Raw genomic sequence first — 144179 nt, 5'->3', positions numbered from 1 at the left:
TTGCATTTGGGAACATCAGTGAGGGATAAAGTTGTCCGGGAAAAAAAGATGTTGTTTGGCTAAAAACTTTGCTTGGGCTTCCCTGAATGGGATCAAATATCAAAACAGAAACTCTAACCAGGCTTTTTTTACGCCTCATTACACTTTTTCATCGCTCATGAGAACCATGCAGGAGCTCAAGTCCCAGCTCTGCCCCTTATTTGTTGGGCCACCTTGAGTAATTCATTTTGCCTCTATTTCTAAGTTTCCTCCTCCGTAAAATAAGGACACTAATGGCCTCCACCTTATGGAGTTTTTGCAAGAACTAAATAAATCCATACGTATGATGACCTTAGAACAGCACCTGGCATGTGGTTAATAAAGCCATTATTATTATGGAGGAATGCAATCCAGCTGGGATAGGGGTTAGGCGATGGAAGGTGGGAATCTAATAACATGAACTGAGTGTAAAACGACATAGGAGTTAGCTGGGTGAAGAAGTGGAAGGATTTTACACAGGGGGAGTCGCAAGTGCTAAACCTCAGAGGCTCCAGCCCTTCATTATTTAGCAGATGAGGGTGAAGGCCATGCAGCAAGTAGTAGCAGAGCCAGGCTGGCCAACGAGCCTGAGGTCTGAGGAGAGGGGAGAGATCTGGGTATCCCTGGGGGCAAGGCCTGGGGATGAACATGGCCTTGGCCCTTTCTTCTGCGGGTGTCTGGTGAGCACGAGGTGAGACATTCTCTAATGTCAAAAAGTCCAAGGAAAAGGCAGGTCCTGACTGGCCTTTGAGCTGACCACTGGGGAGAGGAAAGTGCAGATTCTCATGTGGGCTGGGGAGGGAGGATGCTGGTGCTTGGAGCCTCTGGCAGCTGAGTCAAACCCTGGCCCCTGGTAGGGTGTGAGAGCTGCATTACTTACGGACCCAGAGTCGGAATGTGGGAGCTGGTGCCTGGTTTGTTTAAGGTCCAGGGAGGTGTCCTGAAGAGCCAGAGCATCCACAATCCACATCCTCCTGTGCGGGGGGGGGGGGGGGGCCTGTGCATTTCCAGTCGCCTTTCCAACCTTGATAGCCTTCGACACCTGGGAGGGGCTGGACAGGGATTCTTACCTGGGAGGTCCCTGGGTGAGTTCTTGCCTGGCAGGAGCCCAAGACTGTTGTCTTGGAAACAGATGTTCTCCTAAGCTGTGTTCTGCTTGCTCCTGGGAAGTGAGTGATGGTGGCCAAGGAGACTGGTAGCTTCTTGGGGACAATTGTTGCAGTCTAGAGAAATGCACCAAGGATTCAAATCTCGTCATCTCCTGCTGGATAGCCAACCTTGGCCAAGTTACTTAACCTTCCTCCCTTTCCTCATCCATAAAATGGGGATAATAATAACACCAGCCTGAGGATTATTCAGGAGATTAAATGAGGCTATTCATGTAAAACACTTGGCAAATGATGACCTTACACGAAGGAAGTGCTCAGCCAGTGTTAACTGTTATAGTAGGGTTTCAAATTTAACTCACACTCCAACCCAAATCTGCAGAAAGAGTGCATTATTTTTTTCTATTGAGCCACTGCCTCTGCACCCTCCCCTCCCACCCACCAGCATTAGTTAGTGAGGAAAACTGTAGTTTTTAGTTCTAGCCAGGATTTTATCCTGGTTTTTTTTTTTTTTTTTTTTTAAATGTCAGAGGCTAAATATTCATCTTTCTCTTGGAAATCCTTCTGGAAGATTCTCAACTTCACATTAGACTGAGCAAGCCCTTGTGTTAGAAGAAGCAAAAGAGAATAATGCATTAATGGTTCCTACAATATTTCCTCTGCCACCCTTTTATTATCATAATAATGATGCAGGGCTCCCATCACCCACTCAGGGCTGTGGCTGGGGTTGCAGCCCATCTTACACCCTGAGGCCAGAAGGAGGCGTGGCCTATCCAGGGCAGAACTGCTGAGTGGGCCCTCGAGGGCACCCGGCTGCACTTTCAGAGGCAGCTGGTCGCAGAGCCCTGGGCAGATGGCTCCTCATCTCTACACAGGCCCCTCGGCACCCACCACTGCCACTCCCTGTGCAAAGGGAGCCCGCCGTCTCTGCACATCCGGCCCCCTGGTCTGCAGCTCCAGCCCTGGACTGATCCGCAGTGAATTCTTTCAAGAATAGCTAACAGAGAAAAGCATCTGCTCCAGGGGTTCATGTTATTAAACAAATAAACAAACAGAAAAACAAACAAACAAACCCCACTCCCTTCTCTCCTTCTGAAAACTCTGCTCTGGATTAGCATCCAATTGTCTCTCACCCAGCAACCATTGAATCCAGACTCGCAGTCAGATGGAAAAGCATCAGGGGGCCCCGGAGGAGTGGCCTGATGGGGACCACCCGCAGATGCCACCGCGGTTTGGGTTGGGCCATGAGGAATCGTCTGCAGTTGCCCAGACTTCGAGTTTGAACAGTTCGCTTTCCATGTGTCTGCAGCTCCGGCCAGGACAGTGGCTGGAGGAGCTCCAGGCCGCCCCGACTCACTGAAGCACACATGGTTTTAGCTGACATGTAAGCTGGTTTGAGGTGGCCTTTAGCAAGTTACTGAACCTCTCTGTGCCTCAGTTTCCACTCTCCAAAATGGGAATAATGCTATTCCACCTGGGGCTATAATATTACTGAAATGAAATGAATGAGTTAATTTCTTTAAAAACTTTTAGAACAGCCTCTGACACATAGTCTGCGCTAATGTAAATGTTTGTTAAATAAATAGAATGCAAATGTCCTAGCATTCAACAGCACTGACTCACACAGTGAGAGAGTAGATTCCATTTAACTCCTCTTTCAATGTCTGATTATATCTAGAGGTGTGTGCACCTTGCCTGAAGTATCTCTCTAATATTTGCTTTGTCCCCAAACAGGGGACAAGTTTCAGACTCAGAACCCCTCTGGAAGGCAAGGACTTCTCTAGAATTTAATGATTTTGTTTTGTTTTCAATGCAATTAATTTTATATATACTTTCTCTTCTTGGTAATTAGTACTGGCTTTTCATTGCTGATAGTGTTATATGGTATTGGTGACCTATGGACATGGCAAAAATAGTGATACTGGGAAATAAATTCTACAAGTTAGGGAAATACTGTAATGAAAAATCTGTCTGTCTATGTTATTCCCTCTCTCTATATAACATTTTTATATGTTTATATGTACATAAAATCTCTAAAGAGAAGAGGGGCTAGGACATCAATTTGCAGGTCTGCTTTGAGGAGTGTCGTTGCCTGTGTCCCGCTTAGGCCCAGCCTGGCAGAAGCCACTCTACTGTACCAGTGCGTGTGGCCCTGCCCTCCTGGCACGCCCCAGGTTCGTTCTTCTTAAGGCCCTGCCACTTACAGGTCTCTCTCCCTCACTCTCCTCTTCCTCTGTTAATCTTCTTGCCTGGCAGAGTGGCTGTAAATTACCACATTAATTTCCAAATCAAGCCAAGTTCCATAGTAACGGTACAGCTTCCATCCAGACCTGAAAAGATTAATTAGGAAGTTGATTTGCTAAGCGCCCTCAACTTATTCCTTCAAAAGAACAGCTGCATTTACCCAATTCTGACGGCTCTCCAGGGGCCAGGGCTCCGAGCAGCTGTGAGCCTGACACCAGGCTGCCAAAGTGAGTCCTTGAGCCAGTGGGGTGGGAAAGTCGGGGATAATTCCGGAGCAGTGGAATGTTAACCTCAGCGGGTGGAGGGGGACGTCAGAAATGAGGGTACATCAGGGAAAAGGATGCTGATCTGCCTGCTCCCTTTGAGAACTCCTGGATGTCTTCCATTTGTGGGCAGACTTGCTAGTCTTGCTGGGAGAGGTGCCTGGGAAATGCCTTAGGGCTGACCAGTCCCAAGATGCTGAGATTGTGACTTTGGAGCAAAAGTGGGGGCACAAGACACCCAACCATTTTATGTCACAGGATGGGGAGAGCAGCCAGGGCACATATTTCATAGTTAAAAATGGCTGGTAAAATATTTTCCAAGGTTCAAGTCAATTTTGATGTACACTGTTTCAAACAGGCTATTGCTTGGAAGCCTCCATATTCTCATCGATAAAATAATACCTTTCCACAGGGTTGCTGTAGAGCCTCAATGGAATCATGTATGTGGAGCACTTACTACAGTGACTGGTGTGAAATTACTTCTCTCTATACCTATGATGACGACAATGATGACGATGACAATGATAAAGGTGATGATTCACATCCACATTACTGATAACAACGCCACTGTCTACCTATCCATCGATCCCTCTTCCTCAGCACTCCCCTCCTCAGCAAGTGAGCAAGTCCCAAAGGTGCCCTTTCTAAGCATCTCTCCATCGCACGGCCTGCTCTTCTTCCCCATGAGGCTGTGGTCCACTTTAATTTGTTTGCTGGTAACAGCTTCCCAACCAATGTCTCTGCCCCAGACGACACTGAGAGGGGCAACTGAAGCATTTCTTCTCCATTCCTCCCCCTCCCTCCTCACTAAGCAGTAATCGTTGGGGTTAGGTTCTGGAGAGGTTAAAGATTTGGAGAAGACAGACACAGAGTTGACTGGGGTTACCACTCACCAGTAGTGTGACTTTGGGCAAGGGACTTGACTTCTTTGAGTCTACGGAAAACTGTGATGCTTCTTACCTTGTGAAGCACTGTGAGATTCAATGAGATTGTGCTTGTGAATTGGTTAGCCCAGAGCCTGGTTCAGAGCAAATACCTGGTAAATGCTTGAGACTCTGTTCACTTCCCTGGGCTGGGCCTTGTGCTAGGCCCTGGGGCCCAGAGCTGCCTACGGCACAGGCCCTGCCCTCCAGGCACTTATTCGCAGGTGGAGGAGAGGGTCATCTGCAGGAACAACCATAACTCGGTGCCATAGGTGCCATAGGGGGCTGTTGGGGCCACTTCAGGAAGGCTTCTTGGAGGAGGCCCATGAAGAGATGGACAGGATTCACCATGTGGAATTGTGGGATGAGCATTGTACACATGAGCAGAAATACTTACACCTGTTCCAAACACCCTCATGCCAAGGTCTGAAGCCCAAGGTTCCTTCAGGAATCTGAAGAGACAGTGTAGTCAGAGGTCAGGTGGCCCGGCCAACATATCTATGAGATCTTTGGCTGAGGGAGTGGCTTTAGAGCCAGGTTTTTTTGGTTTGTTTGTTTGTTTGTTTTAATACTTGAGAAAATATTTTGAAGAGGCATTGTGTTTATTGCTTTCACATACTTTATGTGGTTTAATTTAAGTGTGAGAAGACAATAACAACAACAATGGCTGACAAATTATTGAAGATCTACTTTGTAGCCAGGCTCTAGCTAACTGCTTTTCATGTATCATCTTATTTGATCTTCAGACAATCCCATGAGGTTTGTCTGCTGTTTCCCCATTTAACTGATGAAGTGAAGGCTCAGAGAGGTTACACCACTCAGAATCATACAGGCGGAACATTGTGTCCGCCTCATTCCAGGATCCCAGCTTTTCACCATCATTCAGTTTCCCAGCACCAGGAGACTGAGTGTATGGCTGGCAAAACCACGGCTCAGGGGCTGGCAATTATTCTGGAATGGAGTTGTGGGCTGTTGTGCCATGCAGGAGACTTGAGGACTGGCTGGAGGGAAGCCAGGGAATGGCAGATGGGGAGGGCTACCCTTCCAGTAACAGAACTAACGTGCTGCCCCTCTTGTCAGAGCTCCCGTCTGAAGATGCCCAGCTTCGGGCCAGCAGTTTCCCGTCTGTGCTGAAACAACTTCAGGCCTGTGTGCAGGCTCTGCCAGCAAAGTCTTCCTAATGGCATTAGTATTTGCAGTACGCATTTCTGGCGCCTGCGGTGGGGAGGGCGTCCTCCTTTTAATTTGGCAGAAATTAATAAGTCTGAGCAGAGAGACATCACACATTGGGGTGAACATGGCATGGTCACCCCCTCTAATTTGCTAGACAAGATAGCCCTGCTGCAGCTCCTGCTGTAGATGAGGAAAAATAAACACACGTATATTAATGACTTTAAATGATTTCTGTTTATCCAAGCATGTCTCTTTCTTTTTACTCAGCTTATCATCAGATCAATAATTAGTCCCCATACATTTTAATAACTGGAGTTTTCACATGTAATTGTTTTTCATGATTTTGCATTGAGGTTTGACAAGTTCAAGAACTTGTTCAATTTGAAAAGAGAGAAAGAAAGTCAGGAATGGCTTCTTCTTATGCTCTGGTGTCCCAAATAATATGCAAGTGCAGTAGAAGTATGAACTGAGAGGGGCTCACCGAGATCTGGCCAATCTCTTGGCCTGATTTTGTTCTGGGTGGTTCTAATCTCAGAGATATGTGTGTGTTGGAGTGGGTATGGGGATTGGATTTGCCACTGTCTTGTTGTTGTTGTTGTTGTCTTGTAATTAGCAATAAGTCCTACTCAGAAATGGGACACATTGGGAAAGGCGAGGAGCTGCTGTACAGGCAGAAGCCAGCAAAGCATCTTTTAGAGAGATCTGGGCCCCACACACTTCTAACTCTGGGCTTCCACCTCCTTTAGGTAAGGCAATTGTCATGGAGGTGGTAAGAGGGACCTGATAGGCATTGACACCTTCTTTATGGCAGGTCCTCTCAAACCCATGACAAACTTGTTCAACAGGTATTACTATCCCATTTTACAGAAGAGGAAACTGAGTTCCATAGAGGGTACATGAGTCACCCTGGGCTGCACAGCTGAGCCACAGCTTGCCTGATCCTTTTACTGTATCTTCCCACACCTGCCCTTGTGTGTGTCGTTCCTTTCTACTCTTCCATGATGACCCAGCATGCAATTAAGTTCTTCCAGGAAGCCCCCACACCACTGTGCTTCCCTCTGTCAGGCTCTGGTCTCTGCTGTGGGTGTGTATATCAATGTCCCACATACACACCCATGGGTTGTGGACATCTGCCTACACAATGTCTCCCCCACTGGAATTTGGACTCCTCAGGGTGAGGCCTATACGTTATTAATCTTTGTGTTTCTGGGCTTGGAAAATAAGTACTTTTGGAAGAAAAGAAGGGAAGGAAGAAGGGTAGGGAAAGAAGAATGAGTGATTTTAAAATAAATTGAACAGATTCTAAAGTTTCAGTCTTTCTTAATGTGCCATATTCAGGCTGAATGGAGAAGCCTCATTTGTCTTTTCTCATCTTCTTCACCTTATTTTTTTATAAATGTAAAGCCTTATTTGTTATTAAAGGCATATTATTATTTTTAAATGAACTTGTACTCTGAATAAGGCAAAGAAGGCTATGACATGGTCTTTACTTGCCCAGACCTTATAATGGAGCTTGAGAGACACACACAGGATGTGTTAAATAACTAAATAAGGAAGCTTACGATTCTGAAGGCGATGGGGCAGGAATGCACAGTTATTTAGTGTCTACAATGGGCCAGGCGCTGAGTTCGGGACTTTACAGATGTTATCTCATTCAATTCTTGCACTGGTGTGGCAGGCATGACAGCTCCCATTTATAAACAAGGAGACCGACACCTGGGTGGTGGGGCTAAGTGATCAACAGAACTAGCTGGTTAGGAGTGTAGAACTAGGTTGGTCAAATTTCCAAAGCTTGTTCTTGGTCAAGCTCCCAAATGAAAAGAATAGTCAGCACAAAGTATGTGGGTTTCTAGGGGTAGTGGAGGCAGGGAGAAGATATTCTGTTGGCTTTGCAACTCCTGGTCTGCTTAGTTGACAGTTCCAAGTCTCTCTAGCATCATCCAAGCCTTGAGCCATCCTGGTGTTGGCAGATGGCTTTGGTCCTCAGCCTTAATAGTGGGTAAATTGTGGAATTAGGCTCACAGATTGATCCTAGCATGTTGGATACCTGCTGCTCTGACCCACATCCCCCTTTCTTGATATCGATCCAATGAATGTTTGCCTCAGTTTCCCTGAGGGAGCTCCAGTGTCCTGCCCTCAGCCTATTTGGCCAACATCTTGATCCTATAACTGGCTATTCCTTCTGATGAAAGAAGTAGAAAGAGCAATACTGTGTCAGCCAGTGTCCACTAAGAAGAAAACCTTTCCAGGTATTCTATGCAGAGATACTTTGTTACAAAGCTATTGTATGGGTTGGAAAGCAAAAGGGAGAATAAAGAGGATGCACCCCAGAAATCAGTTATTGAACAGAGGCTATTACTTCTGCTCCTTCTCTGTGGAGAAGTTAAAGGGGGAAGTGGAGGCTGTACCCCCACCGACATTGGTGGAGGTAATGTCAGTCAGCTCCTACAACCCAAGAGTCCACACTCTCACAGGTGACTGAAGCCCGAAATGGCCGCAGTTTTCTTCCAGTCTTCTTTTGGCCCATGTGTGCCTTCTAACTGCAGAGCCAGACTGACTCCCAGCTGACACAGGGGCCTGAGAAAGGTAGTTCTCAGTTTTCTAGCCCTAGTCCTGCACAGATGAATGTGTAAGAGCAGGCATAAGGCTGAAGAGCAATGGCAACAGGATAGAAAGAGCAAGGCTTGGGGATCCAATAGTTTTGGGTTCATATCCTGGGTCTGCATTAATGAGTCTTTGGGTGGATCACTTCCTTTGACTTAGTTATCTCATTTATAAAGTGGGAATAATAATAAGAATACTTTCCCATGGCATTGTTTTGAGGCTTAAATAAGATTAAACAAAAAAAGCTCTTAGCACAGTTCCTGTTCATAGTAAGTACTTTCTAAAAATGGTAACTGTTTTTGGCAGAGGTATATTTCAGGTCAATTCCTTTCTGTACACACAGTCCTATGTTTCTTGAACTACTTATTGCTAACCATTGCAAATCAGTGCCCAGGTTCACCACTCATGAGGGCTTTTAAAAATGTCAGAAGATATTGTACATTTGCAGAGATCTTTCCATCTACATTGCATCAAAGTGGGATCCTACCCAAAGCTGTGCTTTTCCTCCCTCTCTTGACCTCAGTTTTCCTGGTGATGTCAAGAAAATGATCAAGAGTTGAGCAGGAGTAGAAAGTGCTCATGATGTGCCTACATCTGTGATCTCCTTGACTCCCCCGACAACCCTTAAGGCAGGAATCATTGACTTCATTTCACACAGAGATTCAGGCGACCCATCTTTTGCTTGCCACCTACTCCCATCTCCAACACCCCATGGTAGAAGTTGGAAGGCTGCAGTGCTTGGGTGGTGCTCAGCTCTTTTCAGCAAGTATTTCCTGGGCACCCACGGGTGGTGGGCACTCAGCCAGGCAGACACTGCCAAGCCCATCCAATCTGGAGTCGACTCACGAGACTCATGCGGCTAGGAGGGGGGTAGGCAGCAGGAAGAGGACGGTGTGAGAAAAGAACATCTGATGCTCCCCTTGCCCACGCACGAGCCTCTCCTGGAGAAGTTGGATCCAGCCACTTTATTCTGCTTTCTGGCTCTTAAAATGCAATATTAGGCTGGTTCCAATTCAACCCCATTTTCTACGGGTTTATTGAGCACCTACACAGATGGGTCAGGCCTAGAGTTTGCCCTGGAGAAGCTCAGAGTCTGGGGAGACAGATAAGTGTGATGATACATAGTAGTCAGTGCTATGTCAGGGAGGCACAGGGCTTGTGGCAAAAGGGGCCCCCAGTTCTGCCTTGGGAGTCAAGGATGACATCTCAGAAAGAGTGACAGCTGAGCTGGGACTTGAAGGAGGCAGAGAAGCTGGTTTGATGAAGCATCTGGGGATGGAGGCCTAAGCAGAGGGATCAGAATATGCAAGTCATTTGGGGGACTGAGAAAGCTCATGTAACCGATGCATGGAGGGCAAAGGCAACTGAAGCAAATAATGAGGCTGTGAGAGATGGGGAAAGGGCTGGATCATGAAGGGCCTTGTGGCTTATGTCTGTGAGCTTGGACTTCATTCTGGGGACAGTAAAAGCCACTGATAGCTGAAAGTGACATGGCCAGATACATGGTTCTGAAAGAATGTTCTGGGGCCAGAGTAGCATAAGGGACAAACCAACAGGAAACAGGGAGGGCACTGTGGAGGAGGCTGTTGCTGTGTCTGGGGAGAAATCATAGTGGCCAGGACTGGGGCAGTGGCTCAATGAGTGGATGGAGAGGCAGGTTTGTTCAAGAGATACTTAAGAAGTAGAAGCAACCAATACAATAAGAGTAACTATAACAGTGAACACAGAACTCTTGCCATATGCCGAGCACCAGTCTAACAGCCTGATGTATAATACATTTAGTTATCACAATGACCCAAGTAAATAGGCCCAAAGGAGTGTATTTCATATTCAAGGTTTTATGCCTAGTCAATGGTGAGGGTAGGATTTGAACTCAGATAGTCTGGCTCCAGAGTTCATGCTCTCAACCCCATGACTCTTGAGCTCACAATGCTTGGTGGTCGGTGAAGTGTGGGGGCCTGAAGGGTAGGGAGGGGTCTATTGTGACTCCCGGTTTCCAGACAAGCTCATACTATCCTGTGCCTTTAGTTTGAACAATGGCAAAGCTGGAGGATGATGGAGAAGGAAGCAGAGCTGGACTCTTCTGTGGCTCATGGCCTCTTAGGTTCAGATCCTATTTTCTTTCTGGACCTAGCTTTCTGTCCTCACTTTTTGCTGTAGACTGAATATTTCCCCCCCAAATTCATATTTTGAAAATTGTGTCCCAATGTGATGATGTTTGGGTGTGGGGCCTTTGGGAAGTGATTAAGTCATGAGACAGAGCCCTCATGAATGAGAATAATGCTCGTGTAAAAGAGACCCCAAGAGCTCCCCCATCCTTTTGTCCATGTGCGGACACAGAGGGATGATGACTGTCTATGAACCAAGAAGTGGCCTCTTACCAGACACGGAATCTGCTAGGGCCCTGATCTTGGACTTCCAGTCTCCAGACCTGTGAAAAATAACTTTTGTTTTGTTCTGTTTAAGTCGCCCAGTCTAAGGTATTTTGTTATAGCACCCCAAACAGACTCCGGGGACCTTGACATTGTTGAGAGCCATCAGCTTCTGATGAACTGTGGAAGTTCCAAACCGTTCCTCCCCGAGGGGTTCTGAGGTCACAGGAGCTTCCCATGTGGCCCCTGTGATTGGCAGACTGGCTGGGGGCATCCCAGTGTCCTCTCTCTGCGCTCCTCAACATACCCCGTGCATTAGCATGTCCTCTGAACTATGGTGGTGAAGGACCTTTTATTTTTCCATTTCCACTATGTTCTGGGCCAATACTTTTGTAAAATACAATAAAAATGTCTCAGCAATGTCAAATTGCTGTAAAGATTTCTAAGTCCTGGTCTCTCACCTTTCCCTTTGTGTACTTCTGTCATTTTAGGCTGGTTATAGTTCATGGATCAGCCCTGGTTCGCAGACCGCACTTTGTTGAGCACTGCTTAAGTCTCTGGCTCCAATTTCACCGCCACCGCTCTGGACTAAGTCACTCTCATCACTTGCCTAGACTGTCACCGGGGTCTCTCAAATGCTCCATCCTTGTCCATTCTGACCCTCTCCAACCCGTCTGCTCCTAGTAGCTAGAGGAATAATTCAGGCCCATCTATCTGACCATGTCATGCCCTTGCTTAAACCCTTACGAGACTCCCCATTGTCTTCAGGGTATTTTATGATAGGCCCATTCCCACTTCTTGCTTCCGATTTAAATTCTCACTTTCCATCTTACTCACTCATACCAGGCTTCAGGTCACACCAAAGTGCAGCAGTTTTAAAAAATGAATGCACATTTTCATGCCCCAGGGCTTTTGCACCTGCTGTTTTCACTATGGGCTTTTACTAAAAATTCATTCATTTTTTTCACCACCACTGATGAGACACCCACTGTAAGCTAAACATTATTCTGTGCCCTGGAACCGCAAAGGCGATAAAGAGATAGCTGTTGTCCTTTAGGAACTCAAGAGCTAGTGAGAAGAGAGGCAAGTAGATTGACAATGACTCCACAGTGAAGCAGGGAAGTGACAGAAGAAAGCACAGGGCCGTAGGAGGGGGGTCTTGTAACCCAGCCTGGGGCCAGGAGAGGCTGCCTGGAGTAGATACCACTTGGACAGGTCACCAAGGAACCATTCAGAGTTAGCTCAGCAACAGCAGAAGTGGGGGGAAAGAAAAGTGATCTGGCCTGAAGAAGAGCCTATGCAAAGGCTCAGAGGTGCAGGCAGGCTGGAGGACACAGAATGGCAAGAGAAGTTTTCTTCACTGCCCAGCTGTTTTTTTCAGGCCCTACGCTAGTGACAGGACAATGATATCAAATATGTCACACATAAATGCACACCTACAGACCTACATACATAATGATGTAAAAACCCATACAGAGAACCTCAAAAATGTTATGCTGAGTGAAAGGAGCCAGACTCAAAAAGTCACACATTGTATGAATCCAGTTATATGTAATACCCGGAATAGGTAAATCCATAGAGACAGAAGACAGATTAGTGGCTGCTGGGGCTGGGGTGGGGAGTGTAGGTAGAATGTGGAGTGGCTGCTTAATGGGCACCAGGTTCCTTTTTGGAGGTAATGAACCCGATGGAGGTGATGGTTGCACAACATTGTGAAAATACTAGGTGCCACTGAACTGTATACTTACAATGGTTAATTTAGTGTCATGTAAATTTTACCTCAGTTTAAAAAAATATATGGAAACCCATAGACATATTGACTCAACAAATACTTACTGTGTGGCCCTTGTGTGCCAGGCACTGTACAAAGTATGAGAGATTCAGGGATAGTTCCTGCTCTGAAGGTTCCACGCATGAGAATAAAAACTATAGATATAAACCCATACAGAAAAAAACCCCCACATACCTCATGAAGACATGCAGATACTTTCACTTAACATTCATTTCACAGATATTTATTGGGTGCCTACCAGGTGTTGGGCAGGAGGCAGGATGGTGGGCCTGCAGTGGGGAACACAGACAAAATCACTATCTTCATGGTGTAAGAACACCAGTGCCTACTCACAGAGGCACACCCAGATTGAAGTACACGAACACACACATATCTAAACAGGGACATAGCCAAAGCCCACCAGCCAAATGTATGTTGGGTGAAAGAAATGAGCAGTAACACACAGATGAGCAGGCAGAACCCCCTATGATCCCTGACCTGCACGTATCCCTCATGCAATCAGTGGCAGTTCCATTAAAAGTCAGACTAAAACTGGCTTGGGATTCAGAGCCTTCCCAGGAGAGAGAGATAAACAGGCCTCAGTAGCAGGTCCTGGAGCATTGAGGAAAAAAAATCTCCAAGTCTCACTTAAGTGATTTTTGGCAGGAATCAAATTAACGGCGAGACTATGGACTGCTGACAAGGTGCTCCATCATGCTCTGCTGTGTGAACGTGTTTCTTATACATGTTGTTTTCATTAGCACTTCAATTTGATAATGATAAATGGCATTTTCATTTGAAAGGAAAATATTAAAAAGTTCTGATTTGCAAGAGCAAGTTAGAATAAATGATATTATTATGTCCTGTCACTTGTCCGGCTCAGAGAAAAATAATAATAATGATAATAAAAAGCCCCAACAGCTTTCCCTACTGAAGAAACACAAGCATTTTATTTCTCCAGTGGGCCATTTGCTTGCCATCAAATCTGTCCTTCGTGCCAAACCTGCAGAAAGGTGATCGTTTAGGAGGGTGGAGGGGAAACACTAGAGACATCAAAGGCTGTCAGGTAAGGGTGACTGGCAAAGTCCTGGGCCCCTTGCGGGCTAGCAGGGGAGGGATTGCTCACTGCCTGAGGATACATGGGGCCTGGAATGTGGTCTTGTCTTTGGGTCAGATTTCAGCTTCCTCTCCACCAGTTTATAGAAGCCTGGCCTCTTCTGAACTGACTTCAAGGACCCCAGGGTCATTATGATGGTTGACCAAGTCACCGCCTAGCTAACAACCCAGGAAGTGTTCTCTATCACCTGCAGGATAGAGTCCTAACTCCTTAGGCTGGCATCCAAGGCTCTTGACCACCTTGACCCTGCCCCCAGCTTTAATACCTGCATTCCCCCATACTCACCTTATGCTCCAGTTATACTGAACTCTGTACCATTCCCTACACATGCTTTTTTTCCTACCCATATGCCACGTGTGGCCCCTGGACAGCTAGCTCCTTGGGTGAACTACTCATTCCAAGAACGAGCTCAAGCATCTCCTTATGAGACCTTGTCTGAATTCTCTACCATGAAGGGGCTTCACTCATTGGTTCCCAAGTCTTATTTTTACATACCTTTTCATGAGTGTGAAGGCATGAAATGGCCTGGTGCAGAAGAAAGGCTGCTGCATCATTGGCATGGTGGTACAGATGGTGTAGCAGATGTGATGAAAGGGAGCTGCGGGCTGGAGCTGGGCCCAGCCTGTAGAGGGCCTGATATCCTCAAAATCTCTATGGCTTTGCCCATCTCAAGCTAGTCAGTGCTCCCGTCTCTGGCTCCCACAGCATTCTGGGCTTCCCTATCTATGATCTGTCACTCTTTAATGTCTACAGTTGTCTGGGTCCATGGTTCTGCCCTTTTCTTGCCCCTAGATTGACAGTTTCTTTAGCACAGGACTGCTCTGCATTCTCCTGTTGCTCCCAGGGCTCAGCTCAGGGTCTGCTTAAAGTGAGCATTTGTTAGATAATCAAGCGAGTGGATGAGGCATGATAGCCTAAGAGAGAATGTCATCTGAACTTAAACAGAAGCTGGGAAAGTTGAAGCCTGGGGAGAGTTGTTGCTGTTTGGATGACTTCATTCCTGCTATTTCTTCATATCAATAATATGACCTTTCTTTTTGCCAGAGGTGAATCAGAGTCAAAAAGCTTGCTTGAAAGTCCAGCGCATTTCAGCAAGGGTCGATGGCATTAGCATGCATTGGGAGAGTTACAACGTCTGGCATCAGCCCAGGCTGTTGATCAATCTCCTTCCTGTCTCCTCTACAGCAGGGGGAACTTGGTGTGATGGAAGAGGGCTGAGAGTCTGCCGCCTCCGTGTGGAGTGAGAGCTGCTGAAAGTCAGTGACCATGGCAATAATGTAGGACCTTGAGTCTGTCTTTGGTCTTTTTTCCTAATCACTTGACCACCTACCACCTCATTCAATACCCTCCAAGAGCTCAATTTAACTAATATGAGAAGATCTCCCACTAAGTGCCAAACACACTATTGGGTACTATTGGCAGGAAAAGTACAACTATTCCCATTTTATAGATGAAGAGACTGAGGTTCAGAGAGGGGAAGGGTCACAGAATTGGATAACAAAGTCATAGAACTGGATAACAAATGAATCCAAGTCTGTTTAGGTTAAGTGTTTCCCTCTCCCACAGCATCCATTAGTATTCAGCCACAGAACAGGTGAATGAGAGAAAGGGCAGAATGAGCGATGGAAATGGGACAGAGGAGAGTTTGTACTTTGGATGACACTGAAAATCTCCATTACCAGGCCCTGCTTTTGTTTTCAGCCTTCTTCCTGCTCATCCCACATGTCAGCCTGTATCCAGCCATAGCTAAGCATTTTCCAGCCAGGCCCTGCCTCTTGTTTCACTCCATGTCTTTGCTGAAGACACCCCTTCTGCCGGGCAGGCCCTTTTATTATCTTTACCTGTTAAAATTCCTAGAGTCCTTTAGGATCCAGCTCCTATCCCATATCTTCCAAGAGACCTGACAGCTATATATGGTTTGTTATCTATGAGCCCTCTGGGGAAATGGATTTGTCTAATTCACTCTTGAATTATACCTGACACATAATAGGTATTCAGTACATGTATTTGTATTAACAATCACCATAACATGTTCTTCATTATTAACATGGCAATATTTGTAATATTTGTCTTAAATGCTGTTTCCCAACCAACTCTGGGTAACCTTCTTCTTTGAGAATTTGTTGTTGGGAGCCCCACACCCTCCTGCCACAAATGTACAAAGAGTCACATCTTATGCTGGGGTTGGCTTCTAAAGACAGTCTGTGAGGTGAAATTCACAAGTAGCCAAAACTACCTTTGAAAACCCTCTGGATGGCCCCTAACGTCCAGAGTATATAGTCCACACAGTAGTTAGTTGGGTTACATTTGGGAGCCATGTTGTATGAAAAAGTCTTTCTTTGTATAATAGAATTACCATCCACACAAGAAGATGTTTACCTATAGAAGAGGGATGAGGACAGTCAGGGGTGTGTGTGTGTGTGTGTGTGTGTGTGTGTGTGTGTGTGTGTGTGATCAGCAGATCTATACAAATTTTAGCATCCTCTTCAAAGGGTTCCTGGACCTCAAAGCTCAAGCATGGTCCCCAGGTTAAGAACTTGTAGTATACAGCTTTAAAATGTATTGTACAAACTCTTTATCATGCAGTAGCTTAGTTTAACCCTAAAAACTATCTTTTGAAATTGATATTCTTGATGTTATTCTTACTTTATAGATGAAGACATCAAGACTCAGAGAGGCAAAATGACTTCTGGCCCAAAGACCTGACCTCTTGTCCAATGGGTTTGCCCAAAGACTCCTTCATTCCACAGCCTTGATGGCCACCTTGAGGAGTTGCACTGATCCTTGATCCGTTTGTTGATGGAACAAGAGAATGTGTGACCTTAGACTAGTTACCTAACTTCTCTGAAACTGAGAAACTCTGTTTGCAAAATAAAGATAATATCCACTAAATAGTGTCCTTGAGGATCAAATGAGACGTTAGAAGTCTAATTCCCTGGCAGGGTGCCTAGGATATGGCAAGGGCTCCCTAAGGTTACCTTTTCTCCCCCGCATCTGTGCTGGCCTTCCTGGGAAATCAAACAGAGAAAAACCTTCTTCTGCACCATCTCATCTGCTTCCTGACCTCCAAAGATCTTCCAACAGTTGGAGTTTTGGGTGAAAATGCTTAAGAATATGCAAATGTCTTTGAAATTTTGGGATCCTCAATGACATTTTTTGAACACTGAGTACAGAGTGGAAGAGCAGGCACCAGGAATCTGTGCCATCACAGATTTTTGCATGATTTTTATTCAAGAAATGCTTATAGAAACACAAAGACCTCATCTAGTTTTCCGAAGCCCTTCACAAACCTCTGCTTGAACCCACCAATGGCTGCTCTTTTCACTTAGGGTAAAAGCTTAGGTCTTACAGGGGTGTATTAAGCCCATATCCATCAGGCTCCAGTTGGGAAAACACAACACCAATGATTGTTTAATACAGGGAGTTAGTTAGAAAAGCGTTAGAAGAGTTGAAAGAGCAACCAAAGGGAGGTAAGGCAGCTCTGAGATCAGTAAATGCAGGTGGTTGCCACTTCCCCCAGGGATGTAGGAATAAAGGGAGATGGCTATGTTACTAGAGCCCAAGGGCTGGATCTGACTCATCAGAGTTAGAACCCTGGTTGGCCTCTCTGGTGTCCTGGGAACCTATTGTCCCTGCTAGATATGTCACTTGAAATGGAGTGTGGGAGATGTATCTGACTTTTATTCCTTCCCTCTCTCAAATCTCTTGCCAGTGCCTCCCATTGGCCAAACCTAGACAGAGGCTAAAAGACTAGGGAGCAGTGCAGAGAATAGATATGAGAGGAAACTAGCCACTGGTGGTGCTGAGCCTTCAGGACTTGGAGGACCCCTCCCCAAGTTCTCCGTTATCTCTCTGGATTCATCTTTAAAATCCTCACTTCACTCATGGCGCTCCAGCCACATTGGCCTCCTTAGTGTTCCTTGGATACACTGGGCCTTTAGATATTTGTTTCTCTCTTTCTGGATTTTGTCCTCTGGAAGGCATGGCCCCCTTCCTTGCTTCCATCACTTTCCAAGTGAGGCCTTCCCTGATCATGCTGCATAAGTTCCCAACCCCATTCCCCACTGGCCCCCCTTATCTTATTCCTGCTTTATTCTTCTAACTTTTATGACCTTTAACAGTCTATGCAATTTATGTGTATGTGTATATATTTTTAGAGTCCACTTCCTCTCTCTAGATAGAATGTTAGTTCCATAAGAGCAGAGGTTTCTGTCTGCTTTGTTTACCGGTGTAACCCCAGTGCCTAGAACAGTGCTTGGCAAAGAGTGAATGCTCAATCAATATTTATTGAGTAAATGAACGCATAAATCAAGATCCAAACACCCCCTTCAGTTTTATGTATTTGTTTATTCAATACACTCGAGTGTGGAGGATGGATTGGAGTGGGGAGTATAAGGAGGCAGTTGGAATAATTAGGATACACTTCTGATTGCTGGGCCTCTGTTTCCCCATCTGTAAGGCAAAAGAGCTGAGCAAGAGACCTCAAAGAACCCTTCCAGCTGCACCATTCTACAAACCTAAGAGTATTTCTCTGGCAGAAATACTGGGAAGATAAAATTAATCCTCTTCTTAATCAGCGGTTCCCATCTCTGCACGTGACTTGTCAGGAGAACTTTTCTCTGATGCTCACACGATGTGAGAACTTGTCACATCTTCTATCTCTGGGAACATCCTCACCTGCAATTGAAAGGTAAATATTTCAGTTGTGAGTCGCTCTGTCATGACTCAAATAATTTTAAAATTGCTTAGATGTCTTTGCCTAACAATGTTCAGATTGTTCTAATGCAGGAGAAAATGGTAGTTTTAGACACAGTAATATTGATAGCAGCTAGTAATTTCCATGTATTTCTCACAGTTATTGGCGCTGTGAGGATTACCAAGGAGAATTTTTTACTTATTAAAAAGATGATTTATGTCAAGAGGCTAGCACGGTGCTTGGCAATAGAAGATGCTCGCTAGAGAATGACTTTTGCAGTAATTATTTTCATGGCGTTGGGTTGGAGAATAGCCATGCTAATTTCCAGGATGTTATAATGTCATCAGGGATCTCAGCTCAAAGGAATTTTATTTCCAGTAGGCCCCCTTTAGAAACCAGGGCAGACTCACTGCAAAGAGTAGCAGCAAATCACTGAAGGATTGAAAAGGACTGAGAAGGGTTTAAGACCTGTGGTCAGTGGACAGAAAGCCCAAAGCTAGAACAATCCCTTCTTCATTCATTCAGCAGGTAGCCTCTAGTGCCATCATGAGAATCAAACTCTGTCCCTGCCCTCAAGAAGCTCCCTATTGGAAGGACAATATAATGTGTTGTAAATATCAGCTAATGGGTTTCAGGGCAATGGTAGAGAAGGTACAGGATGTATCTTTGAATCTTTAGAACATCAAAGAAATATGTTTCAACAACTATACATTGAATTAAGCACAAATTTTCTTTTCTCACTTTCACTCACCAGTCCTAGGAAAAAGGGTAAAGGAACTAAATATAGTAGGCAATCATCACCATTTAAATGATTATAGTGTTTATTTATGTGGTCATTTTTTAAAAAATTATTTATTTTTATTTTTATTATTTTTTTAGTTTTATTTTTATTGTTTATGCTGTTACAGTTGTTCCTACTTTTTCTCCCTTCTCCCCACCCCAAGCCAGTCCCCATATTGTTGCCCGTGTCAATGGGTTGTGCATAAATGTTTTTTGGTTAATCCCTTCACCATCTTTATCCCATCCCTGCACTCCTTTCTGGCTGCTGTCAGTCTGTTTTATGTATAAATTCATTTTTTATTGAATTTACTGGGGTGACATTGCTTAATAAAATTATATAGGTTTCAGGTATACAATTCTATAATACATCATCTGTATATTGCATTATGTGTTTACCACCAAAGTCAAGTCTTCTTCTATTACCATTATTGCCTGTTTCTTCCTTGAAGCCAGAGAATTTTATCTGTTTTGCTAACTGCTTTCTCCTCAGCATCTAGAATCATGCTGGGTAAACAGGATGTCCCCAATAATATTTGTTGGCTGATGGGACTAGCCACCCAGTCTAGCCACTGCATAGGAGAAGAAGAAAAAAAACAACACAACAACATCCCTGTCAAGAGGGAAGCTGGAAGAGCCCAGAGGTACATTAAGTCAGTGGGGTGCATAACAGTGGGAGTGACAATGGGAGGAGGGGACCAAGTTGCAGAGATTAAGGTATGGCCAGGTCCTGGAAGGCTTGAATGCCACGCGAAGCATGCATTTAAGCATGGCCTGTGTCCTGAGGCCCTGGAGAGGCAATGAAGAATTTTTGGCTGAAAGGATACCTTCTTTGACTCCTGTTCTGTGACCTTCTTTTCCTTTCCAAAGAGGTTTCTAAGTTTCTTTTGTGTCAATTTATTTGACTAGGGGGCTCTCTCCCCAGTAAGAAGTCTTTCAGTGAGAGAAAGGGACCCAATTATCTGCTCTTCCCTAGCCCAGATCCAACTCAACCCAACTCAAACCCACACTCTTCCTGTAATTAAACCCAAACTGCAGCTACAGTAGGCAAATAGTTTAAAACGGCAACTCAGGAAGGATGTGATTGTATGAGGAAGACATCAGATCTTTGTCATCTCCTTGCAGACTGAAGGACAACTGGGAGAAAGTCACTTTGAGAGATTTTAATAATGCGTCTGATTCTTGGTGTGTATAAAAATAGTGACAACTCGATGCCATTTTCAGAGAAGATGGGTCAAGCTTTTGATTGGTGTGTCTGTGCTACCTGTCATGAATCAGGATCTTTTCAAAAATATATCAACAAAACTCTATATGAGTGATTTTCAACTCTTTTCATTGCACATATAAACCAATTACTAAAATTCTGCGACACAACAAAAAATATATATATTTGCAGATCTGACAGAATAATGCCACATTTTCCCATGTATAATGCGCACCCACACTCTAATACTGCCCAAGTATAATGCACATCCTAATTTTCCCTCAAAAACTGTGCAAAAAGTGCACATTATACATGGCAAAATATGGGTAGGTATAATTTTGATTCATTCGCAGTAAATGGCTATTGTGTCAGCTTTTGTCATGTTTTTGACAGTCTGAAGGAAAAGAGGTCAGTGCCGCTGACTAAACAGTCAGGTATTGCATGTTTTAAAAATTCTTGTGATATACCAGTTGAAAATCATTGCTCTATATTCATTGATAAATACTTCTTAAAAAAATTTTTTTTGTATTTTTTTCTATTACCTTTTAGTCCCCTTATTCCTTCCCCTCTCCCTGCCCCACCCAACAAACATTTCTTATGCATCTACTAGGTTCCAGACGCTGCCCTAGATGCTGGGTTGGGGAGCCAGTGTTCATAAACAGCCACGTCCTTTTAGGGCCAGGCAATTTCAGCAACAGAGCTACCCACCTTATAGTCTAGTAGGGAAGATTTGACATGGGGCTTTAATAAGATCACCACAACAAAACAGTTTTCCTTATCTACTATGTATGACTTACATACAACACGTTAAGGTTGATGCTTTCTATCCCAGCCTCTCTTGCGGTTAGTGTGGCCCCATAGAAACCTCCAATGTGTGATTCTCTCACTCTTCCTTGTCTGCTGACTAAATCCAGAGAAGCCCAGGGCCTTAGGGGGTGGTGGAGCCACAGGGTAGAAGGAGCTTGGGTATACAAATTTCCACTTGGAGGAGAGCTTCTTAACTGCCAGGGACACCCATCGGCATTTGTGTGAATGAGAAATAAACTTCGATGTGTTAAGCCGCTGGGAAGGGAAGGTTATCTGTTACAGCAGCTAGTAGATTGCTTTCATCAGTGGCTCTCAAACTTTAGTATGTACCAAAGTCACTAGCAGAGTTTGTTAAAACACAAGTTTAAAAAAATTTATTGGGGTGACATTGGTTAATAAACTTATATATGTATTCTAAAATACATCATCTGTGTATTGCATTGTGTGTAAAACAGGCTTTTGGGCTCTGCCCCCAATTTCCAACTGAGCAGGTCCGAAGATGGGGCCTTTAAACTTGTGTTTTTCACAAGTTACCAGGTGATGTTGCTGCTGCTTGTCCAGGGACCACACTCTGAGAATCACTGTCTTAAATAAGGGATTTCACCCCCAATGGAAGAGGAATAACCTTGGGTTTCCTGAGGATAGAGACACAAGCTGCACAGGGAGCGACCTTGGTTCGATGATGGTGACGACTACAATGACAATGACAGCCATCACCTGGACCAAACATTTCCATCACTCACTGTGTACTAGTCTGTGTTCTAACTCCTGAAGTCCTCCCAACAGTATGATAAAGTAAGTATTCTTAAATTTCCACCTATGGGGGCAAAGGCTCTTGCAGCAGAGTTACCTTAGATGTCCCCTCTCTCAGGCTCTGTCAAAGGAAGGAGGAGGCAAATGTCTCTGGCAGAGGTAGTGACACTTAGTAGAAAGAGTATGTATGCTTTGGAGTCAGACAGACTGGGCCAAAATACCAGCTTCCCCCAGACAAGTTACACGACTCCTCTGCATCTCAAGTGACTCACCTGGAAAGTGGGAAAAATACTATGCACTACAAAGGGGTGTAAGGAGGGTTACAGAGAATGTTTGAGAGCCCCTGGCTCCTGGTCTATAATCATGCAGAAGCCACCACTATAGTTATCTCTGCTCTGAGCTCCTGGGCAGGCCCAGTCACTTTATTGTGTAAAAGCTGACTCCTCCCCGCCCAGACTGCCCAGTTGCCCTCAGGCAGTCCCAGGTTAGGCTCTGAGGGTGGGGGAGGTGCTGCAGCTTCCCAGAGCCACCCCTCTGCCTGGCTGGTGCTGACCTGGAAGTCTAGTCTGTCTCTCCAAGTCTCCAAGACCCGGGACTGGTCACCCTCACTCAGATGTCCTGCTTCCTTTGTAATTCTTCTTGCAATTGCCCTGACCTCAAGGGATCAGTGGCTACACTTTCATTAGATTTCTGTTTCAGTCTCCCTGAGCACAGAGTTGAGGCCCAGAAAGCCTTATCAGATGGAGAAGGTGGGCTGGGGCTTACTGGCCAAGGCAGGGGTGGGAGTAGGCAAAGCAAGCCCCAGTACTGTGGTTAATGGGGCAGGATTCCAGGCTCCAGGTTCCTTCTGTCAGTAGGTTACTTCTCCACCTGCCTTCTGAAATGCCAGGATCTTAGCCAGAATCTTGGCTGGAAACCCAAGGCATTGCCAGAAATGTCTTTTAACTTGCATCTTAGCAAAACAGCCCTTGCTGATTTTAACCCCTTAAAATGCAAACCATTTCCAGCTTTCCTTTTTGCTTGGTCCATGTCTTTAACAATCTGGTCAAAATGTCCTTCAAGCTCTGGCAATGACACCTCTAAATATCCCTGGTTAATCTCACCTGAACTTGAAGATGATGGTACAGGTAAGCAGGTCAGAAATGGATGTCCCTAGATTATCGATGTAGAGTTCGGAGAGCGGGAGATGCTTGCTCGAGGTCATGGAGCATTAAGCTTGCAGAACAAGGATCCAAATCTTCAGGTCTTAACATTACTCCACACTCTTTATTTGGAAAATTGAAAAGACAGATGAAGTCAGTGACCTTAGAATAAAATCCACATTCCCTACTAGCATCTGTAAAAGCCTGCAGGATCTGGCCAGCTTTCCCATGTCTATTGGTGCCTCTGTCCCTTCTCTCACTGTTGTGCTCACTGCCCCTCTGGCCACCTGGTGTTTCTTAGAACCCGTTAAGCTCTTATCCATCTCTGTGTCTTTGCAGTGAAATTCTTTGTCTGGCTATTTGACAGTGGTTCCTCCTTCTCCTTCAGGCCTTATTTCAGAGTTATTTTCTCAGGGAAAACATCACTACTATGTCTAAGTAGAACCCCTCTGTTATCTTCCTCCATAGCACCTTCCTTCTCAGCCCTTGGCACAATCTGTAATTGCAGTTAGAATGGGGGATACTCCAATGCCATTGAAAATCCACTTATAACTTTTGTCTCCCCCCAAACTTAACTACATTCCCTCAGTTTCCATGGGGAATGGCTCCAGGATCCATGCAGGTACCAACATCGAAAGATGCTCAAAGAGGACCTTATGTAAAATGGCATAGAACAATGTAGTCAGCCCCCTGCATCCATGGTTCCCAACCATGAATCAAAAATAGTGTTCTTATTTTTAATCTGTAGTTGGTTGAATCCATGGGTACGAAGCCAGGGATATGGCGATCTGACTGCATATATATTGAAAAAACCCCTGTGAATTATTGGACCCATATTGTTCATGTTTAAGGGTCAACTCTATTTTATTTATTGAATAAACGGAAATTAATTTAATTATTCATTTATTTAATAAATATTTATTGTGCACCTACTAAAGGCCATTCTTTCAGGAGCTGAGGTTATAATAGTGAACAAAACAGATACAAATCTCTGTCCAATGAGGAGACGTTCTGGGGGAAGAAGAAAAGCAGACGGAGTTAAACGTCGCTGCAGGGGTTGGGGCTTGGGAGACTGCAGGGTGGGGCTGCCATTTGCTGGAATGGGGAAGAGAGCAGGTGGCATGGATGAGAGGGTAAAAAGAATAGTTTTTTATATTCAGTTTGAGATGCTCTTTAGGCAGTCAGGTGGAGATGTCAACTCAGCAGCAGTTCATATGTCTCCAGAGTTCAGGGCAGGGGTCTGGGCTGATTTGGGAGTCATCCAAGCACTAATTATATTAAAAGACACAACCAGCGATGAGTGATCATACTTAGAGAAAAGGTCCCAGAACACACTCTCCAACATTTAGAGGTCAAGAGTTAAGGAAGAAACTGAGAAATGTCAAGAAAGGAAGGGATTGGAAGCAACATCTTCTCTTGACAATGAAGATAGAGGAGAAGAACATAAGAAAATGTTATCTAGCACAGTGAATGAACTAGAGAAATACAGTGTGAGCTTCAGGCAGTTTTGGGGCCCATGTGAGGCTGGTGGTCATTAATTGAAAGGGAGCATGGTTAGCGTTAACATATATTTTTCTCTTGCATGCTCAGCTGTGACGGTGCAGGCGCAGAGTAGATGGAGAGCATTGGTGGAGTCGAAAGACTACAACAAAATAAGGAAAGAACAAGGAGAATGAGAATGTATGCAAGGGCAGGATTAGATGTGTAAGCATGGGCTTCAAGGGGGATAGAAAGGGAAGTAAAGACATGTAGGGATTGAGGGGAGGAAGGGAGAGTAAAAAGTGAGTCGAAGGTCCCAGGGGGTTGAAGGGTTATTTTGAGTCTGGGTATTAAAGGACTGAGTGGGATAGGCAGTGGGCCTCTACAAAGGGATGTTTGAAATTGAAATTAAGGTATTAATGTCTAAGGTTTGAACAGGAAGGGAGGTGGAAGAAGAGGCAGAGGTTGAGGGACTGAGAAGCCAGGATATTGGAAGAATCATCTGTGCATATTGAAATCATCAAGAATTATGGCAGATTAGATTTGGAGAGAATCTTAGTAAGGGCTGGGGGAGTAAATAAGATAAGTTATGTGCCTGGCACACATGTGGGTTCCCAAGCACTACGATTTAGTTATTTATTTGCTTAATATTTGTTCAGGGCTCTGGTTTTCTCCATCAGTTGCTTCCAAAGCAGTGCTTCAAAGAGGTTTGCAGCACTGCATGGAGGGGGAGATGGGGGTTGGGGGACACGGTTGGTGTTTGAGGCTGGCCCCAAGGCTGCCCCTCAGTCTAGGGTCCCGGTCCTTCTGTTGGCTTCAGGCTGGACTCCCACCAGAGCCTCATGCCTTCGGCTCAGTAGCAACAGCAGCAGATGGTGAGAAGTGGGTGGGTTGGGGGTATCTGCAACTGATCCCACAGTTGCCAGATTAATGAGGCCTCGTGCCCGCCTTCTTTTCTGCTGTGTGCCAGCCGACAGTAGCTTCCTTTGCTGGGGTGGGTTTGTTTGTGGGAAACTTTTTGGCAGTGAAAGCTTAGCACCTGATTGAAAACTTCCTCTGCCCCTCATATCTCCCCCTCCCCTGGCTCCTAGACTGGTTCTAATGTATTCTGGGGCCTCATGCTTGCTCCTGGGGTTCCTTCTGATGTCAAACCAATGAAGCTAAGATCAGGTAGTCCTGCTCATACATTTACAAATGGGGAAACCGAGGCCTGGACAATGTAGCAGGAGGCTCAAGACTCTACGTACATTCCATGCCTCCTTGGTGTCTAGCTTACATCCCCAGGTATAGACCCTACACATAAGAACTTGGACTGTTCATATTTGAGGTTCAGATATATATAAGTGACACAAATAAGCAGGTCAAATGGGCACTGAGGTCATGGGGAGAGGGAGCACTGGAAGCCAGATTACCATGAAGGCAAGCGGGTACTGAGAGAAAACATCACTGTAAGTGAGGCGGAGTCTGGCACAGAGGGCTGGGTTAGCAAACAGACTCTGAGATAAGGAGCACCAGCTGCGAGCATCATGTAAAGCTCTTCTTAACCCACTCTGACCAGGTTCCCCTGGAAAATCCATAAAAATGATTTCACTAAGTTACTGGGGGTCCAAGCAACTCTATGGTAGGATGGTTTCTTCCCCACCAAAGTGGGATAAGAAGTAGGGTAGGTGCAGCCCTAAAGATGAGAGAGAGAAAGAGCAACTAAGGGAGAGATGAGCTTTGTAGGTGAGTGAAGATGTCGAGGTCTTCTAGTCAGTGGTGAGGCAAGAATTGGGGCCCTAAGGAACATCAGAGGTCAAAGATACATCTATGCCTCCCGATGAATAGACCAAGAGGAGCCTTAGATGCATGGCAAGCTGGGAAGCCATATAATGACAATCTGGAGGCAGGTGGGGATGCAGCTCCTATCACAGGGGACAGCAGGCATTTGGAGGGGCATTGGACATCTTGGTTGTGTCAGAAAACCAATATGGACCTCATCAACATGGTCAAACTGAGGGTTTCATTGCATTGTCATTGGGCAAATGGCACAGAGTTATAATCACACTTAAATCAGTGAGGCAAAGTTGTCTACATTTTTCACATAGTAGCATATATATAAAAATATTCATTTGTCCCAGTGGTGCAGAGGAAAAGGCTCTTTGGGGCCAGATATGAACGGCTGGGGGATCTAAGAGCTCACATCTCCAAGTGGGTACTTAGAGGGTTGAGAAAATAGAATGAGCACATCACTAAGAATGTGTTCATTGGTTGAGGAGCTCCACAGTAAGGAGTGTATTTTTTTCAAGTAATAAGAAGTCCAGAGGACACAATGAGAGCTGCTGTAGCAGCTTAGAGATGCCACTGAGAACCTAGGAGCCTCATGTGCTCCTAATCTGCCACCCATGTCTTTTGGCTGCTGCCTTCATGGTTGCAATATGGCACCTGCAGCACCATACATCACATCAATATTCCAAGTGGGAAGAAAAAAAAAGGAAAAGGACAATGACTAAAAGAAAACAGTGTGTCAGCTCTGTTTGCTCTCTTTTAAAGAGCTTTTCTGGAAGCTTCATTGCTGCATCTCATTGGCTAGAACTGTGTGATGTGGTTACCACTAACTATAAGGAAAACTGAAAGATGTTTTGTAGGTAAGCATTTTGTTGCCCTAATAAAATCAGAGTTCTGTTAGGAAGGAAGAAGAGGATTAATATGGATAGGTCTGAGACAAACACTGTGTTGTATTCAGGGTACAGTTAGCAGTTTTGCGTAACTCAACCACGAGTTGTGAGACAGGAAGAGGAGAGGGATGAGGCTAGTTAAGCAGTCAGAGCCTCCATAATACAGGGCCTGGGAAGTCTTGCTCAGGTGTCTGGACAATATTGCCTGGGTGATGGGACTCCATTGATGGTATTTAGGCAGGGAAGTGATTTGGTCAGATTATTCTAACTGGGGGGATGAGGGGGAGCTCCTACAAGGTTAGTGCCGGAAGCTATGTACACAGAAGGTACCCAGTTAATAGTCAATGAGATGATAAGATAAATGAGGATAACAGCTGTGAGGAAGGGAAGGAGGGGATAAATTTGAAAAAAAATTACAGGAGGTAAAATTGGCAGGGTTTGGTAATTGATTGATTGGTTGAGGAAGAATTTTGGAGTTTAGGAATATTCCTTTCCCATCATTAACTGGCACATGGACCAAAAGAAAAGGAACAGGTCTGAAGTATACCATTCGTTAAAAAATCACACAAAAATGTGATGGCAGAGCTGGAACTTGAACCCAGGTCTCCTTGGCCAATATTTTCTCCTTTACTTTATACTTCAACGTCGATCCTCTATCCATCTTACCTTTGAACTCTTGCAAGGCAGATACATTTCTGGTACCCTGCTTTCCTAAAGAAGCCTTCTGCCTCAATTTGAGTGTACAATCCTTCTTCTGTTATTCTTCTGCTGTCCTCCCACAGCTCCTACTTAACCTCCTTAACACCTGCCTCCATCCCTTCACCAACCCCAGGAAGACCTGCCTCAACTCAGCCTTGCCTAGCCACCCACCATAGCACCGCACAGCCTGTTCCAGCTGCCTGCCCTGCCTAGGTCCCTCCTCAGGGTGCCTCCCCCAAGCCATTCTTTGCCAGCAGGCCATGTTTATAGTATGTGACTCAGGCCTTGGCTTCAGGATTTGAGGTCGGGTTGGTCTGTGCAAAGGAGAATTAATGGTGCTAGCAGCCTATAAAACTGGACCAGCCAGGGCCAACATGGTCTTTCTCTCCGGAATTTGAACTGTTCATTCAGGGAGAGTTGGATTGCTGATAAAGGGAGCATCACAGAAGAGCCACAGGGAGGAGAGAACATGGCTTGAGTCACTCTAGTGGCTGAGCACCTGAGGAGGGACCAATAGGGTGTCTGATTGTTTTAGGGCCATCAGAGGCTCTGCTGGTGCATGGCTGGAGCTATTGTGTTTTAAAAGCAGTTCAAGTTCCATGAAGGCGAGTGAGGTTTCCAAGAGTTTACTCCCACATGTATCTGACTATTTCTTCCCTCCCTTACTTGAGAGATGTTCTTTACATCGCGAGGGACCCACCAAATCCTCTGCCAGAGGGCCCCACCCAAGCCCTTTACCTCTGAGAACTCTTTCTGGCTACTGTTTAATTCCTACTACTCTTCATCTGGTGCTAGAACTTGACATATTTTTATGTCTAATCCTTCCTTCTCTGATCAGTAATCTCAGAGACATTAAATAATTTGCCCAGGGCTTATCCTGTTTCCACCAGGCCACTCCCTTTCTGTTCTGAGCCCCACATACTCCTTTCAATCCCCAGAGGCTTTCAAAATTTCCTGTAGTTCTCCCTCTATCTAACCTCTATCTAGCTAGATAGTACAGAAACTATCTAGCATGGCTAAATAATTGTTTCATAAGTCTTGTCTTTTTTTAAAAAAAAATATTTTATTTATTTATTTTTAGAGGGGGGGGGTGGGGAGGAAGGGAGAAAGAGAGGGAGAAAAACATCGATATGTGAGAGAAACAGATTGGTTGCCTCTGGCATGCCCCCAACTGGGGACCTAGCCTGAAATTCAGGTATGTGCCCTGGTTGAGAATTGAACCAGTGGCTCTTCAGTTCTCAGGCTGACACTCAGGCCACTGAGTCACAGCCAGGGCCATAAGTCTTGTCTTTATAACAAAACTACCTTCCCATTCCTGTTTTTGTTTGTTCATTTGTTTGTTTCCTGTCATAACCCACTGCACAGTGCCACACAGAAAATAGGCAGAAAGGAAAAAAAGGTTGAATGTGTTCCTTCATCATTGTGTTCCTAGCTCAGTGTCTGGCATATGGCAGATGTTCAGAGGAAGGATTCATGGGTAGACAAGGCTTAGGCTGTTTCCCCCACCCGCACCCTGCCTCACCTCACGGGTTGGTGGGTGTCCAACAATGGTGGTATGGCATTGCAAGGCCATTGATTTGGTGTAGTGGAAAGACATTGGATTGGAGTCAGGTGACATGGGAGTAAATTTCAGTTCTGCTACATACTGTGCAACCCTGGGCAAGATACCTAAGTTCTCTGAGCCTGTTCTTATCAGATGTAAAATGGGACTGTTCTGAGGACCCAGGGGTGACACAGTGAGAGGAGCTCTCACCGAGGCGATCCTGGTTCACACAAGGCCTTCATCTCTCAGGGAGACCCCACGGGGCCAGCTCCAAGGGCGGCCAAGTTGGCTTTTCCATCTTATCTTCAAGGCCTATCCTCAATTCCTCTCCACCTTGTTGACTTTGGGGGTTTAAATAAATCTGTCAAATAATTTTATCTTCAAACATTGATGAGCAACAGTGTTTAAAAACAATCACTTAGTTTTTCTTTGTCAATTTGCCTATAAACCCATGTCATGGGTCTGTTTTTTCATTAAAGATTTGGGGAGGGGTTCACCCCAGACACTATGTGTTAATGTAATTTCCCTTGTTCCTTACAAGCAGGACTCATCTCCACTTTTAATTGAGGTGAGGACCACTTGGTAATTGTTTTAGCTCCAAGTATGACAGAATTGGCTCAGAGCCAGGGTGGTATAATGGGGGTGGGGGTGGGGTTTGGTGTCAGACAGGCCTGGATTTGAATTCTGTTTTCACCACCTATTCACTTGTTTTAGACACCAAATCTGAGTCTCTTTTTGCTCAATGTAAAAGAAGGATGATACCCCTCACTGAGTTGGCAGAAGGACTAAATGCAGGTATAAGTGCCTCGCATATGTGAGAGACTTAATAAATGCTAGTGCTCTTTCTAGAAACAATTCTTAAACCTCATGAACTTTGTTGGAAACTATTTAAAATAATTACATGGCATCCTGGAAGGTATGTAAGTCCACTTTGCATTTGAACCACGGGAACCACTTGCATAGGGAAGCCTTCTGGTAATTAACCTGGGGTTGGGTGATTTTAAGCCAGTTTCCATTCTGCTGCAGAAACAAAAAAGATAAGACTGGAGAAATGCTATTCCTTTAATTGAAGGAAGACTTTTATGTTCTCAGGTCTATTTTAATCTTAAGTGCCGATTATGCCTCATTCTCTCCTGTTAACAGACACTTCTGTAAGTGATCTGCAAAGGGGGAAATATGATTCTTACATAAATACTCTACCATGAGAAATTATCTTATTACTTAATATGCCAAAAAACTAATAAGATAAAGGAATGGTATGTGTCATTTTTGGACAATATTAAAACTTGATTTTAGCTCATGGAAATAAAGTGTGATTTCCCTTTATTATTCTTTTTTTCTAGGTAGAACAAAGGCAATGAAGGGTGTAAGGATATTATACGGCTGTGTTCTTTGAGATCTTGTGAAGACTGTGGAATGGATCTAGCAGGATGGTCTCAAATTAAGATTTTAATGACTTTTCTGTTTAGAAAACACACTCTTGCTGTTAATACTGTCTTGTCAGGTATGATTTTTGAATTTTCAGGTGAAAGCAAATAACCCCGTTTTCTATTTAATTGTACAAGTGCTCGCCTCTGTGTGTTAGCATGTTTATGTCTGTTAAGGAACACGTGTATAGTATCTACAGAAAGTGAGGGCAAACAATGGTAAGAACTGGAAATTTCCTGAATCATCCACGGCAAAAGGTGATTAAGTGCTGAATTTTGACAAGCTTAGGGTTGCAGACCCACATACTGAGTAGGGGCTTCACAAGACTTCGGGAGTTTCAAATGTACCTTTATATTTGCCTATAAACCAACGTCAAGTACTCACAAATGTACTTTTAAATCACAAATGTTCTTTGGTGTTTAAATGTTTTATTTACAAATGAACAAATAATGATTGATGTTGATGAAAGAAATTTAAACAGGACTGGAGCAGGTAAAAATTTTTGACTCTACGCTCACTCGGTCGGTGTTTGACCTTTGGTGACAGACACGAGCAGTTTCGGTGCTGGTGGTGGTGTGGGATGGCTACAGGCACAAGCACATGCTGTTTTGCGCTCTCCCCTTCCTATCACTTTGACAGAAATAACACTAAGTAAATGCCTTCAGCCTTCTCTGGCATGCAATTTTTCATCCAAGCACAATAGAATGTACTGAGGACCTAAAAGAAATTTAATAATCCCTGCATTCTTGTGATTTGTTAGGCCTTTCCAACAAACACCTGCGGAAACTACACAATATTTGCCTGGAGATTTAAGGTAACAGGCTTACGCTTGCAGCAAGATGAATGTTTCATTTGATGTCAGGCAGCCCCGTTGTGCTGGTATTGGGAAGTGTTGCCGAGCAAGTAGAATGTCCTTCTATGGATATTTTAAAGACCTATTTAAATACTTACAGCTTTTTGTAAAACTTTCAGGATAGATCTGTTGGGGGTTGGGGAATGAGCTGTATTGAACTACTAAGATTCCACCAACTTCCAATACTCTGAAGCAGTGTATCCATTCACTTAAGTGCACTAAAATGACACCTTTAGGAGCAGGGGTGGTGATGATAGATTTGGTAAAAAAAACTATCATAGGTTTGGACGCAGTATTTTTAGACCCTATACACATGTTCGTGAAGCTCTGCTATTCCCGTGGGCAACTATTAGTTTGAATACCTAGTTTTCTTCAGAAAAGAAACACAGGGGCTTGTCTTAGAGAAAAAACCAAAATAAAAATCTTTAAGTTCAACTCTGTAAAGTTCGGGCTGACAGTTTTAATATTTAGCTTGGTTAATTAAATACTATTCTTTGCCCTGAATTTAATTAGCCCAACCATTGAGGTAATTTAATATAATAATAATAAAAAAGAGGCTAATGAAAAGTGGAAGAGAATCTGACTATTCCTTCATCTGCCTCATTGGGGCATTTCTGCTTCACTGTGTCATTTTATGGATGGTATTGTTTTATGGGGGATTATGAATTTTCAATTAGTGAGCAAATGAAAGTGAAAGACAGACAGTAGATCATCAATGAGTGACTGTATCAGGAAATCACTAAAAAGCTTATCTGTAAAGTTCAGGTCATATTTCAATATGACTTCATGATACCTTAGGCAGCTCTTCCCTCCTAGGTTGAGTTTAAATCATGCTCTTTATTCACTGTATGAATAAGTCCTTGGTTAGGGTTTCTATTCAAAGGTAAGAAAGTCAAATATATGCTGCTTCTAAGCAAAAATGAGTGCTGGAATAAAAACGTGACCTTTCTTGTTTAGCTGTCACTTCCAGCACAAATGGACTGTTTCCTTTACATTGCTCAAGCTCTGCATCTCACGCTGAGGTGCTGTGCAGGAGAAGCAGACTCAGGTTCAAATCTCAGCTGGAAACTTGCTGGGTTGTTCTAGTTACTGAATCTCATTAAGCCTCAGTATTGTCATCTGTGAAATGAGGACAGTGCTATCTACTTCTCCCAGGTTGCTGGAGGAGAAAGGGAGAGAATGTAGAGGCTGTCTTGACACATAATCGATGCTCTGCAAATGGTGATTCCTTTTGACCTGAACACATCTCAAGTGTGCTTATAAATGAGTAACAGGCACGAAGGTATCATAATGCCAAACATAATGCCAACTGTGCCAGCTTGTTATCAACCAGGGCAGTGTTCCTCACACTTTAAAGTACGAGTGAGTCACCTGGGATTCTGGTTAAATATAGATTTGCATTTGGCCTGAGAGTCTGCATTTCACCATCTCCCAGATGACATTGATACTGCCGGCTGGAGATTATACTTTTAGCGGCGTGGAACTAGGGCGATGACTTTTGAATACTGAATTGACTTTTGCAACTTAGCAAAACAGAATTTTACTTTACCTTTTTTTTTTTGCTTGTTTGTTCAATGATAAAAATATTGGGGAAATCTGAAGATGCTACAGAAAAAAAAGTTTGAATAAACACATTTAAAAATCTGGGAAGCTCAAATCCATTCTACACACTTTCATTTATTGTCTGGACAGATAAAGTACAAATAATTCAAACACAACAAGATTATGGAAAAAAACAGTTACAATACTTTCCCTCAGAAATCATCTAAACTAGCAAGGTTAACATGAAGTCATTCATTATAACTAAAGTATACAACTGCCTGGTCCTAAGATTTTTTTTCCTTTTTTTTTCCCCCAAGTGTGAACACATTATAGAGCAGAGATTTTGGCATGCCTTTCCCACTAATGCTTACTTAGCAAATGCATCAAAACTTTGCCAGCAAACTGCGTTCATTCACAGCAGATGATGTAAAAAGGTTTCCCTGAATGTTGAACGAGTGTTCTCTGAACTGAAATCTGTATTTTCTTTTTAAATCAAAAAGAGGAAAAAAAACAGAAAAAAAATATTTAAAGGAGGAGTCTATGATGCAGCCTTGGTTTTCATTACCTGTCTACACTACGACTACCACTACGAAGTTTGCCTCTTCAGTGTGAAAACAACAGTCTGTCTACATGCACTTAGTGGGTTCAGCATGGAAAGAAACGCACAAAATAAGCACAAGTTATAAATAACCATAACGTTTTATTACCATTAAGACTAAACTTGTATTGAAAAGATTTTATATAACAAGACAAAAGCAATAGCAAATTTAACTATCAACTAGATTATGCATAGCGAGTAACTGTTTCTATTACCCAGGGAAGAGCATGAACCCTTGTCTTTTTTTTGTTTTGTTTTTGTTTTAAATATATAACCGTACAAAGCACAAACATACTAAAATGATCAGTGCACTGGACGTGGGAGAATGCTCCCTCAGTCATTTTGTTCCCTTAGCTCTGTTTTGTTTTCCCCAATCTGAATTACATTAAAATAAAGACCCAGTTGGTTTTATTTTTCTACTGTGCAGTAAGAAAAAATATTCACAACAAACATGACAATATATCAAACAATAATTCTACACAAGTTACCTTGATACCTCTTTAACTGTCACTTAAATATCATAAGAAAACATTTTAAGACATTACAAACAAAACTAGCCAAGTGTTACAACTTATAATAAATTAACCCAAAGAAAAATAACTTTATATATATATATTTATATTATATATACACATACACACACAACAGAATGACACAATAATATGCTTCTTCCCATAGTTTAAGTAAACAAATAAGTAGTCTAGCCAATCTAGCTATATTTGATCTCGGCCATAGGCATCATCACATCAGCGAATAAATAAATAAGTGTTTCAAGCAACATAAACAGTGTTTCAAATGTACCAACACAGCCCAATTCTATCAGCATGGGCTACAAAGTGAATTTGAGAATTCCTTAATGAATCGAAAGCAAATGTATCTTTTGTTTTCCTCTCCTAAACACATTACATTTAACTATGATACTAAGATATGTAAATAATTTCGTAGCACCTACTGCTCAAACTAAGGAAGTTTTAGATCAAAAGGAAAATTAATCTTTTAAATTTTTGTTCTGCTGACATCCCATACTGATGACTTAAAGAAAAACTGTCTTTCAACTCATCTCCTTGCTTTTGGGTTTTGACTGTGGGGAACTGTGGTACCCTGGGTAGAACGAACACTCCTTTCCCCTAGTAATTAATAATTTTTTTATTATTATTACATGCTATGAAAAGATATGAAGATCATCTGTTTATAGCCCATCCTTCAAAAAACAGTCTACGAATCCAGTTTAAAACACACATCTTGATCTCTAAAAAGTTACCAGTGCAGTATGAACGCGACAAAGTTGTCAATTTCCCCTAAATTAGCCAGTCAAAATATTTTTTTCTCAAATCCAGATTCTCTTGTAAAAATTCTTTATATTTTATAAAAATAGATTTTTCTTGAAACCCATTTTCAGCAAAGAGACCACCTCTTTGGCAACAATGTTAATGTTATTAAATTGTTAATGTCATCAGGTATCCCCCTGGCCCCCGTCCCCTAACAGAAGACTGTTTTAGTTCACATGATATAAAAGAAAAAAGGAAAAATAAAAAAATTTGCAAAAGTTTTTTTCATTTTTGCAATTTTTATTATTCCTCTTTAATTTGTGTGGGTTTTTTTATTTTATTTTATTTTTTTACCAATCTGATTGGATCAACATTTTGACAAAAAAGAAAAATCTTTTTTTCTTTCTTTGAATCCCATTACTTTGTAAAAATTGTTTTGTTATTTTTTTTGTTTTTTGATTTTCTTCTTCAAATGAGTGAATGGTCATCTTAAAAAGACCCACCTTCAAGGAAGGTAGTAAAGTTAGCTGGCTGGGTAAAAATCCCTGCACATCGCTATCTATGTATATTATATTCAACAACGACAGCTATGAAAGAACATTCAATGCATCAAAGGTATTTTTTTGTTTTTTTTCTTTTTTTTCTAAGCATTATAAAATCCTTTCCTGGTACACCTCAGGATAATCCAATGTTTTAATACTTAGGCAACACTGGCTTATAAAGTCCATGGTTTAATATAAGCCTTGAAAGGTTTGTTTCTCTCTCTTTTGTGTGTGTGTATGTGTGTGTGCACGCGTGTGTTTTGTTCATATATATTTATATATATATTTTAATAATTAAGGATGGGAAATTCAGGACTTATGGGCTTTGTTGGTTTTAAAGGAAACTTGCAACACTCGGTCTCCCAGGCGGTACCCGTTGAGGCTGGCAATGGCCATGGCGGCCTCGTCATAGTTGGTCATGGTGACAAAGCCAAATCCCTTGCACTTGTTGGTGTTGAAGTCGCGGATGACCTTGACGTTGTTCACTGCGCCAAAGGGGCCGAAGAGCTGCCAGAGGACACTCTCATCGGAATCAGGGGATAAGTTGTAGACAAAGATGCACCAGCCTGTTCCTGTGTGACCAGGAATGTTCATTCCCACAAGGCTTGTCATCCCGTCAATGGTGATGGGGGAGAACCTGGGGGGACAAGCAGAAGGGGGGACTGGTCCAGACATCAGTCTGACCAAGGATAACACACAGATGCACAGACACAGACACGGGGCAGAGGGCTGAGTGAGTGTTTGCAGGAGAGTCTTCAGGGTTTAAAAACTAAAATACAAAAACTAATGTCTGTGGCATTTCGTCTGATGGGAATGGCTAGATTGGCTAAGGCACGTATATGCCAAGAAAAAGGCCTAGGTTAATTCCTAAGAACCACGAGGGACTCCCAGAGCAAGGCTCTATCATAGTGCTATCACAGAGTACATTCACAGGGTGTTCCACCCTGCCCCTCATCCTCCCTCCCCACAGCAGACAGTGAGCTCTTGGGGAAGGGGCTCAATTTCATTCATTCTGTCACTCTATATATTTATTCAGTGGGACGCCTATGGGAATCTCACAGACATAGGGACATGTAGAAGACCCATCACTGTTTTTTTTAATTGAATAAGTGAATAACATTGGTGGAAGTCAATGCTTGGAATAGGAAATTTTATTTACTATTTTAACGGAGATTAGGGGATGGCTCTAGAAGTGCTCAAGTCTACCCTATTTGCAGTCCCTTGACTTATGGTTGTCAAAAGATCTCTTGATATTATTGAGGACAGACACATGGAGAATGAACAGGCATATTATATTATTAATTAGATGGGTGGCTTATGTTTCACTTAGAATTTATTCAAAAGAGTTCCCCCTCCAAAAATGAGCAATAACTATAAAGATGTATCATTCTTTGATGCTACATTACGTGGGATTCATTTCTAAGTGTTATAGGAGCAAGATTTCAAGTGGTTTGTGCATTTATATATCTTGAATCAATGTACATTAAAAATGCAGAAAATTGTTATTTACCCTATTGCAACTTCTTTTATATTTGACTAAGAAATCTCAGTTTCATTTAATCTTGAAAAGGAAAACAACCCCTCATATTCTATTCACTGTCTGATATAACATATCCATGTGTAATTCACGATGGGCGCATCAGATGAAACAAACAGGTTGCCAGTGCCTGCAGCAGGAGAATATGTTAATATTTTGTTTTATACCAAATGTATACAGGGATTTTGACCCTATATACTATTATCTTGCTTTTCATTTGATTTTTTTTTAAGTGTGGGTAGGAGAAGGAGAGGAAGCAAAAACTGAGGAGGAGATGGGGTAAAGTGTCATCTAGGACTTCTTGAAAAATAAGCAAATATTCTTGAAGATTAAAAAGTCCTACTAAAGAAAAGCTCTACATCTAGAATTTTGACAATCAAATGGCTGCTGAAGATATGCTAAATGTAACTCAATGAACACTATTTTTGGTATTATTCACTAAGTCAATCTTCCCTCTTGCTTAAAAACAAATAACCAGGTGAAACCAAAAACATCATCATACAGATTCTTAGAAGGGCAAATCCATGACTAATTGTTATTTGCATTATTTCTGAACACTGTCTTCTCAACCGGTTCTCCTCTAACTGAATAAATTGACTTCATTCAAGTTTATAGGTAGAGAACAGTTAAGTATTTATGATAAGGCCGAAAGTCAGGGTCAGCAAAGAGGTTTCAACTCCAGTTGGTTACGGTTACCTGCAGCACTTTGGTAGGAAGGACTCTGGGTCCAAATCTGGGTTTAATAGGAAGACAAGAATGAATGCTCTTATCAAGTAGTTTCGTTCACTATGGGCGGGGAACTGGAGGAGGTGGCAGTCACGCATGCCGTCGCTGGGCCCTCCCTGGCCTCCTCTGTGTGTGAGCATCTCTCTCTCTATAATGTTTCCTGCTACTTCACTAAGGTTAGAGGGGAGCAAAGGCAGGGGACAGAGCTGGGAAAGATGTAAAATGCGTAGGGATAGGCAAGCAGTGTGCTAGACACGTGGAGCTCACTCACTCCCTGGTACTGGGACTGAGATTGGAGAGACTGGCACCCTGAGAGCGAAGTCTGCTGTCAAGTTATGTCCTCCACTGTGTGCCTGTTTCCACAGTCGGGCACTTACCATGCATGGCCAAGTGGTGAAAGAACTGTCTTGTATGGGGATGTGATGCGAACTATTAAAGACCACATCTCCTTCCCTTGACTGTAGGAAGGGGAATTAAAGTGTGCAGCTCTACTGAGCAGGATGATGAAGATGCTATGTCCCTAGTAGCTCACTGGAGCTTATCAAAAGCACATTTGGGAATCTCACGGACACAGTGATAGAATGCATTCAACTTCTTGAGATCTGGCTTTCAGACTAGGTGTGGAGCAGCCTTGTGACTGCATTCAGAGATCCCCAAAAGCTTTGATCCTTATTTGACCCTATTTGAGCTCACAAACAAGCTTTAAGTGAATGAAACAGCAAATTTAAAACACGTATACATATATCATCAAAGGAGGATTTATAATAACCATTAAAACCTGTAATAACAACAACAACAAAAACAAACCCTGGTTGAGGTGCACACAGATACACTTTACTCTCAGGTTGTGCCCTGAAATGCACACTGAGGGGGTAGGGGCAGGAGACAGAAGGTCATCCACGCATTTATTCATGCTTTGGCCAGGGGCTGGTAGTCCAAAATCTAATTTTTTCACTGACAATCATAAGATTGTCAACCATGATTAACAAAATGTTCTAATTTTGATTTGCTGGAATTTGCCCTCTTAACTGAATCTTGGCATTGCTAATGTAAAACAGTTGCTCTGCAAGTTTGCAAAATCAGCTGGCAGAGCGGGAGTCTTCCCCCCTCAGGGAAGCTGCTTAGAGGACCAGATTAGCAAGGGCTGGTAGCTGTGGCACCTGAACCATAGGAGAAGCCCACCTGCAAATAAAAGAAAAAGTGAAACACACAAACAAACATTGTGTGCCCTAAAAGAAACAAAACCAACTGAAGTCTGAAATTAAAATTAAGAATTTGACATGCTGGTGGAAGAAAAAGGAAGAATTAAAAAAAAAATTAAAGTTAGTGAATTAAAAAAAAAATCTAGCCCCAGTCTGTGCCAACACGGACATCTGGCAATCTGTGGAGTTTTAATTACCTCTTTACGCCATAGGCCATATTAAGCAAATTGTCCAGCCTGCAAAGAGAAGGAGGGTCTCTGGGTTAATGCCTCACAGATGGCAAGATCGCTCAATGGAACTATTAATAAGAATGCTCCATTTTCAAAGAAGAAAAGCTCAACAACTTGCCCCAGTGCTAAGGAGACTATCCACCAGTAGATCCCCCCCTTTCCTGCCTCCTATTACAAGTAATTCATGTTCAGGTCAATGCTAGAGTTTAAAGCAAGTGTCTAATGAATCTCCCTTTCTTTCAAGGTCTGAATTAATCCCACTCCCCCCACCTCTCAGAACATTTGTGTGCATTTTATTTTACATTGTGTGTGAAATTGTTAAAAAGAGGCGGCTTCTTAAGTTGTTCACATTTTGTTTTAATTAAACCTGTGAATAAAGGTCTCTGTTTCATATTGACAATACACGCGCACACAATGCATATAGAATGTATCTTTTCTCTTAGTCTAGCTACATTAACTAAATCTTTTTATTAGACACATTTTTGGGGGATAGGGAGAGCTTTGGGGTTAAGATTTTTAAAACTTAGTTTCTATTTACAACCTGAAAGCTCTTCCCAGTGAACTGCCATTATGTTATAATCTCCCTCATGCTCAGTACCTTTTGGGGACAAGCTATTCACACCATGGGGCAGTAGTAACCATAGTTTCCACCATTAGAAGCCTGCTGGAAAGGCTTTTTACATAAATACTGCATGGGCTCTCACACAAAATAAAAATTAGATGACTTGGACTCTTCACGAAACCATTAACCATTTCAGATTCACAGGGCATGGGAGGGCACTCTGCAGAGGCTGATTTTCCTTCTCATTGTGGCCACATGCAAGGGCTGACTCCCTTCCCATGTGATGTTTGAAAAGGAGAAAAACCCCTCATCAAAGGGAAGTTAGGGCATAATTATTTAGAATTACTATGGGTAGGCCAAGAATATTCTTATCACTTGCACAACAGAGGCTGTTCAAGCTCGTACTGCCTTCATGGCGAGAAACCTGCCTTTCAGAAATGTCCCAGGAGGAAGGAAATGCCCCACTGCACCAGGAACTTCCAGGGGGGTGGGTAAATAAAGGAAACACTATGAAGGCTTGGACAAAGTCTTCCTCCTTGTCTACCAGAGACTGCTGACTTAATAGTCGGAGTAAAGAGCGCACAGGAGAGAGGACCGGCGCGCCTGACCCGTCAGAGTCACCTGCAGGAGAAAGGGAGGACAGGCTAACCCACTCTCCCCGGCAAGGGTCTGCCTCCTGACCTTTTCTTTTCTTTGACTTTATTAAAGCCACTGCCTTAGCCTTAAGTCTAAGACACTGAATTTGGTCACATCTGTGATTAACTCTTCTTGAAACTGAATCTTCTTATTTGGTGAAGTGCAGGAATTTTGTTTCAACCAAAAATCTGAAGTTTAGCCACAGTCACGGTGGTAAATTGGCAGGGGGCCTGGATTGGCATCTGACCCAATCCTCTCACTTTATGAGAGTGAAAACTGAGGCTTGAGGGAGGGAGTTGTGCACAGCGATTGCTGGGGGCGGAGGTTCTTAGCCTTGCCCCATCCTCCAGGGCCATGGGCTTTCCTGGCCCTTGCCCAGCCCCTACCCAGGTAGCAAGGTGAGTGGGCCCATGGGCATGCCTACCTGAACCTCTGAGCCTGGTGGTGAAGTGGGCCAGGGTAGCGCCGGTTGGGGGACTGGTAGAGCTGAGAGAGCAGGGCCTGGCTGGACTTCTGGCTGGGGTTGTTGGCAAACTTCACAGTAATCGGTTCTGTAGCACCGCTGGGCTTCTGGCCATTCAGCCCTTTGATGGCTTCTTCTGCCTCAATTCTTTTATCAAAGCGGATGAATCCCACCCCTCTGGACACTCCTGGGGAAAGGGAAAGAACCTTCATAAAGAGTGAACAAACCAAACTGGTAAACATCTCCAGGAAGAGATGGGCTGGGCCCCAACAACATTCTTGGGGAGTCAGCCCACCAATGGGGCTGGGGCTGAGCCTGGCTCGCTGACTGTCTCTAGCCCATCAAAATGCATCTGCCTGCACTTCCGCCATCATAGCTCTGGACAGGTGACTTTCACCCACAGAACACAAGCATCTCTCACATCTGTCACATCTAGCCCTCGATCACCATCCTGCTCAGTCCTTATCTCCCTTTAGTTGCTGTAACTGATCACCCACTGTCTGGTTTCTCATCCTCCAGTGGGTCCTCCAAACCTAGCAACTAGGTAATCTATTTGAAAAGCAAACCCTGAACACATTACACCCTTTAAAATCACTTCCTATACCTTTTTTGTACCTTTTCAATTTCTTATTTTGTTTATGGTTCCTGTTCATTGTCTCTCACTCCAAACACAAACTAACAAACAAACAAAACCCTCCTATGGCTCCATGTGGCAAAAGATAAAGTTCAGAGTTCTTGGAGTGGCATTTAATGCCCCTGAAGATCTTGCCCAAATCCCCTGTTGGGCCTCTGCCAGCCGTGCAGAACCACCAGATGTCCCTAGGACAGGTTGTGTTCTTGCTTGACTCCGTGCCTTGAGCTGCGCCCTATTCAGCTATGCTATAGGATACATCCTATCTGTCTAGAATGATCTATTCCCACTTCTTGCCAGATAATGGCAAGTCATCCTCTAAAACCCTGTCCAAACTTCACATTCTCAGTGGAGCCTTCCCAACAATTTCCACCAGGCATAGCATGCCTTTTCCTGAGCTCTCACGGTGCTCAGACAGTCCCTAGCAGGTACTCATCACACTGGAGTCCTCAAGGACTGTGCCTCCTTCACCCCTGGACCCAGGGTCCCTCTGCACAGTGTGTGTGACAGAGGCAGCTTCAGTGAGGGTTTGTTGCATAAATTAAATGATAATAATGTGATGGGCTGCTCCTAGGGAGTGTTTTAAATTGGGATCAAGTTGGGACAAAAACATTTTGTCATTAAAATGCAACCCGGGGTGCCTTACATTTTTTACTGAGAGGTGGTGGTTGCCCTTCTTTGGTGTGGACAAAGTACCTCAGTACTGGATCCTGGCTTCCTATCTCTGCACTGCTATGAACCAGCTGGACTGAGATCCGATCCCCCGCTTTGGACCTCTGTTTCCTAATGTGTGAAATGGGACAGTCTGAGGTTCCCTCTATCTCTATAATGCGCTCATCGGTGCTAGAGCTATAGGTACAGGTCCTTTCCACACACCGATGTAAGGTTACTGGGTTGAGGGTTGAGAGAGACTTCAAAAGTCATATAGTCCCGCCCTCAACACGAGGCCTGAGTCATCCTCACAGCCCCGCCGAGTGGATGAGCTGCTGCCAGAACTGCTCCCGTGATGGAGAACTCCTGCCTCCCAAGGTGGCCCATTTTAAATGTGGGCAGTGGATTGAGAAGAAGTCTTTCTCCTGCATCAAAAATCTATCTACTGGTGACTCATATCCTTTACCCTAAGTAACCATTACCCCTCTGCTCCCATTGGTCACAGGGCACTGTCTGGTGACATAAGACACAAGGAAGGAAATGACAAAGAAACACTTAACCTGTGACTTGATCAACCAGGATTCGTGAGGTGATGATTCGGCCGTATTGTGAGAAAAGCTGCTCCAGTTCCTTCTGTGTCATGGTTTTGGGAAGGCCGCTAACGTAGAGGTTAGCATCCCTGATTGAGGCAGAGCTCGGACGGGCATATGAGACCTGGGAGAAAGCAAGAGGAGCTAAATCCATTATAGGTAACACCCTCCGAGTGAGACTGCGTCAACAACCAAGGAGAGAGCGCCTCGCCTATCATTCTAACACAGGGTGTCAGTTTAAATAACTCAGGAGCTCAGATTTTTAGCTTACTCTTGTAATAGTAATGAGAACCAGGAGAACAGCAATAGAGGAACAAAAGGAGAGTTGCGGGTAACTTAAAACAAATGCATAGATAAGGGTCTCTAAGTGCAGAACAAAATAGCTACTGTATGGCAGCTGTTAAATGCAGAACTACCCACGCCTGGAGTTCTGAAGATTTACCTCCTGGGTGTGGGTGTATAGATGATTTACTGTATCCAACACATAATAATCTTTGAATAAACCAAAAAAAAAAAACCCCATAAAATTCTGCTCTGCAGATTTCTCTCCTTGCCACCCTCCCCACCGCACTCCCTTATTCTTGAGCACATAAAAGCGATCAGGTTCTCTGCAAGATTTTTTATGTTCTGTCCTTTGTGTTGCTCCAATCTGTTCCCACAAGGTCTGCTCTTGCTGAATGACAAAGTGCTGGTGAAATGGGGCTGAATGAACATCTGCTTGCGAAACTGGATATGTGACCTTGTCATAACATCTGCAAGAACCAGTTGCTTTCGAACTTGGAGGCGGAGCAGATAAAACCACAATAAACTAAATGAGGGCACGGTGGTGGAGAGGCGGTGGGGAGAGGGCAGTGCGAGAGAGGCGCGAGCCTCACCGATGGTTATAATAACTTTGACTTTGTAAATTTGTCCTCCCAGATCTCTCAACTGTTTTTTCCCCCCAAAAAGCTAACACAGAAGTGTAAACAGATCTGAAATTCCATCTGCAAGAAGCCAAGTCTGTAGCAGTACACATAAGCAAAGCAAACCCCAGCAGTCATTAATTTTAGACTTTCATTTACTTATTTATTTTTTAAGAAAACAACATCAGACGTTTGAAATATAATTTACAGCTAGTCTAACAAAAGCACTTTCCTGCTAAAGCTATTTCTGGGGCGGTTATGGCTCAGAATAGATGATGAAAACAGTCATCTCACAGCACATCTGACAACGCCGGACAGGAAGGGGCCTATATGCCTTAGCATTTTATGTTTGGGTGTTTTATTTCATTTATAACCAATTCACAAGACCTGCTAAGACTATAGGGGTGAGTGTGTGTGTGTGCACGCACACACAAAAAAGCATGTGTGCAAAAGGAATGGTACATGTTAAACTGGACCTTCAGCATCTAGAAGTAAGCCTCCAGCAGCGAAGGGGCTTTGCGTCTGGGGTAGGCTCTAGCAATGAGGAATGAGGGAGGAGCAGACCCCCTCACCACGGCACTCTCCCCCTTTCCGTGACAGAGATGCCAGACGCTTCTATGGGTTCCACACCCACAACTAGATGTTGACTCAACAGACAAACACTGTGAGTGGCTGATCTGTCTCACTGGCCTCCTTCTGTTGGGGCAAGGCAGCTCGCCTGCAGTGTCCGCATCTTCCAAAAATTCATCGGTGGCCTCTCTAGGCTCGTTCCCACAACACGGCTGACAGGCAGAGGGACCTTTACATGGAGGGCTCCTGTATGTGCATTTTTGGGGAGGTGGGGGTGAAGAACCAAGAGCCCTGTGAGACTGCCTGGACAGGGTGCCACTCCACACAAGGCTCTCGTAATCCCTGTCCTTTAAGGGATAAAGTCTTTCTGGTTATAACCTTGCAAAACTCTTTTGGAGGCATGAGGAGGGATCAGTAGGGAGAAAGAAATAAAAACATAGTGATATGTCCATGGTAATGAGGGTCACCCTTGTCTTACCCTTGCCAATTACTGACAAATTATCTGAATGACCTTTGTGTTCCCCTAAAACATACCCTCCTACCTCTGTGAGTTGGCTCATGGGGAAAAAATTTTCCACCTACTTCTTTAGGTTCAACTCCTACTATTCTTTCAGACTCAGCTCAAGTGCTTCCTTCTCTAAAGAGTTTTCCCTGATCTCACTTCCTCCTAAACCCCCTCCAGCAGGGCTCTCATTGAGGCGCACCCACGGTACTTAACCTGTTCTGACCTTGATTCACCATCTCGCCATCTAGTCTGCTGATCTCCTTGAGGTCATGGGCTGTATGTGTGTGTCTTATTTAGCTCTGTGGCTCTAGCTCCCAGTGCAGAGCCTGATACCCACAGAGTACTCAACACCTACTAAAAGAGTAAATGAACACCCACAGATCATAGTGAATGAGGCTGACATTAAAGGCTCTTTGGGGTTAATTGCAGCTTGGATTCCTGAGAATTAATGGGGAATCACCGAGAGGAAAGCATCCAGAATCACAGCTGTGTTTCCCTGCTACGCTAAGAGCTAAGGGATAGGTTTCCAACTCTCCAGTGTCTGGGGCTGGAAGAATTGAAAGAGTCTTCTAGGGCTAGATAGCACTTAGAGGCCTCCTCTTCGCAAACATTTCCCGAGGGTCTGCTATGAGCCAGGCACAGTGCTGCACGCTGGGGATATATAACAAGCAAGAACAAGGTATGGTCTCTTGCCCTAAAGGAACTCCAAGTGCAATGGGTGCAACAGGCAATGCTCAGAAAGTACTTAATCAATGAGTTAAGTGGAAGAATGGGTTAGGACACACGTGGACCCATTACCACAATGCCACAAATGTGTGCTATTCCAGGGCTATGTATAGGAAGGAGACAGAGCTGAGGTGGGACTGGTGGTGGGGCAGGTGGTGTGACCGTGTGTGGTGGGGTTAGGCAATGGCGGCTTGATGATACTCCTCGTCTGCTAGGACCATCAGGAAGATGAGCATCAAGGACTTAGTGTAGTGCCTGCCTGGCATGCAGTAAGTGCTCAAAGGATAACAATGACTTTGATTCCCATTAGTTTTGGGCAGCCAGAACTGGGGTCCAGAGGGGGGCAGGCTGGGACAGACCTGCTAGGAAAAGCTGGCACTGGGAAGCCAACTACACAACCAGAACCATTTCCTCAAAGATGATTCTGACAGAGGAAGAACCTCAGTCACGGAGAATTACTGCGATAGATCCCCAGAGATAAACCTGAGCCACAAAGCAGCAGCAAATCCCAAAGGTGATCAGCACCCTGCTTATTCTCTGCCAAGTCAACTCCTGCTGCTTAGTTTTTCTTTATTTAGAACCTTAAATCTATTGTTCTCTAAGTCACCTGTCCAGGAAACACATAGGAGTGGGCAGAAATATGAAAAAAAAAAAAAAAGAAGAAAGAAAGAAAAAAGGATCTTCCCACATTGCAATATCTAAAGTTTTCAAGTCTCCTCATACATTTATTAAATCCTCGCCGAATGACTACAGGTGGCAGGCTCTTGGTTAGGGAGAAACATTTCTAAAACTCCCAGTTTTCAGCTCCTGCAGAGAGTGCAGCATTACTGGCTTGTTAACCCCACTGAGCCCATGGCCTAAAGCCTGGGGCTCCCAGTGCCTGAGGCAGTTCCCTGGAGAAGCCTGTGCCCAAGCCCATGGGGATCCTGCTTGCTTCCAGAGTCTCTGAAGACCAGACTGGCATTTCTAGGCCAGCATTGATCCTGCTCTGGCGCTCAGAAAGAGCTGGAAGTGGGGTGGTCACTCCTCTGGGTGAGGGCGACCCAAAGGCAGGCACTGGTGAATGACTTCCAAATGGACTTGAGGAAAGATCTGTAGCCCCCCTACACTCCCCATTCCCCCCCATCCCTGCAGGTGCACAGCAAGGCTATCCCTCCAAGCCCAGAGCTGTGAGCCCTGACTGCGGGCCAGCTCCAGCACTCACTAGCTGTGTGACCTGGGGAAAGGGATTCTATGTTGATAAGTCTCAGTTTCTTTACTGGTAGAAAGGAGGATTGTCCTTTGATGGGCTATTATAAACCATTGAGATAATAGATTGAGTGTCTAGCACATACCTAGAATTTAGTAGATACTTAGCAAACCTGATTGCTGATGAGTCATACCGGCTTTTGTTGGCCAGCCTGGGATGCTAGCCCTCACTGGGACACGCTTTTCAATTTTACCACACAAGCAAACATTTGGAACACTGCCAGTGAGTTCCTATACGTCCTGGCTCACCCTGGTGGGGTCTGGATCATCCTTTATCACTTCAGTGCCATGAGTTGTTAACTCGAGCACATTCCCACAGACTCCACTGCTTCCGAAGGGACTTCACAAGGCTGCTCAGAGAGTCTCCCCAAGGTGGCCAGGCAGGCATTGTCATTCCTCTCGGGCGGGAGGCAGGAACAGGGCCGGGGGCTGCTCCTTCCCACACAGCACTCTCAGGCCTGTCACCTGTGCACAGCCAGGGCTTGGCCTGGGCGGGGGCGAGGGTCGGGAGGAACAACGTGGCCTGGAGAAAACCATTTCCTGAATCATCCGGCAACCCCACCCCTTGTCTCACCTGCCACGGCCCAGAAAAGGGAGGGGACTTAGAAAACCTGATACAGGCACGGTCTCGGGTGTGATTAGGTAAATAAGAGGAAAAGGCATCTTTCTCTGCCCTGAAAGGTGCTCCTTCAGGAAAACACTGGCATTAGAAGATGAACGTTCATTCAGTCCAGCCCTCCCTCAATACTTCCTGTGTGTCAGGGCCTGTGCTGGGGGCTGGGAGTGGCCCTGCCTCAAGGACCCCCGCAGTCCAGTGGGGGAAGTATGCAGACAAATGAAGGGTGTGGCGCAGAGGGCTGTTCCTGACGGGAGGTACTGACCGGGATGCTCATTTTACACTTCCTGTGTTTTGTTCCATGTGGAGGGAGCCCCGGGGAGTGACAGTCTAGGCCTCTTTGTACCCATTCCTCTTTCTTCTCCACGGGAAATGGAGCGCCTGCTCTAAAGAGGCTTCGATGCAGGAAATGGGCACGTGAACCGCACATGTTGCCTGCTTCCTTCCTTCTGAGAGTCAGGTGACCACCGGAAGCACACTTTCTGTTCCTGGCTCTCAAGTTCTACGGGAGCAGGTTATGCTCTCATATGGGGAGGCTTGTGGGGGCCAGGGTAGCTGTGACAGGGTACGTCGGTCTGTCCAAGTGTGGGGCTCTGAGTTAGGAAGCCCACTATGTCCGTGGATTCCATCGGGGTCTTAACTGGTAATAACGATGACCTTAGGATTCCATATGCTTTTCTCTTTTGTCTCATCTCTCAATGGATTTGGAACTTGGAGGTGTCATTTGTTGGGACCTTTGAATTACAATAAGGACTTGTATCACGGACTGGGTGTTTTCATGAGCTCAGCATTCTATTCACAAAACTGCCAATCTCTACAACCATAGTTCATGGTAAGTGGAAATAAGGTGACAGGTGACATTGGTGATCCCAACAGAAAGCACCATCCTTGAAACCTGCTTCACAGAAACTGGATGCTATAAGCAGTCTCAAATTTCAAGGCAGGATCCCCACAGGTGGCCACCTACCTTATACATTTCCAAGGACAGGAAGTTCACTACCTCATGAGACATCCTACACCATCACTGACCATCACAGATTAATGGAAAAGTCTTCTACTGAGTTCCGAACTGACACCCCCACAGCTTCCAAATTCTCCTATTTCTATTCTAGCTCCACACACTGGGAGCATCCTTCTTGTCTTCATCAGCCCTTGTCTTATGGGTCTCACTGACAGGTACTGGTTGGAATATCAGGCAACAGTATTTTGAATTTTGAGACAGAACCTTCGAGGAAGTTCTCATTTATGTTACCTTAACTGAAAGTGAGAATCTATTATGGAATGGAAAGGAGACAGAGTGACTTCTTTAAGAGTAAGGACTTTGGGGTTGAAGAGATGTGGGTTTAAATCCTGACCACTTACTGGTTGTGTGACCTTGGGGTAAGTCACTGAACTTTTCTGAGCTGCATTACTTGAATAAGGTAGTTTAGAAGCTTTCTAATAGAGATATTTGAGGGTTAAACAAGCTAATGATAGAAGATTCCTAGGCACAATGCCTGACACACAGTAAGTACTCAATAAATAGTGGGCTTTGATACAACTGCTATGTAATGAGGCCTTCTGCTAGACACTGGGGGTGCACAGATGAATACAATAGTCCCTGACACGTAGACTGTTGGTCTGGCAGAGGAGAGAGACATACACTAAGACTGATCATTCCAGAAGACCAGGCGGCAGACTTTCCCCAATCTGTTGTAATGCCCTAATCTCTGAGTGAGCACAAACTCCCCAGAGCATACAGATCCCGGGGGGACATTCACTCCAAAGAAACTGGGAGAACAGCAGCAGACTCTGGTGCTGCCAGGGCCTTCTAGCAGCAACCCTGCCAGGGACCCCCTATCCTACCTCTAAGAGCAGGGAGAGAAGAAAGAAGCCACCTGGCTCCTGGAAACCACAGCTTTGACTGTGAGGATTAGCTTGTCCCTGCCCACAGGCAGGGCAGGTGTCAGCTTATGTGGCCCCAGTCTTCATACTTTCCCTACCTGCCACCTGATACATGCTTTTCTGTTATCAGGGGCAAAACCTGATGCTAACACTTCCAAGAGGGTCCCAAATGTGCCCTTTGTCCCTGCTCAAATGCTTTCAGTGGTTCTCCAGCACCTTGTGATGGAAGTTCAAAACCCTTACCTGAGCATTCAAGACCCTCTGGGACCCATCCCCACCTCTCCTCTCCTGTTACTCCGTGGACCCTGCGCTTCAATTCAAACAAAAAAATTTGAATGTGTGCTGAAAGTTTCTATTTCCATGCCTTTGTTCTTGCTGTTTGTTCATCATCATGGCAAAATGGACTCCTGCCCATCCTTCCAGGGCCAGCCGGAATGCTGCCTCCTCCATGAGGCCCAGGCACAAGCGACTACTCTCTCCATGCCCTCTATAGATGGCACACACTTCAATGGCAGCAGCTGTCACACCCTGTTTCCCATCACAGCCATCTGTGCCAACACAGGATCTGCCCTCACAGTCTGAGCATTCTGGTGGTTTGTGCAGACCTCCGGTGGCATCTAGTTGCAGAGCCTTACGTAGGGCAGGAGCTGAATAAAGGCTCTCTGAACTGAAAGGTGAACGTATGCAATGAAGCTCTCAGGAGCTGACTCTGGCCTGGAGAAGCCAGAGTGAATCATGGAGTTGAAGAGTATCCAAGAATATCATGAGAGTCTCTGGCACACAGTAGGCCAAATAAATGTCTTTTAAAAAAAATGGTGCGATGATAGATGTGTGCTTTACAACTTTGTATTAAAAGTCCATCAGATTATCAAGGGGGCTTAATAGGTACAAGAATCTCGCTGTCTCTCTGGTGGCCCTTAGAAGGGAGAGATGTAATAATGATTTAATGGCCTGGTTAGTGGAAAAGCTAGTCTCATACTCAGGGCTTCAGATATGCAGTCACTCTCTTCACTAAACTGCAACTCCTGACTCTTGCTTTATGAACGGCTGATGAGGTTTCTGTGGCCACCTGGAAGCTCCATAATACTTTCCACTATTCAAAGCCTTTTATAAATGCTGTCCGAGACTCCCCCTGTCCTCATGTAATTTTCACCTTAGGAGACACTCTATTCATCTTCATTCTGGGGAGCATTACTTGAGCACCCACTGTATGCCACGATTACCTGTTATGAGATACTATTAGTTCTATTTCCTGGATGACAAGCTCTGGCTCAGTGACGCCAAGGACTTGTTCAAGGTCACAAAGTCAAACTAAGACATAGATGGATATGTCTCTAAGTTTTGGGATTCTTTCCGCTATGGTAGGCAAACGTGGACAGTGAAATAAAAGCTGTGTACTTGGCACAAACTGCAATTGCCCTGGAGTTGCTACCAAGCTGGAATGGTCACACTATATTTTATTAGTTAAACTATTAGAGCTGGAAGGAACCATTCTGCAGATGAGGAAATAAGTCTAGAGAAGTAAAAGTAGGTTCCCAAGGTCAGCCTAGTAGTGTTTGACAGAGTTGGGAGTTGGCTCTCCATCTCGGCTCAGAGCTCTTTTGACTGAATAACAAGAGGGAACAGAAGAGGGAAAAGCTCTGTGACCTTTGACAGGCTGGCTGATTTGCCCTGGGGCTTCGTGATGACCATGGAGAAGTGATTATTTCCCAGGGCCACTGGTTTTAGGCTGGCATTGCCCAACAGAATGTTCTGGGATCATGTAAATGTTCTAGATCTGTGCTGTTGAATATGGTAGCCACTGGCTACTTGTGGCTACTGAATACTTCAAATGTACTGAGGAACTGAACTTTTAATTTTGTTTAATCTTAATTAACTTAAATTCAAATAATAGCTATATGTGGCTAGTGGCTACTCTACAAGTCTCTGGGCAAGAGAACAGCTCAAAGCCCAGAAACAACATAAAGTTACAGCATCTCAGCCCTAGAAGGGGCCTTTAGGATCATTTAGTCAGATACCAGCCTGGTATAGGAATCCTTTCTATGTCATCCCTAATGACTGCATTTGAATGCCTTTGATAACCAGGGACACATTATCATCCAAAGCAAAGGTTCTACCTGTACAGCTTCATAAGTTCGCTTCACAAATTCTTAAAATATAGGATTGAGTTTTAGAGTCACTTCAGACTTTTTCCACCTAGCGAATGGAAAAGCAACCATTCCCGGGTGAATATGTGAGTGAAGCACCGCGGACAACATTTGCCACCAGACCATCCTTAGGGGGTCAGGTCTTTTAAAACCGTGAGGCTGAGAATGGGACACAAGACAGCAGAGATGAGTTGACCAGGGTGGCCAAGGAAGGGCCGCTATTTCCTGTGATCTGAATTTCTCCTTTAAGCAGCTCACATCGCACGGTTGACTGCGTTTACACTTGTGGACTGAGAAGCCCCAAGCCCCATTCCACACACTTCTGAAAACCTGCTTGTCCTCCAAACCTGGGCCTGTCCGATTTTCTTTTGTAATACAGACACAGGACACCGTGGGTGACCTCTGAGGTACCGGGATCCTGTCAGCCTCACTGGGCAGGGACAGCAGGGAAACTCTCAAACTCCTATCCCTGTATTCGAAATTATTCACTCAGAGGAAGTTAACGGCAGCCAAACAGACTCTCTCACGGGAGAGAGGGAGCAGCTTGGTACAACTGGGTAAACGGGTCTCCAGTTTCAACTGGCATTGCCACATGCCCTCTCCTGGCTCCGTGGGGATTCAGCGATCCAGCCGCCCTTGCTGACCTTGGTGGGGAAGCGCTCAGGCACTGGCTCTGACTATAGTTGTAATGGGGGAGGAGAGAAAATGCCTTTTATTATTAACAAGACCGAGGGAGGCAGTCTATTATTTCTGGGTGGGGTGATATCCGTCAGCAAAAAATGATCTGCTAACTCTCCGGGAAGCATTAAGAGCAGTGATAGGAGAAATAATTGCTTATGCCAAGTGCAAAGAAAAGATGCCTCAGCGGAATGGAGGCCTTCCGCAAGGCAGGTGGATGGTGGGGGAGGGAGGCGCGGCTCCCCGACGACCCCTGGCGGGAGAAAGGGGTGGGAGGGGCCCCTGGAACCTGCAAAACTCAAGTGTGGAAAGATCCCCTGGAGGTGCCGTTAGTGCTATGAGAAGAATAAAGTGAAAATGGAGAAATGGCCGGGTGGCATCACAGCACAGAGAGGCTGGAATAAAGAGCTTGCTTTCCCTTTACTTCCCAGAGAAGGGAGATTTTTCCTCACGAAAAACCTTCACTCACACCTTCCCCTTCTCTAGTCCTGCTCCCTCTGGAACTGGATTCCTGCCCAACAATAAAGCTTCTTCCTCTCTCGCCCCATTTCCTGACTGACTGCCAACCCTCCTGGGTTCACTGAGTGGCAGAAACAGCCCTTCTGCCCCCTCATCCATGACCTGGTCCTGAAATCACTCACACCTCCAGTTTGCGCAAGAGCCGTGCTCTGTTTTACTTAAAGTGGTATTTTTATCATTTGAATAATAGCTTAGTGCAATTGGTAGAAAAAGACAAGACACAAAACCATTTGCAAACATGTAACTCAATGATAAAAGGAAGTATATAAAAATGGTAATAACACTGAGTTGGAAATGGCTGATACTGCCTCCATTATACGATAATGCATTTTCCCAATAATTCATCAATAAGCATGTCTTGCTTTTAAACTAAGTTTAAAAAGCTCCCAGAAGAACTGATGAAAACCAATGTCTAATGCTGACAAAAATCTATCACAGCAGCTAGCAAGTCATTATTTTCATTCATCAGTCACCCCAAGTGGCACTCCATTGCCAGGTGAACCTTCTAGAACCTTACTTTGACCAGCTCCCTCTTCCGCTCAAACCTTGTATAGCTCCCTACTTCCCAGCAACCCCTCCAAATCAAACGGGAACCCCTGGAGCTGCGTGACCGCCCCCTCTGCTGTAGAAGACTTGGTCTGCTGCTTGTCTGTCTGCTATGAGACAAGAGTTTCCAGAGGCAGAGCAGCAAACACTTTGCTAATCCTGCACCTCAAATTTAGGTTAAAATCCAAGCAGGGGTCCTACTACTGTGAAAGTTTTAGTGGAAGTAATTCCAAACCATTAAATCCCATTTTGAACCACTTTTTGACCGAAGGGTCTCAGTGTAAGTTGAACCTGTATCTAAACTTTGCATTAACATGTCCCACTTCTGAAGTACTGCAGAATCATCTGATTTTTCTTTGACTCTAATTAATGTGGCAAAGAGCTGGACCACTGCAGCTGGATTCAATGGAGTGCTTCTTAACAGGAGGCTGGAATTATAGTGCAACTTCAGAAGACGCTCTTCTGGAGTCGATGGTGACATTCAGGACTGGGGCGGGCATCGGCACGGGGACTGGGCATACTGGAAATCATTTTCGAGAATTCATAGCCATTTCACCCAATGCTTTCCAGAGTCTAAAGTGGTCTATGCTTGAGACAAGTAGGGAAAAAACTAGACAAACAGAACCCCAAAGTCCTCCCTGGGGCAAATCATCTTCCCTGGGCTCAGGGTTGAAATGCTGAGAAAAGACCCAGTTTCTCAAGTGAGGAGCCAGGCTGCTCTGGCAGGCCACATGTTGTAACCAGCAAGCCTATGTGACACACATGGATGGGAGAATCACTGGGGTACTGCCGGGAGGGCAGGGGTCTGAGAAGAAATGATCTGAAGTCAGACCAGTGCTCAGGTTGATGGCAAAAGCCCTGAACCACAAGTCTGTTTACTGAAGAACCTGGGAGAGACACGCAATTCATTTGTTTGTTTTTTTTAGCTCCTTCCCATGCCAGGGAGTATATAACCTGTGTGAGTGTGGAGCCAAACACACGCCCACACACTCATGGCATGCACGTGCTGCTGAACAAGCAGGCAGTGTGACATTCCAACTCATACGACCTACTGCCAAAGTTCCTTTTTTTATTGCTTCAAATCTCACTACCAACTGTGTGACCCTGAGTAGCTTCAACTTCTCTGGGCCTCAGATTTCTCAGTGGCACAGATAGCACCTCCTTACAGGGCTATTTTAAGAATTAGAGCTGAGGCCCTGGCTGGGTAGCTCGATTGGAACGTCATCCTAATACACCAAGGTTGTAGGTTTGATCCCCAGTCAGGGCACATGTAAGAATCACCCAGTGAGTGCATAAATAAGTGGGACAACAAATCAATGTTTCTCTCTCAAATCAATAAATTAAAAAAATTTTTTTTTAAAAAGAATTAGAGTTGATCTGTGTAAAGCACCTAACCCTAGGGATGCTTCAAGGATTAAATGTGATCAAGCAAGTAAAGGAGTTAGAATAGCGTTAGACACCAAGTAAGTACTCAATGAAAGGTAGCAATACTATTATTATTTCCTTTCAAGCTTATGGTCATATATTAAGCAGCTCCTCTTCTGACAGAACCTTTCACATAACCTTTGGATGCTAACCCAGCTCAACTGCTCACCACGTATGTGGCTTTGGACAAGTCACTTCATCTCTGTGAACCTAATCTTCAAGATGAGGGGTGGGAACCTGGCCATTTTCTCCCACTAAAGAAGTTACAATCCAAAGAACAGCCCCTCTGTAGTCCCATGTTTGCAAACACTTACTCGCTAGTTCCGAGGAGATCGCTGTAATGCACACTTCCAAAGAAGATACTTGTTTTTTACAGATAGGCAAGTTATCTGCAGTCATCCACACTAGTCATTGCATGTGACTTAGGAATCACACTCTTTCTTTGCTTTAATGCTGTGTCTGCGTCTAGACTGTAACATTCTCCTTGAGGACAGAAGCCTGGCCTTGCCCTCCACATGCCCTCAGTATTTGCACAGTCACATTACATTCTACTTAATAAAGGGGAAATGGATATTGGTTAACAGGGGACCATCATTTGTGGGCACCTTCTACTAGCAGTCCGGTAATGAGCCATTCACTTCCAATCAGCAAAACGGCGTTTGCGATTTTAAATTTGAGTTCAGAGGCTGCCAATTGCTTGTCCACAGGTCGACTAGCAAGTTATATTTGGCCCACCTACACAATGTTTTAAAATGTTCTGAGGTGGTATCCAACCTTTAGAAATTGGAAGATTTGGCATAAAAGAAAATCTAGATTTCAGTTTCTGTTGAAGAATTGGAAGATCTGGCAACAATCTAGGATTAAATGATCAGCAGTAGCTGAAGAAAAGCTGCCCTTTTTACTGCTTTACAGCTCACTACAGGCTCCACTAACTGCCCCCCTCCCTGTTTTCCAGAACTATCTCTGAATCAAGCTGTTGATCATTAACCTTCAAAGAGTAGGAATTAACTCTTGGTGTGCCTGCATCTATTTTGTGCATTCCATTTAAAGCAGTGTGTTTTGCATGAAGCACTCCAATAGTGCTCCATAAATGTGAGAAGAAGGTACAAACTTGACCAAGTTTGCAAACATGTACTAGATGGTTCCAAGGAGATTTCTGTGATGCATGTTTCAAAAAAAATATATTTGTTTTTTTCCAGATAGACATGTTATCTATTCTTTCATGGAGTCAGACTAGAGAGATAAATCTCATGTCACTTATCAAAACAAACTGAAGGAGAAGAAGTAAACAGAGGCCTGAAAGGCAGAAAAGCAATTTTTAAGAATTAATAAATGATGAGACTATTAACAACACACAAAAAAGGTTTGCTCTTCCCCTCCCCTTTAATATGATTTTTACCTTAAACACTGTGTCCCTTTAGGAAAGGGAAGAAAATTTAATAAAGGAACCTATCACTCAAACTTAATTTTTAGTATGGCAAATAAACTGCTTTAATGAAAGGGCTGAAATCCCCAGGTTTTGCACATTAAAATTTCATTCGTCGTAGAGAATGGAAATTATTGATTCAGCCGTGGCATCATGCATTTTGAATCCTACAGTGCCTTGGAAGCCCACGTTACTGCTGGGTGCAAATGTGTTGGCAGTGTTTTGATGCAGAGTGAGCACAGGGTGGGTGAGGGGGATATCGAGAAGGGAAGGAAGCAAACTGGCTCCTCATGGAAAGAAAATAATGCTCCTTGTCGCAAAGATCCACTTAAACAAAGCACTACTTCTGATGGCACGATGGGCCAGGGGTGCCTTCTGATATCAGAAAAGCTGGGTTCACTCAGTCTTTTGGGAAATGCCTACAGCTTCACGGGATACTTTAAAAAAAAGATCACTCGGGATGGATGGCTGATGATTTGAGCCTAAGCTCTTGGGGAAGTTTGGTTTCCAGAAAACTGCAGAGGAAAGAAAAGTATCTTTCTCACTTCAAGGTCAGGGTGTCCATCAACGGAAGAGTAAATGTCTGACATTCTAATGCTGGATAGCACAGAAAAATCAATCAAACCCACAACTACAGCTCTCAACCTGGTATGGCCTTATCAAAGAGTTAGGTGACATGAGCATCCCATCTTTTCTTACAGCGCAAAAATAGGTATGCCTTTCCTTTGAAAGAAATTAATTCTCCTATTTCTCAGAGGACTACTCCATAATTAAACAACTCTCAATTATTTCCCTCTTAGAGAACTCATAGGGATTGTTTCTAAACCAAGACTGAGACAACCTGAATGAGGCCCATTTTGGGGTCTTTGTGTACCAGGGACTGTATAAGATCAGGAAAGCAATTGTCTTTAGAAATAAGCTAAACTCAATTGGAAAAGTAAAGCTGCTTAAGGGATGACGAAATGAAAGACGGAAGGAAGGGAGGGGTAAGGAGAGGGAAGGAGGGGTGGACGATAGAAAAGAAGGAAGGAAGGAAAGAAGGAAGGAAGGAAGGAAGGAAGGAAGGAAGAAAAGAAAAAAGGAAAAGAAAAGGAGGGGGAAAAAAAAAAGAAAGCCAGTCACATAATATATTCCAAAAAGAGAAGGCTTTTTTTTTTTTTTTTTGTTTTGGTTATGTTTTTATTTTGATAACTTCCCAACTAAGATGATCTTATACCGCTAGTCTCCTCTGTCAGTCTGGATGTTGGAAAAGTAGCTCTGTTGAACTAAACAGTTTTGGTTTTGTGTTTTCAGACACTAAGAGCTGGTGCCATCTACAGATTTCCATTCTGGGAGAGGTTTCTCTTTTGTCCTACTTTGCGTCAGACTTGCTGTCGTGAGGATAAGAGTGCCCAGGAGACACCTCCCCATGGTTTAATAGGCTCTGAAGAATGGGACTCATTAATTGGCTGGCAGCTGACCCCAAACAGGATGCGAGGTGGGAAAGACAGACAGGAAAGGAAGCTAAGGAGGAGGCAGGTTCCATTCAGGAGCGCACCACTGGCTGTCAGAAGCGAAAAAGCAAACAGCACCACCTCCTGAAGGATCCCCATAAGGTAAAGTCTGATCTGAGAGTGAAAATCCAGCAGCAGAAATCTCAGTCTGGGTAACCCTTTTTCTATTTTTAACTGAACCCTTCTTGAGCTATTATGTATCAGTCTGATTATTTTCAGAGGGCTGGAATGTTACTTTTTCTTTCAGTCCTTTATTATGTTCCCATAGATATTATACACTATTGCACTAATGTGTTTATCACTGATTTTTCCTTTTCAAGTCTGTTAGGAGGATCCTCTCCACCTTTGGGTAAAGCCAAGCTGCTCAGCCTGGCACGTGAGGCCCCTGCCTCCCCTCCCCAATCTTTTCATTACCTCCCATCCAGACTTAGGCCACGCTGTTCTAAGTGCTGGTCTCCACTCACAATGTTTATGTCCATTTTCACAGCTTTGTCTGAAACAGCTACCTTGTCTCAGCTTCCTGCCGAGCTCAGCTCTGGCTGCCTCTGCAGACCCAGGCTCACCAGCCTCCTCGGGGGCGTAGTCATCCCAACACCCTAAGAGCCTTCTGGACTGGACGTCCCACAGCTCATGGTCCCTTCCCTGTGCTCAGTCCTCACCTCGCTTTTCTGTAGTGATCTGTGTCCCACATAAATGTTCTTCGAATAAATCAAGAATATCATTTCCAGCTCCCTCATGGCCTTTATTTATTAGATCAAAGGGATGAAATTAACCAGCACCTCCCCAGTCAGGAGCCAGCATATCACCTCTTACCTTTATGGTTTTGGTCTGGAGTCTGAGTCCATTTAAAGTGTTGATGGCTTTCTCTGCATCCTTTGGATCAATATAGTTAACGAATCCATACCCTAAACTCTGTCCTGTGGAAACATTTTTTAAAAAGGAGAGAAGGAAAGAAAGAGAGAGAGACAGCTCAATATCTTTATAGAGGTAACACTTCACATTGCAGTGAATCCAAACCCTCCTTTAGTATATGGTTTCTTTTATACCAGGGTTTACTCCCAGGTTGAAAATTTCAAATTCTTTCATGTCTCGTTCTGGTCAGCTTTTAAACTCACAGGAGCTGCCCAAGCTGGGAATGGGTAAGTGCCCCCCTACATATCCACACCATGTACACACAAATGTTTACATAATGGGAGAGTCAGGACAGGGTAGTGGAAAGAGAATAAATGTCATTCGTTAAAGAGAATTGAACTGGAGTCCTGGGGCTTTTCCTATCAGCTGTGTGGCTTTGGAGACAAGTCATTTCATCTGGTTTTTCCCTCCAACGTCTCCTCTCTGGAAATAACAGCACTTGCCACATACAGGTTTGAGAGGGTTAATCAGATATTGTATATAAAACCCCTACCAAGTACATTGCCTAGAATATAGTAGCTGTTTAACAAAAGGCAGCTATGCTATGCTCAGTGCTGTGAAACTGGGGCAAGCGCTGGTTGCCGGAGCTGTGTCTGCTGCCTCTGTCCTGCCAGCCGCACCCACTCCGAGGACTGTAGCAGGATCTGAGCGGCAAAGACTGGAGACGTTACAGTGAAGGCATGGCCAGAATTTAAAGCAGTTGCTACAGATCATTCATTGACTCCATCATCCCTCCAGCCCAACAATAATAAAAAAGGGGTGGTTCTGTTGGAAAGAACTGGGGAGCTCCTAACTCAAAGAGGGGGATGTGCAGAGGCATTCTCCAGAGATGATTTAGCTCCTTTCAGTGGAGAAGGAGTCAACTTGTCTGCAGAGAGAGGTGGCAAGTGACAGGACTCCCCTCTAAGTGAAATAAAAATAATGTGTTTGCAATTGTGCCACTGATTATAAATAGTCCATCAGCTCTGCCATGTGTCATCAGCCAGAAATATCATTAGGAAACTTTACATTTTCTGACATACCCTTTAAGAAACACAGAGCTCAGGGTGGCTCGAAACCAGATTGTACTTCTCAGGCAATGTTATTGATTTGTGGGGGGTGGCAGAACCGAAGGGGAGGAAAATGACAGGACATCACATGTCGGGGAGGACTGGTTACATAAAGCCCCCCTTGGAGTACAGGGGCCAGGGCTAGGAGACAAGACAGCAAAGCGCCTGCCATGTCCTGGTGACAGGAGCCCAGTTCAGCAGCCAAAAAAATCTTTCCAACAGCTTCTGTTTTGCTGGTAAATGTCTGTGTTTGGGTTGGTTGTGGGAGGGAACCTGGGAAAACAAGTTGGGTTCTGTATCTGAAAATGGGTGACTTTATTATAGGGAGGAAATAAAGAGAATCATGAGGAAACTCAAATGTATTTTTTGAAAAACCCCAAAAGGCCATTTTTTCCCCTAGGATATTCCTTTGTGTTTTAGAATAATAGAGCGAGAATAGGAAAAGACAAGGGCAGAGACAAACTTTGCCAGGTATGCCCTTCACCAGCCAGGATCAGTGACTGAAAAAGGAGAGAATGCTGAGCGCCCTCCTCTTCCTCTTTCACTGTGTTTGGCTCTGTGTGTGTGTGTGTGTGTGTGTGCACGCGCACAGAAGAGTAAACGTGAGGGAGAGGTATGTGTGAATTAGAAGACCCTGTCACATGTTCCAAGAAAATTTCTGCAAACCAAAAAAATAAAAGAGACTAATTTCATTGGTTTAAAAATATCATTTATCCTGTACTTGGCTCCACCTCAACAAGCCTAACTTAGTTTATCTAATTAAATTCATTTTCATCATCCACATTTATTTGTCCTGTTCACCTTGTACATAAGAGAAACCTTAAAAACTAATGTACTACAATATTTTTACAATTATTTATTTTAAATAGCCATACACCAAGTTGAGCAGTATTAAAGGACATTTTAAAAAGCAATAATCCCAATGATAAACCTTAGGTGTGAGTTCTAGGAAATGGGTCAGATAGTCAACCTATCCAGCAAAATTTAATGTGTGTAAAATTATAATTAAAAATATAGACAAAGCACTCACCACTTAGCTGCAAACACTGGACCTAAATCCAAGTGGAATAATATTGGAAGAATTTATCATGCCTACCAGGGGTGCATGTTCCCTGGTATACTACCTTTCTTTCTAATTATTCGCATTTTTACAGAAATCTAAACTACATACTGTGGCTATGATTTTTACATTCTGTATTTTATCTTTATCTTAGACTTGCTTCAGGAGGAAGGAAAACATTCTCAGGTCCTAGGAAGGTTCTAAACAACAAGTGAGGGAAAGGACTTCTGTGTCATATCTACCCACCTGCCTGTATCAGTCCCAAGCCCACCATCACCTTAGTACCTGACTGCAATTAGCCCTACTATGTTATCGTTACGTGCTCTAGCTTCAGAGAGAGACTGCACTTAATATCAAGAATGAGGGTGCTTTAGGAAAAGCAAAAACCAGATGAACAGCATTTCAGGAAGCAGGGGAAAAAACGATTGGTGATCCTCCTTGATGTAAAACAATGAATCGCAAACTCTAAAACAGAACCCTGCATTGAACAAGAGGAGGACAGAAGTGGAAAGACTTGCCTATGAATTGAAAGGTATGAGATAAATGGGCAGCACAGTGAAGCCACCTGTGGTTAACCTATTTCACAAATAGGCTTCTTCACGTGCCTCTCGCCATCCTAGGAGGAGTCCAGCTGAGTGTAATAAAAAGTACTCTGTGGAACTAAATATTCTCTTTAAAGCGGGCTATAGAGGATTAAATCCCTAGGTAGAAAACCCAAGACTCATTTCTTCCAGAAACTGTTTTAATATAAGCGGAGAATAAAATAAGGAAGAATTTTACGTTTTCATTTCGGTGGCCATATATTGGTAATGGATTATGGTCTTGCAGTTCTGTATTTAAATGCACATAGAAAAATATAGATGAAACACATCCACAAAAAATACTAACATTATTTCCATGGGGACCGAGAGAGTCACCAGGTGGGAAGGCCCAAGGGGCCCAGCCAGGAGCGCAGCGCTAAGTGTGTGTGTATGCACCCCACGCTCAGATGGAGTCCTTATTCTTTTTTCCCCAAATAAGCTGTAGCAAGATTTGACTATATAGGTGTGGTGACAGTATTTTTAGAACAGAAAATTAAACTTCGTTTTTGTTCTCAGTTTATGAATTTATTGTGATAGCAAGTTGAATAAATTAAAAAGCCAATCACTGAAGTTATGTTTCTTGAATCATCAATAAAAATAAATTGATAAAGAAAAGATATTATGATATAAAGAACACCTCCAAAATTTAGAAACTATGGTGAGTACCTGACTGGTTGGTGTTCAGGTGGCCTACAGCTCTTAGATGTGACCGGTCCTTGATAGTCCTGTCCAGCAGGCATGGGGGAGGGTCTCCAGTCACCATCCATGGGAAAGACATGCATTCTTGGCAGTTTGGGATAGGAACTTAAAATCATAATGGAATTTCCAAGGGAAAACTGTTATATATAATGCCTACATTTTAAGGCATTTCAGTGGTTTTGGACTGAACGGGTTCTTTTTCTTAACAAGCGTTTCTTCAATGTGGACCTGAATATTTCTGTTTTTATAAATTTCTGTTTTTATATACTGTGCATGCACATACACAAACACAAACACATGGTGTGTTTTTCCAGTACGACATGGCAACATCTCTATTCTGTTACAATAATTTGTATACCGAACTTCTCTCCATAGACACCAAACACTTCTCCCCCCATGAACTAGCTTCTGAAAGTTTGCATCTTTGGCCATGGCTGAGGGGTTCAATTGGTTGTACCATACACCGAAGGGCTGCTGGCTCGATCCCTGGTCAATGTTTCTCTCTCACGTCAATGTTTCTATCTCTTTCTTTCTCTCTCTAATACATAAATATATCCTTGGGTGAGGATTAGAAAAAAAAGTGCATCTTTGAACATAGAAGGTACTCAACAAATATTTGCAAGTGAAAGAATGGATAAACACATTTGTACCAATTCTTCATTTCTGGAAGCATATGACCAGATGTTTTTATGTTCGGGGGGAGAGGAAGTAGAGAGCAGGTACCTGGGGAATAAGCTGACATCAGGGATAACTGGAAAACAAAAGACAAACAAAGAATGTCCTGGGTGGTTTCTCCTCCAGCAGAGTTCAGGTGAACAATAAAAACCATCCCTGCCCACCTTTCTACAGAGATTTTGAGTTTCCAAAGTGCTTTCCCACCCATTCTGTCGCATTTCATTCTCACAACAGCCCTGTGGGAGAGATAATAATCATTTTATGAATGTGGAAACTGAAGCTCAGGGAAAATAGTGATTTGCCCTACATTACAGAGCTGGATCTTAGTCTAGATCAGGGGTTGGTAAAATTTTTATGCATTTTATGCGAGAGAGTAAATAGTTTAGCATTGGTGGATTCTCCAGTCCCTGTCACGACAACTCTGCCACTGCAGCACGAAAGCAGCCACCGACCATATATAAACAAGTAAGTGTGGCTGTGTTCCAATAAAACTTCATTTAGAAAAATGGGCAGTGGGCTCAATTTGGTTTTTAGGTCATAGTTTATTGACCCCCGGTCTAGGTGTTTTGACTCCAAATCCAGTACCCTATGCCATAACCACAGTTACTCCATTTGAACTAAAATGTTATTGATATCTGCTTTGAGGCCCCCAAATACTTCTGAGGCTTTTTTGAAGCACCTAAGAAAAAGCAGATTATCTTCCATAGTTTGTGTTAAACATTCTAAACATGTACTCAAATTCTAAGAACGGTTGCAATCATAGCTGATTATAACCCCTCATTTTCTCGGTCATTCTGGATAGAAGTTGTTTTCTCTTGCCTTTGAGGTCCTGGGGGTTATGATAGCAGGGCTCCAAACGTGGCATCCTCACGGCTGATGGCAGCAGTGGCAAAGCAGTCTGTCTCCTTGCAGGGCTGGCTGGAAGGAACCTCAGCATTTCTGCACTGCTAACCTGCACAGCTTGCTCTTTCTGTCTTCAAAAATCGTCATTCTCTGGAAACCTAACAGTTACTTTCCCTCATCTGCAAAGCCCCCAAGGGGGCAGCCAGATGGGTAGCTGCTGTTATGAAAACTTCTGAGTTGAGTAAGGAATTTTTGTGGATGTTAGAACCCCTAGCTCAGGCTGAAATTCTGTTCTCAAAGCACATGATAAAATCCCCAGTCACCTCAAAATCAGCTGCATGGCGGGAATCCACATGCCCGGTTAACCTCAGCCAACTCCACGCCCAGGACCCCTCCCTGCCAGTCCTGAGATGGCTTTCCTGGCTGTCAGTTGCCTTGACACTTACCTAAACTCACCCCAAAAGAGAGTCAGAGAGCTCTGTGGCTATTACTGCCTATATATATGTGTGTGTGGCTCAAACCATATTTTCTGTATAACGTCAGTTAAGTTCATTTAAGCTTCATCAGTCTGTTCCCTTATCTGAAAAAACAGGGATAATCCCTTATCCTCACAATCAAAGGATCACTATAAGGATTAACTACACTAGCATGTGGACGAAGAACAGCTACAGTTTATTCAGTGCCTACTTTATGCCGGTCACTATGCTAAATGGCCTAGTAAAAGTACCTAATTTAATACAGTGTGATATGGGCACCTAAGGCCCATTGTGAGAGATTAGGAAAGTGAGACTAAGAAATGTTAAATAACCTCCCAAAAATCAACCAGGAAGTAGGTTCCAGAGCTAGGATTTGCATGAACCCAGCTCTGTGGGACTGCCCAGCTGAAGCCTTCTCTCCATGGGATCTGGTCTCTACGCAAGGGCACAGCGGAGCGTCTGGTATCAGCTAAGAACTCAAGGGGAGGCATGCACTGTATGTTGGGGCCTCTTCCTCTTCTTAACATAACTGGGATGCTTTGAGATTCTGGAGCATCCCTGGTTCTGCCCTGTCCCATCCCAGTTCTGCAAGAGTTTACATGTGTAAACTGAGCCTTGGCTCTTCTCCTGCAAACTCAGTGTTTGCAAAGCCAACTAGTTAGAGGATTTATTTTCATTTAGTAGTTCACACAGTTGTTTAAAGTCTTATTGCTCAAAGTATGATCCTTATACCAGCATCATTGACATCACCTGGGGACTTGTAAGAACTGCACCTTCAGCCTATTTATAGGCTGTGTGACCCTGTTAAGTTAAATTAATGTTCCTGCACCTACACATCTTACCCAGAGTCACAGGGAAAGGAAGCTCTGATAGGAAAGTTCTCAGAATTTCTTAATGTTTGTTATTTCTTTTCATCCTCATAGTTTGCATTCCTACTTTGCCCCTTTATGTTGCAGTAATCTCATCTGTAAAATGGACTTAATTTTACTTTTAGAGTTATTAGAAGGATTAAAAGTGATAATGCATATAAAGTGCCTGGCATATAACAGATGCTCAGTAGATGGTTCCTTTTCTCCCTTCTCCCAGCCCCATTAGGTACTGCCTTACACTACTGTCTACAAGGATGCTATCACCTCAATGAGGTCCAACCTCCTTGAAGGTGCAGAATGTGTCTGATGCTTTCCTTTTACATTCCAGCATATAATGCAATAGGCACACAAATTCCACATGTAACTGGCATCTACCACATGCTAGATACTATGAATGGGCCCAAAATGACCAAGAATTTATTTCTGTCTTCAGGAGACTTCTTATGTAGAAGGGAAAGACAGACATAAAAATTAATTATAGTTCAACAAAAATAATAAATATGCTAGGGTTTTTTTTCTTTTAAAGCTATATATAGAAACAAAGAGGAGGTGGAAACTGACTTTAACTGAGTAGAGTAGGGAAGACTTCCTGGAGGTGGGGGCATTTGGGTTGTGCTTTGAAGAAAAAGCAGAAGTTTGATACCATTCCCTTATCAAGGGATGAGATTGCAACCTGAGGGCTGAATTCAACCACTATATTAATTTATCCCACAGATATTTACTGAGCATTTATTATGTGCCAGGCATAGCTCTGTTCACTGTGAATATAGCAGAGAACAAAAATACTTTTTTTCATCAGGTTTGGGGTGAGGGAGCAGGGCAAGAAACATATAAATAAAGCATAAAGTTTGTCAGATGATGGTGAGTTGAGGGAGAAAATAAAGCAGAGAAAAGGGGAAGGCAGTATGGGGGGTGGGGTTTCACTTTTTAACACAGAGGTCAGGTAAAGTCTCACTGCCACGGCAGCGGCGGCATGAGAGCAGAGACCTGAGGGAAAGGAGCCAGTCTCCCCATTGGAGAGAAGGGCATTCCAGGCAGCGGGCATCTCGAATGCAAAGACTCTGAGGCAGGAGTGTGCTTGGTGTATTGGGCAAGTGAATGTGAGAGCAACTTACCACTGCATTTATCAAATGACTGAAAAGAGGAAAGCGGCACCCCTGGCTTCCAGGGGTGAGATTTTACAGCGCTGCTGAGTAAGGCATGTGTAAAAATCACTCTAGCCTCCTCCCCTGTGCATTACAGACATTCTCTCTGACACCCCTTTTCAAAATCATGTCTTACTGTGTCTCTATTCCCCACTAGAGAGGGGGCAACTGGAGCCAGAATGATATTTTATTCATCTCTGTTCCCTCAAGACCTACCAAAGTGACCATGGCATTTTTGGACATCCAGTAAATATCCACTGGTTGAATGAATGAATATTATCTATATGCATGTTTACATTCTCTTAATCACCCTCAGTTTGCTGTATACCAAGCAGAAAGGGACCAGAAAGAGTGGCAAACCTTCTACCAGGGCACCACCTGTGTGCAGATGCTGGTACAGGTATGGAACCAGTTCCCATGAGGCACATCTGAGACAGTGTGGGCTTTACTGTGAGGGAGAGAAGACCCCAGGGGTGCTCAAAGCCCCTCCAATACTTAAAAGGCTGTCACAGAAAGGCAGGGGTAGATTTACTCTGAGGGGCTCCCCAGGGACAAAATGAGAATCAGGCAATAGAAGAGGAATTTTGCTGTAATAAAATAACTTTTTAATAATGATTTTATAAGGGTATGGGCTGCCCTGTGTGGTGGGAAGGGTCCTCTGACTAGAACTATGGCAAATGTGAAGCCAGACCTACATTTTATTAGGACACAGCAGTTACAGCAGTTAGCAAGACTGACCCATAAGATTACTACTAATGATAAGATTCAAAGGTTCTAAATTACTATTATTTATATATATTTTTAGAGAGAGGGGAAAGTGGGAGAGAAAGGGAGGAGAGAAACATGGATTGGTTGCTTCTCATATGCTCCCTGACTGGGGACTGAACCCACAACCCAGGCGTGTGCCCTGACTGGGAATCAAACCGGCAACCTTTTGGTTTGTGAGATGATGCCCAAGCAACTGAACCACACTGGACAGGGCCATTTTTTAAATCTTTACAACCTCTGAAGCAGGCATTTCTATCCCTGTTTTACAGAAGGGGAAACAGAGGTACAGAAAGAAGAAGTAACAAATCCATGGTTATTTCACTAGAGAATAATAGCCAGAGCCATACTCCTGCCTTCCCATGACAGCCTTTCAGCTGAGCCCTGGTTTTCTGACTATGAGGTCTGTCCAGAAAGTATCCAGCTATGAACTATGACAAATAGACATTTATTGAAGAAGATACAAGATATAAGAAACTGTATGTAGGACAATGACACCTCAGTCCCCTTCAAAGTTATGACCTTCTTAAGGAAATCTGGTTCCTTATTGGTAATGGTTTGAATCAAGTCATTAGCAACTACAGCACGATGTTCCTTCTGCTCTGGTAGCAGAAGCCACGGAACGAATTTTGCCACGGCATGTTTCATGCCAAGATCCCACATTGAAATATCAGATGTGGTAGTTTTTGGAATCCCCAGCTCAGCTTCTAGTTCTCTCACTGTCAGTTGCTGATCTTTGTTGACTGCAGCGCGACCATGTTCAACATTCTCAGGTGTTCTGCTTCTTGCAGGCCTTCCAGAACGTGGATCCCTTTTAGCAGATTCTCGACCACCTCTGAAGTGTTTGTGCCACACTTTTATTTGTGCTGCACTCATTTCATTGTCCCTGAAAGCCTTCTGAATCACCTGAAAGCTTTGTGAATCATCCAAATAGTTTCCATGGAGGAATGTTCAAGCTCAGTTATTTTGAATGAGGTGGCCACGCAGTACACATGCTCACTCAATGGCATCTACCAACCCCACTGACTAGTACAGTGAAGTTGTCATTGCTTGCACATGCACATTCCACTCCTTTTCCCTTGGCTGCCAGGTTATATCAATGTTGTGCAAACTGTTCTCGTTATATTAACAATGGCTGGACTTTTTGTGGGTAGACCTTGTATGTACTCATCTGCGTGCTAAACACCTGCCCTGACACAGCACAATATGCCTGATACTTTGAGGAAGGCTGTGTTTTCTAATACTATTTCCAAGTTATCATTCTTTCCATTTAATTCAGATGTATACCCCAAAGTATTTGGTTCCCATCTTCCAACTTCGTGTGTCTGTCAGACTGGATCTGGTACATCACAGAATGACAGTCTTGGAAAGGACTTAAGTATCCATCATCTTCGAGTCTCTCCTCCAGATTTGGAAACTGAGGATCAAGGAAGAATCAAGGAGTTCATGGTCTAGTAGGAAAGTAAGACCTATGGATCAACAATGATAGTCTTAGAGTTTGGTTAAGTGTTATGACACTGAGAAGGGGACACGGTTTCTGGACGATATACCTGAACTGAGACTAATTTGAAAAGACTGGTAGGAGATAGCCAGGCAAAAGACAGAGAAGAGCACCCCAGGGGGATGGCACAGCATGAGCATCTCTCCTTTCAGAAAAAAGGACTGACTGATTTTATAGCCATCACTTCCAGAAGGCCAAGAGCTGTTGATACCAACCTGGAATGTCGATGCTGTTTCTAAGCTGAATCTGTGCTCAGATGCATATGTGAGATCTCCTCATACCTCTGGCAGAGACTCAGGAGTCACTTAGACACCTGAAATTTTGAGTGTGTTTGCTCTCTGCCAACAACAAACGCTATTGAAAAAGACAGGGCTCAGCCCTCCTTATTCTGAATTCCCAAAGTATTTAAAATTACATTGAGCCAGTACTTGGGTATTTCCAGAGGCTACATCCTGGCTTCCTAAGTAGATGTCATTTTCCAGAGGTTGAGAACTCTTCCTGTGGCATCAAGACACCAGCAAGCAAAGCACTTGGCCCACAGTGGGCACTCACTACAAGCTCATCGAACTAAATGTATTTCTCAATGGACCCTGAGTTCCTTCGGGCAGGGACAGGGTCTTATTAATCTTAGTATGACCAATGTCTGACACATAGTAGGCTTTCAATAAATCTATGTTGGATGAATGAATGCATGAATTCCATAATCAAATGAACAGTATCAAAAATAATTATCATTTTTTTAGTGACTACTCTGTGCCGGTCACTGTACTGAGTGCTTTTTTCCCTCCTTCCCGGCTTTACTGAGGTATAATTGACAAATAAAATTGTGGGATATTTAAAGTGTACATCTTGATGACTTGATATACATATACATTGTAAAAGGACTCCTCACATCTAGTTAATTAGTACATAGTTATCTTTTTTTTTTTGGTTATACCTGAGTGCTTTATTTCTATCATCTTGTCTACTCCCTAAAACAATCCACAAGGTAAGAATTATCAATGCCATTTACAGCCAAGGAGACTGATGTCCAGAGGGCTCAGGTCCCAAGACCATCTGTGGCTCCCAAGCCCATACAGGCTTTAGTAGTGTTTTCTGATTTCAGAGAAGGTATCAACTGAACTGTTCAAGGAGAGGCCTCTGTCACTAGGGTAAGGCACATGGAAATTCACAAAGTATACACAGGTGATTTTCAGTAGTCCTCAATGAAAAACGGACCAGCTACAAAGTTACACTATTTCACAAGGAAAACCAACGGACAATTCTCAAAGGAGTTTTTTTAAAAACTTTTTTTAGTTTGTCCTATAAAATAAGTTGCTGCAAAGGACAGTTCTTAATATATTTCAATAACAAACCTCAATAAATGAAAAATGGAACTAATTTGAACCCTATTTCTCTTCTGTCTGAGAAAGAAAGGCTATTCATAAGGTTAAAAGTTAGTACCAAGTATTACTTAGAAAATGAAAGTAAAATATATTCTGGGCAATGTACTGGGAACAACAGAAGCCTCCTGACAAGCATCTTACCTTCAGTATTTATCACACAAAAAGAAGCATTCAGACTGATGGCCCTGGGGTAATGAAACATTCTTAATCTAAACAACATGAAATTAAATTATGTTCAGAATATTTTATGACAGGAAAGAATAATCACACATTTAAAAATATTTTCAACAAGGGTTGAAACAAAAAGAGGAGGAATTTAGCAAACTCCGAGCTAGCCAGAGAAATGAACCAAAACTCTCAATTCTTGGTTGGCTTACTCTCACATGAAACAAAGGTCTAGATGTCAAATAGCCAAGACTTTCCATCCAAAATGGATGTTAACCAACAGGTGATTCTAGAAATGCAGCTGATGTTAGATGAGGGTTTAGCAACAAAGGAAGAAGACGCAGAAAAAGTTACCAGGTTAATACTAATTACACACACTGTAACTAGCCTTTGGGAAAAATGAGACTGTCTGTGGGTAAAAGGAACTATCGTATTTAGACACTAAGACAATGGCTTCCAAATCTCCTATCAGACACTATTCTCATCAGGTACACAGGGAGGAGCCTGATATCATGTTGGGATTAAGATTCCAGGAGATAAGTCACGTGAGAGAGTTTGGCACAAGGTAAATGCTTCACAAATATTAATTGAATATAAATGTATTAAAACTGTCTTTACTTGAAGTAAAAGGAAATCCATGGCTCTCAATGAAGGAGATGAGAGAAATAACTTGTTTGTGCAGAGATAAGTCAGGATGTCAAATATGAGCTGGAGAAGGACTTTGTCTGAAAACCTTTGTCAGTGTGTCGTTTCTGAGGTTCTCTGGCCTTGGATGTCCTGCTAACAGCTGTGTGAAATGCAGAGATGAATACCCCATCCATATCGTCCCTGTTGTCAAGAGGTTCATTGATAGTAAAGTACCAGATGTGAGGCTCACAACCATGGTCTGACAGCTCAGTTCAGTTCCAACAAATGTTAAAAAAGACAGAAATTCCCCATATTCAAGAAAACGAAAAGAAACAAGAAATGAAAATATGCCTTCTCTTTTCATCACCATTCATCTTGCAGGTAAGAAATAAGACACAATAAAGAAATAAAAACCAACCACAAAAGAACTCATGCAGAAATGAGTCTGTGGAGTAGGAATTGAGGAGTGAAGCCATTTCTGATTTTTTTTTTTTTTAAAGTTAAGGGTTTCTTCAGGAATGGCTACACCAAGCAAGTGTGTCCAGCCTCACTACACGGAGTCAAGTGTGTGGGAGAGGTGACAATGAAGGAGTGCCTGGGAATGGGTGTGAGAATCGCAAAATGTAAACAGTTTCTAATGGCTCAGCTCTTTTGGGCAATGGAAAATGAAATGCCACCTTGACAATCAGGAGACCAAATGAACCCATAATTTAAATCATGCTCAGGACATGCTCAGTACTCAGTAATTTTCAACAAAAACATCTAGCATGTGACAGGGATATGCTGGTGGTAGAGAGCTGACTCCACGTGGCGTTCTTTTCTGTTCCGTTTGAGAGTCAGTAAGACTTTCTAAAGCCTCCACTTGCCCATGGACGTGCAGTAGAAGATGCCACCTCTTTCTTAACAAAGGAGATAGGTCATCAGGTAGAAATTGTCTTAGATTGCCCCCTTCTCTTCTACTGACAAACATGCCCCTAATATAGATGTATAGTCCACAAAATGCTGAAGATAAAAAGCTTCCTTGGTTAATGAATGCTATGTATTATACCATTCCTTTTAAGATATATGTTAACATAGACTCAAAGAAGTAATGATAAAATGAAACCCCTTTTTAACTTGGTTTACTTCAGTCTCCCAAACTCACTTGGCCATAGCATCCTCTTTTAAAAACCTATTACCTATTACACATCTTTGGGAAAGGCTTTCAGATGGTGTTCCCAAATGAACATCACTTTTTAACACAGAACTGACTACTGTTTCAAGGTCAATTGCGGTAAGGGGGAGGAGGATTTTGGGCCCCAACTCTGAGCTAAGGTTCCTGAGATACCAGAGGCGCCAGAGGAAAACAAGGAGACCAAGCTAGAGAATACTTCTAAGGTCCATGATTCTGTTTCTTAAACTATGTCACATAGACTTGCTCCTGGGATAATGTAGTCACAGGACAAGGATATACAGTGGGGAGGGTGACAGAACATATTTTCATGTCAGTATAAGTTGTACAAGTTTGGTTCTAGCTCATCTGTGTCAGTAATCAGCATGCAGTGAGCTCAAGGATTTTTATTAGAAGAGTCAAAGACCCAAGGATAAAACAAAACATAATTGTTTGGCTGTATAGACACCCAAGCAAGAGCCCACACAGAAAGGTGCACCCATACAGGCACATCCACACACATTAGCTACAGGTAACTAACTAGACATATGACAATGGGAAGAAGTATAGTGTTGCAGATTAAAATAGAGACTTTGGAATCAACCAAACACAGATTCAATGTTGCTCTGCCACTTAGAAGCTGTGTGACCTTGGACACATTACTTAACCTTTTTGACCCTGTTTCCTCACCTGTAAAATAAGACTAATAATACCTATACCTCACAGAACTGCTATAAAAATTATATTACTATATGTCAGGTGCTGTCCTGTTTTACATATATATATGACACAAGATTTTACTTATTTATTTTTAGAGAGAGGGGTAGGGAGGAAGAAAGAGAGAGAGGGAAACATTAATCAGTTGCCTTCTGCACGCCCCCAACCAGGGACCTGGCCCACAACCCACGCATGTGCCCTGACTGGGAATCGAACTGGTGCCCCTTCGGTTTTCGGGACAACGTCCAGCCGACTGAACCACACCAGTCAGGGCTGTTTTACATATATTGATGCTAACAATAATCCTATCAATATACCTATTTTACAAACGAGAGGACTGAGGGACAGAGAGGGTAAGGATTTGCCTGTTACGCAGCCAGTAAGTGGTGAAGCCAGGACGCAAATGCAGGCAGTATAGCTCTAATCACTAGGCTATCCTGCCTACCACAGTCCTGGATGACAATAGGTCCCTTATATTCCCCTGGATGACACAGACACACATACACAAATACACAAACACCCCACACCCCCTCTTCCTCTTTGGCTTTTAAAATATGCTGTTTTTATCATTAGTTTATTATGCAATTCAGTTTAAGTGGGCAGCATGCAGACACCAGTTTCCCAAACACAAGGATCCTATCTGGCTGCTCGAGGAGCAGAACAAATACAACCCTGAGAAATGTAGTTCATTCTGAACGATGACTCACAACCGCTATTTTCACAAACAGCCTGCTAATTAAACTTTCTTATGAACTCTGCTAACTAATTTTTCCAATGCATGGAGGAAAAATCATTCATTACAGACCGGAATCCAGAATCTAATATTAACGGCACAAGTAGGATCTGTAGCATTATAATTTGATAAGCCTGAGCATTAATAACAGTTAGACACTGATGTCTGAGGGAGTTAATAATCTTTTGTTGAGATGCATGTAGATAACTGAACAAAACATCTGGAAGGCAGACTAGAAAGCAAAGCTAGCTTATCATGGGGAGTTAGTATTTGATTTACCCTTATAAACCCCTGCTTACAATGTTCTATCTTCTGGACGACCATTGTAATATCCTGAACTGATACAGCACTTAACGACTTACCAACACATTAGCAACTCATCTGATGTCACAACACAGAGTAAGGTGGAAAGAGCCTGTGTTATTTTCTGCATTTTTATGCACAACAATCTGAGGCACAGAATTGTTTAATCCTCTTAAAATCCCACAGCTACTGCTAGAATGAGGAAGCGGAGGGTCTTTCTATTTTATCATGTCGCCATTCATAAAAGTGGCCTGATTTTAAAAACAATCTCAGAAATCATCCTGATATTTTCAAATAGTGAACCAAAGGCTTTCATTTACAACCTTCCAGAACCACTAACACTGCAGTCCATGATCACTGTATCTATTTCTGAGGCTCACTGGAATGCATCCTACACAGGCACGTTCACGACTCAGGATGAAATGGCAAGAGTGCGGGGAAGCCTCTCTGAAGGCCTCTTGTCCCAACTGGCAGCAGCATGTGGTCAGGCAGACAGGGGTACACAGACAGCTTGGCCACTTGCCAGCTGTGTGACCTCAGGTCAGTCACTTTAAACTCCAGGAGCCTTGGTTTCCTTGTCTGAAGAATGGGACCGTTATCACCTCTAGGGGCTGTGATCAGGATTAAATGAGATAACAAATATAAACAAATGGCATCTAGCAGTGCTTAACACATGTGAATTCTCATTCCTCTCCCCTGCTTTCTCCCACGCTGTCTCCTGCTTCGTACTTGGAATCATATAACTGAGGACTGAACCAAAACCAGATATTCACTTTCCCTTTCCTCTCTCTATCCATTTGTGGATGCTTGGTGAGAAGGGGGAAGGAGTTATGAGACAGAAGGGGACCCTCCTCCCTCTTACAGGTTGCTTTAATTTACAAATGCCTTCACATGTGTCACCTGGTTTGAATTCACAAGTACCATCCAAAGAAGGTAGGGTCAGGATTTATCTTCTTACTCTATAATTGAGAGAATGGAGGTTCAAGGAGTAAGGTGACTCATGCAAGGCCACACACACACCTATGAAGTGTGCATCTGAATGAGGGCTGGGCGATGGTCAGGACTTCATTAAAGTCTGTCTCACTTCTGGTTGGTTCAGTGCACTGTGTCTAGTATTTCTGAGAGGGATGCGTTTGGGGGGATGTTTCAGGGAGTATGGGGCTCTGAGGTAGTGCTCAATTTCTTTTGTACCTAGAGGTCTGTCTCATTGGGAAGGCTCCACTGACTGGGGAGGGGTGTGCTGGGAAGAGAAAAGTGGCTGAGGACGAGTTCCGGTCGGCAGGGTCAGGACCAGGAAGTGAGGATTTCCCTGTTTGTTGTCCAGCTCAGGGTCCTGGACAGTGGGGAACCTATCAGGACTCACTGCAGGAGGCCTCACCAGGAAGGCAGAGGAGAGGGACTGAAGTTCCTGTGTGCCTGGTTGTGGGGTTGTAGAGGAGGGGGAAGACTGAAAAGACTCAGAGCCAGGAACACCTCAGTTCAGGGCAGCAAGCAAGGATGGCCCTTTGAAACACCTCCTTTGGCAAACTGTTTACGCCCTATGTTAATGAAACAGGGACTCCACTCAGGCAGTTTCTCTGGGTCACTGCTGCACTGGCTCTGACAAACAAGTCATGACCCCGATACAGAATTCCGGACAAGAGAAGGGAAGGGTTCCCAACATGGGTTCAAGCAAGAAAAGTGATAAAAGGAAAACACTACAGACGTGATTTCAGGCTTCCTGTCCCATTCTGTGCTATAGCTGGCAACTGTCTCCACAATCATGAGTGTGGAAGAAAGGAGGGTGGGGCGGGATCCTAGTCACCACCTGAGAATAGGATCAAGGCTGTCACCATAGTTTTTTTTCTTGACATAAAGAAAACTCAGGGTAGGTGGTCTGTTACTTCTCAGAGAAGTTACCTAGCCACATTTAATTTACTTGTTTTTCTTCTCGTCTCCTTTTACCATTCTATACCTATTTCCTAGTTCTACCTTGCTTTGCAAAAAAATAAAATAAAATAAAAAAAAATCTGTGAGTACTTAGTTTTAGTTCTTTTCCATATTATCTTGTAAGCCAATTCAAATCCTTTTTGGATCAAATGGCATATAAACAAATAAGAAGGCAGAAAGAGAGGGCAGGACAGAAAAGCAGCAAAGAAAAGAAAAAAAGAGAGGAAGAAGGAGCAAGGAAAATAAGAAGCCAAGTGCTCTTGACTCCAGTCTTCTTTGGGCTGCACTGACCTCATCTTTAAACTGAGTACAGAGGTTGCCTATAGTAGCTATTTCAACAGGGTCAGAGGAAGTACTAAAGAGAAAAGCTTTTGAAAATAAAATGAAGGAAAAATATTGGGGATTATTAAGAATACATTTTATGTTCATTCCACCAATAAAATGATTTAATCTGATTTAAGATATTTGTGATGAGAAACTTCATTAGCAGCCACAGGAATTAGAGTAATTACCCTAACTAGCTGTATCCACTTAATGTTGATGAGGCCTTGCATCTCACCAGACATCCAAACTACACAATAAAGGCCAAGGAGGAAACCAAACTTATAAGTCAGTGAGAAATTGAAGTAGGTAGAAAGGAAGTCACTGTAAGGACATGTACCTGACCTTAGTGAGATAAACTATGATCCTCAAATCACAGATGCCTGGGAAGCCTGAAAATTGTCCCCCTCCTTCTCTGTTAGGTCAGGTTATTTATTAGCAAAGTTACTTGTCTGGTGTTAGATCAGGTTATCTGGAGTCCAAATGATTTGTGTTCAAATCTCAGCCCCACTGCTTATTAGCTGTGACCATAGGTAAATACCTAACCTCTCTGAGTTTCAGTTATTTCAACACAAAGAAGGCACCAACACTTAATGCACAGAATAGTCCTGTTTTTCACTATTCACTCTCCCTTGAAGATGTCTCTGAAGCGTATCTTAGCTACTTCCTCTACATGGACCTGTCTTCTATAATCTACTTTCTGCCAAGTTCAAGCCTCACTCTTATTTGACACTTGTTCTGGGAACGCCAGCCCACTGTCATCTTCTCCTTTGAACACCTATAGCTGATGTCTCCTTCATTCAGTAGAGGCAGAGTGGTAAGGTAACAGAAAGCCCATAGCCTCTGCAGTCAGACTGATTCTAACTGATTTAAGCCCTGGCTTCCTTACCTATAAAATGGGAATAATACCACTGGTGATGCATAACTAATACAAAGGTTCAATGAGATAACATATATAATATGCCTAGCACTCTAGCTGACACATAACAGGCGTTCCATCAAACCTCCAACTTCACTGTATTGTTGTAGCACTTTTGTGCTATCTTTCCAATAAAATTAACAGCCAGGGTCAAGAAGGGTGAGTTTGGGCAGTGGTGAAAAACAAAACAAAACAGAACAAAATAAAACAAAACAGAACAGCTCAGGAAACAGCCAAGGTGGATGTGTCAGTGATGTACATTCTGAAGAGGCTTCCTGCCCCTTCCAGACCTGTAGGCTGCTGGTGGGTCCCAGAATTTGTCCGGCTTCCCCAACTCACTGACTTTTGTAGCAGTTACACGTGGGCGCAAACTATGTCTTATCTTCTTTGGCTTCCTCACAGACCCTGATACAGAATTCCAGAGAAGAGAAGGAAAGGAAATAACTGTTATTTGGTCTGAGAAGGGCAGACACAAAATAAATACTGTTGGCTGATTGAAAATGTTCTATAAAAGTAAAAGCCTTATACAAACATATGGTCTCTATCTGAATTTTATCTTCTCTCCAAACTAGAAATATCTTCTTCCATCAAAATGCAGTTTGGAGACTGCAGAAAAAACAAAAAGGCAACTTAAAGATCTTTAGCTCTTACAAGGAATAAAGACATACAGAGTTCATCAGTTAAGAACAGCGAGGTGTGGAATGAGGGTGGGGGTGCAGATTGAAAAAAGAAATCACCACCACATCTCACAGAAGGCAAGAAAAAAAGTGAATTTCCCATTAACACATTTCAGAAAGCACTTTCTTCCTACCCTGAAGCTGATGAATTACATTTTTAGATAATGTGTGGAAACTTCAGTTTGGCATTACCTTCCTGTTTAGTTTCTAGTCTCAGTCAACCAGGTCATTCCACAGAGAAGGAGGGAGTGAGCAAGTGGCTGTGTGTGGGGGTGTGCGTATGTGTTGGGGGAAGGAAGGGAGGTTCAGTGAATAGGGAATTGGTCTTACGAACCAAACAGTCAGCTAAAGTACAGAAATAGAAAATCCTTAAAATACCCAGGCCTGATTCACATCCTAGGTAAAAATCCTTTGAGACATCTCTCCTGGGATGTGAGAATACTTTCCTCAGGTTATCTGAGTTTGGAAGCAGGGCAGAATTGTCTGATTTGGAAGGGAAGATGAAGCGGAATATAGCCAGGGGGGAAAAAACCCAAAAAACCAACCAAAGCTGGTCTGTAATCCTGACTATTGCCATCCTGGGGGAAAAATTGTGTCAATAGGAGCAGAATGTATTTGTACAAACTCTAAACCTCACAGCTTCACTCATTTGCCAACCTGTCCTAATTAGGAAGGGTGGGAGGTCTATGATCGTTCTTGATGGGTATGTAAGAGGCACACTAATCATGGTTTACTGTTTGCACCTAACATTGACATTCTCCAAATTCCTCTTAACAAGGCAGACTTCTATTCTCCTATTTTGTAACCTCATTAGGCTGCCAAATCCTCTCCATACCTAAAAATTTTCCATTCACACTCAATAATACATCTCCCCAAGTCAACAAATCAAAATTATTTTCTACTTCTTCATAAAGTACACATAAGATGACTGCAGAGAGGTGATAACTAAAATGACAAATGCAAATCTAGATGATTTTCCTCTGAATTCAGAAGACACATTGCACTGTACTAACCACATTTGTAAAATCCATGGCAAAACTGTGCTGATAAATGCTCCTATTTCCTCTATCCTTCCTATCACTAACAAATATCCCTCTGATGTGCATGTAGAAAAAGTTTATTTAGCTAATCAATATCTCGGGATTTTCTTGGATATGTATAACTGATGCTGGGTTTTAACTATGCTTAAATTTTAGGCAGCATCCATTTCAATTTTGTGCTTGAAAATAAAAAAGGTGAACAAAGTGAAGAGAGAAATTCTGAAGTTAAGAACCACTCCAAATCTATTCTTCCTTGTTCAGGTAAGAAGTGACCTGTTTAAATTAAAAAACAACAACAACAGCAACACTAGTATTTATTATTTTTTAAATGCACAGTGTACTCTTTTCCAAAACAAAAGATTTTGAACTCTAATTATGTTTTCCTTGGACTGAAAGTTTTCATTCCCTACATAATATAGGCTGAGTTGGTTTGAAAAGGGGAGATGTAAGTTTAGTATTTTTTTAAAACCTACCAATGTTAAACTATAAAGTGGACAACTCACAATTAGTCAGAAAGCCCTGGGTTCAAGTCACAGCTTCCCTTTTTGGAAGCTAAGTCATCTTTTGCAAATTACTCAACTGTTCCTAAGTTCAAGTTTCTTCATCTGTAAAATAACTGTCTTGAGGATTACATGAAACACCATCTACTGATGTCAGCATAATGCTTAGTACATAGTAAGTGCTCATAAACGTTGGCTATTATTATGAACTTAAAGAAATCCCAAATTACTTTTTTTATTTTTAAAGTAATCTTTTAAGTGAATTATAGTTGACATACAATATTATATTAGTTTCAGGTGTATAAACATAGAGATTGGAAATCTTATACATTATGAAATGATCGCCACAATAAGTCTAGTTACTACCTTCATCAAAGTTATTATAATATTACTGACTATATTCCCTATGCTGTATGTTATATTCTCATGGCTTATTTATTTTATAATTGGAAGTTTGTACCTCTTAATCTCTTTCACCTGCCCCCACCCCTGCACACTCCTCCCCTCTGGCAACCACCAGTTTGTCCTCTGTGTCTAGGAGTCTCTTTCTGTTTCATTTGTTTATTTGTTCTGTTTTTTAAATTCCACATGTAACTGAAATCTTGCAGTATTTGTCTAACTTATTTTACTTATATACCCTCCAGGTTGTCACAAATGGTAAGATTTCATTCTTCTTATGGCTGAGTAATATTCCAGGGTATGTGCGTGTGTGTGTGCGTGCGCGTGCGCGCACGCGCATGTATCATTTTTTAAATCTATCAATCTATCAATGGACACTTAGGTTGTTTCCATTTCTTGGCTATTGTAAATAATGCTGCAATGAACATAATGGTACACATATCTTTTTGAATTAGTGTTTTTATTTTCTTTGAATATATACCCAGAAGGGAAGTGTCATAAGGCAATTAATTCCATTTTTAATTTTTTAAGGACCCTCCATACTGTTTTCCACAGTGGCTGCACAAATTTGCATTCCCACCAACAGTGTACAGGGGTTCCCTTATCTCCACATCCTCACCAACACTTGTTATTTGTTGTCTTTTTCATAACAGCCATTCTGACAGGTGTGAGGTAGTATCTCACTGTGGTTTTGATTTGCATTTTCCTGGTGATTAGTGATGATGAACATCTTTTCATGTGTCTGTTTGCCATCTGTATGTATTCTTTGGAAAAATGTCTATTTAGGTTCTTAGGTCTATTTTTTTATTCATTTAAAAATATTAAGTTGTATGAGTTCTTTATATATTTTAGATATCAACTCCTTATAGGATTTGCCCCAATTATTTAAATGAGCTACTCTTTTTAAAACATTTAGTACAGTGTCCAGAACACACACAAGGCACACAGAAACATACAAAAGCTGCTGCTATCATTTTGTTTGTCTTTGTTGTGTGCTGTAAGAAATTATGCCAATAAACTCACCTTAGGGCTGAATGCACATTTCAGGAGTGAATTCAAAGTACTTAGGTGTTTCAGGATTTTTCAGAGCCTTTTATTATTTATAAAGTTATCTCAGAAGTAAAACTCTGTCAAATTCCCATAATGTCCCTATAAGTCCAGTTCCTTAAAAGTGTATGAGGTAACATGAAACAATCTGCAGCCCTCTCTCTCCTCTCCCTCTTCAACCAGAGACCGTGTTCCACGCGATGCCGCTTGGCCTTGGTGCTGTAACACACTGCCACGCCTGCGCCTGCCGCCCTGGCCCACGTCCTACATCTCATCTACGGGGCAGGACATGCAGAACTATTAGCACTTTCACAAATCCCAAAAGGAACGAAGGTACCCCATGTCACCAAATCAAAACTGAGTTGGTTCCTTTAACCAGAGATGTGATTCCAGACACAAAGGCAGTGACAAAGTATTCACCCTGCTGTCCACAGTAGTAAAGGATCTTTTTTGTCTTATTCTGCTTTTCCACTGAATGATAACATTAATTAAGCCAAAGATGTGTTATAAAGAAACAAATGAAGAGATGGATTAGAAGTGGGGTTTCGGAAATGTTATCTTTGTCAGCTGGGCTGCATTTTAACCAACTTAATTTTTTGGTATGCCAAAAAATTAAGCAACTTTATGTGCCAAGGCGGCTTCATATTAGCCTGCTGTTTCCCAAGAGGCACATCCTGGCTCTACTTCCTTTGTCCAAATCACAGGAGAATAAGAAAGGCTTCTGTTCTTAGACTGCCATTTTAGCTATATTTCTTTGCTTTTCTTCCCTCTACCTAAAGCAGATCCTCATCTTTCAAACCTTCCCCAATAGCTCCAGCTAACACTGACCTCCCCCCTTCTCAACCAGCCACAGCCTTGATAGTCTGTTTCATAAACTAGTCACTCCATATATTCATTTTTATAATCAGTACTGTTCAGTTTCAACACCCTCTCTTCAAAACCCCCTTCAAAGCTTTCACTTGCCTGAAATGGATAGAAAACTACTCTTAAGAACTACACTTCATGGGTACACATGGGTACAAAGACTGACATTAAGTAAAAACAGAATTCTTTTTTTTAATCACTGTGATGCAAATAATCACACGCTATCGATGGGCAGATAAAAACTGCTACTGTATACTAATTTATTTCTGGGGATTTTTCTGTTACTTTTTCTCCTTTCTCCTTTCATTTTGGAGTGGGGTGATAACAAGATAGACAATGATCAAAATGCAATGTGGCTTGAAGACGTACCCTGAGTCATGTAACGCTTACCCTGCCTGAGCCATGTTTCCTCCCCTAAAACATGGATCATTTAGGAACCTGGATTCAGTAATGCAGTCCAAAGCTTGAAAAAACAAGAAGACAACCAAGTAAAAAATGAGAAACAGATTGAATTCTCTGCAGTCCATGGGAATAGTATAGTGTCCGCAGAGGGTTTGGTATTCTTTGCGCGAGTTCCCTAGGTTGGGCAGATCCTTGCTGTCCACTTCCCTTTCTCTCCAGCAGCAGAAGCTGCAGGTGGATGAAGGAGAAAAATAAAGGACACGGCTTCCAGAACGGTCACATGTCCACAGCTGCATACAAAAGCAACTTGGGACACATGCTTTCTCTCCCTGGTGTCTAGATTATCTTGATAAGTGTCCTTTCACAATTGGAAAAAGAAAATCTAATATCTCTGAGAAGATAAGTAACAGAGATGTCCACAAGCACTGTAAGGGAATCTTAAACCTGGCACTTTCAGTAAATTTGGCTTTACTCTGAAGGCTGACTTGTATCCCCAGAGGAAGATAAATATTGTTATCTTTGCTTCCTGTTATACACAAGAGTCTTGTTTAAAGCCATAGTGCACACTAGGAAGATTCTCCAGAGGATGGCCAGAAGCCACTACTCTGAGGAACACAATCATATTTCACTGGGGTGGGGCCGGGATCGTCACTTAACAGAGGTAAGGGCACCCTGCACGTGCTTCTGGATAAGATCATGCTTTTGGAAACTGGGGGTGACTCCCAGCTCTGCCATCTGCTAATAACTGTGATGCCTGGTTAAGTTACTTAACCTTGCTAAGCTTCAGTGTCCTGTCTAAGAAAATGGAGGCTGTTCTCAGTGTTAAACGAAATAAGGTATGTCCAAGTGCTTAGCAAGTACCTGGCACAGAGTAAGTACTTGATGAATGATCGCAATTATGTCTTCAGTACCACAACACTTAAGTCCGTGCCCAGATTTCTCCTCTGTGTTTTCTTAAATGCAGAATACATTCACAACCCACAGACAGGAGTGAATCCAGCCTACTGGCAATGCCATCCACAAAGCGTCTCTGTCTCTGCCTCCCCCTCTTTCCCTCTCTCTCTTAATATCTATCTATCTATCTATCTATCTATCTATCTGTCTGTCTGTCTGTCTGTCTGTCTATCTATCTATCCATCTATCATCTATCAATCATCTTATAACCTTCTAAGGGAATCTATTACATTCTTTTAGAGAGTGGTTTGGGCTGGAAAATCTTAATCTTTAATCCTTATCTCTGTGTCACTTCCCATCCCCCAGTCCTCCCCCTGGATACTTAGAACTCCTTATAAACTTCACAGGATCGCGATGCATTGAGATCTGTAGGAGGTGTTGAAGGAAAAGGGGGGACTGGGATGCTAAAAATCAGGGCAACAAAAATACCTATGATGTCATTTACCCTGACTTCTGAACCACCGGCAGCAGCCTTTCAACTTGTTTGGTGTGATACCTCACCTCTCCCAGTCTGAGTTGTCACTCACCCCCAAATGTAGGCCTCAGAGGGTCCCCCGCTACAGCAATTCCCACTCCTTCCCCACTTCCCCACAGTCCTATCTCTCCTCCTTCTCTGACTTTTAGTGTAGCCAATTAAACCTGAACAACGGGTAGATGGAGGAAATATGCTGCATCTATGGAATGGTACAGCAGGGACCAATTTCACTGTTAATTTAAAATGCTAGAATTAATTAGGTAGTGTAAATGAAGAATTTAATAAGCACTCTTTACAACCACAAGTTCTACTTTTATTAAACACTGCTACCAAATGAGGGCAAATATCTCTGGTCTCTTTATATTTCCTTGCCTCATTCCCATAAGTTCTCTGCAAATAAAATTCTTTTTTTTTTTGCCTGAAATAAAAAAAATGCACAATTATAAATTTACGCCTGAATTATATTTCTGCTTTCAACTCATAAGCTTCTTCTTTAAGCTCAGATGCTATTGTACGTCTCTGCTTGTGCTGGAGAGGGTGCTAAACAAACCAAAGTTGACAATTTTGGTTTTGTATACCAAATTAAAGGCTGTCTTAGAAGCTGTCACTCCTATTCAAATCCACTCTACCAAATTAGCATTCTTTCAGTAAAGGAATCTGCTTGTTTAAACATGTGTCTTTAGAAAACAAGGAACAACACCATGAATCAGTACTTCTCAAAAATCTCACTACGGTTCTAAGGGAACTCTTTTGAAAAGGTGATTAATAATATTCACTAATACAGCTGGCAGAGTTTCTATTTAGAAGGTAAAGCTACACCAAAAATACATTTTTTATACAGGAGTGGGAGGAAGAATCATATGCTTAACTGGTTTTAATTTGGTTTGAATTATCATCCTATTATATAAAGATTATTCCAGAATCTAAACATTGGCTTTGTGAAAGCACAGGCAACTCTGTTAAAGAATGGATGATCCAGTGCTCTGGGGTAAGATCATCAAAGCCCTGGCCCTATATAGAGACCTTGATAAAATTTCTCTGCTCTAGCCACTCTCCTTGAAACATGCTAACTGTATCTATAATAAGAACATCTCCCCTTCCTAAGAGACTGCTATGCAATAGGCATTGTGCTATGCAGTATATATCCAGCCTCTCATTTAATCCTCACAATAAGCCCTTTGAGATAACTATTATTTTCCAATTTTACAGATGAGAAAATTATGTGTGGAGGGTTATGTGACATATTTTCAAGTTATTTTAGTTTAATGGTTTTGCAAAGTACTGAATTTATATGGGGGATAGATTTACAAGTGAATTGGAATAATTGAAAAAATATATATGTATGTATCTATATGGATACATATATATTGGATTCTCTGATTTAAAATCAAGATGATGCATTTTCCTATTTTAATTATAGAGCTTCCTTTTTATTATATAGGCTAGTTGCTCATTATGTACACTCTCCAGAGAAAGGGAAATAAAAGTCAACACTCAGAAATAACAAACACTTAAAGGTGAGTGTGCATGATTTTAGGAGTGGAGCCCCAGACAGCAGCCATTTTACCACTGTTGTGATGTAACCCAATATATTTCTAAGAAAATATTCCCCCTTCCAAAAAGGTCACAGGAAAACTTCCCCAAAGAATTACAGTGTCATTAGGTCCTCAAATGAATGCCTGTGGATAGAAAAAAAAATCAGAACCTACAAATCTCAAATATTGAAGTTGTATAGGGTATTGTTTCACTTTCAAGTAAAAAGTCTCTGACTTCGCAGAGTATCTTCAAAATAAACAAATAAAATAAAATACCTCAAGAGAAGATCTTCATCGAGCATCTCCCTCCTACTTCAGAGTAGCTTCATTCCAGAATAATCTGCTATTTTAGGACCTATTTCTCCCCAGGGACCGTGGGCAGTTGTGACCTCCTTCCACAAGCCCACCCCTTTAAAACACTCCCTCACACACAGAAGGACATTGGACACACACAGACCAAATGTCTGAGAGGAAAGGAATAAGTGGATAAAAAGTAGCGTGGAGTATAGGGAGGGCAGAGGGCAGAACTGAGAACTAAAGAACAAAGGGAAGGGGTGACTGATTAAGAATAAAAGGGATAAAACCAAAGGATTATTTCACAGAAAGCAAAGCTGAGGAAGTTCCAAATTCTTCCTTTTCTTTCCAGTCGCACCGATCCCCGGTATGGTTTGCGGTAGTGCACACACACATGAATTTATGACCGTGTGCCCACCCCACCCGTGCGGGCAGGATCCACACAGCAGGCACTCAGATGCATCACCATGCATGTGCATTTCTGCTAAGATCTGCACATTTAATGGAACAACATAGCTGCAAATTCTAAACCTAGGATACTGAAGAAGAGCATACCTGTAATTTTGTCTCTCACAAGTTTGCAGGATTCTATTTCACCAATGCTCCCAAAGAGACTCCTGAATTCCTCTTGGGTCATATTCTGGGGTAAATAGTTGACTATGAGGTTGGTTTTGCTGTCATCTGTGGCCGCCCCTGTCTGCATGGGAGAAGGACAGTTTCTATTGTTGCTGGAGGGTCCATTGCTTGTATTGGATGTTGGGCCATTTGACACCTGAGGCTCCATGGTGCTAATTATCTAAACAAAAATAAAAGTAATAAAAATAAGCCTTTTGAAATCTCAAAGACACAATTAAACTCTTTTTCAAGACTTAATTTAATTTTTTGAAAAGAAAGAAAACAAGACAAAGCAAGGTGGAGCAAAAGAGACTGGGTTGTGCACATAGCCAATTTAGAAGCAGGTTTAAACCAAAATGTTAAATTCCCCTTGCTATTTTTAGGCCAGCCCATAGATTTTGAACACAGACTAGAATGCAGTGGGAACTCTCCCATTATTTTGTTAATGAAAAGCTAATTCCTGTTTTCATTACACAATCACTCTCAGAAATGTATACTTAAGCCACACCAAATTATAATTAAAATGTAAAGTAATAATCATGATTAAAATTATAGTTCCATTAAAGCTGAAAAAGTTAAATATAGAGGGCTATGCTCACAAGATCAAATACAGTACCTGTTTATTAACTATCTCCTAAAGTAAAATGACATTAAAATAAGTAGGGCTGTTGCATATGGGAATAGTTCAGATTTTTACTGATGCTTAATCACTGATCGAACTTCAGGTTTCATAGGCACATGCTGGGAAGCTACAAAGTCATCTGCTGATATTTTGACCCAGCCACACTGTTGTTACTATTTCTCCTGGATGTTTATTAAAATAAAACACAAGAAGGAAGAGCTCTCTCTTGGTTCCCACCTTACATCCAGCACATCCCAAGGCTGTCCTTTCACATGGTACTCAAAAAGGACTTTCTCTGGATTTAAATAGTTAATTAAACAAAGATTTCTACAAATGCCCGAACTGTTCCAGGCAGACTGCATGGGAATAAAGAAATGAATAAATCTTAGTCTCTACCTGCAAGGAATTTCCTGTCTTCACATCAGAGGACGTGAACAGGAAAATGGCTTGCAGAAGGACAACAGACAGGTAGCAGAAGAATAATTAACCTTGCTAATAGCATAGAGGGATTCAGGGAAAAGTACTGAGAAGATGATACTAGGATGAGGTTTTCGTGGAAAATGGGTTTAAACTCATGGAGCTTGGTCATGAAGGTGCCCCGTATGGTATGACAAACATGAAGAATCACAAAATTTCAGAGCTAGAAGACACTTAAGGGAATAAAATCTAGTTCAAAACACTCAAGTTTGAGATGAATTCCAGCGACTTCTTTGTCATAATGGGAAAGTGGGGCAGAGTCTGGGCCTGCACCCAACTCTCCTGGCCTCAAATGCAGCCCATCAGTCCCACTTTTCCATCCTGTCCTACTATCATCTCTTATTCATCCTTCAGAGGGCTCCACCTTCTCTGAAATTGACCATCAGCTCCTTGGAGATGGAACCATGCTCTGCCACACTAGCTATGTGACCTTGGGGAAGACTGTAGGAGACTTAGTTTTTCTCACTTGAAAATACAGGAACAATGCCGCCTGCCTTGCTAGGCGGTAAGAAGGATCTGGTGATGCGATGTACAGAAAATGCCTGAATAGTGGAGGGAACATAACCACAATCACTGATATTAAAGTCACTTTGCCAAGCATCTGATGTGACTTCTCTCACTTACTCCTCACAAGAAGGCAATGAGGCCTACTTTAATTGTCTCTACATTTTATAGACGAGAAAACCATGGTTTAGCAGAGGTCTGATAACTAGCAGCTTCCATTATTATTACCATTTGGCTGCTCAGAGAATTTTGGGGAATAAATATTCTGAGGTAATATACATATGGTAGAGTAAACAGATATTGAGGGTACAACTCAAAGAATGTTTATGAAATGAACACAACTAACACCTTTTGGATCACTATAGTAACTTCAGTCACATCACAAGAACTTTCTTCTTGGCTTCAGGTCAACTATGGGATTCTGGAAATCTGGTCAAGACAGCAAATAGAAATCAAAGGGCTTCTGGAAAGAATCTTAAATTACGCACTCTGCACTGATAGAAACTGCATCCAGCAAAACCTATTCAGTGGCTCTGCCCTTGAGGCAAGGGCCCAGGAAAAATGAGGGAGCTGTGTCCAGGGGCGGGGTGGGGGCTACGTTAATGGAGATGATGTAGAGCATCATCACGACTCCTGGCCGGGCACAGGGTGCCTGCTTTGCCGAGCTGCCCAGCCCCCTGGGTCTGTGCAGTGCCTCCATTTGCTGTGTCGTCTCACTGCTTCAGTGAGTCAGGTGTCCAGGCAACAAACACACGGAGCACTGCCAACTCGAGAAGGAACTTGAAAAACAGAGTTTATCTAATTTAGGAGGCTTGGCTAGCAGAACCACAGAGCTGGCCAACTACTACATTTTGATATAATGGCAAAAAAGGCCAGTCTCATAATCTACAGAACACCTTCCCTGCTCTCCACTTTTCTCAAGTTACCCTTCTTACAGCTCTCCCACAGACACCTAGAAAATATCCTGCAATTTTGTGGCATCTTTTGGGGTGTTAAAATGGCATATGAAGAATAATATAAGTCATACCTAAGCACGATGAGATTCTGTAGGACTAAGACTCTTAAAGGTCACCTGACAGCCGGTTCACCTTTTGTTCACTGGATGGATGCTCGCCTCACAGACACACGTAGTGAAAGCCAGCCACTTGTCCATGTGAAAATCTCATAGGTCTCTCTGCTCCAGAAAGCTCTAGGACGTATCAAGTCTGCAGCAAAGTAATTTCAGTTCCTCAATCAACTTTCGGGATCTCCTTACATCCTATGTGAATTTCCAATATATGTTGACTCATAGAGCTGAGCCCCATCTTAGATCAGACAATCCTAATTGAGCTCAGACCTTCAAAAAGGAGCCATGAGATGCAATGTTTGTACTGAGCTACTGTACATTAGGCCAAGCCATTCTCGTCTGATGGAGATGGAGCTCACTTTGCTCTGCACACACGCTACACAGTTATCTTTTTGTGTATTCAGAAAGAACTGATGAAAATAGACACATGCACACATAGACTTTTCTCAATAAAAACATACAGTTCTAAAGTTGAGAAACATTTGCAAATGTATTAATATACCTCATGTAAAAAGACCCCTCATGGGTCTTAATGATGCATCCCAGGATGCAAGAAATGTAAAACGTCAGAATCAAATCTGACACATAAGTCAACTAAGAGGATTTTAAACCATTTCTTGGAAAATAAGAGAAATTACCCAGATATAAAGATAACAAACCCAACAATATGAAACGACAGCATTTTAAATTTTCATGATAGATCTTACAGAGTGAACACCTGTAATCTATACTTGGGAAACAAACCAGAGGTAAACGTCTATTAGTGGTAAACATATCCTCCAATCAGCACAGAGATTCTGCAAAATCAGAACACTCGCTTCCCCAGTCTATGACCTTTGATATTCTAACAACACTGTTTTTTATTGCAAGTAAATACATCAGCTATTCAAGAGTGCAAATGTATTTTAAAACATTTTGTGTGGGTCTCACAGCCAACTTTGTAGCTGACCAGGTTCCAAGCCCCTGACTTGCTCTCTTTCCCTCCTCTGAATTGCAATTAAGAACAGAATTAGAGTCAGCATCCAGGATAGAGCATTGAGGAGGTTCAGTTGACTTCAAACTCTAATGGTTGCACAAAGCACTACATTAAATCTTTTATGTTCCCATGATATATTTTAAGAAACATTATACAGGCAGAAAATTTCAGGGATAAACTATTAGAGCAGTGCACAATAATGGAGGCACTCAAATCCTGTCATTGTAAATGTCAATGGTTTGAATGACTAATTACTCACACTCAACACATTAACCTCACCCCTCCCACCACTCTTTTCTGTAAAATATACAACAAAAGCAAGGGAGAAGGCCTCAGACTCGCAGCTGCTGGATCATCACTCGGGGTCATTTATCTCTGTGGAGGAGAGGTAAGAAGCAGGGGCTGAGTCAGCCTCTTTCTCAGGGTGCTCCTGAAAATAAAAACCCAGCCTTCTCTGTCCTTTGTTGACATCTCTCTTGCCACAATCTCGGGACCATCCTCAATGGTCCTAATGACCTGTTTAATCACATCTTTTGCTATTACCCACTCAAGGTATCTGTTATACTACTTTCTGGACATTCCAGGTCATATGCACATAAGAAAGGTTTATTTCCACTATAGTTTGATCTGCATATGTTAGATGAACAGAGATGGAGCCCAGTGTGCTAGGCACTGTGCTAGGCCCTGGGTATACAGAGATAACAAAGACAAGGAGCTGGCCCTCACTGAGTTCACGGTGTGGATACATGAAAGAACATCAGGGACCACGGGGCCCATCCGCATAATGTTAATGATGAAGAAACTGAGGACAAGAAAGGGGAAATGACTTGCCCAAGGTCACACTGTAAGTTAGAGGCAGAGGTGTGACTTGAGCCCAGGTCTACAGGCTACCTTACTTTAGTGCTCTTGTGACCATGCAGACATGGATAAAGCTTTACTTATTTTTTTAGGGAGGAGGTGAGGGGCGGCCATATCACAGAAATGCATCTGAACAGAAGATTGGAGACATGTCTACCTCCACACTTTTCTGAGTATTGCACTTTACAGTTCACAAAGAATGATGACCTGAACCCTGAGCTCCATAGCCAGAGACCACATCTGTTTTGTTTATTACAGTACTTCTTGCATGTAGAATAAGACCTGACAAATAGTAGGTTCTGGGTAAAGGACTATTGAATGAATGAAACTTCTTGCATGCCCAGGAGTTCACTAGATCCCTCAAACAACCTTGTGAAATATAAGCTAACAAGGTCATCCCATTTTACATATAACAAAAGAAGACAGAACAGTTATTCACTACCTATTATATGCTGGGCATACATTTGGATATTATTTCAAACGCAGATTATAAAAGGCATTAATTCAAGCAGGCAGGTTGAAACTTTGGCTGACATTGACCCTCTTAGACCCTCTGTTGAATGTCTTTGCCCTTTTTCACCATAAAAAATGTGCATGCATGCAACATTTTATATACAGTAAAGCCTATCCTTTGTCTTCAGATCAAAATCCCCAAATTGATTTTTCCCACCCAAGCCTGCAATGTTTTTGGAACACCTCTGTGTAGACTGACATTCTTTTTACTTCCCAATAAGAAAGTTTAGCGCCCCACTCCCCCACCTTTCTACTCACCTACCCTTCATTCCACTCCTCGTACAAGGTAGGAGAGAATGGTTAGTTGAGCATGCTGGAAGCATTTGTCCATTCCAAAATTCTAAAAATGCGTTGAATACTAAAGTACTAAAAATGTACTTTAAGTCTCCCTTAACATTTCTTCCACCAGCTCATGGATTCCTTATACCTCCCTTCATCTCCACTCTTCACAAGGTTTTCCTTTGCTCAAGTTTGGGGAAGTCAGGCTAGAGCTACAGGGCTGATCTTCACAACTGGGGGCAGCCATTATTCTGGGCCCCCAAAAGCCACATCACAAGTGCTACCACAGACCCCTCACCAAGCCTGTCAGCTACACCATGTCCTGTCTTTGCTCCAGCATTTTCCATAAAAATGGCAGTCTGACAATAAACTGTATGGTCTTGCATTTATATAGCTTAATGTAGTTTTACACTGTCAGGATTTACTTCATGAGGCAAATAAAAGGTTACAAGTTCACACGACAGGAACCTGTCCTGCTGTAGAACTCACTGCTGACATTTGTCATCCAGGAGCCCAGTGTGGGAAGGTCTTTGGACTCTCAACATTGTTCTCTTGGCAGTCCTCAACTTCTGATTTTTTTTGGTGGGAGGTAGCCTCGATGCTCAATTCAGCCAAAAGGATCAAGAAAAAAAGAACCTGAAAGGTCACAGGAATATGACGTTTCTTTTCCAAACACTGCCCCCTCTATTTTGAGTGTCCTCTAAATGGCAGTATCCCCAGGAATGAGAAAGATATAAAAGGAATGTACTGACTGCAAACATGTCTCAGGTGTGAACATCTGTGACATGCACACATATTTTATTGTTTTTTAATGTGTATTTAAAGGTGTTTTCTTCTACCATGTTGGAAGGATTTTTTCAAAATTTATATGTGAAGGCTAACCCTTATGTAATAGGATAAGCACTCCCAAGAGCATGAAGAATAATGTTTACCAAGGGCAGTCACTGAATCAAACCATTAAAGGAATAATTTAAATTGTTCATGAGTACAAAAATAAAAGTCCTGATGATCTTGGTAGGCTCTTCCCACTTACCCCTTATACAATCCTGACACATGGTATGCTAGACTCTGGTGGAGTAGCCCAGACTACTGCATCTCCTTCACCTTTCAAAAGCATGAAAAACAAATCCCCAAAGTTAGAAAATTATGCAGCAGGCTCTGTGTTCCTGAACACATCCTATTTTTAGGAATAATTCCTTAATTCTCTTCCTGCTCCTTGAAAGATACTAAAATGACCTTATAACCCCCCAATTTCATATTTCTTTGAAATTATGTCCATCAGCTCATAAATCCATAGTGTCCTTTCCTTCTTTTCAAGACATTTTAATTTGCTCAAACTCCTTCAGGTTAATGTTTTTTTTCCTAAATGCAACGTTTTCCTGGTTATGATGCCACTGGGAAGGAGACACTGTTATTAATGAGGTCCAAAAGGAGGGGCTGAGATTGATGATCTGATTACTTCAGGAAAAGGACACTTGGGAGTACACCCCCTCCAACCAAATTATAGATGATGACTCACAGAGCCCCCTGGACCAGGGGAATGTGGCTGAAGACTATACTCATGCCTCCCATAACCATTTGTACCAAGTTTCTGTAGATTCTGCTGGAAGGTAACAAGAAAACTAAAAAAAAAAAAAAAAAAAAAAAATTTAATTCCAACTGGGGAAAACATGCTGACAGTTTAATAATACCTTTGGGCAGATGCACAAATAACCTGAAAGACCTATTTACTCTAGGAAGTTATGTGGTAATAAATTCTCAGCATATCCTTAAAGCAAGTGTATTCAATTCAACACAAGTTTATTGAATGCTATTACAGACCAAGGCATTGTTCTAGGAGTTGGGAAAACAAAAATAATTTGGTTCCTGCCCTTGAGGGTTCACGTTGGGAGGATGGGAGAGGAGGGCAGGTAAACAAATAATTAATTAAAATCAATTATATACAACCCTTTCCTTTTAAGCAATCCACTCCAGAGTTTCTCTAATGACTCTCCTGCCTCAGCAAAAGCACAGAAATGAAACACATACAGACGAGTCCTACCCGTTCTGACACTGAAATGACAGTCCTGTTTCTGGTCTAAACGCCCACCTCCTAAACAAATGACTGCGTAACAATGAGGTAAGCTTGAGGCATTCCTCCTTTGAAACAGCATCTTCTCTACTGGGGGAGTACACCAGGTGTGCCCAAAGCATTCTCAGCGGTGGTAGCCAGGGCTTTTAAAAAATCAGCAGCCTCTGGAGAGAACAAGAGGCATTAATACTTAAAATAGCAGGGCCAGCATGGATATGAAATGCATAATCAAAATTTAATTTCTCTTAGGCATGATTCTCACATTTCCAGAAAAATCAAGTTTTTAATCTTCTTCCCCAGACATATCACACATATTTCTCCTCCTGAATAAATACTGGCCTACTTTATGTCTTACAGTAGTATTTCATTAAGGCTTCAGTTTGGGCCAAAAAGGGCTCCTGGTGTGCCTACCTTGGGGTGATCCTGACAAAAACCCTGGGCGTTTGTTTGTTTATTTGTTTGTTTCTTTTTTATTGGATTTATTGGGGTGACACACAGGTTAACAAAATTATACAGGTTTCATGTGCCCAATTCCACAACGTATCATCTGCACACCGTAGCATGTGTTCACCACCTCAAGTCAAGTCTCCTTCTGTCATCATTTACCCTCCCTGTACCCTCCTTCACAGCCACCCCCGCTCCCGCCATCCCCAGCTTTCTGGAGCTTAGGGATCGCTTGATCTTCCAGTTCGTGACCTTTCCTTCGCCACCCACTCCCCATTCAGTCCTCTTTTTCCAAACTGGCCACTAAATAAATACAATTTCAAACTTCGATAAACTTTCTTTATTAAAGGCATATTTGAAAAAAGACAAATGTTTTCATTTTAATATAAGCACAATTTCATGGGCAAGCTCTCAGGCTTTAAGTTTAACAACAACAACAACAAAAATCAATTGAAAAACAATTCCTTTCCCATCCTACCTTTTAAGCCCCCAAACTCTGAATGTTTAATGTGGACAAATAATCAAAATGTCTAATAATAAGCTATGAGTTTGGGAAACCGGTTATGACGGTAAATATGTTATCTTTATCTTCTATACAAAGAACATTAATGAATCATTTGTAAAACTGCCCACAGACTGATTAAGTTGGACTTGTCTTCCTTATTTTTTTTTTTTTATTTTGAGAGGAGTGGGGGAAGAGATCAAGAGAGAGGTCGATTTGTTGTTCCACTTATTTATGCATTCATTGGTTGATTCTTGTACGTGCCCTGACCAGGGATTGAATCCGAAATCTTGGAGTATTGGGACAACACTTTAACCAACTGAGCTGCCTGGCCGGGGCTGAATTTGTCTTCTGATTAAGTGCATAAACAATAGCCAATGGCACAATTCATGTAAACATAAATATTGTATATTTATAAAATGCCTGGCTAGTGATCAGAGTGTGAGCAAACTCACTGAGATTCAGCTGTAAAAAGCAATGTGCTATTCTGTACATTTATATCATGACCTAAAGATTTGGGGCATGTCTCTGAATTTAAATGTTATGCACACTCAGATTAAATTCTTCAGAAACCTACATAAAACTATTTTTTTATTTTGAAAATTAATACTTGTTTTCCTAACAGAGCTGGGGAAGGTGAGCAGAGGGGAATAAAGGGAGTTAGTATCCAGAAAAATCTGCACACAGCAACCTTTCCTTTGTTGAGAAGAATTGTATGCTTATGGCTCTTCCAATTGTGCAATTCAAAGGAGATCCTCTTTGGGGGCATTCTGAAGCTAAAGATACCAAGTGAAATAAAACAATTATCAGCACCTCACTGTGTGTATAAGCGGCCATGGTAAATTAGACCCTTGGGCGGTTCACACAGCCTCAGAGTATATCTATACGTTCATTAGTGAAAAGATCCTGAACATTGTTTTGACAGGGTAGTTTTAAATTTGAAAACTACTTTATTACACTTGAAATTTTATTTTTAATTTCCTCCTTCGCTGATTTTTTTTATATAAGAAAAAAAACAACAACTAGATAAAAGGACTTCTTGACCCAATAGGGAACTTTATCCCTCAAACTATCTCAGAGAAGGAGCTGGACTACCATTTCCCCCGGACATCCTTTGGGAAGGCAGACGGGTACGAGTAAAACCGAATCAGCACTGGTGAGAATGCGGACCTGAGCTGGCAGAAGCATCTTTGAATTATTGGGGACATGTTTACAGAGAAAGTAGAAATTCCAGGTTTTGCAACTGTCAAGCTTTAAGGTGCTGTGAAATAGTTTCTCTCATCATTATTGATGGAAATATGTATTGACACACCTTTCTAAATGTTATGTTCTTATTTTTGGACTCAGTGATCCGTTCTTAAGCTCAGAAAACAATCCAAAATTCCAAGACCAAAAGTATGCACAAGAAGATATATTGAGAGAATTGTATCTAGAAGAATAAAAAAACTAGAAAACCTAAAGGCCCAGAAAGGAGGAAGGCTAAGTTATTGTATAGTTTTATGACACAGTATTCTGCAACTGCTAAAATTATGTTTATAATGGGTTTTTATAACATAAGAAAATGTGTATGATTAATGTACAAGAAAGGTGAAAAATTGATTATCTCAATTATATAAACATGCACAGAGTGGAAGGGAAAAATGAAAATGCTAACAATAAATGGTTGAATTATAGATGATTGTTATACTTGTCTCCATTTCTATTTTTCAGTTTTTTTTGTTTATTTATTTTACAATGAAAAGTACAGCACTTTTATAATCTGAAAGGAAGTTATTTTTGATAAAGAAAGAAAATGAATCCTTCAAACCAGTTTGGAACCACAATATTAGAAATGATCCCATCTCCTTCCCAGGGCCTTCCGGCAGGATCTCTCCTTGGCCACGCTCCGTTGTTTCTACGTTAGAGGACGCAGAGGAGCCCAAATGAATAAAAATCGCATTTCTTGAAACAGTCTCTGGGTTGGTCTCCCCTTCACCCTAACTCACTGTGTGTTAGCAAGGTTACAATCCAAGTTGCCTTATCGCCTGGCAGCAACCTTCACGAGGACAGCAAGGAGAGAAGATGATTTATAAGAAAACCATTCCCTGGATCAGGGAATGAAAAGTACTGATCCGTTCTAAAAGCTCCTGCTGACAAACTCTGATATTATGAACATTCTGCACTTGGACAAAAGCTCCCACTTTTCTTAATTACATGGTTTGAGCAGGAGCCTGCTTTCAGGATCTGCCCAATCACACAACAGCCATTTATTTTCCCAACTGCAGCTGCCAAAATTTCCCTGATCTCTGTTCTGTGCTCCATCTTCAAGGACATCTTGTGAATGTATGACACTGTCAAGCCACATTCCATGCCATGCTTTTTAAGCTTCTCTCTCTTTCCTGCATACGGAAACCCTCCTAATACATATTTATTAAAAATCTCATGAATAAGAAGCAAATACCAAGTATCATTATATTTTGATCTGCTTTGAGGCAAATAGTTTATTATGACAATGAGCCACTAATATTCTCTGTCCTCTGTGTGATGGGTTTGCTTTTGTTTTATGGACTCTGCATCCTCCAATTCATTGGTTCCCCTCTTTGTAATACTGCTAGGAAAATGATGCCAAATTTGCAGCTCTCTGTGTGTAAAGAAAGAGCAAAGGACCTCACTGCAAATTTTTGATTTTTCTAAACACGAACTTTACCTCTAAACTTACCATTTTAAAATCCTCTTAATTTTCCTTCCCCTCAATTGCCTCATTGTTCTATTTTTTGAAATATTCTACTATATGTATTTTTATGACTTGCCTTCTAACAACAGGAAATGTTAAATTAGAACAGATAGTAATTAGTATCTCTGTCTTCACAATCTTGTCTTTTTCAAAACAGACTTTTGAAATCTCACTAATTCATACTAATTGGGCAAGAGTCAAACTGGCATTTAAAAAATTCAGAAATAGTAAGGATTTTTAAGATGCAAGTTTTAAGATTATTACCTTTACAGTAAAATTCAAACTGCATAATACATAATTCTCAGGCCCTTTCAGGACTAATTTAGGATGTCCCTAAGAATAATTTGGATACGATACCTGTGTATACACTAAGGTATGGAAAAGAGTTTATTTCTTTGAGCAAAGTAACCATGTCCTTCGAAATCACAGATACAAAGTAAATATGCTTGGCAAACTCTTCCAACTCTTGATATATTCTTTTTATCCCAGAAACTTACATTTTAAAAAGTGAAAGGCTAACAAATATTCAGAATAGGCTGTTTTCAAATTAGTGCAACCAAAAATTTCTTTAGTACTGGTCTATTTTAAAGCAAGCTATAAGTCACAATTTAATAATGATAATATAGTGCTTCATTTGAGCAGCCCCTTCCCACAACTAAAGTTAAGTCTTAAAAGAAGAAAAGCGGTACAAAGGAACAAAAGCCAAACTAAGGTCCTTAATATTAATGAGTTTTTTTTGATGGGCCAGAAGCCCTTATGTTAAATGCCAAGGATATAAGGAGACAAGAGGTTCCTGCACGCAAGGAAGTAAATAAATAAGTATTACTATATAATGTCAATAAATGTGATAACGCAGAAGTACATACAAAGTGCCTAGCAGAGTCCCTACTTAGAACACAGCAAAGGCTCAAAAAATGGAAATCCTATGATAAAGCTGATTAAAAAGTGCTTCGGGTTACACAGGAAAATGTTTAGGCACACGATTACCATTAACTCCTTCCAATACTACCAACAGTCAGCGTGTAATAATGATGATAACTGTCTTCATATACATTATTTGACTTTATTCTACTACAGCTTTGCAAGGTAGGTCTTTGCCATTCCTCCATTTACCACTGACGAAGCCCAGGCTTGAAGAAGTGAAGTCGCTTAGCGACTGGAGAAATGAGGCGCTGGGCAGCGTCCACTGTCACTTAGCCAGAATCACAGCTTGAACTCAAGTCTGAAACCAGATTCTGTGCCATTTTCTAAACTTTGGACTCTGAGGAAAATGTTCTTATCACCATAAAATGCAATCAGATCATCTTAGAGAAAGTAAATGATCTAATCTGATTAAAACCATTCTAGACTGTGTATCTGCTATTAGTAAATACTGACAAATAAATGGGTCTTACAGGAAGGATGTTAACTGAAAATTCTACATGGTGTAATGGAAAGAACATGGTGTTTGAAGTTGATCTGATCTGGGTTTGAAAACCAGCTCCAGCCCTGACCTTCGTTTAGTCACTTAAAGACTCTCCATGGTGCAATTTAAATTTACTCATCTGAAAAATTTGAACAATTCTACCTGCCTCGCAGCATTGCTGTGAAGATTCAAAATAACAAACTTGAGGCATCTGGTTCAGAGCTCGGCACAGGCAAGCACTCAATACATGTTCATTCCCCCTTGTCCAAAATGCAGCGTTCTGAAAGTATATGCCCATTAAAGAAAGTGCTGCAGGTGGCAAAACCGACTAAACCAAGAGTTGGTAAGATCAATCCTTCAAATTTAATTTCTGACATAGAAGAGAACACTTAAAAAGGTTACTACTCATCACCTATATTGATAGCTATTTCCTTCATCTTCCAAATGCTTCACGAACATTAACTAATAAAATCTCACAATAATACCAGTCAGGAAAATACAGAGCAAAGGGGGAGGGATTAAGCAAACTTTAAAAACTAATAATAAAAGCATCATTTTTAACACTTACATACACAATTTCTGGTACACTTTGCCCTTAAAAAAAACCAAACAAACCCCTACTGTGAAGGTGTTAAAGTTAGATACGTTGAATATATGTAATAAGCGCAGCCATTAGGGTTTCTAATTTCCAGAAGGGAAGCCCCTCTTGTTTTCATGGGAAATTTCAGACCATTGCCACAGGCACTCTTTATGCTGATAGCAGAAGGCATTTCTGGCCTTCCACATGGACCTACTCAGGGTAGAAGAGCAGGGGTTGTTCTTGGTCCACCCGCTACCTGGACCACTCCTTCCTTTCTGTGAACCCCAGGAGCAGGTACATCGACCAAAAGCACTTCAAGAGGATTTTCTAGGTTCCCTTCAGAGAGGTGTAGTAGGAAGCACAGAGCTAACACAGCAAGTGTTTTTTCCCTGGAGAAATGAGATGAACTAAACAAAGCCATTGGAAAGAATTCATGAAATCACATGCTAGACTTAGGAAACGCTGTAAGCACATTTAGACCCACACCTCATTTCATCTTTATGAAGACACTGCGAGACTGGTGGGCTTCTGGCCCAGCCCTCTGCCCTCATTACTTGCATTTTATAGGTGGGCAAACTAAGAGTTAAGGAGCAGATGGAGGGTAGAGAGAGATGGAGGTAGCCCCTGTTCACAAGGGGCGAGGCTGAGATCAGAACAGAGGCCTTCTCGTCACTGACTTCCATCTTCCTCCTTACCTGCCACAACCTCCGTAAGTCCTGGGAAGCACACTCTGGACTACATCTTTCTGCAGCCAGCAGTGACCGACAGGACACACTGGGTTCTCTCTCATGCCACACCCTGCACAAGCCCCCCTGCTGGCGTCGAAAGGCTTCCTCTCTCACCATCGGGCCTAATACCCTTCTTCAACACCCCTCCACAGCTTGCACCTCTGTTCCATGTACACACTTCCATCATGGGCATGTACCACATGGCATCAGACTCTCCATCTTCCTTTCTCTGTCATTAGACTGTGAGCCCCTTGAGGACAGGGACTGTGTGTCATTCATCTGTAATCCCAGGGGCCAGCACAGAGCTCCAGGATTTGTTGGCAGAATAACTGAGTGGATGCCTCTCCAGATGCTCACCTGCTTTGCACAGCTAAATCCACTTTCCTTGCTCTGTTCCCCACCACTCCGCTCACATCATAAACCTCTCATATCTCTCCTCTTCAAAATCAATTTAAAAAATAGGAGCACTTTTCATCTTTTAAAGCTATATTGCTCTTATATTATCTCCCTCAGCTTCTTTCAAACTGTCCCCAAAGAGTGTATTTTTAAGGCCAGGTGTTTTCCACTTTCTGGGTTAGGCCATCTTTACAGCGTCTATTTCTTCACTTCCACCTTCCTTCCACTGCTGATCTCTATTTCAGGCCTAAACTCATATTTCATTTTCACTTTGGGTCTGAGTCTGGCTAAGAGCTCCACAGAACATTTTCACCTGTGGGAGTTTCTACACGTCACACAAGCCAAAGCCAGAGCCAGTGGGGACTCTGAATATTTTGCTGTAACAACTGTCAGAGCTGGGCATGCCTGACATGATTTTGTAAAAACAATGACTGAATAAATAATCATGTAATTACTTTTACATTCATTCAATCCAAGTCAATTCAAACACCTGTTAAAAATCTATTGTATAACACAATGTTTAACAATACAGGCACTGGCCTGAAAGCCCAGGTTCAAAACCCTGTTCAGCTGAGTGAACTTGGGCATGTTACTTAACGTTCTGTTTCAGTTCTCTCGATGTTGATAGGGTTCACAGGAACGTGACAAAGACTAAATGTATCATTATTGTTAGATGGATGAGTACCATGGCATTGCATACCTGGCCTCTAGAAATTCAATCTTAGAGGAGTTAGAAAACAGATCTGTAAAGAGACGAAGTTCCAAAATTCACTAAGGCAAGGGCCATACTCTGCATACATCATGGGGCGTGTCCCTTCCATGTCATATGTCTTCTTTGCCTTTGTATGTGTGCTTCCTCTCCCCACTAAAATTTCTCTCATCACCACTTCAGTAGCCCTGCCACTTTGCAAAACTCAGTTGTAGCCCAGTTCCCTGGCCCACAGAGCCTCAGGCACCTCCTGTCTCTCTGTTGCGGCACTCGCCACTCGGAATTCAGTCGTGGTTCACCTGCCTTTCTCCTCACTGGCTGGGAGCTCTTTGAGAGTAAGGCTTGCATTTTGGTTGACTTCTTGGTTCTGGCATGCAGTACAGAGACAGAATTCAACCAAAGCCCATTGAATGACTCAGTGATCAGAGGCAGATGCAGGGTGCGAGGAGAGCTAGAGGGAGGGAACATGGGGACATTGGAAGAGATTTCCTTTTTCCCAATCCACCAGGCTCTGCAGTATGCTGAGAAAAACCGTAAGAGGAACATGTGGTTTTATGTTTTTAAATCCTTTTCTTAAGCCTTTTTTTTTCCTGCTCTGTTTACTTTAGATGAGTGCAGGCTTCAAGATCAAAATAAATGTGAACTAGTGGCCATGGAGGTCAAATAAATTCTTGGAGAATCACAGCACCATCATGCCATTAACCACATGAGAAAGAAAATATTTAGGGCTCACTCAGTGCTCTGTACAAAATGTATGCTGTGAAGTGCTTGGACAATCATTCTTCTGCTCTTAAAAGTGTTTGATGAAGAGTTTGTTTTAAGGAATTTTAAGTCTGCACATTGCTAATGAATAAAGGCATTTTGGGATGACGATATACCGTATCTCTTGTTTTCTTTTTTAATCTTAAGATTTTAATCTAATTTTATGCAGTTGCATACACAATGCAAAGAGAAAATAAAATACATAAAGGTTTTTTAAGTCTATATTTTAAAACTAATGCTTCCTAGTTGCTGACACTTGAACGTCATTAAGTAGGTTTACATACAATTCCAGTTAGTATAGGAGCTTTTGCCTGAATACTTTGACCTATAAAAAAATACATATTCAACATTAAGTACAAGAAATTACAAAACTAAAAAGTACCAGACTCAAGAACTGAACTCAGAATTATACACTGCAAAGCCCTTTTACCAAGTGCCTCTCTTCACAGGGCCTCAGGCATCTAAGGCCTGTGACTACAGGAGAACAGGCCCGACACAGCTTTGTAACAGAGAATGGTGCTCTGGTCTCTCATACTAACTCAAAGTAAATCAAATCTCATCTTTCTCTGCATCCACAATCCTTTCTGGGTTTTAAGATGATCTGCCCTCCTGTTTGAAGGCTATATGCAATGGGAAGTAACTCACATATTTTAGCCTAAATCTTCTCTCCCTGTGAGCCCTGCAATAAATGACCAATATCTAAAATGCATACCCTAATATAAGGATGGTTCAACATATGCGAATCAATGTGATATATCACATTGTATCACAATGCATATATCACACTGTATCACATTAACAGAATGAAGGGGAAAAAATCATATAATCATCTCACTAGATGCAGAAAATGCATTTAATAAAGTTTTCAACATGCATTCATGATAAGAATTCTTAATGAATTAGGCATAGAAGGAATATATTTCAACATAATTAAGAATATATATGACAAGCCCATAGCTAACATCATACTCAATGGTGAAGGGTTGAAAGTTTTTCCCCTAAGATCTGGAACAAGACAAGGATGCCCATTCTTACCACTTTTATTTTACATCATACTTGAAGTACAAGCTAGAACATTCAGGCAAGAAAAAGACATAAAGGGTATCAGAATGGGAAAGGAAGAAATAAAATTACCTTTATTTGCAGACAAAAAAGATTTTATATATAGAAAATCCTAAAAATTAATCAAAAATGAGATCTAATTAACACCATGAGATCTAATAAATGAATTCAGTAAAGTTTCAGGATTCAAAATCAACATACAAAAATTAGTAGTGTTTCTATATACTAAGAACAAAACTTCTGAAAAAGAAATAAAGAAAAGGCAACAGTTTTTTACATTGAAAATTATAAGACATTGATGAAAAAAATTGAAGAAAACACAAATAAGTGAAAAAAAGTATTCCATGTTCATGGACTGAAAGAATTAAGATTGTTAAAATATCAATACTACCAAAAGCCATCTATAGATTTAATGCAATCTCTATCAAAATTTCAATGGCATTTTTTACAGAAGTAGAAAAACACCCCTAAAATTTATCTGGAACCAAAAAGCCAAAGAACAGAGAAGAAGGTATCATACTTCCTGATTTCAAACTATACTAATTAAAACAGCATTGGCAAAAACAAAATCAAAAACAAAAACAAAAACAAAAAAAAGACAATGTAACAGAATCTAGGGCCTAGAAATAAACCGAATAAACCCAACCATATACAGTCAACTAATATTTGAGAAGGGAGCCAAGAATGCTCAGTGGAGAAAAGATAGTCTATTCAATAAATGGCATCGGGATAATTGGATATTCACATGTGAAAGAATGAAACTGGACCCATATTTTATGCCATTCACAAAAATTAACTCAAAATGGATTAAAGACTTAAATGTAAGACCTGAAACCATGAAACTCCTAGAAGAAAATATTGGAACAACCACCTTGACATGGGTCTTGGTACTGATTTTTTAGATATGCTACCTAAAGCAAAAGCAACAAAATAAAAAAATAAACACATGGGGCTACATCACACTAAAAAGCTTTTGCACAGCAAAATAAACCATCAACAAAGTGAAAAAACAACTTAGACATGGGAAAAACATTTGCAAACCATATATCTGATAAGAGATTAATATCCAAAACTTATAAAGAACTCATAAAACTGAAGCCCCCCCATATAACCCAATTTAAAAAATGGGCAAAAGACCTAAACAGACATTTCTCCAAAGAAGATATATGAAAGGCCAACAGGTACATTAAAAGATGCTCAACATCACTAGTCACTAGGGATGTCACTAGTTTCAACATCTCATGCCTGTTAGAATGGCCATCATCAAGAAGGACAAGTGATAACAAATGCTGGTGTGGGTGTGCAGAAAAGGGAACCCTTGTGCACTGTGGGTGGGAATGTAAACTGGTGCAGCCACTATGGAAAACAGTGTGGGGGATCCTCAAACAATTACAAGTAGAACTACCGTATCATCCAACAATTCCACTTTTGGGAATATATCCAAAGGTAATGAGAACACTAACTCAAAAAGATACCTGCATCCTCATATTCATATAATAATAGTAGCATTATTTGTAATAGCCATGGAAACAATTTAAGTATCCATAATTAGATTAACAAATAGCTAAGATGAGGTACATATACAATGGAATATTATTCAGTCAAAAAAATGAGGAAATCCTACCATCTGCAACAACAAAGATGAACCTTGAAGGTATGCTAAATAAAATAAGTCAGACAGGGAAAGGCAAATACTGTATAATCTCACTTATATATAGGATCTAAAATAAAAAAAAAATCCAGACTCATAGAAAGAGATAAGACTTGTGGCTACCAGAGGTGGGAGTGGGGAGAGGGGAGCTTGGAGGAAGGTGTTCAAAGGGTATAAGTTTCCAGTTATAAGTTAGCACTAGGGATATAATTAATGTACAACATGATGACTATAGTTAATACTGCTGTTTGATACATAGGAGTTTAAAAGTAATTCCTAAGAGTTCTCATCACAAGGAGAAAAAAATTACCCTTTATTCTTTTTTTCTTTCTTTTATTTTCAATTGTATCTATGTTAGAAGATGGATATTAGCTGAATCTATTGTGGTAATCATTTCACAATATATGTAAATCAAACCATAATGCTGTATGTGATAAACTTACACAGTGATGTATATCAATTAATTTTCAATAAACTGGAACAAAAATGCACACCCTCGGGGGACTGAACTATTTTTTTAAAATGCCTACTATGTGCCCAGCCCTGAACCAGGCTCTTGGCATACACTAACAATTAATCCTTTAAATAAGCCTATGAAGTAGGTTATTTTAGAGTAAAACTGAGGCTCAGACAACTTAGTGACTTTACCAAGACCCCATCACAGGTAAGTGGGGAAGGCAAAGCACCCTCAATTTCTCTGACCCCAAAGCCCATGCTCTTAACCACTAGCATATTCTTATGGAAATGAAGAATCCTATGATAATGCCAGTAACTACTGCACTTTTAAGGTCTGCAAAAAGCAATTGGAAGATCCTACAACATTACTTGACAAAACATCCTGGCTAAACCTGCCCTTACCTCAGTGGTTGACTGAACCTTCCTTCTGACTTTCTCCAGCCATTTATCCCATTTCAGAGCCTCAACTATGAATGAAGCCTCTCCCACATAGACTGGGAACCCCTGACATATGTATGAGTTTTGTACGTTGGGTTTTCCTGAGGCCCAGACACCTCAACCCAATCTTTTAATTTCCTGCTATTCAGGGCTGATCCCCCCCACCCCTCCGAGTGCAGATCAAGCAAACCTGTCACCCCACAGGTCAGCGCCTGGACGTATGAGGCCCAGCCTTTCAGAACAGGCCATTGACTACTCCAGCTCATGAAGGAGAAGGAAGACACTGGCTGAACCACTGGCGGCTTCACAATGTGTCCACAAACAAGTACTCAACCTATTATCAAAATAGCATTTCATTATGTGAAATTATAGAAAGCACAAAATAGATAACATCTACTAAAATTTACTTATTTACTTATGCTATTGTCTGTCTTTCCCCTCTAAAACAAAAGCTCCATGAGGGTAGGGGCTTGTCTTAGTCACTGCTGTATCTCCAGTATCTACAACAGTGTCTGACATATATTAGATGCTCAGCAAATATTTGAAGGGACATAAATTAATATTGTATGACAATAATGATGATCATTAGCACTTTATAGGCCAAATACCATTCCAAGTCCTTAATATCCATTGGTCCATCAAACCCTCATAACAATCCTAGTTTACAGATGAAGAAACTGAGGCATAGGGAGAGTGATTTGCCCAAGGTCACAACTGGTAAAGCCAGGATTTGAACTGAACCCTGGTGGTCTTGACATAAAGTCCCTAATAATAACCACTAAGCTAAGTGCCTCTTTTAGTCTTTTGGTTCCTACTTTCTAATAGATGAGTAATACAAAGTGGCAGACAGAACACGGGTTTTACTATCAAAGAGGCTAGGCTTGGAATCCCAAGTCTACGTTTCCTACCCGTGCGACTTTGTGCAAGTTATATAAGCTACATAGTGCTCTTTCTCCAAACTGGGAGTAAAAATACCTGCTTCTTGCCCTGACCAGTGTGGCTCAGTTGGCTGGGTGTTGTTCCATAAAGGGAAAGGCTTCCAGTTTGACTCTTGATCAGGACACATGCCTGGGTTGCAGGCCCGCTCCTCAGCTGGGGGTATGAAAGAAGCAACTGATCGATGTTTCTCTCCCTCTTACTCCTTCCTTTCCCCTCTCTCTAAAAATAAATATAATCTTAAAAAAAACACAACCTGCTTCCTAGAGTTGTTGTGAGGTTTAGTGACATTACGTAAGTAAAATTCTTTTTGCAAATTCAGACAATATAAAGGGTCACTATTACTGTGATGAATCACTGTTAACTGTGTGGTACAGACAGCAAGTGATAAAAAGGAGTCTAGACTGGTGATTTTCAACTGGTGTGTGTGCTGTGGCCCACTGGTGGGCCATAAGAATTTGAGAATTTTTTAAAATATGCAATACCTAACTATTTAGGGGCACTTAACCTCTTTTCCTTTAGGTTGTCAAATAAAGAAATGACAACAGCCAACACAACAATAGCTGTCTGATGTGAATGAATTGTGAATCAAAATTATACCTATTTTTTGTCAGATTGGGAAAAAATATTTTTTGGTGTGCTGCAGAATTTTAGTAATTAGTTTATGTGTGTCATGAGATGAAAAAAGTTAAAAATCGCTGGTCTAGACAGCAGAAGATTTACAGAGGAATTAGGTGAGTCCTGGTGATCAGGAAAAGTTTCATGTAAAATGACATAAGATTTTCAGCTCAAAGTTACAGAACTGTAATTGGTGAGCAGCAGAGTAGCGTCAAAGCCAGTCTACATGACAACGGGGCTTTGGGTCCCACACCCCTCTTATAGGCTGGAGGTTAATGGGGCACTTGATGGGAAACCATTATGGACAACCTAACCAATAGCCAACTACATCATTCAGTTAACAATTAATTACGGAGCACATAATAGGTGCCAGGCACAGAGATAAACCCAATCCTGAGTGCTGAGGTGGTCATGAAACAGACAAATCAAATGATTACGCAGTGTGTAAGACCAATGACAGAAGGAGGCTGGTAGCGCTAACAGAGGCCACTCTAACCCAGCGTGAGTCAGAGAAGCTTTCCTGGATGTGATGGGCCCCCTACTTATGTCACCGTGAAGAAAAGCAGAAGGATGTATGAGACCAAGGGATCTTTCTGAGCACAGGTGCGGAACAGTGTGGTGCAGTGCAACAGTGGAAGACAAATGGAAGGCAGGAAGCTACAGGATGGGAGGCTGGAAAGGAGGGCAGCAGCCAGGCCACGGAGGGTCTCCTGGGCCTGGTAAAGGTGAATGGGCTTGGTCCTGATCCACAAATCAATTTAGGAGCCATCTCTGAGAGCACATCTCAACTGTTCACCTAAAGCAAATACATCAGGTCCCCATGAAATACAAACAAAACAGCACTGAATATGTTATTTTCTTAGGCTCTCTGCTAAATTTTCTTTGGGGCCCTATTTTTCTTCCTGGATAGATCACAGGCATTTTTAGCACCAATGTAGTTTATCACCACGTCATGATACTGTTCCCCTTTTGTATTCTAAGGTCGTTTCCAACTCTGTTCAGCAAATGTTTTTTTCCTTCCTCCAGCACAGTGCCCTGAACAACTTGATAAGTATTTGCTGAATTGGGCTGGATTCACTGAGGAACTAAATAAGGTACTATTGTGCCAACAGCAAATGCTGTGGCCCAGTGATAGGGGAGAGATAAAAAGATGATTATCACAGCATCTTCACCTCAATAAACTTAATGTCTTGATGCAAATGAGACATGCAGGGCCATCATATACATACCTCAAGGCAGACTGCAGAGTGATGCATTTGTTCAGTTGTGGCTTTTGCAGGTGGCAGGAATCTGAACCCCACTCTCACAGCACATTGACCAGACATTCAACTCCTTGAGGGCAGGGGGCTATGTCTCCTTTCCTACTAAACTCTCAGAAACCACCAATAGTGAGGGCTTAGTATTTATCAAGTGGATCTATTTAATACTCACAACAACCCTGGGATGTATACATCACTTTACAAATGTGGAAACTGCAGCTCAGAAGATCATGTCACTTGCTTGAGGTTATAAGGTTAGTATGTGGTTCAGTAAAAATAACAATAATAATAATAATTATTATTTTTCAATCTAAGGAAGCCTACTCTCCATTTATCATTCTCTAAGTGTCTCTGTCACAGGATCCTCTTCCTGTACTAAGATGGAAAACATTCTCTCTTCCTGAATGAAAGTTGAAGTTTATAATTTGAGTTATTGAGCTCTGGCTGGCTTTTTTTTCTCTGCTGCCAGTTTTAGTTGTTCCAAAAGACACTGAGCGGCTTTAAGAGAGATGGTTCTGCCACACAGCAGGTAAGGACATTATTTAACACAGTTTCCCCACTGCCTCCCCAGTCTCCAAATGAGAATTAATCCAACTTCAGTTTAATTCAATAAATATTTATTGAATACCTACTATGTGCTAGGCACTTTTCTCAGAACTTCCAAAAAAAAAAATACACACAGCATGAAAGTCTTTGAACCTGTTCCTCAGGATTAAATCATATCTTACTCACTTTCATATATAGTGGAATCTCAAGGGCAGCTAGTAAACTGTCTAGGGCAGAGACCAACTGAATCACTTATCTTTATAAAGCGGTACAATGCTAACACATAGTAGGCATTTCAATACATTTTCACGGAATGAATAAACCTTTTAAATTTTGCCCTGTAATTAGGCCTGGGTTCAAATCAAATCCTGCCTTAATCAATTATTGTCTGTGTAACTTTACCTTTCAAAACTTCAGTTAGATTATCCATAAAATAGGAAAATTAATGTTTACCTTTGAAGGTTGTTCTAAGGATTAAGATTGTTCTAAGGCAATGGTGTGTGTGAGGCACAGTTAGAGCTGAAGAAATAAAAGCTAATTTCATTATTTCTAGTCTCACTTCTAGGTCACCTCCACTACTTATTGTTGTTATTATTATTACTTTGTAGCTTCAACTAGATAACATGACTAAGGAATGAGGTTTTCTAGTTAATAAATAAACATTTTGATTAAGAGCAAGCCCCAGCATATACCATACAGATATCAATTTTTAAAGATTTAGAATACAATGTTCCACATTAAGTCTAAAATAATCAGAAGTCATCCTTTCTTTAATAATTTGGAAGATACTAGAGATTTTGCATTGTATAGCTCTGAAAAAAGTTGACTTTTTTCCCCTTTGGGTAGCAGGGCTCGCTATCATTTAGAACAGGGTTTCTCAAACTTTATTGATTGTGACTCAACAAAGCAAAAAAAAAAAAGTAAGAAATACATTGAACTTCATATAACAACTCAGAACATAGACAACTGAAAAAGTTTGATGGTATAATACTTACTTATTCTTACTAAGTGTCAGCCACTGATATTTTCTTTTATCTTTTATTCCATTCTAGTATGCTAATGTTTTAATTTTTTAAAATTCTGGTCAAGACACAGTAAAGTAATTGCAAAACTAGGACCTAATAATTTATTATTATTATTATCTTGTCTATTAGAATGCATTGAGGATATAGTTTAACTCACTCTCCTATCAAGCTATGAAGTTGTATTCTATTTTATACTAAAATATTAAGAAACTGAAACTCAGAAAAGTTAGGTGACTTGGACTAAATAGACTCACACAAACTGATGACAGACTCAAGAATTACAGTCTTCTAACTGTGGTTCAGGATCTTCAAAAAAATTATAACTCAATTCAACAAACAATTATTGAGAACCTACTATGCATCTGGCACTGAAATAAGAGAGCATTTGACATGATCTCAGCCTTCCAGGGCCTACAGACTACCAGGGAAGACAAACAACTTGTTACATGCACTTGGAAGTCTAAATGGGTAGTTTTCTATTCTGGAGGAAATAAGCCTATTCCCAAACCACCACCCTCCTCTCTCTGGCCCCACATTATCCCACAAAATAAGCACTGGTACCTGTTGATGAGAGCTGCAGAGTACTCCTCTAACACATTTCTTTACAATCTGAAATAAAGTCAGTATTGTTTCTCCTACTGCTTTTTGGCACTGTAACCTTAAAAGCGATCTGCAATGTGACTTCACCAATGAGCATCGCCATCATAACATCACACTATGATCAGAAGAGGGCTTTAATGCCAATTGCCTCTGAATGACCAATATCTAATTTAGAAACATCGTTAGGGTGACTTCAATTTCTGAGAAACCATGACTCAGTAAAGACCTGACCTTGGCAAAACAATCAGGGGCCCATAGTTCTCTGATTTAAGACATTCCATAGCTATCAATTCAAATAAAATCAAAACCAAGTCAAAACACCCTAAGAGTCCTAAACCATAACTTCTACATGTCTCTCTAGCTTTATCTTTATACATCCTAAACTGCACTCACACCAGACTATTTTTCATTCCTTAAGCCAGTCCCTGTCTCGGTGTCTTTACTCCTACTCTTCCCTCCACATGGAATCCCCTTTTCTCCTACTTTTTCTGCCTATCTAGCTTTCCTGGCTCCACTCAAATGGCATTTCTCCCAAGAAGGCTTGTTTCTTCCCCGCAACAAGAAAGAAGGTATTTCTCTGTGGTACACTGTATCTCCTCTGCCAAGACACATCTTGCATTCTGCCTGTCATTGTCCTTACCTACTACATTAGAGTATGCTTTAAATATTGTCACATTCCAGGAGGTACCTAGAATGTGGTTTATATGCAATAGACATGAAGTTGTGTTTGCAGATTCCACAATGAAAAAGTTCATCTAGAAAATGAATTGCTCTCACCCCCCGCCCCCCCAGAAAAGTAAACTTGGGCAAAGCTGGATGTATTCCCAAATACTCTGGAGCTAGGGCTTCAGATATTGCTAAACATGTAACCTAAGGCAGGTGGCTGAGCTTTATTTTCTATAAAAGGGGTTAACAATACTTGCCCTAACTACACTAAAGAGATCACACTGATACCATAGGACAAAAATTATACAATGTTAAGAGAATATGAGAAATGATCTCCATGGTCACAGGTCCATTATAGCAGAACTGTGCTGGGAGCAGCTGAAATTCTAGAAATGCAAACTTGCTCCTCTGTTCTTGGAAAATTCATATAACCTTATAGTTTAGGAAGAGTACTTTTAAGACTATACCAACTGCGAGCCCATGTCTCCAAAATTTACTAATTAGAGGCCTGCTTAAGAGTTTTTACCAAAGCTCTTTTAAGCTAAAAGGCTTTATTTCTTCTTGCAGATAACCTTAAGCCAGGGTATAAAGCAGAAGGAATTGAGATTCAAGTATTGGCTTAAATGTGGATAAATTAAAACAAATTTTTAATAATATGCACACTTATCTAGCAAGAAGATACTAAGGATATCCCTCCACCTGCCACTTCCCGGCCCATCCACCTGCTCAAATCTCTCACCCCATCACTTCTTTTTGGTCTTTTATTAACATGTGAGATCTGTCTAGGCTAAACTCTGTAGAAATGTCTCTTATACCACCCTTTCTCCAAATTCAAGCCCCTCTCTTTCACAGATATATTTCTACCTGGGTAAACACATTCTAAAAACCAACCACAATCCTTCCAGAGAGCTTGTGCACCACATGCAAGGCTGCTTACAAAATCCTTACAAGGACCTTGGTGAAGTCTTGAAATAGATACACATGTTGTCTGTTTCAAAGTTTTTTGTTTTTTGTTTTTTTTCAATACAAGCATAGGGTCTGTGAAATGGCACTTGGGGGATCAGATCTATTTGGAACCCCTCACCCTAGTTTTAAGGATGAAATTGAAGGAAAGAAAATGACTCCCGTTCACATCCTTCCCATGATTGCATGAAGTGGAATTCAGAATCCATGACATTAAAACAGTGTGCTAAGGCTTTGTTTTCAGTTTAAGTCCTGAACTCCTTCAGGGACTGCTTGTATTATTACTTCTTCATCCTCACTGGTGACAGGTCCCAATTTTAAAAAAATTGTGAATTTATTTATTCACCCCTTCAGAGCCTTGGGAAAAACGTACAAAATTAGGTTTGACCTAACACCAGTCCTAACACCACCCACTACCCCTCCCGAAGTGTGTGTGTGAACAACGGCTACATCAAGGCCTTGGCGGAGATTTTCCTCCTTTCTCTTTTTTTCCTTCAAATGGGAGGGTAATAAATTGAGGGCCAGCATTCTGCTCACATCTCCAACACCTCTTCAGTCAATCCGATCACTTCTGGAGCTGTTTGCACTGCCGAAGCCATCCATCACCCTGCCTCACCAAGCAGGAGAAGGAAAACTAATGGCAAGTTAGAAAAATCTCATTAAGCCACTTTTTGCTTCAGCCTCTTCACCACTCCTTGAGAAATAGAACTTCAAAATTCAGCCTATTGGGAAAACAAGAGGAATAGAGAAGAAAGCTGATGTAGTGAAGGGGAAAACAATAGCTCCAAAGTTGGTTTCTGGGGCAAAGTCAAATAACGCACAGGTTATAAATATATATATATTTTTAAACAGCAAAGATGAGGTAATATCAATTAGCTTTAACCTGTTTTTCTTTCTGGTTGACTTCTGAATTTCCTAACAGACTCTTTCATGAAACTAAAAAAACAGCACAGATTAAAATTAATTTTATGTTTACCTCTTTTCCCTTTTAATGGCTAAATCCCAAGTTAATTCTAATTTTGAAGGAGATCATGGATATACCTTCCAAAACCCTAGGAGAATGCAGAAAACTTAAAGCCACACAATTCCAGAGGAAAACTGAAAGCCTGTCTATATTTAAAATCCACTGTGTGTCACACTCACACTGCCCCCTGAGTTCTGGGGAGAGGATGGAGACTATGAGGGCAGCATGCGATGTCATTTCTCCTCAGGACATCTGGCATGAGCAGAAAGGTGGACAGAGTGAAGGAGACCTAAGACCCTCTTAGCACCTTTCATTTTCAGGTTCTGTGTATAACTGGTGCTTTCTAATACATACTGGTTCTCATCTCATCCTCTCAGATCCCTGTGAGTTGGGCATTATTATCCCCATCTTAGAGATGAGGAAACTGAGGCTCAGAGAGCTGCAGTACCTCATCCAAGATCACATTACTAAATGAAAAAGTCAGGATTCCAACCCAAATCCACCTGACTTTAAGATCTTTTTGAGCTACCTGGTTTCTTAAAACAAAGAGCAATCTTTCCAGAGGGTTGCCTGTCCACACACACCATGAAGGTCCTCTGAGTCCAGAGACTGACTCGTGGTTCCATGGCCTCTGAGCTGGCCTGCCAACAAAGACATGGGAATAACAGTATCAAGTAGAAACAAATCTAATTTTTCTACATGTATACAAGTCGATGTAATATGTTTTTAGCCCCATCTGCAGACTGGCCCTCTGGGTCCTAATCACAATAACAGGTTGTTTTCAGGATTAGAACCTTTTCATTACAGAGGCGATTAAAATATAATCAAGCTAGAAAGTTATCCTCCCCCAAAGCCACCTAAAACAGAGAAACTCCAAAATAAAACCAATTTACATATTTTAGCCCAAATTAAAAAGTAAAAGCTAAGGAATCCCTTTTAATATCCTGAATAATAAATGCACATTTATGTAAAGCTTCCTTTGGGGAACGGTTACTATGAGGACAACTTTCCCAATATTATTCATAAATATCACTTTTGTTTTGGTGTTACAGTAAGAATCTGGACTTGTGGGAATTGCACTATCTGTACCGAATGCATCAACAGAGATAATTAATATTGAAGACAAGTACAATATCCAGAATTTTAGATGTGTGGTTGGCTGCATTACAAAAAGTAACATAGAAAGGGTGAGCCAAATCTGGTCAGAATCACAAATTGCAGGGACTTAGTCGTTTACTCCATTTTAAGTGAGCACACTTTCCTAATGAAAGTTTCATTAGTAAAGATTGCAAGTTCTCAGGCTTTCCACTATACACTTTTAAATAGCACTTAGAGCTAAAGTTTATCATTAAAGCTATTTCACTACTACTGCATCTTCAAAGGGGGTACTTGACAAACCAGTTTAACTGAGCCTGATATTTTTTCATGTACAAATTAGAAAGCAAAACTCTAAAGGGTTCAGACTGCCAGCTTAGGAAAACACAGACTACTTGAGAAGCCACTATTGGGGGTCCCAGGGCACACTCGGGGCAGGGCTGTCCACCTATTCCTCCCCGCAACCCCTCACACACAGGATGCAGCATCCAAGTGTGTATGACAAAGTGACTCTAAGATTTCTCCTCCACTAACAAACTTACAGTTTGCACAGGGGCATGCCAAGAGGGTCACTATCTTCTCGGGTCCTCTTTGGAGGCTAACATGGGAAAAGATATTCAAAGAATCATCTGTGAGAAGCAAGGTATTCTTACTTATGTACAATTAACAGGCTCTAGACAATCTCCCTGGCCAGCTGATGGAACGACAAGTTCCTTTCAACTGTCCAAACTTTACTTTTTCCTGAGCATGAACATCTGGATACATGGAACCTTATAGACAAAAATGTCCAGAAGATCTTTTATCTTTTAGAGTCAGGACTAGACTCTTAAATTTGAAAGGAAAAACATTTAGGTACTTGAATGTTCCAAAAGATCTTTTCTCATAATTTTATACAAACCTCATTGTATAACATCTAATCTTAAAATCCCCTATCCCAACTTTATCCCCAATCACAGGGGCTTAGCCTCCAATTATGTCCTTTGATCAGTGTCAGAAGGAAAGTAAATAGTGACCTTGAATTCTACGTTCCAAAGAAAGGCACATAAGTCAGTTCTCAACAAATACATCTTCATCCAACAAAAATGATAGCTATCCTCTACTATGAACACAGTTGACAAAACAACTTCAAGGGCTAGTTGTTAAAGAACAGTAGATAATTGAAGGTAACTAATTCATAGAATGAGCAAGAGCAGATTCAATGCTACAAAGTGCAAAGAGAGGAAACCTCCATGTTGTGGTGTGTTTTTCAGAATTCACCATCTTGGCTGTAATTGTTTCTCTGCTTCCTCATATCCTGAAAAACGAACTAAACTTCTTATAGAAAAAGATTTATGAACTGCATATCCATAGCTTTAAAGTTAGTAATTTAAAAGTTAAACTCAATTTTAAATGTTATTTTCAAATCAAGAGTCCAAGAGAAGTTATTTTCAGGAGAGACCGACAACTTGTAATTTTTTTCCATTAAAAATTATATACGCTAACTTTGCATTTTACTTATATGGTTAAAAATAAGGCTTTCCCCAAACAAAAAAAAAATAAAATGCAAGCACAACAATTACACTGACCTTATTTCTCCAACATTTCACTGCTTTCTCAACCAAAATTTATTTAAAAATTCCACTATGGCACTCAGAATTTCTTGATTCTTGTAGAGGGGGACCCGTAGTGGTGGTGGTGAGGCGGGGAGAATATCTCTGGTGTTAGATACAACAAGGATCTGAATAATGATCTCCCCCAAAGCAAAAATAGTCAGTTCTAAAGTGGTCCGGCAAAAGGCGGAATCTCGGGTGTGGAGGGAAGGCATGGGGAAGAGGGATAAAAAGAGATAGAGATACAGAGATAATGTCGCTGGCCTATTAGGAGCACCGACACTACATAAGTTATATCTTAATGAACATACAAGAAACAGCATAAATATTACCATTAAGGAGAGTGAATGCGAACACCCATAGCACGCTAGCTGGATGGCTGACTGCTTTTTCATTTTTTGTTCTTTTGTAACAATTCCATTTCCAAAGTGCTTGATTCCTAACACTGATGCTCCGAAGCTATTGTGAGCACACTGTCTGAATACTTAATAAGATAAACAACAAACAAAATGGCTCATCTTTGGTGTCCACAGCTAGCATCCCAAACTGGATATAATTAAAGGTGTGAACAAGCAAGCAAGGAAGTAATGAACCTGTGAAGTCAAGGTTCTGAGAAATTATGGGGCACGCGGAACAACACCAGTTCAAATTTATCACTTGTTATTTCATATAATGGCAAAGTGCAGACCCACATGTTGATACCCCTCTCCATTCTTGTCTTCTTGCCCTTTTTTTCCTTCCCATTTCTAGATGGCTAATTTATGACAATTACTGCTTCTGACAACTCCCACCCACCCATCCACCCATAGATCACCTACCTTTCTTTTTACCCTTAGAAAGCTGCTGACCTATAAAAGCCCTGTACCCTTAAAATATGCTGTGATTTTAAAAACACAGGGATGTTTCCAAAACACACACATACAGATATATACAAACTCACAAAACAAAGCGTGAGATGCTAACAGTCACTCTCTCTCTTCCTTGTTTTTACCAATAATTAGAGAATAGATTCAAATGCTTCCAAAGCAGAACAAAAACAAAAACAAAAACAAAAAAACAAAAAACTCTCCTTTCCTATACTCGGACATTTTATTTTGAACCCAACCCCTTGACTGAAAGGGCAGCTTATAGCTCTCATATATGGTTACAGATTTGCACATTTATAGTTCTGAAGTGGCAACTAAAGAAAGGTGTTTGGTTATTAATGAAGGTCTACAGGGTCTGGATACATCTTTTTAATGAAGTTTTCTATTTTTCTAATAAGAGAACTCTTGGAGTTTGTGAGGAGAAGACACCATTTCTCATGGGAACCCAGCCCAGTTAGGTTTTCTTTCCATTCTTGGATGTACACATACTTGCAAGTATGTATACATACATTTGGTAAAACCAAATAAGGAAATCCTAGGGTAGGTGCAGGATTCCAGAAACACACATGCTTACACTGATATACATAGTCTCCCTCTCTCACACCCGCATTCTTTCCACATGTCTCTCAAATGGATGGGAGAATGGACAGTGGGCAATAAAAGGTTGACCGATTTCAAAAGGGGAATCGGCCAATTCTGTATGACATGGCCCATCAACTGGAAAATAGTAAGATACAAGCTTGAGAATGTTTATGTCCCTTCATACTCCCCAAATTCCCAATGACATTGGGAAAAAAAATACTGCATTGCAGCATTTGCCAGCGCACCCTCGTGTGTCTAGCATCCGCTGGCCAGCTCACCAACGAATGTACATATTAAGTGGCCAGGCATATAAATTAAGTGCTTAGGCCACAGATCATTGGACCTGATGAAGAAATTTGTCAAGGCCAAAGTTCTTCTGTCCATGCACAATGACCTCTATCAAGACCACCATTCCTTACTGGCGGTACATACAGATAATTTGTTTCATTAAAAAAAAAGTAAAATAAAGCATTAAGATGCAAAAGGCTAATTGAAACAGCATATCTCCTCAAGGAAGGAATAGCATTTGGATTTCATAGAGGAAGAGAATCCACCCACAATAGGAAATAAGCGCAAAGGGAAGAAAAAAGACCAGAGAAAGGGACTTGCCCAGAGGAAACCCTTTCATTGCTTATGGTAACTCTTACTTGGGAAAAACACCTTGATTCACCTGCAAATTCTTTTAGAGATACTGAACACACACACACACACACACACACACACACACACACACACACACGCAAAGCAACATTCATGCACTGATTTCTAGATTTGAAATTTCAAATAGATTATCTCCAATAGAAATGCTAAGTTTAAAATATCTGAAGTTTAATGTATCCTAAATCCTATTTTAAGACCAAGTTTAGAACTAAAACGCAAACACATAGCTCATTTTCTCTCTCTCTTTTTTTTTAAAAAACCTACTGTTATTACCTCACAACAATCTGGCCTTCCTATCATAACAAAATCTTGAATATTCAAAGGACTAAGAAAGGGTTTCAGGGAGAGAAAAAGTTTTAAGGTTTTGGAAAACTATCAAACAAACAAGCTCATCTATATTTGGTCAGGAGGGTGACTTGAATGAATGGCAGTTAGGAGTGAATGGGGCTGAGATCACAAATGAATGGTTAAGGTTTGCTAGGGTTTTTTCCAAATTAAAATTGTCCTATAAATCAATAATTCTCAAAATAAATTTTTCAGCTATTTCCCCACCTATGTTTATTTTACTTTTTCAAAATTTAAATAATAAATGATTTAGCCATTACATTACAATGAGATACATGGACATTCTGATCATTAAAACTGCGATGAATCAGGTGTTTTTTTGCAGAAATATTTCCAACCAGATTTTCACTTCTTAATAAATGCACACTCAGCCTTGTGCTTCTATAAAGGTACACCTCCACATGCAGGTAGTAGGCATTAATATTTTTAAGACAAAGAAGTGAAAAAGGTCAGCAGAAGAACCACGTGTTTTTTTTTTACAATGCAAGCTAAGGTGACAGTTCTGATAGAAATTGTTTTATCCTGACTAAAAATGCTGGAAAATTCTCAGAAAAAAATTTCTATTAGAGTTAATAAAAAAATTCTATTTTTAATAGCAACATGTTTACATACGAGAGCAAGGTTCAAGTGTATGATAAAACTATCTTCATTTATTTTCACCTTAAGAGTCAAAACAAATTTTTAAATATCTCCCAATAAGGAGGCAAAACAAAAAGAAGGATTGGCAAGGAAAAAGGAACGGGGGGGGGGGGTGTGGGGGTGGAGGTTCAGAGATTTGCAGTGGAGGGAGTAAAAAAATTAAGAGTACTTTCAATAAAGCCAATTATATTTCTTAAATCTTTTATCACATTTCAGTATTTTTTAATCTCTCATTTTTGGGCTTAAAATTAGTACCTGATCCTGTATCAAATTTGCCTCTCAGTAAAAAACCGTAACAGGTCATTATTTCAGTTGTTTTACATTACCTTCTATTTGCCTAAATAGTATACCTTTCAGTCCTTCTGGCACCTACCATCATGAAAAAAAGAGACTACTAGTAAAACACATTTAGAGAAAAAGCGAGAGATGTCTGCCACCAGCTCACACATGGGTCCCAGACATTCAGAGACACTGAAAAAAAATCAGCTTTTCACTCAGTTTATGCCAAGACCAGAACTGGGACCAAATGCCAAATTGAAGGCAGTGGTTGCAAGGGTGCTGCCTGATGGCTCCTGTGGCTGGAGATACGGACAGGCAGGCAGAGCAAAAGGCTAGAATACAGTTTTTCGTTTGTTATTTTAAAAAGTAATTTCTACTCAAGATATAAAATGAGAGATACAATGAATCCCCTGGAACTGTAGTATCAACATCTGATTTAGTCAAAATACCACTATCATTGAGCATAAAATCATTGTTTAGGGTAAATCTACTCTACCTATATTCCACCTATAGATGGATATTTGCTGGAAATTTCTAAGAAATCATTTGCAGAACCTATCAGCTGTGGGAGTTTATTATGCTTCCGTCAACTTCATTCAATATAATTTACATTTTTTTTCAAATGGCCTCATAGGATTCCTTGCGATTTTTCGCATGTGCAATTTCACAGCAGGGAAAAGGGGGGTGGGGGGAAGAGAGAGGGAGAGAGAGAGATTCCCTACCCTCCCTTCCCCCTTTCCTTCTCTCTCTGATTTTTAAACCAAGAAAAAGGAAAGAAAAAAGAAAAGAAAAAAAAAACAGAGGAGACAGAACAGATGCTTAAAAATAGATTTCTAAAAATCACTGTAAACCAGAGTTAGAAATGTAATTAACACCTATTTATAAAGAATAATTAAAGTTGGGCCGGCCACAAAGAACAGCAAAGATAATCGAGGTCCTGTCCCCCCCTTTTTACACTGTTTGCAGAGTGTTCTCATGATAGCCACCTGCTCCCTACTCGGCTTTTCCTCTGTTCGTTTCCCCGGCAACCTTTCATTGGGTTTTCCTCCCAGCTATCGCTTTCAGTTGGGCTGCTCGGTCTAATCTTATTTGTTTTACACCCATCAAAACAAGCAGCCAGACAAAGGCAATCCTCTAAGAATGGGGAAAAGACCACAGCTTTGTTATAACATCTATGCAGAGCGAAAAGTCCTCCCCAGGCTTTTCTAGTGAGAAATAAGTGAGATGGATATGAATTTACAGCCTACCCCCATACCCAGCTTTGAAACCCCGTGAAAGCTATTGCTGGTGAAAATTCAAAGTCAAAGTGAGCACTCGTGGCATCTGATCTTGCCATTTTGTGCTATATCTCTAGGGTCAACATCAGGCGACAGGAGCGACACTCAAGGAGTTTCCCTGCTTCTTCTTCTTCTTTTTTTCCCCCCGAAAGAGATGCTAAAAATAGATTTACTACTTGGGCAGATAGGTTTTCCACTTCTCTTCTACATCCAAAAGTCCCGTTTCACAATTGCATCTGTGGGTACTGAACCTTACCTCCTCTACCCCAGCCTTCCCCATCACTCCTAGTAGGAGACTGAAAAAGAAATGTGCCTTTAACTTTAACAGTCGTGCAATTCTGTTGAAAGCTCACTGAGGCGGTGGACCCGCCAGCCAAAAGCAATGGTGACATTGTGATTGTCAAAAAAGACACCGACCTTGCTTGGCTAAAATGTGTATTCTATGGAAGGCAGCGTGTGTGGCTGTGTGCATGCAATGCCATTACACTTGGAGATGGATTCTGGTTTTTGGAGAAGAGAAATACTAATAAACGCACACATACACACAAACGATCTGCACAGTGATTTACGATGCACAGTCCACCATCCTTACACACACACACACACACACACACACACACACACACACAATCGGTTGGAATCTCCAAGCTGTCTTCCTCTTTTCACTTACCATCTTCAAGCCATTCCACTCCATCTGTGATCAGAAGAAGATGGACCCTCACACAGTGTGTCAAAAGCGGAAAGGAACGTTATGTAAAAGCTGACATTCCTTCTTACAGAGCTGCTGCCCAGAGAAGGAAGCAACAACTCAACACGCCAGGCACTGCTACACATACAAGCCGCCTCCTCTTTTTTATGAGGTCATGACAGGAAACTCTTTGAAATACAAGATGCAGCATTTACTGAAGCCCAAATAAATCACTCTCTTTGCCGTTTTGACTGCGCAGTCCCCCGAAACACAACTGCCCATCTCAACGTTCAGTATCCAGGAGCTGCCTCTTAAGGTTTAAATTCCCAGCACGGAAATGGAGAGATTCCTAACCCGGCTGCATCCACCGCCTGCCCCACAAAACCCAGGCACGTAGACAAGCCCCCTCTCCCTTTACAAAAAGAAATCCCTTCTTTTGCCCTTACGGTCTCATGTAGTATAACCTCTTTCAATAAACCAGTAATTATTTCAGCCCACCTTCCCCCCACCCTTGCCTTTATGTTGAAGGGAAAGCTGACAATGACCTGTTAAAAATGACAATCTATTTCCCCACTGCTTTTCAATAAAAGGATCTACCCGCACTCTCTACACAAAAGAGATAGTAAATGTAGGAATCAAACAGCAGAAGAGAACTAAACTCTTGGTCAAGGTGTAGATGCTTTTCTTCCCTCCAGCAACACAAACAACAGATTATAAATCTAGTCATACCTACCATAACCATTCTTATTGGCAAATATTGGGTCTCGCAGAGCTTCGACTCTTCTCTTAAAATTTGCAAAGGTTTCAGAATATATATTTTTTAGATGGTTACTATTGTTATATATTTTTAAAGATCCACAAAATATAGTGTGGATGATTGTAAAGTAAATCAACTATTTTAGGGGGGATGGGGGAGAAAAGAAAAAAAAGAAAGAAAAGGAGCAGTGAGCTGAAACCCCCCGATTCTAGGATGTAGATAAGAACAACTGAACAGAGCCTTGCTGAAATTGGCTCGAAGCTTCCCCTTTTTACATCCATTTATGGGACCATCTGTCAGCCAAAGCAATGATCTGATTGGCTGGGGAAACGCAGGGAGGTGTTGCAACATCAGGTGCTATTTAAATTAGCTACTGCCAGATTGACGATGTTAATGATTTGGTGACCTCTACAACAACAGAGACCAGATTTCTGAACTGCTTCTTGTGTCTGGTAATTAAGGCCAGGCTGAAGCAACAACAGCCATACTTGTATTTTTACCTTTTCCCTCCTCCCAGCTCAAAAGTACTGTAACAACTGCAGGTCACTGGAGGCTTGTAAACCTAACAGTGGGAGTGTCCCCCCCGTCCCCTGTCTCCAGGGCTGTACCACCCCACCCTTCTGATGGAGGGCTTTTCCCATATAGAATATTTTCAACCACCTTATCTTTCTCGACAGTTGCTTTCTAGCGAAATGCATATTTAATGATCTGCCTCTAGGCTTAAGGATACAACAAAAGCACTTTAATGTGCTAATACATCTACATTTTAACTTTATTTCCCAATATTGCTGATTTTCAGTAAGTAAAGCTCCTTCTGCATCTAACAGGGCCAGCATTTCGAAAGAAAGCAAGTTTGAGAGTGTGCTTGCTCTGTGAACTGGGTTCATACAAGTTTGCTTCAGAAAACTCTTTCCTAATAAACAAAAAAGAAGAAAGCTGGGTTGCGGGGCTGGGGGCGGTGGGGGGGGGGGGGGAGAGGGGCAGCTGTCAGCCTCTACCTTTCTGCCTTCTGTCTGAGCTTTTCAAAACAGAGAATGATGAATGATTTATTTAAATTAATTTATTTCTCAACTTGGATAGAGGCATGATCTGAATTTTTAAAAATCCACCAAAACACATCCTATCTTTGCTTTCCCTATTGCTCTAGAGAAAGGCAAAATATGCTTGTGACAATGCCACATTTCATAACCTGTGCAGAGTGCTCATTTTGCTTAATTGAACACATGATTTTGCTTCTCTCCTTCAAATGATGTCTTTTTTCTTTGGCTTCTTAAAAGATTTGCAAAGAGACATTTAGCAAGTGTGTGGAGATATACAGAGTTTGTCTATGTTATACAATTCATAACCTGTACTCTACCAAGCCTTCGGTAATATAGTATTACATTCTGGTTTGGGTTTTTTAAGTGGCTCACCTGAGGAGTTTGTACTTTATTTCTATCCTGAAGACTAATTTATAACTATTTATTTAATTTATAAATTAATCATTTTGCCCCCCAATAAATACACAGTGGTAACAAATATTACTAAAGATAGGATGCAACATAATGTTTAATCTTTGGCTGGATTTGACAGCATGGTGGGATTGGGCAGATAGGCCAAAAATCGTTCTATACGCTGGGCTTCAAAGTCCAAGAATAAATGAGTCTGTGAAAAATTATTAGAAAAGAAATAACCTTTACATCTTTAAAAATTAAAACTATTCTCTACAAGCTACTGTGTCATGAACACACACATTTACATATACATATGTACACACTTTAAAAAATACAGATATACCATAAAACAATATGTGTTGGCTGCACTATATGAACTATTAGATTGGAATATAAATAAATTCAGCTAGTAGAAATAAAAACACATGGAAGAAAAGTAGAAATGTTAAAACTATGATCCCTTACAGTGGAATAATACTGAATTTAGTAAACTTAAAATAATATCTTTAGCAAATGTGTAGAGTCCAATGAGTCACAATAGTACTACAGTATCTATTGAACTGTGTACTAAGGATGAATTCACAGGTTAAGTCTTCTAAAGGGCTCAACATACATACACAGGGCAGGTACAGGTGCCCAAATCAACAACAGAAACTCTGAGTGTGATTTCACCAACATTAAAATACTGTGAAGAGTAAACATGAAAACCATGCTGACAAACACACAAATAAAAAGAGCTCACTCAGAACAAAATATTTACTTCGTATTTCTCTGCAGGTTATAAAAGTCGAAATTTCTTAAAACCCTTTTCTTCCATCCATACTAATCTCGCACGCTCAGTGACCTGTAAATTAACATTATGTATACCAAAAGATATTCTGGTCACTTTTCCAAAATAGGAACTGTATATCACAGTACAAATAATTACCTGGTTTTGCTAAGCTAAAAAATCCATGCATTTTGTATATTGACCACTCCTTCCCAAACCTTCACTCTAAAGTATTTCAACAGAATCCTCAGACAAATGCACAAATGTCCTCAGAGGCCTTTTCTCTAAAGACAAAGGCAGAATCCTATTGTTGGGAAAAGTCAACCTTATTATTGCATTTCCAATAGTACCATTCATCTTTCAGAGTGAGGGGCTGACCGCTACATCAGTGGTGTGACATTTGTAAAGCAACAGATTCTCAGTATATTATCTCAAGAATCAGGCAGGCGAGTCTCCCAGTCATGCATGATTTTTTTTTTCTGCCACAATCCTCCACCACCACAGAAAGAAACTTGTCTCACTGAAGCAGCTAAGGCAACCTAAAAATGATATCCCAGAGCTGTGGGGCTGCCAGCGCCACTGTATCCCTCTTACCATAAATGAGCAGTTTCTTGACTCATTAATAACAATTTCCCTTAAAAGAAGTAATCTCATATCAGTCAGCCCCTCGACACCATGCACACATCCCAAAGGTTGCAGATATCTCAGCATCAGTCGCCGGCAGCCAGCTTTCCCACACAGAGTCCAGATGGACTGTACCAGAAGCCAATTCAGCGTTAATAACTACCTACTCCGCGCAGTGGAGAAGCCTTACGTGGCACAATGGGCTAGGAAACAGCAGCCGGCTGAAACTGCAAATAAAAAAGACAACCAAATTCTCCAAAAGCACAGAAAGGGAGGAACAGAAATGGAAGCATGAATTATATTTCCTTGACTTCCATGAGAAAAAGAAAAAAGAAAAAGAAAGAAAGAAAGAAAAAAGAATCCTCCATAAATATAGAGGCAAAAAAATGAAGCAAAGGGAAAAACAAACAAACAAAAAAAAACCAAACAGATGCTGCCCAGAAAAAAGTGACAAAATATTACCTCATTATTTAACAAAGCAGCATTAAGCGTCCTGCTGATTTCAAACATCTTGCCACAGATTTTGTTTTAAGAGAAACAGATAGAATCCTTTGCAAAGCACTCCGTCTGCAAAGGGTTCTTCAATTTTCTTGCGCACCACGGAACAGTCAATATATTATTTCCCTAGAGTTCGCACATTAAAACCTCTAGTCAGTGAGCTGAATTTTCCCCTTATCTCACACACAGTAGACTCCTGTTATATGTACTGCTCTCTTTGCAAGAGCAGCCTGCCCCAAACATGGCTGGTGTTTAAACTACTCTTTAAAGTAACAGTTCACTATATAACCACCAGGTGGGTAGAGTGCACAGATTCAAATGAACCATCCTAAAAGACTGTGATTTTTTTTTCCCCTTGAAATAGCTTTTGGGTGTAGGATATAACATGAAAAACACTAGCATCCTAATAGGCATCTTATCTTGTCTCTCTCTTTGTATATTGTCAAAATAAATAAATAAAACTCCTTCTCAGACTTAGAGCGAGAAAACAAAACATCATCAAATTCTAATAAGAACTGTGAAGAATGAAGCACAAACAAGCTTTGTTTCATCACCAAGGATGATCCAGGAAAATCCAATCAACACAGAGCAAGGGGGAAAATCAAAAACTCCATGAAAATAGTTTCTTTAGCAAAAAGAGAAAAATATTGACTCACATGATAAAAAGCAAATTAAAAAAATATGTATGTGGACAAAGCGCATACTAGATGAAGACAAGAGTTTAAAGGTGCAACTTTTCTTCTGAGTAAACCATTAGGTTTATTTGATGTAGTCTTTCATAATAGGAAATAACCAGAAGCCTAAAATTAAAAAGACTGAAAAAATAAAAACAAAAAACAATCTTAAGCATCTGTTTTAAAAACAGTTATACAAATAGTTACAAACAACAGTAAGAGCAAACTAATCACATATCTCTCCTCAATGCTGTTCTTTTTCTCTAAGATTGGCCTTGAAGGGGAACATTTATGTGGTATACTATTTTGGATGTATAGCTAACTTGGTGTCTCCTTTGTACATTTTTATTGCAATTAATCTGCTCTTCAGCCAGGAATAAATACAATGTCCCAGGTTGAAAGCCCCAGGTGATGGAGGGGGGATGCTGAAAGGATGAAGAGACACCTGAACAAAAATAAACCTCATCACTCACATTGTTACACGGCCTGATTTTAAGGAGAATTTTATTAGTTAGCATGCAAGCACCATTCTACATTCCCGCGTACCTAAAAGAGAAACCAACACACACAGATACCTGGGATTTTGTTTTCTTGGCTGGACAGAATTAAAGCCTTGGAACTTTCACATCCTCTTGCAAACACGGATGTTGATACTAGTATTTTTCCAGCCCATCCAAGCAACCTTTAGACACACACCACAGTGATTGTCTCCTTCATCTTTAAGTCAAGGCTGCATCACCTAATACCATTTAACCTCCTCGCATATATTAAGTTTCAAGTGACGATTTTTAACTGGGGAGTGAGAAGGACAAGTTGCTCTCATCAAATTCTGGTTGTATGGAATAAGTTAATTTGTACACTCACCATATGTCTTAAACACTAATTAAAAAATGTCACTTTCTTCAAACATTAAAATGTAATCAGCCTAGTAAATAAAATATTCTCGAGTTTTCTTGCCTTGGTGATAATTTAAAGAGTGTTTATCTCAAGGTAACCTCTCTATTTTGATTACCAAGGAAGTCTTTTGATTTGAAAGAGGAAAAAAAGAGATACTGGGAGCTGGGGGAGTGAGAAAAGAAAACCACAACTGTACGTAGCTGCACAAAGGAAAATAAGACGAAGCGGGTTTTTAAGGACTCATAGTCTAGTTACCCTAAGGCAAATCCAGCCAATCAATACCACCCATTGACGGTCTACCATCTGCCATGCCACCCAGTGATGTGGCTAAACAGACCTGTTCCATATGACCATAGCCGGCTCATTTTCAGTCGATTAGGGCAGTTCCAGAGCATTCACGTGCATAGCACAGAACTCCAAGTCAGACTGAGCCTCTCTTCATACCAGTCCCTCCGAGCACAGCTGCAGACCTTTTCCTCTTGTTCCGGGTGTCTGGATCAGCCCTTCTTGTCCCCCACCCCCACCCCAATTGAATTAGCAAATTGGGGTGGGAAGGTAGAGCAAACAGACACTCACAAATACACACACACACACATACACACACACACACACAGATAATTGCTGGTCCTTCTTCAGTGTCATGCAGAAACTGGGAGGGAAATCCATGTGCTCTGTCCTAATATGATTATGGCACACCATTTAAATAGCGTCATCGGTGACTATGACCTGACATTTTCCTGTGGCTCAATTTCTTTTTATCCTCTCCCTCTTCCTTTGAAAAATTAACCGAAACTGCTGGCATTTCTTCCTTTAGGGAAAATACAATCAGCATGCCCAGATAGTGGTATACTGTATTTAAAGGTTTCTGATAAAATCGAAAGCATAATTTTCCTTTGATGAATTTTGGTGCTGGGCTTGTTTCTTTTGTTTTCCTGTAGAAACATTAAGCTAAATTTTATAGGAAAATGTAAACATACCACAGGGACAAGAAAGATGCACCAGCCTGACACGGAGTGAGCTGGTAGGATCAGGAATTCACTGCCGATGTTCTCTTAAGAGATATATGACCTGACAGTGTGTTGCCTTTCTCTTTCCTAAGTAGTTTTGTCTACTATAGACTATGGGAAAGAGAAAAAAAAATGCTACTGTGTGGGGAAATGTAGACAAATGGCTGTCTAGTGCACTTACATTACCAAGAATTCACCTGGGCAGGTAAGCTAACATAGAGGTCGATTCACACTTGATATTCCCATCTCCTTTCCATGCTACTAAGCCTTATGCTAAAACAGCAGCTGGAAGCAGAATCTTTCCAGAATCACTGTGTCTTTGACTGCACTCTTAAAGCACCAGGGTGTCTTTCTGGGAAAGAAAATTTAAAGGATAGGAAATTCTGAAAAAGGTAAATACACATTCATCCAAGAAATCTAATTTAAGTGGAGTCCCTGTCTGAACTTTTCATTGCTATATCCTTTATCATAGCCTAAGAAAACTCAGCAGGGTCAACATGTGAACACAGAGAGATTTCTGAAGATCTCTGCATGAAGAGATTTGGGAGGCCTTTTCATTTCAGTTCAGATGAGCTTCACTAAAAATAAAAATAAAAAACAAACAAAAAACCTTAGTATAAATATAAATCTTTACGAATCGAAGGCAACTGAGCAGATGAAGTATGGAGTAACTACCCATAACATTAAAGGATACACTGTTTAACCAGATGAATACAGTTTTGAAAATAATTCAATACAGAATTGTTTAAAATTCTGGACTTAATTATAATTCTGTAACCACATATAAAGGAATAGGTGTATGGTATAAGGCAAGAAAGGTAGTTTGTAGAAGGAGGAAGAAGTGAAGGAAGAAAAAGTAAAGGGGAGAGGAGAAGAAACAAATTACAGTACTTATAAAGTACACATAAAAAACTTCTATCTTTTACCAGAAGTCTATTGTATACCGAAGACTGCACTAGGCACTTGACATGGACAATTTTACACAATATCATAGTATGGCAACTGGTTTGTCTAAGACTTCTCATAGAAAGATATTTTCCTCACCTAACAATAAGGTCTTTCCTACATTACTTAACAGAAGGATATGCTTAGTAAGTTATTTGTTGAATGAATGAGGAAGATGGGCACAAACAGGAAGAGAAGGAAAAGGGAGGACAGGAGGCATGCGCTATTTTTTTCTCAATTTAAAATAACCAAGAGATTTCTTTTGTGATGTGCTTCTAACCAGGTATGTCCTCAAAATGTATCTCATTTAATCTATCACTATGATTAGGATGTGAATTTGGAGTGAGAGAGATACAAGGATTAAACCTGGAAAGCACTAAATCTTAGAAGGCAGGATGGGTACTGGGAACTGACTGAGTCCCCAGTTCCACTCTCTACTTCTTCGAAACCTGGGCAAACTCCCTATATAGAGCAGTACAGATGCTCAGCAAATATTAGTTGAATGAACTTCTATGCCTAGTCCCTTATAGCACAGAGCCTGGCTCCAGGCAGCATCTAGCTATGGGGAATGAACAAAGACTGATAGTTTCACTCATCACCACCTCAAATACTTTCCAAGACCTATTAAATTCAGTTCAGCTGGGGCCACTGAATACCTTCTTAGGAGAAAATGATATGCTAGGCTCCAAAAGCTTCAGTTTCTTTATCTGTAAAATTGGCACAGTAATACTTCTATCAGGGTTTGTTCTAGGATTAAAACAGATGTAGGCTTGGTGGAGGCAGCTACTCTAAATGGTAGCTATTATTATTAATATGGAAAATAGCTGGGAAAAATGTATTCATTAGTACTTAGCTGCAAGGTAATCCAATCATGCTGAAGGAGATTCAATTCAAAGAGTCTCAAAACAATTAGAGAATAAGGCCATAATAATGAAGAAGGTCTGAATGGTCTATTGCTGTTCTAATGAAAAATACCTGCTGCAGATAAACATTTCCTATTTCCTCAGTCCTGTGGTCAAAGTTCAGGGCTAAATTCTTAGTGTGAAGTATAAAGAGAAACACAAGTCATAGTATCCACTTTCACGGAGTTTAGATTCTTGCTGGGAAAGGGGCTTTCTTTTTTATGCATCAATCCTAGTAGTGTAAGGAAGAATGTTAAAAGAATAGTATCCAAACAAAATGCCGAAATTTATTCTTTTTAGGTTAAACATATAGTGAAATCTTAAGATTTTTGTCTTTCTCTGATTAACTATTTCATTTAGTGTAATATCCTCCAGACTCATCCATCTGGTCTCTAACTACAAGATTTCATTCTTTTTTACAGCTAAGTAATATTTCATTGTATTTGTAAAGTATATAAATATCTAATCACCATATTGTACACCTGAAACTAAAAATATTGTATGTCAGTTGTAATTGAAAAATAAAAACAATAAAATAAAATACTGACGGATGGTCAATGGTGTGGATGCCATCCAGAATGACGGGAGAAGGCTTAATGGAAGAAGCTGGAACTAAGTCTTGGCTAAAAGAATGAAGGATTTATCTAGGAAAATTCAGAATATTTCATAGAAGAATAAAGGAGGAGGAGGAAGGCAGGAAGGGGGAAATGGCAGCCAGTTCATTAGAGCTACACCCCTCCGAGGGTCTCCTCTGAATCTATTTTAACCTCTTCCATTTTTAAAAGTTATAAATAGAGGAATATTATGACATGATGACTGTGGGAGAGCAAACGTTTTATATGGTAAGTGCTTTTATAAAAGGAACAGTAATTAGTATTTGTGGAGCATCCACTATGTGTCACATATCACACTGCATACTTGGCCTATAAGTCTCATTTAATCTCACGACTCTGAGACTTCCAAAAAAGAAACTAAAGGCTACATAATTTAAGTAATTTTCTTAAAAATCACACAGCTAGTAAAAGGCAAATTTAGGTTTTAAACTTATATATGTCCAAACTTAGTCCACACTTTTCACTATAAATACTACCTTATGTAGAAAAGTGTAGATCTAAAGAAATTTCAGTCTTTTTCTGTGTTTTATTCTATACTCAGAAAGCAACATTCAGAGTAATGTTGTTAACATCTGCTGACATTGAAAACAATAACAAACAAAACAAAACTAACCTATGCTTGCAATTTCAGTATTCTGCCACCAGGTGATGATAGAATCCCGGTCCTATGAGACATAATTACAAGGCACATATTTTTGCCTGCTATTATTTTGTGTGCTATTCCCTCCTCCATCTCCCTAAGTGGAGGAAACAGTGCCTGATCTTCAGATGGAATCACTTACTAAAGCCCCAAGACATTAATCTTTCCAAATATTTTCTAAATTTTATTTATCAAAATTAACTGTTAGCATAATTCTAAACTTCAACAATTTTTAAACAACTCTACTACAGACTGCATTCAATGAATTACAGTCCTTTGTTACTTTTACACTGTACCATAAGCTTGCAGTGTAGAAATTGTATGTTATTTGCCTATAACACCAGCACATAGACTATCAGTGTCTGAAACATAGAGGGCATTCAATAAAAGAACATGAATAATAGATTGTAAATATTTTAGAAAAACTTTTGAACCAAATGTTTAGGGCACAATTATTTGGTTCTTTATGCACTAATATATAACTTTCTTTACTGAGTTACCCTTAATGCTGAGTTATTATAAAAAACCCTTTCCTGAGGCAGAAGCTTTTCTCTTAGTGGTCAGACACTTCCTTCTGCCTTAGCTATGGACAGTGTACATTCATAAGCTCTGCCCTGCTCAGTAGACTAGTTTACCTTTTCAATCTTTGTATGCCCAGAAAGGTTGCTTCCTTTCTCTATGGGAGGTGAAGAAAAAAACATGAAAAAAAAAAAAAAGAAAGGCATGGTATATAACTGTCAGAAAGAGGCAACTCTCCACTTGACCCTTTACAGTCCTTTCCCTCTCTGACTCTGAAGCTGGTGGGGATGATTTAACTACTTTTAAGCAGAAGAGTAAAGTTACACATTAGTGCTGAGTAGCTCATTTCCCTTAGCAACCCCTTAGCAACGGCAGCTTCAAGTTCAAAATACCTCCTTGAAAAGGATCACATCTTTAACGAAGATGAGTATTTTTTTAATGTAAGGTTTGTGAAAAGAAGCTTTAACATCACAACCCCCAAAGCCTTGTAGGCCATGAATACCTATTTCATGCTAACCTTCCTTTAAAATACTATTATGTGGTAACCATAATGATGCTGGGCTCCTGCAAAATTTCAGACCCCGGAAAAGCCTTGGTCTTACTCTGAAATTATTCACAAATATATAACTTTTACTTTATCGATACACCATTAATCCTAACTTATTATAGAAATTACACTTAAGTTCTTTTAAAAGCGTTATTGATACTGACCTCACTATTCAGTTTGCTTCCTTACAGAGAAGAGTGAAGAACAGTTTTTAAAACCTAAATTATGGTTTTACAAACTATATTACGTGTAACCCAAGGTTATTTGGACAGTTTAAAGAAAAATATAAAAAAAGAATTCCAACTTTCCCCCAAATTTTATTATTCGATGTCTACCTTACTAACTTCATAAACAGTAAAATGGATCATGGGATAATCAAATAATCATCACATTTAATTGTTTTTACATTGTTAGTGAAATGAGAATGCTTGCAAAATGGTTTGCTAGACTTCTACAACCCTAGGAATGTAAAATGCATGTATCATATATGTTATGCATGTCATTAAAACTTCCATTGTGTTCAAGAATTTTGAAACTCTTTTTTCATCTTAAAGGTTCCACGATTTGAATAATACACAAACTTCTGCTTGAAATTTGTTCTTTATTATCTATTAATATATGGGCCCCTCAGGACACAAGGAAACAAAATGCACAAAGGTTTAGAACAGTAATTTAAATGGACTTCTTCACTACTAAAAAATCATTATCATGTAAGACCACACAATCTACGTGTGCCAATTCAAAGATATGAATAGCTAAAAGACAGATTTTTTTCACCTATATCTTTTACTTGGTATCAGTAGATAACCAAACTTTGCCATCCACCTGATATGAAGTTTTACACATTTCCACGTATACGGAGTTATACTGAAGAACATGTCTAGAACAGTAGCCCTTTACACAGTAAGTTGCTTGATATGTATATCTGAAAGTAAGATCCATTTTATAATTTTTTTTAATTTTAGAGAGAGGGAGGGAGGTAACATCACTTTGTTGTTCCACTTATCCATGCTTCTTTGTTGTTTCTCATATGTGCCCTGACAAGAATCGAGCACACAACCTTGTTGCATCGGGACAACACTCCAACAAACTGAGTAGCCGGCCAGGGCATAAGATCCATTTTAAATCACTAGGGAACAAACCAAGAGGAACCAAGTGACCTCAAGGCCAATGTTATCTCTACAAGTAATAATTTTATGACCTTGTGCAAATCACTTCTTCTCTTTGAACCAAAATCTTCCTGAGTAAATAAGAGACGAAACTAGATGAATTCTGAAGTGTCAGTCTATATGTCAGTCTATAAAAAATAGTTTTTAATTAGTAAACAAAAATTTTGGTAAGACTAACTCTGATTTTCAACTGATTTCACAGTGTAAAAATGTTGGATAAAGGGAAACCAAACTTTTGAAGGAGATTCTAAAATCTGTCTCAAATGAAGAGCCAGGTTGTCATCATGCTCCAGCATCTAGTCTCGTCACCAGTGTTACTGTAAATACTGAACTAAAGATGGTTGGTTAAAATCATTAAAACTAAGGGCTTTGACCAGGACCTTGATTAAGTCCAGACACTCACTGAACTTCAGTGTACCACATATAAAATGGGGCCAATGCTAGTGCATAAGGTTGTGAGCCTTAAACGAGATAATGCATGTAAGGCACACACTACAGAGTATATGACATTCTCTTAAGTACTCAAAATGTTAACTACTTCTTATGAAACATATGAAATTGGTATTATAGGTCATAGCAGGCAAATACTGTTAACTTCATGCGGTTCAACCTACGTTCTGTTAATTTCTTCACCTTCCATGATCCTCACTCCTTATACCAAGTCAAATTATCCATTAGGGCGTTCAAGGCTCTATACTACCTGACCTTCATTTAAGCTCCCTGACTCCTCTGGAACATTGTCTTCCATATGTACATGTCATCTATTCTCCCATATTGGTTGGCCCTTCTACCCCATGTTTTTGCTTCTGCTATTTCTTCCATTTGGAATGTCTCCTCTCCCTGGAAAATTATACTCATCCTTTAAGGCTTCAACCTCACTAACCAAAATTAGCTGCTTCATTATCTGAGCTTTTATAGAGGTTTATTCTTCCTGCCTCCACAGACCTCATGGCAGAGTATTACCATAGTTATTTACTGGTCTGTCACCATGAGCTGTTTACAAGATACTCCAGGGCAAGGACTGTCTTATTTGTCTTTGTTTCCCTCCATCTGAGTAGAGTGGCTGTCTCACAGCACCCAGTAAATATGCATTAAAGTAAAATGAATATATTCGCATGAGGGCTGAGATATGGCTTCTCTTAAAAATAAATGATAAATAGATGAATCGCAAAGGTAATCCCTTCCCACCCCAAATGAACTTTTGGAATCAACCCCTCCACAGAATCATTTTTCTGATAGGAGAAATCTCTGTCAAAGACAGGTCTTTTTCTCTCTAGAAATGTTCAAATGACTAAAATCAGAAAGTAGAAGTCGCTCTCCAGGACAAATCCATTGAGCTAAAGCCTTTCTAAAATTCCAATCTAATCACATTGCTTCCTTGACTAATATTGATCAATGTCCATCCCCTCTTCTGTTGAAATTTTCAATGAGTGGTCTGTGAAGGGTACCCCAGCAGACCTCTAACAGACTCTATAAGCTTATATACAAATATATGTAGTCTTCTATTGCAAGTCTGCTTCTTCTACCACGCTTGAGTTCCTTGAGGGTGGAGCTCATATGTGATTTATAATAAACAATGGTTGAACAAATTAAAAATGCAACATTCCCTAAACAAAGCTCCAAATATCTGCTTTTCTCATTTTCAAGCTACAAAAAGCTATAGATAGCTCTGTTTTATTTGCAAACTACTTTCCAAAAGAAGCTACTATCTATTGAGCATTTACTGTGTCAGTCACTAGCCTTAGCACTTTATATGCATTAACTCACTTAATATCATAATAATCCTATATGGTAGGTATGATTTTTGTTATCCCTGCGCTGAGGGATGAGGACATCTATGGCAGAGGGGTTAAGTATCATACATTGACTCATCATAATCATTCAACAAACACAGAGTGTTTACTGTGTTATTCTCACAGCCAACTAGGAGAAAGATAGGATATGTACAATCATCACTTTGAAATAAGGACAAAGGAGAAACCATGTCCTACTCATCCTTAGGGATACCTAGAGTATCCAGAATAAAATCACATTCAATAAATATCCACTGAATAACTGTTAAATTGGTGCTCCTGAAATCTGGTAGTGAGGATTTGTACATCGACCAGTTTCCTTGACTAATGCTTGAGAGAAGAGACCCCCTCCTTCCTTCTCTTGGTCAAACCTAGACACTTTTGAGAGTGCAGGGAGGCTTTATCAATAATAATAGAGACAATAAGCACAAACCAGCCCTGTCTAAGGCAAATCAGATTACATGGTTACATTACCTATGACCAACTTAACCTGATACCCACTTCTGGGTGCTGACAAAGTCCTTGGCTAATATGTGTTGGTGTGATCAATCCTGCTAAGATACTTGGCACAGCAATGTGTGAGAGGCATTCAGTCAAGTAAAAAAGAAAGAAAGGCTATTATCCAGAAAGCCCATTGATATTCACACTACAAGAACATCCTCTGACCCTCTGGAATTACATTTGGAGAAACAACAGTTAGGTAAATGAAAATGCTCACTTTTGAATGAATATGTCTTTGTATGAGCTATTCTCTCTGCTTGATGAACACATACTCATCCTTGCAAATCAAGTTAAAGTATTAATTCCATGAATTCATTCAGAAAATATTTATCGAGCCCTTACTATGTGCCAGACACCAGAGATTCAACACTAAACAAGGCACACAAATCCCCGGCCTCAGGAGTTTACGTTGGACTGGGAGCAGGAGATAAAGCTTCCCAATTTTCCCCAGACGGAATTAGCAGGTTCCTATCTGACCTCTCACAGAACTTGTTCCTCAGGTTATTCCATTCCTCAGGGAATCACAATTACTGCCTTCCGTGTCTACTCTCCACTTAAGACTGTGAGCTCTTTGAGAGCAAGAACCATCTTCATCTGTCACCCATGAAACACCGTGTTAGGTTACCTAACTGAACTGAAGGCCTCACGCTTTCTCACAATGTCGTATCTTGCTAACATTCCCTTGAGCTCACTGCTTGACTTCTGAATATTTTAGAATCAGCATGCGATTCCTTGGTACCTACAGTATACTGTTCTTAGAGCTGGGATAGGAGATGTAGCAAGAATGGGACATGGTTCAGGACCTTTGAGCAATTCCAATCAGAATAGGGAGTCCAGGTTTACTGGTTGAGAACCAGAATGGATTAAATCAAGGATTAGCTCGTGTGGGTCAGACCCAAAACATCACCTATGAGAAATGAGATGCCACTATGCACCCAGGAACAAGGATGGACACAAGCACTACACACTATCATTCTTCACTTTTAGCCCAGCAATGTCTCTAGGGATTCACCAGTCTCTAAAATGATCCCTGGATACACCAGGATATCCTTACATGGACCCTATTCTCTGGAGCTGCTAGGCTTCTGCACAAGCTGGTGCCCTGCCAGGGATGCCCCTATATACCCCTTGAGTATTTGACAGTCATTAAGATTCAGCTCAAATGTCACCTTCTTTGTGAGACCATCGCTGACCTTCCCAGGAAGAACTGACCATGCTTTTGCTGTGTGTCCAGTCCTTCTCCTTCCCCACATACATACCCATTGTACCCTGTCTTTACCTATAACTGTACCATCATTTGCTTATTTGCATGTCCATCTCACCTACTAAACTGTGAACTTGTTGAAGGCAAAGACTCTCATTCATCTCTGTGTCTTAAGCACAATGCCTACATAGAGTTTACGGATGAACAGATGGAAGAACGGGCCAACATACAGACAGAGACAGTTATTATGAGCTAGAGTGCCCCCCGCCAACATCCACCAAAAAAGCATCAGTGAACAATAACCATATGTGGTCTAGTGAGAGATTCTGGAAATGTAGAGATCTAGGTACTAATCCTGAATTCATGTCTTGAAGACCTAAAGAAAGTCACTTAATCTCTCTGGACCTCCAGTAGTCTTATTTATTGAATGGGATAATGCTTGAAATCTCTACCTCACACAATGACTGGGAGTTTTAAATGAGATGATAGAAAATGTTTTAGTATAACACGATTTCAGGAGGAAAAAAACCCATCAGCCACATTAATATAATCTGGAAATATTTTTAATGGAGGCCAATACTTTTTTTTCCTACCAAACTGAAACAGGGCTGTACTTTTTCTAAGTCTCTTAACAGAACAAAGAGGTGACAAATTTCTGTGATGAGAGACTCTGGAGTGAGTTTCTTTTTCTCTTGCTAGATAGGAGAAAGAGAATTTGTCCTCTTTATGGGTCTGGGGTTTCAACTCTGAAGGTCTAAACATTTTTGATGGCCTTGAACTAATTTCGGCCACTACCGACAGAGTGGGAGTGGAAAAATCCCCACCACATCTGCCTTGTCAGGGGGTGGAGGGAAGAACTTTCTAAATAGCCTCATTATTGGTCCCAGCTGAATTCTGCTCCTGTTCCATGATGCCAGCAAAAGCATTTTAGTAAGATGCTGCCAGCATCAAAAGCAGATCCACTTACGGTTTCCTGTAAGCGTATCTGCAATGGCAGAAGGTGGCGGGCAGCCAGGTGTGAGTGTGCGTGCTAAAAACCTCCAATACGTCACACGGGGAGAACAATTTACAAAATGAAATTCAACATTCTATTTCTACTCTAAGAACTCAGTTTAAGGCACTGAAAATTCGGCTGGGTAATTCGGCTCCCAGTCTCTGCTGTTTTACTGAATCTCAGAAAGTTCTCTCCATTCTTCTGGCTTGAATGTCTCTCACTCCACCCCAACAGGACATTCCAAATCAGGGACCACTGGACTCTGTTTACATAGCTTCAGGGAGAAGAGCTTATTCACTTCTTTTCCAATAATTTTCCCAGTTTGGGGTGAGCTCTGCTTATGGCATTTTCTTCATGGCCAGCCACCTACACCACGGTGGGTCTGAGGAACAGCGTTTTGGTGATTAGAACGTGGGTAGAAATGATCATTTCTAAGTCTGGTCCCTAAACAACTTCTGAATGATGCCCATCTTCTCTCTTCCTTCCCTTGCCAACCAGGTATATGCAGGGGGTACAAGAGAGAACCCCGAGGCCCTAAAGGAGAGCACAGCCACTAGCCGAGACAGGCTGGGTTCCTGAATGACTGTGTGGAGCAGAGCCTCCTGTAGACCCATGTTGAACTGTGGTAAGAGTGAGAAATAACCTCGTCTGTGTTAAGCCTCTGAGATTTGAGGGTTGCTTGCTACAGTAATTCACCATTTCCCTTGGAAGCCTTAGAAGCACATTTGGTATAGAACATTTTAGGATACCTCTATGAACTACTAGCTCCCACACATTGAGATGGAGTAGTGCAAGAAAGAAGCAAAGGGAGTATGAGAAGGTAGGAAAGATGGCAAGGCCACATTTTCTCAAGTACCTGTGTCCACATTTGAGTTTCATTTATCCCTCATAATAACCCTACTGATTATTCTACTATCTGATTATTCCACTGTCTAGCATTTGGTGAACAGGGTCTCGTGGGAGGATGTGAGAGGTGCTGGCAGGCCATGTGGGCGGGTGTCCTTTCTTGTTTCCTAGTTTCTAGTGCCCTGAGTGATCCATGGAGTCTGCCTGTCCTCGGAGATGGAGGACATTTAGTAGTTAACATTTTGGGAGCAGCATTACCATTCTTTTATTTCAAGAATTTTATGAGCCATAAGGCCATACATTTTTAGGTCTCATACTTTGTCTAAGTTTGCACTGCCAAATATTTGTTTCCAATTTTGACATCAGCTGGATTCAACAGTGCAAGGTTCAGAATTTTGTTAGAGATGCTTTTGGAGGAGTTGGTTTACAGAGAGAAGGGATGAGTTAGATGACCTTCTAAAAGGAATCTATGATTCAAATGTTTTACACAAATGTTAATGAGTAACTCAGCATGGCAGGGAAGAAAACCCAGCACAGTAATGCTGTTCAGGTATTATGGGCATTTGCCTTTAATTAAGTGATTCCAGGAGCCCAGAAGCGAGCTCCCGGCCCAGCCAAGACCTCTGGTGGCCTCAGTGACACCACAATGCTAATGCATCTTTTACTCCTGGTTCAGTGGAGGACAGGCCAGCTTCCGTGTACCAGTTTCATTTGTGAGCCAGGATATTTCTAGTCAACAGTAAGCTATGTCTTACAAGTGAAGCAAGTGCTCTGAAGTGCTCACAACTCAAACGTACAAAAGATACCCATAGCATCAAGGGAACAACGATCAGAAAAATTTTTCTAAAACACAGATCATCTTGATGATCTTGTAATTTGAATGTTGACTGGGTTTAGGGACCAGAATTTAATAACACAATAAAACTTCTGTATTAGTCAGCTTGAACTACCATGACAACAACCATAGACTGAGCGGCTTAAAAAACAGAGACGTTTAGTTTCTCACAGTTGTGGAGGCTGAGAGTCTGAGGTCAGGGTACCACAGGTTGTGATGAGGGCCCTCTTCCCGGCTTGCAGGTGAGATCACTTTCATGTCAGCTGTGCACTTACATGGCTGAGAGAGAAGAACCTCTCTCTTCCTCTTCTTTTAAGGCCACCAATAGTATTGGTTTAGGACTTCACCCTTTTGACTTCATTTAATCATAATTACTTCCTAAAAGCCCTATATCCAAACAGAATCATATTAGAGGTAAGAGCTTCAACATATGAATGTTGGAGGGCACAATTCAATACATAGCAACTTTCATGTAGAAAGTTCAGGATCTTCAGATGGTTATAATTTAAATCACATCACTAAGGTGAATTTTACAAAAATAAAAATACATTTATCCTAAATGGGGTATTTTGGCTAAGAGTTTAAAAAAAGTACAGTTGAGGAGATGTATTCTGTTGTCATAGCCAAAGTTGTAAAGTATACTTCTCTGGAGATTGTAAGAAAAGAGGCAATGAAAAGTACCAGAGTGGAAAGCATGAGCACCAAGCATCTTGACTGTGTACCTAACCAGCTGTGTCATCTTGGCTAAATCCCAGCCCTCTCTGTGTCTCTGCTTCCTCTTTATACCACTCTGGCTTAAGTGAGAAAACATTAATTTAAAATAAACCATGTTTCAGAATCTCACTTCTGGTTGGCTATGTGGGGGAATCCAAATCAGTATAGTGATTAGGAAAAGAATCTCCTACCCAAAAAGGGTCTACATAAGGAAAATAATGAAAAAAATATTCTTAAACTGTGGGCTCATTTTCTTTAGTTTTAAGCCCACAGATAATTGAGTGCCCCCCTAGTCCCACTCTCTTCCTTGGTACTAGCATTCTCCTTTGGAAAAATCTATAGATGAGGACAATCAGCATTTGAGACTCTCCCTTTAGCCGAAGAACAGCCAAGGCCAAGGAGTGACTTGAGGGGCCCACAGTGAAGGAAGGACTGGCCTTGGATCTGCAGAGCCCCTGAGACACAATGCACTGGCGTTACAGCAACCCCCAGCCTTTCCGGAATATAATACATGACCTCCCCTCTGTGAAAAGCAAACAACAAAGAAATTCTGGCCCCAATCCAATTATCTGGGGTGGGGGCGCTGCAGCACTGCCGGGGTAGGAGAAGGGAGGGTTTGAAGAGCTCACAGCAGCAAGAGCTCTGAAAATGTATCTCTTACATAGAATGTGGGCTTCTGGCTTAAAAATATTAATTCTGTTGCACAGAGTCACTGAACAATTTCCCAAGGATTCCCAAGATCTCTTAAGCCATAAAAAGCATCCTTACTATATTAGTATGCTAAAGGGTTCCTCTGCACACTATTCCAGGAAATAGCAGGGAGAGCATGAATTTAAAAAAAAGAAAAAGATTCCAAGCAACTAAACAAAGAAATACCTTTAAAGCTTATCTAGTTATACCTCATTTTGAAATTTATTTTTTCAAAGCCAAATGGGAAAAAAGTTCGCACTAATTTAGGGGATAGGTACTACAGAGCCGGGTTTTTACAACTCATACAATTTCAATGTTCCTTTATACAATTAAAAGGCAACTTCTAAACAAGGCATGCTAATCAAAATATAAAATAAGAAAAAATATGAGTAACCGTTTATCCAATGTTGGGCTTTTCTAAGCTTAAAAGCAATTAACAAGAAAAGACATTGATAGAATTTACTATGTGTAAATTAAAAAGTTCAGTAAATCTAAAACAGTAAAAACTATAAGAAAGCTAGAAACACATTTACCACAGATATAAAACAAAAAAATCATTGCTTTTGTATTTAAAGAACTCACACAGATATATTACAAAAAAAATTCATGTAGGCTCAGACAAGGTAAAACACATGAACAGTTACCCAAAAAAGGATTTACAACTGTTTAACAAACATGTGGAAAATATTTAACCTCATAAGTAGTTTAAAAAATATGTACATTAAAACAACAGTGTCAACAATAAAAAATAAAATTACAATATAAATCTCCCCTGACCCCCAAAACATACTGAGAGAGGGAAGATCTTGGTATCTGTCTCCCCCTCACTGCTGACCTAACGAAGAGGCTTGCAGACATAAATCTAGTCAGGTTCAAAAGTTTTTTATTAGATCATGGTCTCAGAGGGTAAAGTTTTTACTATGCCATGCATTAAATATTATCAATTTTAAAAGTCTTTAGTAATTTAATATCTGTGAATAAAAATGGTACCTCATCTCTCAAGGAGATGATATTGAAATGGCATTTAGACAGGTCTCTACCAGCAATGATAGGGCAAATAGTCTTCTTTTGCCCTGCAAAAGTCCTTCTTCACCATTGTGAGGCAGACGAAGGGGTAAAGGGGCAAGGGGCAACCCGCAGCCCTATTTTTAGGCTCTGGCCACCTCTTGGCCCAGCAAAAGAAATTCTTTGCCAGGCTCAGTCCAGATTACAAGGGCTGAAGGTGGAACTCGTCTGTGTGTCTATGGCTGCCATTGTTCTGTTCACTTACATTTCTCTGTGCGATCTCAGAGCAAGGGGTTAAGAAAAGGATTTGGTCGTTCTTGGAACTCTGGCCAATGTCATCCCCTTATCAAATGAAGTTCCTTTTTCATTCAACAAAAATGTCCTGGACACCTACAGTGAGCAGGCATCATTTGAGTCGCCCATCAAAATAGCTAATGCTGTTCTATTTTTGTCCATTTAATTCATTCATCCTTAAACTATTTTATTGAGGTGATGGGTTGACAAATGTAAACTTAGCTAAGACTTTTAAAACTGATCATGCTGGCAAGGGTTCAGAGAGACTGGCTCCCTTATACACAGCTTGCAGTTTTTATATTTTGGGCTGCTGGAATGAATTTTTTATAGTATTAGTTTCAAGAGCCTTACAATTTTTCTTGCAGTTTAACCCAGTATTTGAACTCTGTTAAACCACCATCATAATACAAAAAAAGTGTTCTCCTCAGGCAACGGAAACAAACAAACAAAAAAACAATAAACAAATGGGACTAAGTCAAACTAAAAAGTTTTTGCACAGCAAAGGAAACCATCATCAAAACAAAAAAGCAACCTACTGAATGGGAGAATATGTTTGCCAATGGTACATTCAGTAAGAGGTTAATATCTAAAACTTATAAAGAACCCATACAACTCAACACCAAAAAACCCAAATAATCCAATTAAAAAAATGGGCAGAGGACTTGAATAGACACTTCTGCAAAGAGGACATACAGGGAGCAACTAGGCATACAGAGAAATGCTCATGCCACTAATCATCAGAGAAATAAACACCAAAACCACAATGAAATATCACCTCACACCTGTCAGAATGGCTATTATCAATAAATCAACAAACAAGCATTGGCAAGGATGTGGAGAAAAAGGAATCATTTTGCCCTGTCAGTGAGAATGCAAATTGGAGTAGCCACTATGGAAAACAGTATGGAGTTTTCTCAAACAAATTAAAAATAGGACTGCCTAATGACTCAGAAATTTCACTTCTGGGTATTTATCCAAAGAAACCCAAAACACTAATTTGAAAAGATATACACATTTCTATGTTCATTGCAGCATTATTTATAATAGACAAGATACTTAAGCAACCAAGTGCCCATCAATAGATGAGTGGTTAAAGAAGTGACACATGTATGATGAGTATACAGTGGAATATTACTTGGCCATAAAAAAGAATAACATCTACCATTTGTGACAACATGGATGGTCCTAGAGGGTATTACGCTAAGTGAAACAAGTCAGACAGACAGAGACAAATACCATATTATTTTACTTATATATGGAAACTAAAGAACAAAATAAATGAACAAACAAAACCAAAACAGGCTCACAGATGCAGAGAACAAACTGGTGATTGCCAGATGGCAGGGGGATTAGGGGGCTGGGTGAAAAAGGTGAAGGGATAAAGAAGTTCAAATTGGTAGATACAAAATAGTCATGGGGATGTAAGGTACAGCATAGGGAATATGGTGCCAGGTGTGTACTTGATCATTTCATAAATTATATAACTGTCTAACCACTATGCTATTCACCTGAAACAAAAATAAAATGATATCGAGTATCAACTATAATTAGAAAGCAAAATAAAATAACAATGTCAGCTATAATTAATAATAATAATAAAGTGTTTTATATTAAAAATGTTCAGAAAGTACAGAATTATATATAGACATTGGCTAGACAAACATGAAGGTGACACAAGGATACAGTAAAAGGCAAATAAAATGAATAAAATAAACAACTCTTGTGAGTTGTAATGAATGCTATGAAACAAAATCATGAGGACCTAAGGAAGGGAGCAGGGCCTACTTGAGACAGACCTTTAGGGAAAGCCTGTACATTTAAGCTGGGGCCTAAAGGTTGAGAAAAAAACTAACGATGTAAGAGTTGAGACAAGAGTGCTTGAAGCACAGGGAAGGGCCACTGCAAAGATCCCAAGGCAGGAACATCCTTGGCTTGTTCCAGTGTGGCTAGAGAGTAGCACACCAGGTGGAAGGAGGTGTGAGGTGAATTCAAAGAAGGGAACAGAGCCAGATCATATAAGGGAAATGCTCATGCCACTATGTTGAGCAAAAATGGGAGGGTTGAAAATTGTGTTAATAGTATGATCTCAACCATGAAAAGATATGCATTAAAAAAAAGACTTGGAAGAAACGTACTAGAATATTAACAGTGATTATGTGGGAGAGGCACAAAAAGAGTACTGGCGTTGGAACCAGGAAAAAACAGAATGTTATAACTAGGCTTCACTACTTACCACTTAAGAGAACAATTTTTTATCCTTTCTAAGTCTTAGTTACCAAATCTATATAATTAGAATTATGCCACCTATCTTACCAACAGTGGCTGACACACAGTAAGTATGCATTACTTGAAGAGCATTTAAAAATTATTACTACCATTACTCTTGGATAAGAGGATTATGGGTGATTTCTCATCCTTATATTGTTATATTTTTTCTAATTTTTAACACTTGCACATGTTTCTTTTATAATCATAAAATTGTAAACTTTATTTTAAAAAATATTCTGATGGCTAAAGGAGAATGAGCTAGTCTGTATGAAATCAAATGTCTTTCCACTGCAACAAACGCATTTCCATTGGCACACAAGGCATTCAATCAAGGCAGCCCCAAACACTGAGGGCAATGCAACATTTATAAGGGACCTTTAGCAATAAAGGTCCAGCTATGCAAACATGCAGAGACTCACAATTAACTTGAAATATCAAACAAGTTGTTATTGACCTTTTAGGAGTGTCAACAATGCAGCAGGTTCTCTATAAAATACAAAATTAAAATACATAGCTGCCCTGTTCGATTTTAAAACAACCTTCAGAAACCTTTAAAAAATCACAGTAAGCATTCTTTTCACTTTAATACAATTGATTTTCAGGTTTCCCAGAAATTGGAAAGGTGTTAGTAGCAGTGCCCTGGAGAAATTCTTTATTTGCTAACTTACTTTCTTGAAAATGGAGATTTCTTCTAAAATTCTGTTTTTAATGAGAAGGAAACTGACCTGTGAACCTAGAAAAGGCTGATGTGGTTTGATGCCCACCTGCAGGTAACTAGAGATATGTTCATCCAGAGTAAGGGAGCCTTGGAGGAAGACACACCTGATTTCAAATTATAGTTCAACTTCAATGACTCTAGATAAACCGTCTCCAAACTTTTTGGCACCAGGGACAGGTTTCGTGGAAGACAATTATTCCACAGGCTGGGGGTAGGAGGATGGTTTGGGGATGATTCAAGCGCATTACATTCCAGCTCACCTCCTGCTGCATGGCCCAGCTCCTAACGGGCCTAGACTAGTACTGGTCCACAGTACTGGCCCACAGCACCGGTCCACAGCCTGGAGGCTGGGGACCCCTGCTCTGTGTGACTCAACTGGTTACATAGTCTTTTTA

At 41.3% G+C, this 144179-nt stretch overlaps 1 protein-coding gene across 5 annotated transcripts; it reads right to left on the bottom strand.

Moving 5' to 3' along the window:
* Positions 1–34414: 34414 nt before the first annotated feature.
* On the bottom strand, positions 34415–120833 carry ELAVL4 (ELAV like RNA binding protein 4). 5 transcript variants are annotated; one of them, XM_054572291.1, is made up of 7 exons: positions 120661–120833; positions 85059–85299; positions 58306–58409; positions 42778–42931; positions 40897–41122; positions 39242–39280; positions 34415–36258 (listed from the first exon to the last, which is right to left on the bottom strand). In XM_054572291.1, exons 1-7 carry the CDS (start codon positions 120667–120669, stop codon positions 35889–35891), a joined length of 1143 nt encoding a protein of 380 aa, XP_054428266.1. In that variant the 5' UTR covers positions 120670–120833; the 3' UTR covers positions 34415–35888. The 5 variants fall into 5 exon arrangements, with proteins under 5 accessions (XP_054428266.1, XP_054428262.1, XP_054428276.1 ...); XM_054572287.1 differs by lacking the exon at positions 120661–120833 and adding an exon at positions 119910–120025; XM_054572301.1 differs by lacking the exon at positions 120661–120833 and adding an exon at positions 119910–120025 and having other exon boundaries at positions 34415–36216.
* Between the last annotated feature and the right edge of the window lie 23346 nt (positions 120834–144179).

Source organism: Pteronotus mesoamericanus, unplaced genomic scaffold, assembly GCF_021234165.1.
Source record: "Pteronotus mesoamericanus isolate MK-2021 breed Mesoamerican mustached bat unplaced genomic scaffold, CSHL_Meso_final contig_105, whole genome shotgun sequence".
In the NCBI taxonomy this organism is placed as follows: Eukaryota; Metazoa; Chordata; class Mammalia; order Chiroptera; family Mormoopidae; genus Pteronotus; species Pteronotus mesoamericanus.
This window is presented reverse-complemented; position numbering and strand designations above follow the sequence as displayed.

Excerpts from the sequence above, each read along its gene's own strand:
- ELAVL4 (XM_054572287.1), bottom strand. The coding sequence starts at position 119,933 with ATGGAGTGGAATGGCTTGAAGATG. Across the intron at positions 85,300-119,909 it reads AGTGGAATGGCTTGAAGATG|ATAATTAGCACCATGGAGCC; the intron begins GTAAGTGAAAAG and ends ATTTTTGTTTAG. Across the intron at positions 42,932-58,305 it reads TCCAGACCAAAACCATAAAG|GTCTCATATGCCCGTCCGAG; the intron begins GTAAGAGGTGAT and ends GCTTTCTCCCAG.